This window comes from Lynx canadensis, chromosome C2 (genome assembly GCF_007474595.2).
Source record: "Lynx canadensis isolate LIC74 chromosome C2, mLynCan4.pri.v2, whole genome shotgun sequence".
Taxonomy (NCBI): Eukaryota; Metazoa; Chordata; class Mammalia; order Carnivora; family Felidae; genus Lynx; species Lynx canadensis.
Genome location: NC_044311.2, coordinates 64,680,912 through 64,797,022, shown reverse-complemented (window position 1 = coordinate 64,797,022; position 116,111 = coordinate 64,680,912). Strand labels below are relative to the sequence as shown.

At 41.1% G+C, this 116,111-nt stretch overlaps 1 protein-coding gene and 1 long non-coding RNA gene across 2 annotated transcripts; both read right to left on the bottom strand.

The window, feature by feature from the left end:
• Positions 1-17,617: 17,617 nt before the first annotated feature.
• LOC116738308 lies at positions 17,618-83,939 on the bottom strand. The gene is made up of 11 exons (XR_004344084.1): positions 83,514-83,939; positions 83,028-83,275; positions 69,988-70,189; positions 61,345-61,579; positions 57,224-57,415; positions 48,168-48,247; positions 37,982-38,162; positions 25,505-25,648; positions 20,675-20,751; positions 20,112-20,594; positions 17,618-17,641 (listed from the first exon to the last, which is right to left on the bottom strand). It is a non-coding gene; the product is annotated as an uncharacterized LOC116738308 (long non-coding RNA).
• A 568-nt stretch (positions 83,940-84,507) lies between these two features.
• TMEM212 (transmembrane protein 212) lies at positions 84,508-106,900 on the bottom strand. The gene is made up of 4 exons (XM_030328932.1): positions 105,881-106,900; positions 96,416-96,475; positions 94,911-95,234; positions 84,508-84,647 (listed from the first exon to the last, which is right to left on the bottom strand). Exons 1-4 carry the CDS (start codon positions 106,037-106,039, stop codon positions 84,627-84,629), a joined length of 564 nt encoding a protein of 187 aa, XP_030184792.1. The 5' UTR covers positions 106,040-106,900; the 3' UTR covers positions 84,508-84,626.
• Between the last annotated feature and the right edge of the window lie 9,211 nt (positions 106,901-116,111).

Genomic DNA, 116,111 nt, shown 5'->3' with positions numbered 1-116,111 from the left:
TATACCAAGAATAAGTGCTTTCGCGTCAGCAAAATGTGCCACTTAACGTCAATCTAAAGGGACTTTAGGTACAGCTGTGATGGAATATTCTTCATACAGCCAATAGTTACTGTTAGTGAGGCGCCTGGGTGGCTCCGTCGGTTAAGTGTCTGACTTTGGCTCAGGTCATCATCTCGCGGTCCGTGGGTTCAAGCCCTGCGTCATGCTCTGTGCTGACAGCTCGGAGCCGGGAGCCTGTTTCAGATTCTGTGTCTCCGTCTCTCTCTGCCCCTCCCTTGCTCATGCTCTGTCTCTCTCTCTCTCCTCAAAAATAATAAACAGTAAAAAAAATTTTTTTAAAGTTACTTCATTTCATATCACTTTCATAATTAAGTATAATCAAGAAGCTACCATTTGTCAGCACAGTGATAGGCAATAGGAACCCAGAAATTATGAAGCCATCATCTCTGCTCTCAGGAGTGGTCAGATAGGGCAGCAGTGTAAAATAAGGCAGTGTAAGATAAAGCCCCAGAGACAAATACAAATAAATTATCTCGGGGGCTCAAAGAGGGAAAGGTATTCTTGGGGGAGAAGGGAAGAAGGGAGAAGGAGAGAAGGGAAGAAGGGGGAGAAGGGAAGAAGAGCGTCAGCAGGGGCTTCAACAGGTAGATGACCTCTGGGATGAGCCAAACAGAAGTGAACTGAACTTGCAGGGAAGGGAAGGAAGGCAGGAAAGCCTCTGGAGTGTCTAGGCCCCTGAGTTGCCCAGTTGCTTGAAACACAGAATGGTCAAGGGGCATGGTGGGAGATGGGCTTGGAAGGGGGATGGGGACCACAACATGAGTGTCTTTGATGGCACGGTGAGGATTGGTGTTTCATGTGGTCACCTCTGGTTCATGTTGAGATTTTACGAGACGAGAAATCACATGACCGGCCATGCATCAGACAGCAGGTAGGGAATGGGAAGACCACGTAGGAAGTGACCATAACCGGCCAACCAAGAAGGAAAAGAGATCATAGGATGGTGGTGGCTATGGGAATGTACAGAAGGGTCGATCGGGATACTTGATGATCCTGTTTTGCTGTGTTTGTGGCACGTGTCACAAGTGAAATTACTTTTCTTGTATGTTCCCGTGACTATGGTTTTGACCCCTCCCACGATTATAAATCCCACAAGAGCAGGGACTTTGTCTCTCTTCTTGTTCACTGCTTTTGGTGGCTCCAATGGTTCCTGAGCCACAGCAGCGATTCAAAAAAACATGTGCTGAATGACCGCATGACTGGTGTGGAATAGAACCGATGTGACTTGACAAATGACCGATGCAGGACAGGTGGGAGGCAGAAGCGGTGAGATGTTGTGAGGACGGTTTTCCAGCTTGGTCCCTGGAAGAATGCTGAACACATGGCTGGACTGGTTTCCCACATATCAACTTACTTCCTTTTGCACTTATGCTGTGTATGTTAAGAGACGATTCTTTCCTTGCAGTGACTCTCGTTGTTGTCCCTGTTGTTGTTGTCATTGTCCATTTGTCGTTTCTTTCTTAATAGTCAATCCTTCATTTCCCTTCTAATTTTCCCCCAGTTTTATTGGATACATTTTGCCAGAGGTTCAACAAGGAAGTTTGCCTTGCGTTTTTTATCAAGAGTGTTTTCAAGGGAGGAGGCTTCTTCCCTCTTCAAGAGAACAGGTCTCAATATTTTATTCATGAAATATTAGGACCCTCAGAGTTGTATACAGTGAATGGGAAAGATTTATCTGAAATCATTAAGAAAGAATCTGGGGCTTGGCTGTGTACAAATTCCTGCATGTAAAAAAAAAACTTTCTAGTTTTGATAAATACTGCTTCCAAGACTTAATTTTTTTTTTTTAAACAAGGTAGCACATTTTGGGAGTTACTATTATATTAAAAGCAGAGAAGAAAGACATCTGATAAGGAGGGAGAGGGCACGTCACAGAAGACACCATCACACAACTGGGAAAAGATTGGAGGGCATGTGACTTATGGATGATTTTTGAGGAGGGAATTTATAGTCTCTAGGAAAATGGGGGTACAGAGGTTTCTAGGGCCAAGAATTATGGAGCCAGGAATTGAATAGAAACAATTGGCCCCCATATGCTATGAGAAGATGCTGTGGCCTTGTTCCACTTGGAGATCAAGCTAAAAGAGTTTCCATAGAGAAGGTGTACCTGCGTGTGAGGACTCAGGGGAAGGAAAATACTGGAGGAACATTCTCTAAGAGGCATTTCATGAAAACTGGCAGCGGTGTTGGTGCAAAATCATAGTGTTAGGAAGGAAGCTCGAGAAGAAGCAGCTCACCCAAGCCCAAGCCCAGCAGCAGTAGGTATGTGGAGAAATCGGTGCTGATAGATATAGTAAGGAGAGTTTATGATCCCTTCCATTCTCACATTGCACAATTCTGGGGAGGGGGAGCACTCACACATAGCTTATGTAAATGGGGCCACGCTCCTGGTTGTGGCAGTCCCATAGATGCTACTCCAGTCACCTAGCTAATATTCCTCATTGCACCTGTCTTCCGGAAGAGTGCAATGAGGAGTACTGTCTATAGGGAGATGAACATCTTGAATTTTGGTGTTAGAATTCTTTTGGTTGCAAGTCACAGAAACTCAACTCAGACAGCTTTAGCAGTAGAGGTGATCTATTGGCTCATTCCTGTGCATTCTAGGGATAGAGCTGGTCTCTGTTTCCATCTCTTGGCATCATTGCATTCCCCTCTGTGTTAGTATCATTATCTCCTATGCTTGTGTGTGATGGGGGCAGGAAGGGTGTGTGTGTTTTTGTTGGGGTGGGGCGTGTGCTGGGGGGTGTGTGTGAGTGATATTTTCTTTGGCAGCCCCCCACCCTAGAACCATGTGAAAAAAAAAGTAGAGAAAAGCAGTTTCTCCTACGGAAGGAATATAGTTATCTTCTGGATTACAGAGATCGTGAAACCACAAATAAAATGTCCATGAGCAGGCTTGAATAGAGTTGCTGGTGGCCATTAATTATCACATCTTTTAAACTATATGCTACAAATCACTGCTTTAAAAACATCTTTCCTTCCTTGTTGAGGTAATTCCATTACATTCTTAAAGAACTCAACATGAAGAATTCTGCTTAAAAGTCTTCTTTCATGGTCAATTTACAATTTAATTAATATGGCTTGGTAAGTGATTATGCAATTCTAGAAATGAATATTACTGGATTAAGTTGTAATGAGTACTGTATAGAGAAAGTCAATACATGGTGTGTGTTTTCAGTCTTTGTCATCTGGTTCTAGTCTCTGTTTGGCAACAGCATTTTTATACGTGGCTCTGTTAGTGCAGCCAAAAAACCTTGCATACTTCACAACTTGCCACTCTTTTCAAGATTTAGTTAGAGACTGAAGCTTATAGCACATGCTGCTGGATTCATCTTCTAAAGTGAGAGTCTCATGGGCCTAAAATATCTCTTGTACCCACACATTTCCTGGTAGGCGCAAACTTCACAAAATAAACATAGATGACCTCTCATCATCCAGTCTTCCGGAAAGTTTAGAAATGATGCAACCTTTTGGCAATATTACATGACACATTGCGTTCCTTGTGCAGAGCGTGAACTTCCTTCATTCTGCACAACCAGGACAAACAAGCCTTTACATTAGCACTGCCCCGGATTCTGAAACAAATTCTCATCAAGTTTAACAAAATAGACATTAAATAAATGGCCTTGGCTTGGGGAAGAATGAGTCAACATGAGACACCAGGGGAAGTCTCGCGGTTGCTTCATAGTGACATATTAAGACATTTGAGAAAGTAGAAGCTGGTTTTTCTGTCAATACCTTGGTTTCCTTTCCTTTCTTCGTCCCCCCTGCACGCAGGAATAACAATGTCTGGAATCAATATAGCGCTCTTCTTCTGTGAGGTTGAGTATTTTCCCACACGTGAAGCTTCCTGGCTGTGCCTTTCCCTACACGGGAGAGTGAGCTGTGAGATTTTCTACTGCTCCTCTCCCTGCCTCGTTCATCTCTGGACCACTAGCCTAGCTCTCCACTGGTTTTCTTGCTGGGATGGCGTATTCTGGCTTCTCTTATTCAATAAATAGAAACAAACCTTTGGATGTTGATCAGTGGCTATGTGCCTCTTTTAACCCCTTTGGTTGTTGCATCTAGTTTCTGCTTACTCCAAGAGGAAGAGATATGCCCTTACTTGTTTCCCAGGTATTTTTGTTTTGGTTTGGTTCGTAAAGATTTTTTTTGTCCCACCATTGCCCCGTTGCTCTGTTTTCTCCAGTCCTCACAGATCCTCCATGTTTTAAAGGGCCACAGTGTCACAATTATGGGGCATAACTAGGCACAACCCAGTTAAAGAATTCTGGACAGAGAGGTGATCCCAAACTATTGTACTAATAAGGCCTTTCAACACTTTGTTCCAATCTATTTTTCCAGCCTGTAATCCCTCTAATGCATCCCATATGACGGTGCTTCTCAACCTGGACAAAGTGAAGAACCAGCTGTTTTATGTCCCATCTATCAAGGTCGGATATGTGGTCCTACTGTGCAGGGCTAGCGTGCAGCTTGGGTGACACTCCCCTCGCCACACATGCTTGACCACACCTGGTTTATATCCTGCCCCAGGACAAGAGGCCACTGACTGTGCAGTGTCAAGTTACCAACGTTTCTATAGCCTACTCACTCGTGATTTCTTTCCTTATATGGTCAGAGAATGTACAATCACAGTCCACTGACCACACTTGGAGTAGCAACAGCCATAGGCTCTATCCTCACCAGGCTCTTACCAAGAGCCTGAACAAACCTTGGTTTGTTTATTACTTTTGAACTCTGACCCTAAGTTTTCCGACAGCCTGGGTGCCTCTGTTCCCCTCACTTGCTTGGCTGTCCCTACTTGTCTCCGAAGGCCCACATTAATTTTTTTTTAAGAACTAATTCGCCTAACATATGTTTATCATTTTAATGTGTAAAATTTAGTGTTGTTAGCACATCTACAGTTTGTGCAGCTGTATCACTACCTAATTCTGGAACATTCCTGTCACCCAACAAAGAAGCTCTCTACCCTTAGCAGTGGCTACCTACTCCCCACTCCCCTCCAGCCCCTGGCAACCACTACTTTATGTCTCCATGGATTTCCTTATTCTGGACATTTTGTATCAATGGAATCATGTCATACGTAGCCTTTTGTGACAGGCCGGTCTCACCTGGTGTCATTTTTCAAGGTTCATCCATGTTGTAGCATATATCAGTTCTTCATTCCTCTTTATGGCTGAATAATATTCTATTATATGGATATATCACATTTTGTTTATACTTTTACCAGTGAATGGGCATTTGGGTTCTTTCTACTTTGGGGCTGTTATGAATAACAATGCTAGTAACATGTACTACTTTTATTGGGGATATGTTTCCATTTCTCCTAGTATATACCTAGGGATGAAATTGCCGGGGTTGTATCATACCTCTATGTTTGACTTTTTAAGGAACTGTCTACGTAATTCTCCACATTGTTGCCAATACTTTTTTTTTTTTAATTACGGCCATCCTAGTGGACTCTATACATATTTTTCTTACGTGAATTCATCTCTGGCTCTTTCTCTTTCCAAAAAGAATCAACCCCCTTTTCCTCTCTGCTCTCACAAGAAAGAATAATACAGTAATAATAAGAGTAGCTAATTTTGGAGACTTTGTGGGTGCTACGTACTGTGCTAAGTGCTTTACATGTGTGAGCTCATAAATCCTCATATAATCTTTTGTGAAGTTGGTGTTCTTATATCTTCTATTTTATGTATGAGGGCACAGACAGAGAGAGTAAATTGTCTAACATCCTGTACCTGCAAGAGCGAAAGCTGGAATTTGAACTCCTGGACATGTTGGACCCCAAAGCCAATGCTTTGAACTATTAGGCTTTTAATAAATAGAAACTACTAATATTAAAATCTCTTTTTAGGAGTACCTGGCTGGCTCAGTCAGAGGAGCATGCTACTCTTGATCTCGGGCTCATGAGTTCAAGTCCCTGTTGGGAGTACAGATTACATAACAAATAAATAAATAGACTTTTTAAAAAGGTTTAAAAAAACCAAAATCTCTTCTTTTAGAGCAGGCCCATGCTGTCTAGTTAGAGCTAGTCATGTTTCGTTGCGAAAGAACTGGTGGAATGTTATCCCTGGTTTACTCAAAAGTATTTCTACAAAGTACAGTCAACAGTTTCATTTTTCCACTCAGGGTCTTCCAAAATACAAAGTAAACCTTCCCCATTCCCAAAGCTCTCATCAGACCCCTATCTAAAGCCCTGCAGTGTCATCTGTTTATCCCCAGTCACTATCACACAAAGGGAGGTATTTTTTTGATTTCATCTTTGAACTTGATCTTGAAGAGACGATTTGGAATTCATTGAACACATATTTATTAACGTGTCTTTTCTGACTGAGATGTGCCATGAGGATATTCTTTTCTTTCTACTGATTTTCTTTCTCTCTTTCTGGGCAATAAGAGATTTCAAGATACTACTTCACTGTGAGCAAAATCTCTGTCATTTTTTTTTCTTGTGCTTATTTTTCATCACACATAAACCCTAATTATTTTGTTAGTGGGTATCTCCTGGTGGGTGGGCATAGGCTCTACCACTTACTAGAGGTGTGTGTGTATATCTCTAGGTCTGTACATATAGATATATCTTGCAGTGATCACAGTAATGCTATGAGGTGTGTTTTACTATCACGAGTCTATGGTTAAACCAGTAGAAGTGTAGAGAGATTAAGAAACTTACCTAAAATCACACCTGTAATAGTAAAAGTAAATCTTACAGCAAAGGGTCTGTTTAAGTTATTTGATCATGACCCCTCCCGCCCCCCCATTTTAAAAAACAACACTTCTATAAATAATCGAAGAGACTGTGTAATACACTCTCCCCTCCCCCTCTCTTGTCATTCCTGCAAAGCCTTCCCAGAAGGAGTTAATCATTCCTTCTCCTCCTGCCCCGGCCATGTTGTGTCACGGCATTTAGGATGCTGTGTTGTAATTTGTTTGTTTAACCATCTGCCTCTTTCTGAGGGCAGGGTCCACATCTTATTTTCTTTGTATCTTTAAGTGATACCTAAAATCTAAAAGGTGTCCAATCAATGATTATTGATTTAACTCTCTGTCACGGCCACATTTGACATGTGCATACTACTCAGAACCCCAGGTGAGGACAGCAATGCACATTGCTCTGAAACAAGGAAGAAGAAAACAAACTCATGATTCCCAGTGCTTCTTGGGATAACAATCCAACATACCTAAATGCCTTAGTTAAATGGGTCCTATGGGTTAGTGTGGGCCTCGGGTTGGCATGTGTTCTTATCAAATAAATCTGCCAAGATGGATGAGTCAACTTATTTGAATGAGTATGCATCAATAAGGCTTAAAAAAAAAGATGCTCATATGCCATCCTATCTTTAAAATTTTTTTTCAAGGGGCACCTGGTTGGCTCAGTCCATTAAGCGTCAGACTCTTGATTTCAGCTCAGGTCATACTCTCACAGTTTGTGGGTTTGAGCCCTGCATCGAGTCCAAGTCAGGCTCTGAGCTGACACTGTGGGCCCTGCTTGGGATTCTCTCTCCTCTCTCTTCCTCTTTCTCTGCACCCCTCCTCCTCCTCCTCAAAAAAAAAAAAAAAAAAAAAAGAAAAACAAAAGCACACTCGGTTCCCATCCTAACTCCTGAATTAGAGTTTGCATTTTAAGAAAAAATAAATTCTTTTCTATCCAAAAATGCTTTCTTTCCTTCTCATATCTTGGCCCAGCAGTGGAAGATTGCTTATTCTGGTTCTGAATAAAGCTGGGACAAAATTATGTTGGGCTTTCTACTTTTGGTTCTGTGCTGACAATTCCTTTTATTGTCCATATTCTTCTGTACACTGGTCCATGACCTGATTCCCTTGTCTCCCTACCTCTGCCTTTTTGTCAGTCCATTTCTGTATCTGCTTTCGAAGAATATTTTTGGGGGCACACGGCTGGCTCAGTCAGGGAGCATATGACTCTTGGTCTTGGGGTGATGAGTTCAAGCCCCCATGTTGGGTATAGAACTTAACTAAAAAAATTTTTATGTTACCCTTCTCTTTTCATTACACACATCAGTGGTGCATGTCCCTGTGAATTAATGCAATATCTCCATGAGGAAGGACATCTCACAGAGGTCAATTGGTGGTCCTCAGATCACATAGGAAGAGAAAACTAACCCAGAATCCGGATTTCTGCTCTGTTCTGTGCGAGTTTCTCTCACTGTATGTATAATTGTTATTGCTAAAGCCTCATGTGGTACCCACCCCTGCCCTAAAGTTTTGGAGAGAGACATGAAAGGTTTTCTTCTCACAGGACATTAAGGGAAGAAATTGTGAAGAAAACTGTGAAGAACCTTCAAGATAGAGTCATTATTTGCCCAAAGGGCTAGGTTAAGTACACAGGAAAGGGTAGTCTTCCTACCTCCTGAGGGTGGACCCAGTTCATCTGAGGAGGCCATTCTCTGGCCATCCTTGAGATGCACGCAGGCGGTGACCTCATCCTTCCCTGAGCAAGTGTGGCCACTACTGAAAGGGCAGACACCCCCCAGGGAGCAGGCAGGCGGGCCAGGATGTGGGGAGGGTGATTCAGCAGGTAACAGCAGTTCCTTTCACACCACCCTGAAGGAACACCCAAAAGGCTCACCTTCTCAGAGGAGTTTCAGAGGAGAGACACCAAACTCCTAGTTGCCCCTTCTAATTTTCCTCAAAGATGAATTTTGTTTCTCCTTTTAGGAGAAAAAGCCCATATCCTGATTTACATAAATCACAAACTTCCTCATGAATCTGATCACAGCAGTATGGATTCATTTTCTTTTATTCTGGAAAGGATTGACCTAAGCACCTTTCAATTTAATGTCAGCTCCTGATAAAATATTGGGTGCTACAGTTGAGGAGCCCCTGTATCCATCCAGCAGAGTCTGGGGCCCCCAACACGCAGCTGAGACATGTGTGTCGAGGGAGGAGAAGAATGGAAATTTTGAAAGAGTCTCTCCTTGAACTTCCTTAATCTACTCTGAGTTTAATAAGCATAAAAATATGATGTGTTGGGGTGTCTGGGTGGCTCAGTTGGCTAAACCTCAGAGTTCAGCTCAGGACATGATCTCATGGTTCATGAGTTCGAGCCCCACGTTGGGAGCCTACTTTGGATTCTGTGTCTCCTTCTCTCTTTCTCTGCCCCTCCCCCACTTGTGCACACATGTGCTCTCTCTCTTTCTCTCTCTCAAAAATAAACAAACTTAAAAAATGATGTGTTACCAAAACTCTAAAATAATTAGTGAAAATAATAAGTAAAATGATTGATATCTGAAAGCTTGTAATAAGTAAAATTAATTTGAAATGAGTTGGTGTCCTTTTCCTTACTGCTAAACACTTGGATCATAAGAACTGAAATGTTGTTCCCTTGAAGCATAATTTAAAGTATTTTTTCCTTTCACAGTGAATATTTTTAGACTGGACATTAACATGCAAATTATATGGATTAAACTCTACCAGCACCACCCCCCTGCACCTTCATAATAGCCTGTGAAAAGTCAGACCACAAAGGCACAAAGACGGCCTTATTACTTTTAACCTTTGAGGAAAGCAGCTTCATCTACCACTCAGAGTTTACTCGGGTATCAAACTTACAACATACCTATGGCTCCGAAAGGCCCTGCCAGATAACACCCCCACACACATGCCAAGGTGCTCTTTGGACTCTGCTATGGAGACGGCCTGGAAATTAACGACACAGACTGAGAAGGACAAAGACAGGGGAAAGGGATTTCTGAAATGTCAGGGACTCCCTCCTGCTGACATTTCCTAACAGCTTGTCAGGGGCTTTCTCTGTGACACTGGAGCTGGATTTTCCCACAGGTAATCTGGATATTCAGTGCTTACTAGGGACCCCTGCTTTCCTTGGAAGCCACTTGGGGGATGGGGGTGTCACCTGATGTTGGCTACTTCAGCTTGAAGGCCCTGGGCTAGTTAGTGTTGGGCATCGAGGGAGGTGAGGTTTGGTGCTTCCAAGGTTTCCTTGGTCCTAGCCCCCCCTTCTCCTTGTTTCTTAAGAAAGAAATATGATTCCTGTCATTCCCCTGCTTTAAAACCAACTTTGGACTTTTACCGCCCATACACGAAGTTTAAGTTATTTAGTATAGCATGAAGAATCTTAAGAAACTGGCTCTAGCCCACCTTTCCTTTCTCCTTTTTGACACTCATGACTTGTTTGCCCCAAGGATCCTACAAACCTTGCTGGTCCCCAACTGGAGGTCACTGCACAGGCTCTCTTCCTGGATCCACCTGCTCCACTGACCTTGTCTAGGCAACATGCCCATGGGACCCAGTCAACTGTTAGCCATGGCCATGCTCCCTCTAGACTTGTTTAAAACCTTTATTGTGACACTTATTCCATTCGAATATGATTAATTTGTTACATTTCTGAATCTCTTACAAGACTGTGAACTCCCCAGGGTGCCAGGGGGGCTCAGTCGGTTGAGTGTCCAACTTGTAATTTGGCTCAGGTCATGATCCCAGGGTGTAGGATCAAGCCCTGCATTGGACCCTGCACTGAGCATGGAGCCTGCTTGAGATTCTCTCTATCTCTCTCTCCCTCTGCCCCTTTCTCCCACTCCAGCATTCATGCTCTCTCTGTAAAATAAAATAAAATAAAATAAAATAAAATAAAATAAAATAAAATAAAAAAAAGATTATGAACTCCTTGAAGGCAGTGTCTGTATCCATTTCTCTCTGAATCTCCATCTTCTACACAGACTCTGGCAAGAGCAGTATTTGGTGCAAGACATCCATATATACTCTAGTCATATGCAATTTACTAGCCATCCCATTTGCTCTGCCTGGGATTTCATTTCCTTAGAAGGGTAGGAGTTAAGTAAGGTTGAATTTGTTTCCTACCTTCAAATGATGTCAAGTCAAATTGGAAGGCAATATTGAATCAATGACTGCTGGAGAAGGAGTCAATAAAATTGGATTCTAGCCCTAGCTCTGATACTAAGTAGCCAGGCATCTTGAGAGAGATTGCTTGGTCTCTCTGACCTTCAGTGTCTTCATCTACAAAATTAAGACTTTATCCTGGGCGATGTTATTTTCTAAGGAATATCCATAGTTTCCTATGGGCAAAAAAAAAATCCTCGGGGGAGGTTTGAGGAAAAGGCAAAGTGAAAAGGGATTGGGTGATGTAGCTTTTTAGACATGAGATGATTGTGAAAGTGTCCAACACTGGCCTGCTGCACAGAGTCCTTAAGAGAGGAGAGACTTATTCCTTCCTGATGTCTTTATTTCTACACCCCAGCGTACTAGAAAAGTCAGTCGTACCCTGTTCTTCCACTACCCTGATCTAGAGGTTCATCTCCCTTGAGAAGTTCTTCCTCCCTGCCCTAGTACAGGGGGCAGGCTTTGAGGAGGTGAGCACAAAGTAGTGGGAGGTCCTTCACAAACGGAGGCCTGTGATGGGTGGAACTGTGTCATCTAAAAAAGAGACATTGAAGCCCTAATCCCTGGTACTTCAGAATGGACCTTACTTGAAAATAGGGCTGCTACAAAGCTAATCAAGTTAAAATGAAGCCATTAGGGTGGGCCCTAATCCAATATGACTGGTGTCGTCATGAAAAAGAGAAATGTGGACACAGAGACAGACACACAGAGGGAAGATGAGGTGAAGACTCACAAGGGGAAGACGGTTCTGTGGCTGGAGTGATGCATCTACAAGCTGAGGAGTGCCAAGGGTTGTTGGCAAATACCAGAAGCCAGAAGCAAGGAAAGAGTCTCCTCTCAAACCGCCAGAGAGAGCCTGGTCTTGCCAATGCCTTGATTGTGGACTTCCGGTCTCCAGAATTGTGAGACGATACATTTGTGTTGTTCTAAGCCACCCAGTTTCTGGTACTTGGTTACAGCGCTGGGAAACAAATCCAGGATTCAGGCTGAGCTATGTGGGCCGCACAGAGGAAGAATGGGGCACTCATGCCCGTATGCACGTACATGTGTGTGTTAGGAAGATGTTGCTGGTGTTGTAAGGTAATTACATCATGGGCAGGTAGTGGGCCAGCTCCTGGGAAACTCAGCTGATGCCATTTGTCTGAAATGACTTAAACCCAAGAGCAGATTCTGCTTCTCCTTTCTCCCTCCCTGTTTTGCTCTTCTGTCTTTCCTTGCCTTGCTGCAACTTACAAACCCTCCCTCACCTCCTCTCTGCGTTGGATCCTTTAAAAGGGACATTTTATTCTGATGTTTACTTAGAAATGTTAGTACTACAAACTATGGCCTGGTTGACGAGGCCTCCAGTGAGGGAGGGAGAGAGGCCTCTTGCTTACAGGAGATTTGGGGAGGTTCAGACCTTGGTGGCACCAGTAAAAGGAAGCCAACCAAGGTAACCTTCTTTTTTTTTTTTTTTTTTTCCAGTTCGTAAATCCTCCTTGTGAAACTGGTATAATAGATGCTGTATAAGAACTCTGCTGAATTCCCCCCTCTGGAATCTTCGGGGCGCCTGACATAACCCTCGCCCTCCGCACGGTGGAGGGCAGAGAGGCTCCCTCTGTGTGCTTCATCACCGCTTTCCACTGGATCTGGGTTTGGGCTGCTTGATTTGAATGGAGGATTGTTCACTGTAGCCAGTGACCGGTATAGCTGCCAGTTCCAACACTTAAAAAATACAGTACTGCTTTTACCGTAGAGCAGAAGGGCGTTGAAGCAAGGACGCAGGGGTTCCTTGTCAAATACACTGCCCATCTGTCCTGGCTCTCCTTGGAGGGGAGGGCCGATGCTTGCCCAGGCAGAGAGACAGTTCCCTGGACCTCCACCTCCAAACCAGCAAAAATGGGGAAGGAGGCCCACTTCATCTCTGAGCTCTTGAACAGACCGTTTATTGGGCGGATTCAGACTGATAGTTCCTTTCCCATGAGCTCACTCTCGGAGTTGGTATTTACAGAGTAACTATGGCTGAGATGTGTGCCACAGACATCTGGTATATGCCTCGAATTAAGTGCTGTGAGAGAGAGATCATTTCTGTGATTGAGGTGGCAAGGGCTGTTTCATGCTCTATGAATTGGTATAGACATGATACACATAGTTTTTCTACGGAGATGAAATGGGATTACATGGTTAAATATTCACGTTTTAATTATTGGAAAGAAATACGTTAATGAACTATTATTGAAATATTTTCCGTATAGAGTCAAGCAGGAAAACCCAAAGAGTTAGGCTTTTTATGTACACTTGCAATGAAATAATTTCATTGTTTGCTGCAGAAGGAACATTTTTATAAAAGAACCAAAATTTTTCAGTTGCCTAAGTGCCTTGACCATTACTGAGTACAACTGCTAGGAAGCCAGGCTGCTTCAAAACTCCACGGGAGTGTTTGGATACAAAGAGAAAGGAAATTCCCTAAAGAGGATCACATTTATTTTCTTGGGAATGGGTAGAAGGCAGAATGAGATGGTCTCTGACAATTCTCTGGGATTCAGACAATTCACTTAAGAAACAAAACAAAACAAAACAAATCTAAGGCATTTTTGTTTCCACGCTCATGAAGTGCTGGGAAGGGACTCTCACCTATGTGGAACCTACCTTTGCTAAGCCACTGGTAACATTCTTCATGAAATGGATGAAAGGGTTAGAAACGGCTCTTCTGCCCATCTTAAGGGCAAAAGAAACAGAATGGAGAAATAATAACATCTTGATTTCCTAGGTGAGCGCCAGTGGGGACAGAAGCAATATTATGAGAGAACAGGAACACATCACGAATGGGTCTCAGAAAGGCAAAATGACAGGACCACAAACACACCTCATTGAAAAAGAGGTGCATTTTCCTATTGTTCTTAAGTATAATGAAGGGCAGGAAGATGGAGAATAATATTCAAAGCATCTGCAAAGGAAATGAGCCGCCAAATGGCCTTTTTTGGTGCTGTAGTATGAAAGGACACCTGCCTTATCCACCAAATAGGCAGGGTTTTTTTTCAGGCTTTTTTTTTTTTTTTTAATAATATTAAGCCTTGCTGTTCTGAGGAATGAATCAGAGGCATTACCTTTACCACAAAAATAACTAATTGAAGGAAGTGATTTACCTCTTTCTTATTTTATCACATTAGAAGGAGCAAAGATTACAAGTAAGATCTAATTTTTCTTGCCTTATTGATCATGTCTGAATGCTGACCATATTTTTATAAAAGAAACAATGCTATGTTCTCAAATTCTCAAAACGAGGAGGCCAGAATGACTTCATCAAATCTATAGTAGGAAGTGCAGAGCTGAACAATACACTAGCTTGTGTGTTTTGACTCCACTGTCTCCATGGTAACACGCATGAACAAATTAAGAAAAACATGAGCCATTTGTCTTTAGGGTAGAACTTGCCAAATCTTATTTAGGCTAATTAGTTTTTAAATTAATGATATTTTAGATAGTTAAAATGTTTTCCCAAGAATTCTCATGCAAAAACCTGTTGTATTTATTGACTTTGGTATAATTAAATGTCCATATTTTTAGACTAAGCCAGTTGTAGAATGAGAATTACTAACTTGCATAAATTAAAGCAGTAAGCATTTCAACAAAGGTTGTGTAGGTAAGAAGCCAAAACAACTGTTAAAAAGTTAAAATTTTAGTTCGTCTGATTATTTGGCATCATGTGAGTCCCATTTCTTAAAAGATGGAAATATGTCTTCAAATCAATATTTATTTTAGGCAAATCATACTAGTCTATGAAGGCCATGTACTCAGGGAATGAACAGGAGCACAACGAGGGGCAAAGCTATGGAAATCAAAGGGGTGTTAAAAGTTGACACTCAGCAGGGGGCACCTGGGTGGCTGTGCTGACAGCTCAGAGCCTGGAACCTGCTTCAGATTCTGTGTCTCCCTCTCTGCCCCTCTCCAGCTCGTGGTCTGTTTCTCTCTCCCTCAAAATAAATAAACATAAACATTTTTTTTTAATTAAAAAAAAAGTTGACACTCGGAGTATTGATGTCCAAGAACCTTATTCAATCTCGAGTATCTATTAACTGTCTTTTATCAATGGCCAAAGCGAGGTTACATAACCTTCTCACTGCCATAGTTTAAAGACCATGAGCAAAAGGGTACAGAAGAGCTCAAGAACCTACCTGCTATCCTGGGGGAGCCAAAAACACAACTGGCACTAGGAATTGTGTGGAGTATGCTGAAGGCACAGGGGCCCTCCTTTTGCTATGTAAGACTCATGTGAGGTTAGGAAGAGTTATGGAAAAGAGGTTGGTGAAGAGCCAAAGGAAAAAAAAAAAAAAGAAAAAAAAGAAAAGTAGGGACGCCTGGGTGGCTCAGTTGCTTAAGCATCTGACTTTGGCTTAGGTCTTGATTTCATGGTTCATGGGTTCGAGCCCGGCGTTGAGCTCTGTGCTGACAGCTCAGAGTCTGGAACCTGCTTCAGATCCTGTGTCTCCCTTTCTCTCTGCCCCTCCCCCACACTGCTCTGTCTCTGTCTCTCTCTCTTTCTCTCAAAAATAAACAAATAGACATTAAAAAAAAGTGAAAAACCTGAGCTTTGAGCACCTGCACAGAGACAGCCAGAACCCTCTCTGCAATTGGTGTTAAATGTCTGAACACAAGGGAGCAGTTGTTCCCACACCACTACTGCATGATCCTGAGAAAAGGATCAACAGATAGTGCAGGACTGGCATTATGGGAAAGGAAACAAAACTGCCCAAAAGACAGAGAGAATTCCCTGAGATTCGTGAAGGTCTTTCACATTTTGTCAGTGAGGAAGGCTGGAGACCTCACTGAAGAAACATCCTGTGTGTTTTACTATGAATACACACACACACACACACACACACACACACCACACACACAGCTTATTCTGCAGTGCATTGGCATCGTCTCAATTAATAAAACTTCCTCGGGTTCCAATTTTAAGACAATATTGTTAGAACACACGGCGGATCCAGGAATGTTTGACAATTTTAGTCAAGATTCCGCACTCAAAGTAGGCAGACTAGCCACACAACACTGCCCCCGTGGCACTGTGCCTGCGGCAGTCCTGCACTGGAGAGGACTGCCCGTGCTTGGGGCGCTGCACCCTCTGCCCTCTGCCCCCCCCCCCCCGTCAGCTGGCAAACCCGGAAACATTCATGCAGCACACAGACAAGACTACAAAATGACTTTTCTCCTGCTGTTTGGGATGAGGGGAAACGAATCCTTCTGGTTGTTTACGACAACAGTTTGAGTAGCATTTAGAAATATAAACACATAGTTCAAGAGAGAATAAAGAAGATTTGAATTAAGATGATAAACTTAGTTATTGGTAATTGTATATATTTTGTATATTACCAATACATATATCAGGAGTGTTCTCTGGATTCAGAAAGGCTTTTTAAAGTCACCATGCTAATGTAAAATCTAGAACTAAAATGCTTCCAGAAGAGCACACAGAGCAAATTTTTGCAGCCTTGAAAAAGTTTTCTTAAACATAACACCATAATCCATAAAAAAGCAATAGATTGGATTTCATCAAAATGAAAACAGCTCATCAAAAGACACTTTAAAAAAATCAAAAGGCAAGCCACAGACTGAGAGAAAATATTTAAGTATGTATGTCTGATAGAATATATAAAGAACTTATACAATCCAACAATAAAAATAAACTCAATTTTTAAAATGGGCAACTGCTTCACAAAGGAGATGTATGGATGGCCAAACTGGCCATGGAAATACAGTCAATATCATCAGTCATCAAGAACATGTGAATAAAAACCACAAATGATATATCATTTTACACCCATTAGAATAACTAAATTAAAAAATTTTTTTTCAATGTTTATTTATTTTTGAGAGAGAGACACACATAGAGTGAGAGCAGGGGGAGAGGCAGAGAGAGAGGGAGACGCAAAGTCCAAAGCAGGCCTCAGGCTCTGAGCTGTCAGCACAGAGCCCCATGCAGGGGTCGAACTCACAAACCATGCGATCATGACCTGAGCTGAGTCGGACGTTTTAAAAACGACTGCGCCACCCAGGCGCCACTAGAGTGGCTAAATTTTAAAAGACTGCCTTTATCGAGTTGTTGGTAAGGATGTAGAGAAACCGGGAATCTCATACGTGCTGGTAGGTATGTAACATGGAGCAACCACTTAATACAGTCCACAATTACAAAACTAAGCTACACTACTCTATAACCTAGTAATTCTCTTCCTAGGATTTACCTAAGAGAAATTAAAACAAAAAGATCTGTAAAAGAATATTTAAAACAGATTTATCATAATAGCCTAAAACTGAAAAGAGCCCAGGTGTCCATGAACAGTAGAAGGCTTAATAAGTGTGATATATCCAATGAAAGGAATACCACTCAGCCAAAAAAAAAGTGATGACTCCTTATACATGCAACATAAAACCATTATACTGAGTCAGAGAAGCCTTACTCCAAAGAGTACATACTATACAATTCTATTTATATAAAGTTCTAGAACAGGCAAAACTATTTTATGATAAAAAAATTTCATTGCAGGGGCGCCTGGGTGGCGCAGTCGGTTAAGTGTCCACTTCAGCCAGGTCACGATCTCGCGGTCCGTGGGTTCGAGCCCCGCGTCGGGCTCTGGGCTGATGGCTCAGAGCCTGGAGCCTGTTTTCCGATTCTGGGTCTCCCTCTCTCTCTGCCCCTCCCCCGTTCATGCTCTGTCTCTCTCTGTCCCAAAAATAAATAAACGTTGAAAAAAAAATTAAAAAAAAAAAATTAAAAAAAAAAATTTCATTGCAGTCGTTGCATATGGTGAATGAAAGTGGGGATTAAGTGGGAAGAGGGGACATTCTGGCTTGGTGGGAATGTTCTACATCTTGGTAAAGAGTTTGAGTTATATTTGCCTGAATTCATCAAAAGTACACTTAAGTTTAGTGCATGTCACTGTATATAAATTTTATCCTAAAATCTGTGGACAAATACTGAGCTCTAGTCAGTGAGATGCACGTTGAAGTGTTTAGGAGTAAAGTATACTGATGTCTGTGACTGACTTTGGAATGCATTAAAAATATGATGAATTGGTGGGCAAATAAAGGAATAGATATGTCATATGTGATGAAGCAAATTAGCAAAATGCTACTTGCAGAATTTAGGTGTCGGGTACTGGGAAACGGTTGCCCATTGTATAGTTTTTTTTTCACTTTTTCTGTATATTGGAAATTTTTCATTAAAACATGTTGAGAAAAAATTAAGTTAAGGGTGCCTGGGTGGCTCAGTAGGTTGAGCATCCAACTCTTGATTTCGGCGGAGGTCATGATCCCAGGGTTATGGGATTGAGCCCTGCTCAGGCTCTGCACTGAGCATGGAGTCAGCTTGGGATTCTCTCTCTGTCTCTCTCTTTCTCTCTCACTCTCTCTTTCCTTCTCTGTCCCTCACTCCCTCTCTCTCTAAAATTAAAAAAAAAATTAACTTAAATATACACCTACCCTATGACCCAGAAGCTCCACTCCTAGGTACTTGCCCGAATTAAATGAAGGAATATGTTCACACAGAAATTTATCCGAGAATATTTATAGCAGCATTGTTCCTAATAGTTCTAAACTTGAACAACCCAGGTGTCCATCAACAGGAGTATGGGGGTGTGAATTGTGGTGTATGCATACACTAGAGTGCTACTCAGAAATAGAAAGGAATGAACCACTAATACATACAATAAGATGGCCGAATCCCAAAACTGTATGTTGAGCCAAAGAAGTAAGAGACTAAACTTGGAAACAGGCAATCAGAACAGGGATTGCCTATGAGGGATGGGAATTGATGGGAAGGCACATGGGACCACTCTCTGGAGTGAAGGAATATTTTATATCATGATTGGGATGATAGATATTCAGATGTGCACCTTGATCAAAGCCGACTGAATTGTACATTTAAGATCTGTGTGGGGCATCTGGGTGGCTCAGTCAGTTAGGCATCAAACTCTTGATTTTGGATCAGGTCATGATCTCATGGTCATGAGATCAAGCCCTGAATCTGGCTCTGCCCTAACAGGGAAAGCCTGCTTGGGATTCTCTCTCTCCCTCTCTCTGCCTTTTCCCTGCTGGTGCACGTGCTCTCTCTCTCAAAATAAATAAATAAAAACGTTAAAAAAAAAAAATCTATGCATTCCTGTATATAAGGTTTACCTAAGGTGGGTGGGGGGAAAGCTAGGGAGGAAAGTTCCCAGATGTAGGCTGAATTGTCTTCCTCTGTGTGACTACAGATGACAATTTAGAGGCAATAGAGAACTCTGAATAGGAGGGGGCAAAGGTGACAGATTCCATGTTGGTAATCCAACTCTGAATAATGGGATGAGTCTATTCCTCGAGACATCCCAAGATAGGAAAAAAAGACACTCAATATTCAAGGTGTTGTAAGATGAGACAAAATAGTAATATCTTAGTTTGTGGACAATATAGATCCAACCTCAACTTTAACTGTACAGGATTATAGCCACACTGGTACATTTTCCCTTTTGTCTTAGGAAATGTACAGAGTAAGTTCCCATAGGGAAACTAGATGTCAGAACTGATGGATTGAAATCATTGCCCTTTAACTCCCCCCAGGCCCTCTCTCGGAGTCTATTTCATACATAAGGCGAAGAAGGTGGGCTAGCTGCTTTGTTTCCTAGCCTTCAGCAGGTTGGAAGCAGCAAATTAAAAATGGGGAGGAGACAGTGAAATAGCCAGGGGCTGTCACTCAGACAGCAAGTGACAGCTCACAGCAGGCAGAAAGGATGAAGCGAAGAAGAAATATAAAAAGCCAACCTAAATGCTCAAGCACACAACAGTAAGCGAGGGACCCCTGCAGCTCAATTTATTTAAATAACTCCTCAGTGCACTGCAGTGTTTTACAGATCAGTCTAAAGTCTTTCTTAATGTCCTAAAAGAAGAATCAAGAATGTGATGGCATCATTATACAGTTTCTAAGAAGTCAAAGAATTGCTGTATTTTCTTAATTTTTTGATGCAATGTAAGTAGAATAATAAACATTTTTGGTTAGAGAGATGAACTCTACTTATTAAAAAATGCTTCTGTAAAATACTTATTCCCTGACAATAATGAATAATACGCTTCTTACTTCTTAAGATTAGTGGAGGCTAACCCATCAACATCATACGTTAGGTGGCAATATCTTGAAAAAGAAAAATAATAACACTTACCTCTGTTACCAAAGCTGAGGTCTTGAACTTTCTATCTTTCCAGACTTCTGAATCAGTGAAATGTCATCCCTATTTCATAAGGGCTTTATATTGAGACACGTCTTGGAATTCCTTTCTTCTGAATGTCAATCATTACATCAGATCAGGCCTTGAAAACTTTATAGCGGTTTTGTGAAAAGGCGATCCATTTTGTGTGTTTTTTCACTGAGCAGTGTAATGGAGCCAGCTCCTACTGAGTCGCGAGAGCCCATTGTAGCATCTCTTCCCAAGACTGAGTTCAGAGATTTCACATTGTCAGCTTGAAAACGGCCACGGTGGGAGTATTTGTACCATGAAATCAACAAACACTATCAATCAGTGTTATTTTCTTTTCTTTTCAGAGAGCCGGTTGCTAAACATTTATCAGCACGCCACTGGTTATATCAGATGCTTTAGATACATTGGATGGTCTTAGATTCAATTGCCACCACCTATGGTTCTTTCCTAAATAAGAAATGTAAATTATTACAGCTGGTCAGTCCTGAGCACAATTGGCAAGGTTAGAAAGCTTATTTGTTACTTACATTTTATTGGTATCCGGACAATCCAGTTTAATTATTAAATTACTTAAGCAATGGTGACAAAACAGATGGGAAATAAGCTAAGTAAAAAAGAAAATAAAGTTTATAGGGTCAGTACTGTTATAAAATATGATCCTAATAATACTTACGTCAAGAAATCCTATCATTTGTCAGATCCTGAGAGGTCTTGGAAGAAACAGACAAGTAACTGAAGCAAATATTAGGCCTCACGCTTCCTATTTAGAATAGAAGTGGATCACAAGCCTCTACAGAGACAGTTGTTTTTATCAGGGAGGGTATAAGCCCTTCTATTATCTGGATATTTGATGCTCTTGAGACAGGCAAGTTCATTTAAAGCACTCACTCTACCAATGAGTAACATTTGTGATTGTAGGGAATTCCTAAATGTCATTGCTTATGTAAATCCAACCTGATGACTCTTATAACCTATTTGGGATTTGAGCTTTGACATGTGCTCACCTGTAGGCACTTATGTATTTTTGGCTAGGTTTTACTGCTTTGTAAAAACCATGAACAATTGACTAGGGCCAGAGCTGTCGTTACAGGCAAAAAAAAAAAAAATGTTCAAATAGCTTTTTCCATTCCTCTTTAAAGCTAGGAAAGGACTATTTATATGCTTTCAAAGAGATAGATTGGCTATTCACCCCAGTCTCATATTTGATCCTGAAAAGCAACAGAGACTTTAGGATGACAAATATCTGTTTTTCTAATAGATTCTGGTACTTACTGCAGTCAGTTCATTAAATTCTCTGAATAATTCCATCCAAAAATTTGAATTCACAAATGTTTATTTAGTGCCTAATATAAGCAAAGCACTCTGCTGGTCGTTACAGAAATATAAAAGGATGGCCAAGATATGGTTCCTGCCTTCAAGGACTTTAATACATAGTGAAGAATACACATTTAGCGTGTTATAATTAATTGTTTTTTTTTTTTTTTTTTTTTTTTTTTAAATTTTGAGCCCGGGTGGCTCAGTCGGTTAAGTGTCTGACTCTTGATTGTGGCCCAGGTCATGATCTCAGTTTGTGAGTTTGAGCCCTGCATTGGGCTCTGTGCTGACAGTGCAGAGCCTGTTGGGAGTCTCTCTCTCCCCTCTCTCTGCCCCTCCTCTACTTCCTCTCTTTCTCAAAAATAAAAATAAACTTAAAAAAATTTTTTTAAATACCATAAAATATTCAACTCTGAAGATAAGAACAGACTCCTTCATGTTTAGAAAAATTTGAGAAAGTATGTCTACCTTCTACTTCTTAGGGCATGTCGACTTCTTAAAGGCAGGAGTTTCTCTATCACGGTTTCAGCTGTGTCCAGTGAAGATTTATCAAGAGTTTTGTTCAATGAATCTTGTCCCTTTGTGTTATTTTTATAAACATCTATGATCACTGAGTCTAAAAATTAATAACTAAAGATCCCTGGGTAGGAAGATGTCAAATAACCAATTTATCTCCTGATGGTCTATGCTATTAAGTTTCCCAAAGTATTGCTTATACTGTTTTTCATTTTTCAATTTTAGTAGGACACTTGAATTTCATCTGAAGAAAAAAAAAAGAATCAAAATGACTTGTCATCATGTACAAAATAGCAATTCTACTTATAAAGTTCTAATCCCATTACTTAAATGTTCTTTGTTAAAATAACGTTATGCTTCCCAGGTATTAATAAATATTGAAAAAAATAAATATTGAAATATATACAGGAAGGAGGAAATCTGCATTTCATATAAGTGTTTTCATAATTTGCCAACTTCCTTAAGTTGGAATTTTATCAGAAAAAATAGAGAAAAAGGAAAAAACTGAAGCCAAAAAAAAAAGGGCATATTGAAATCAAGAAAAAAATTGGGTGAATCCCAAAAATGCTACTTGTAAATTTGCCAAAACATTTTAAAATCTCATATGAGATTTCATTCCCCCTTCCATGTGATTTATTTAACTCTAGCCCAACAAATGTGGCTGTGAACACAGGCACTAAATCTTTAATGCCAAAGTTGGCCAGAAGGCAAAAGGCATACTCCATTCTTGGGACTTTGCCGCTGTACTGCCCACCCTCAACACAAACCTCTACCTTCTCACTCCCACCTCCCTCCCCACTCACCTCCCCCCCTGGCAAGCCAAAACAGATTCCTTGGAGGTAAGCCATACTAGGCCAGGGCTAGTGTTCCTTAAGAACCTGCAGTACAGGGGCGCCTGGGTGGCCCAGTCGGTTAAGTGTCCAACTCTTGGTTTCAGCTCAGGTCATGATCTAGTCTTTCGAGAGTTCAAGCCTCACAGTGTCTGCGCTGACAGTACAGAGCCTGCTTAGGATTCTCTCTCTCCCACTCTCTCTCTGCCCCCCACCCCCCACTTGCTCCGACTCTCTTGAAATGAATAAACTTAAAGAAATTAAAAAAAAAAAAAAAAGAACTTTCAGTACAGTGAGCCAGTCACTTCATCAATCTGGGCCTCAGTTTCCTCATTTGTAAAAGGTGAAAATAGCTGGCCTTCCTGACTGTTTTTCTGAGGCTCAATGATCTTGATGTATGAGGAAAAGAAACATGAAAACCCTTTGCAAATGTGGTTACTGTTTATTTCAGATTATCTAATTTCCAAGTACATTAAAGAAAGTTTAGGTTTATGAAACCACATTATTGCAGGGCCGTTTCCTTTCGCTATATAGGGAAGTTCCAAAATTTCCCATGTTTCACCCATTAATTACGTTAGTTCATTAAGGACAACGTTGAGTGGGTTAGTGGTTAGGTTATGGGTCTAGGCATAATACTTCCTGCATTCTTATCTGACTTGGCCATTGTTTTGTTATTGCCTCAGGGAAAATCTTAATGCCGTAATTTGCTGTAAAAACAAATACATATCAGGGATATTTACTTTGAAAAAGGGTTATAAGACTTTGAATGGATTCATATGAGAGGGCTTTCTACGTGAATCTTGTTCTTTGGAGCCAAATTATATTGTATAATTCAAAATCAATAAGAAAGGAACTAATTTTAATTGAGTTTTACCTTGTCTTAAGCACTGTGCTTACATTCTCATTCAATCTTTACAAGCTGTAAGGTTTTTAACATTACGGCCATTCTTACAGATAAGGAAGCGGAGTCTCCGTAATTTACCCAAACACCATCAACTACAGGACATAGGGCTGGGATTAAAAAAACTCTCTTCTCTTTAATGTGAAATCTCTACTCCTCTTACTAAACCTCTGCTCATCACAGTATGGTCTGTGGAGAAGCAGCAAGGGAATCTCTTGGGTCTAGTTAGAAATGCGGAAACTCAGGCTTCTCCCCTCTGCTTCCTAAATCACAGTCTGTGATCTAGTTAAGAGTCCCACATTAAAGTTTGAAAATATTTCGCTAGACCACCTGGCCTCTCAAACAGACTGCTGACATAATTGCTCCTCTTCACAGCTGACCTGGTTTCTGGATGAGCCCCCAACACCCACACGCACCCCCCCACGCCCCCACACCAGCTCAAGCTCCAGGCAAAATTCTCTTTATATAAGGCACTGGTTTATTCCGGCATTATAACCTCCCAGTATTGTTTCATAATGAATGTGTGTATGATCTTTTTCTGTGCCACAGTATGCACTCTATGACAGCCGGCTTCGTCTTGGCCATCTTTGTACCCTGTGAACCTGTGACTTAAACTGGGGTTGATCAAATGAATGATTTAGCAGCGCTTCTTAAGTGTCTCAATACTTTTTTCCCTTTGTTATCTCTTCCCCAAACGTAGCTGCCAGGCCTGACACTCCTCACTGTGAAAGGCGCAACTACCATCAGTTGGAAGAGCGGCTAGTAAATCGTGCAGGCTGGATCCTAATCTATCCCCAGAGAAAGGCTACCGTGTGCAGAATCTCAGTGCCAGGAAGCTTCCCCTGTCTTTGCCACCAGGAAACCTCATGACGCTTGGCAAGTCTCTTCGATTTCCTGAATTTTCATTTTCCATCAAAGGCAGATGAAGTTTGAGTTCTAAAGTACGGGAATTTTTCACCTATTACAGTCTGCTCTTTGCGTTTCCATCACCTCCAAGCCTTCCAACCCCAAACCTTCTCTTTATCCAGAGCCCGAAACCGAAAGAGGGGGAAAAACAAGGAAGAAGGTAGGTATGTCTCACAACTGATCTTAAGCCAGAAAAGAAGAGACCTGAGGTAAAGTCATTCACGCTGATGAACTTTTGGAGCTTTTCTTAAACATGGCCATTCCCTGTGCTGGCAGCTCAGGGGTACTACTTCTTGGGTATACTGCTTTGTGTTTGGTACCTAGATGTCCTCTGCAAAAGACACTAGATTGGCCAGTTGGGCGGCAAACTGTGTGCAGTTCTGGAAAAGTAGAGAAAGAGCATGAGTATACCCTCGGCACTCTACAGCAATACTTTACTACGACCTTGTCTCAGTGACACAGTTGTGAGGTGTCTCAGATCTTTGTTATTAATAACGGTTATACGACGTTGAACTTTGCAAATGATTTACTTTCTCTCTCTTTTTAAAGTGTTGGAGTGAATTCAAGTATCCCGACCACGGTCACTATTTTTCATCACTCAGTGCCTTTTTTTAAATGTTTATTTGGAGGGAGGTAGAGCACGAGTGGGGAGGGACAGAGGGAGAGAGAGAGGGAGAATCCCAAAGCAGGCTCCACACTCAGTGTGGAGCCAAGCATGGGACTCGTTCCCAGGAACCGTGAGCACATGACCCCAGGCGAAACCGAGGGTCAGATGCCCAACCGACAGAGCCACCTGGGCATCTGTCACCTTGTGCTTTTTTGAGTGAGAGAAGGAAATGAAGTTATAGAGAGTTCTAAAGGAATATCACATAACCAAGACCTTATCTTACCTCTGCCACAGCTGTGAAATCCAGATATGGCCAAAGGGTTGTGCGATTCAGATGCATGTGAACATCATTTCTCTCATGGTGCTCTTGGGAATGTTGACATCGTAGTTTTGCTGACAGAGAGTTTCCTTGTGAGGTTTTCATGGCCTGTTGAAGAAACTAACATGTTTGGAACACAATTCAAGGCTAAACAAAGAGAATGGTTGGTATTTATTTAAAATGCTTTCCATTAGTAAGAGAAGATTTGATAGTTGTGGTTTCTCTCACTACCCTTAGAACAGAGACTTTTAAATTATTTTGACTGTGACCTACAGTGAGAATACACTGCCTAAAGTAACCATGGAGTATGTGTATTATATTTAGAGAGGTTTATGTATAATTACATATATACAGATGTCATGATTTATATGAGTGTATATATAAATAAAATTTTAGTTTCACAAAACTATGCTTACTTTTAGTGTGTTAATAATATTTTTTATTCTATCTCAGTAACTAAAAAAGACTAAATGCAATCCACTAAATTGATTTCATGACCATTAATGGATTGCAGCTCAGAGTTTAAAGATATTGCTTCAGAAGCATCCTCATTTTACTGCCACGAACAGTTTCTTACTGCCAATTACTGAAATGATCAATCTAGTGTCCTCTTTCACAGATATAAGTTAGAGTTCTGGCCAACAGATCATGACAGCTGCCTTAGTATTAGATGACTGGTTTGACCATGATAAAATAAAACACTCTTTCCCATTTAATGGAACTCAGTTAATTCTATAAAACATGTGGTCAAGCTGCTGTTGTTAAGGCATTCATGGATATATTGTCCTATTTTATCCCAAATTTATAAAACACTATGCTGTTGTGTTGATCAAGTCAGTAGAAAAGAAACATCATCAAGATAGCATTATAACATCTCGGTGTACATTCTTTCTTAAAAAAAGTTTATTTATTTTTTTGAGAGAGGGAGCGTACGCAGGAGAGAAAGAGAAGAGAGAGAGAGAGAGAGAATCCCAAACTGACTCCATGCCATCATTCCAGAGCCTGACGTGGGGCTTGATTCCATGAACTATGGGATCATGACTTGAGACGAAACCAAGAGTTGGATACCTAACCAACTGAGCCACCCAGGTGCCCCAGGTATGCATTCTTATTAATAAGGCAGTAGCTGGAATATTAGTGTTGGTTTTCTCTATGATATGTAAAAGTCAATATAAAATATAGCGTATAGTTCTCTTCAAATTTTTCCCATCTATTTTTGCTTCAATGGGATTCAAAATTAGAGGCTAACAATTTTATTTTTATTTTTATTTTTTAAATTTATTTATTTTTGGGAGACAGAGGGAGACAGTGAGTGGGGGAGGGGCAGAGAGAGAGAGCGAGAGAGAGAGAGAGAAAGAGAGAGAGAGAGACAGAATCCGAAGCAGGCTCCAGGCTCTGAGCTATTAGCACAGAGCCCTATGCCGGTCTTGAACCCATGAACCATGAGATCATGACCCGAGCTGAAGTCGGACGCTCAACTGACTGAGCCACCCAGGTGCCCCTAACATTTTTATTTTTTAACTTTTAAAAGTTTCAGATTATATACCATGAAGACAGGTTTATATGTGCAAAATGTTTTTTATTCTTCTGAAACGTTTCTATACTGAAAAAAACTTTTCCGCATTTTTGTCATTGGGATTAATTAACTATTGTTCTCAGGGTGATTTTCTTAAATAAAAGCAAACATAAAAGAAATGTTTCTTTGCTTTTATTTCAAATGTGTTTTTTTCTGGCCATTCCCTTAGAAGCCAGTGTTGAAATATAGACTCTAGTGCCATATGCCAATTCTGACAAGTAGAGTTCAGGGAACAACCACCGCAGAATATTAGACAGACCCTGGGATAACTTCCTACAATTCCAACAAAGAGCTGTCTAAAAGTAGCTAGGCTGTTACTTTTAGAAACTGGATTTTGTGATTTTTAAACATCAAGCTGATTTTTGCCCTTGGAGAAAAGCGGAATGCAGGAATGTAACCCAGCACACCTGCTTAAGCAGGAACATTTTATTTTTAATTTTTTGAAAAGGTTGTTTATTGTTTAGTAATCTCTACACCCTACATGGGGCTTGAACTCACAACCCCGAGATCAAGAGTCGCACACTCTACCGAGTGAGCCAGCCAGGTGCCCCAAGCAGGAACAATTTAACGTTCTGTTTTGGAATGTAAACTGGGTGTACTGGTAAGACTCTACCCTGTATAATTTGAGATATTTTTTTTAAACCGATATCCAAATGTAGATAGACTCTTCTAAGAATGAGGATGGGGGCAGGTGGCTCAGCAGCAGTGGAGAGTGGGAGAGAGAGAGAGAGAGAGAGATTGAGAGGGTGTGAGCCACGTATGGTACAGAGCATGGGTAGTAGTAAGAGGGTCACAGTGTGTGGACGCTCTTCCTCTGGTCATAAACCATCTAGGCAGTAATGTGATGGCAGGATGGGGAGGCTAGCATGGAAGTTCTAGTTAGACTTGGTCAGGAAAATATGGGGCAGTTCTCCGGGAAATTTTCAAGTAATGCAGAGACCTTTTGATGGGGCCTCATTTCTGGACATTTTGGAAGAAAAAGGTGAAACCAGGTACATATAGATGATGTAGATTGTATATTATATAGATTAAACAAGCATGGACACATTCCTTTTATAATGTCACAAAATATTTGCATAGGTAATTATCTTAATCACATTAGAATAGTGATATCAAGTGATATGAAGACAGACCTTTGCCTTTCCCAGCATAGACCAAAGATTCACTAGCTAGATGCGAACTCATTGAGGAAGAAACAAGCTCACCTTCTATTTTCATATGGTTTAGCAAAGTAAGTCATTCTTTTTTGCTTGCCATCTTAGAGTGCCTATTTCTGGTGGTCTCCAGAGTGATTATTCCGTAGCTTCTTAAAGAAAGTATAGAGCTGGGTGACTGGATAGAACCTAAGGGTGAACTGTTGAATATTTTGTAAGGCGGAGAAAAGGTTTCCACCATCTGTTTTTCTCCTGTGTAAGCCTGATCCTAGAAAGTCTGGGAAACTCCAAGTCACCTTGGTTTCCCGCACTCTCCATTAACAAGCCACTTCGTAGTGGGGCCAGTCAATGGAGACAAAGCATAGCAACATGATAAAGAACAATGGAGACTTGCAACTTACTTTTAAGCAACTTGGCCACAAACATTAAAATAAGCAAAAAATATATTCCATATATATATATGGGTATTACATATGTATATATGGATATGTATATTTACGTATCCGTATATACAGAGACAGCGCACGCAGCATGTTCAAGATTGGTAAATCTAAATTTAAAATTGTTATATTAGTTTTTCAACTTTTCTGCAAATTTGAAAATTTTCAAAATAAAAAGTGCGTGTGTTGGAGGAGGAAAAGTAACAGAGAGGATAATCAGCACAGATGCTACATTTAATGAGGTTATTACCTTTAAATTATACAGTATTATGCTATATTATGTTATACAGAACCTAGCTTAGGGCTTTGAATTTAGGAGGGATTCACTTATTTTTTGAATAGCATAGATTAAACTGCTTGTAAGAACATGCTAAGAAAACCTCCCAAGGGTCCAGTCCCTTCTCCGGCGTCTTGGGGCTGTGTGACTCCAGTATCCACCGTCTCACCCTTGAATGGAGGCCGAGGGTGAGGAAGACATATTACCTTCCTCTACGTTGGTTGAGCGGTGAGCTGCATGAACCAGCAGCATCTCCAGCCCTGGGACCTTTGGGTAGGGTGCAGACTATCACTCTAGCCCCAGACCCACTAAGGCAGAATCTGATTCATATGCACCTTAGTTGTGTCCCTGTTAGAATAAAAATGGGCTAAAGCCATTTACCCGTGTTAAATGTCTCCATGCCTGCTTCTGAATCAATGATAGATATATAGCAAAAAAAGATTTCTGAGGACCTTAGTCTTTTTCTTTGCCAATGCTTAACAGAGAAATGTTTTTTTCTAAATAACTATAGTAGCTTATTTTTTCAAAACTTTTTTTAATTGTGGGTGATAGTGATTTTCCACATGTGAGCTAAGCATCACCCACAATTCCTCTGATCATGGTGACCAGAACATTTTTGGATTATAGGTCATATAAACTGAAGGTTTCGTTAGCCCTGGAAAATAAATTCTAAAATAGAACACGATACCAATTGGGATGCTTTAGTTTAAAAATATGAACTGTTCTGTGGGTTGTAAAAGTTTGCTAAAAGGTCTTCTTGGACATTTATAATTCTCTTCCCAGTAGCCCTTTAACTAGAGACAATTTAAAAGTAGTTTGCTGAGAGTTCAAGAGTTTAGAAATGTTTTTTTTCCCCCTTTTATATTCTGCAGTCTGCGCTACCATAGCTGAGGAAAAGGAGAGGAAAGGGGGCCTTCTATCTCTGCAGTCTCGAGTGAGGGTTGAAACTTAGGGCCTCTGGTGATGCTTTAGGAAAAAGATCAGAGATGCAGATGTATCTGTGACTTGGAGATTTTAGTGAGGTCCCTTGTTACGATGAATATGGTGGACCTTCTGGATAAATATGTCCAGTGTAATTATTAAGCTTTAAAAAATGCCAAAAGAAAAGGAAAGGAAAAAAAAAAAACCCTCACATTTGGAGCTCTGCATCTGGAAGCCTTTTTCTCCCTTAGGAAATATTTGTGGCTCTTTGTTCCTGTCATGGAGGAAAATGTGCTTGTAAATTTCACCCAAGAGAAAGCATATCTTTGCATCCACCACATCAGGAAGGAATAGATACAATCCCACAAACATATGCCAAAATCTCCAGAAATTTGACCAAAGCCTGGGGGAGGGGGCTTGGGGGATGTGGGAGGGGTTGAATCATGCAAGAAAAGCAGCCCAGCCCGGCAGAAATTTGCCAGCTGAGGATGTTGTCTGTGCCAACCTTGGCCTCAAAGAAAACACTCCACCCTCTTAAAACTGCTAAGATGGCAAGGAAGGCAGTGCCTTCTCTGGCCATCAGACCTCCCTGGACAAATGGATGCCTCCAAGAGCGGCCAAAGCAACTTCCTCCTACATGTTAGACATACATCTATATGCACAGAGGTCAGTCTTGTGTGTCAGTAGTTGCTTGCAGTGTGAAAGGAGCCAGGGAAATCACCCCAAAGTTTCTCTGACTGCCTATCTGGGTGCCTAAAATTCAACCAGTATTGTTCCTTGCCCTTTTAGTCAGGATATATGCTCACCCCTAAAATTTCCTTGTGATGTTAAGTAACCCCAGGGTAGGGGGTGCATCTCAGAGTTTCATCCAAGACTCTTTTGTATTAAAACCTGAGGTCTTGTTCCTAGCACCGGGACCCTAAGGCAACGATTCAAATGAGACAGGGTGATTCCTTTGTTCCTGCTGCCCACGCTTCCTTATTCCTACTTCTTACGGGGGTGTGAACTGATTTTACACAACACAAAGTAATTTGCTCTCCAGGTGAGGCGGAAGAGAAGAACTGATGGTTTATTTTCCCCATTGTTTGCTTCCTGACGGTGAGGATGGGCTCACCTGGAATTCCTTAGAGGCTGCCCCACCATGCCTGGAATCCAAGACTGTCAAAGTGGTTTCCCCCATTTGGGGGGCAAACCCACTCCTTGTATGGGGACCTCTGGATATCAACTGTTGCCTTATTAGTTAGGGACAGAGTAGCACCTGGAGTTTGAGAGCGAGCCAGTCACTCTGCATATTTTTAAATGCCCTCCCCTTACAACCCATACAGTTTAGAACACTTTATATTGAAATGCTTCCTGAGGGAAACCCTGTACTGTAACCAGAAGTCTCAAGGGAAGCATTTATTGCATTAGTCTTAAAAAAAAAAAAAAAACACTCTTATGATGAATTAATCTGTTACCTTGAATATTTAATTCCTACCATACATAATTTAACCATCCCTTCCAAACAATTTGTTTTCATTACAAGGCTTAATGACCATCTCCTCTTGCCAGAATCACACTAGCCCTTAAGAGGAAATGTTTAGCATCCCCCCAGTAATACTAAACAGAGCTCAGCAGTTAGAGGTGAATTGGGGAAACTTTGCTTTGTTGGTTTGGGTAGCTCAGATGTGGGGTCGGGGCCTGTGCACGTGAGACAGGTGCACACACACACACCTTCTGGAATCTTAGGCTGGGAAGTCTGAGTGGCATGATTCCTACTTCCGGCTCCTATCTCAGTTTGTAGGCCTCCTGACATCAGGTTTCTGCAGTGTGCCAAGCACGAGCTCTCTCCTACATCAAGCCGGGAATGGCAGTGGAACATTCGAAAAGCATCTAGGACTCTTGAGACAATCTCCCCTCTAGATAGTGTCTTTGGCCCCTTTTGCCTCCTTCAAGCTTCTCTTCCTGTCTCCTGGGACTTCTTCTTCCCTCCTGAGGTACCTCCCCTGGCCTGCACCGGGTGCTCCCCCAGCCCTGCTACCGCCACTGTGGGACACATCCCATAGTCTTTAGAGACCACTCTCCTTGCCTCAACCTCCTGGCCCTTCCCTTTTCTCCAGCCTTGCCTCCAGCTCAACTTCTGTCCTGGTTCTTCCTTGCAAGCAATATTATACTAACTAATATTTTGTGTACTTGCAGTTTATAAAATACAGATAATTATGTGAGCACAAACAATGCTGTCAGGATGGTATAATTATCCCCATTTGAACATAAAAACAAATGTAAGCTCTGAGGGTCAGGCTCATTCAGGCTGAAGAATAACTGATGGGTTCATGCTGTTCCACTCTACGTGTTAGGCAGCTACCTCCATCAACAGGGCAAGCTCTGTGACTGCCCGGGCCGTGGCGTCTTCTTTAGATCAGTCTACTGGACTTCCCGGGTCTGCCAAAGCCCCCAAGGGTGACATGAGAAAGCTTCTTTCTTGGGTTCCATTATCTCAAGTACATTTATCCATGTATTATATATATATATATATATCTATATATATATATATATATATATCAGATGTTATCTCACCTTTTGTTATCATCACGTGACAGCCTTATGCCTGCTAGAAATAGCCCAGTATCTCCTCAATCATTTTTAGGTGGTTGTATTCATTAGAAAGGTAGTGTCTGAGCCAAAGTGAGTGTTTGAATTGGGTGGGTGAACCGGCAGCCTGGGTTCCCACTTTGAACAAGGTCTCACTTTGGGCTCCTTGGTAGGCACGAGGGCAAAAGAGTCTCCTCGATGCAGATGCCTGGGAGGGAGATGTGGAGAAGCACGGGGAAGGACCTCTTTCCAGTCTGAGCATGGAGGGAAGGGCGGGGAGCAGATTTTGAGGACCTTGATTTCTCAAGTGATTTCCTGAGACTCATGACACAAGCAATGTCGGGGCGGGTCCCAACTGGGAAGATGTAAAGGAGAGCCGTGGAGAAAGGCATCTTGTAATTTTGATGGAAAGAGCCAGACTTCTTGCAGTGTTAGGGAAAAATCTGTTGTAAGATGGCCAACAGGACTGATAAGGGAATTCCAGTCCTGTCAGAAGACTCCCCTTCCGGGATTTCCTTCCTATTCTGCTTGCCACAGGCATCAAATTACTACCAATTAGGGATGCCAAAGTAACAGACTATAAATTGTCCCCTCTGTTGATGCTCTGGGCTCAGATCTCTGGAGAATGATCTCCTCTGGGCCTACCCGTGTAAAATAAATGTCCTACCCTCCTTCCTTCCACTTGGTTCTTCTGCCAGGGTGATCCAGACCAGTTTTCTGTAACAGCAGAGGGAAGCTTAAAGGAAGCCCAGCCCATGTGAGCCTTTGAGGGAGACAGTAGGAGGGGGCGTGAAAGCATCTCTCCTCTAGGGGAGCAATGGAGGCCTGAGAAGGAAACCTGGGAAAGTCATCCCAGACTCCCACAAAAATAACTTGGGGCCTCCTTCAGTGGGGAAAGATCTAGGTCTTGCAACTATACAGGAAGAGGCTATCAATGGTTATATGGTAATAGGGACATCTATTACCATGATTAGCCAGCTCTTGGGTTGCTGAGGTGCAAATATTGAAGAATATCAACATAGATTCAGGCTAACCTTCCCCTTTTTCTTTTTTTTCTTTTTCTTTTTCTCTTTCTCATTCCCTTTCCCTTTTCTCTCTCTCTCTTTCTTTTTTCAAGTTTATTTACTTACTTTTGAGACAAGAGAGATTGTGCAACAACGGGAGGGGCAGAGAAAGAGCGTGAGAGAGAATTCCAAGCAGGCTCTGAGCTGTCAGCGCTGAGCCTGATGTGGGGCCTGAACCCACCAACCATAAGATCATGACCTGAGCCGAAGTTAGATGCTTAACCGACCAACCACCCAGGTGCTCCCTTCCTATTTTTCATAAACAGTATAGCAAACTGCACATTCCCAATTACTGTTTTTGAAAAAAAAAAAAAAAAAGTATTTATTTGTCCACATAATGCAGCAGTTATGGGCAAATGTTCTTGAGGATGACTGCCCACTGGGAACGCCAGTTTCTTAGCACAGGCCCATGATGGAGCTGTGTGTGGGCCAGCCCAACCTCTCTGGCCCCTGGCCTTGTAACCTCTGACAAACTCCCCTGTGGAACAGAGGCACGTAGGCAGGAGGCGGTGCTTGGATCCTCCTGTGGAGAATGAGACAAAGAAAACGAGGGGAAAGTTAATTTTCTGCGAGTGTATTTCCTCATTCTCTTTCTCCATGGAGGCTGTGTGTCCATCGGGAGATAAGGCTGTGCGAACAAGCAGAAGCAGCTGAGCTCAGCCAACTGGATTGAAATCTTCACTCTTAACCAGGGGAATGGTGGGCAAGTCTCTTAAACCCTGTGGAGGACTGGCTGATGGGTAGACAGATGGCTGTAACTGTGGAAAGTCAGGACCACATCCCAGTTAAGAACCTCTGTGTTCAGACCGTCAGGTGTGAATCCCAGCTAAACTACTAGTGGGACTTGGGGCCAAGTGTTCAACCTCTGTGGAGCCTCGGCTTCCTCACCTGCAAATGGAGGAGTGGGCGACTAACTCGTAGGGTTGCCGTGAGAATGAAATGAGGAAAACAGATACAAGACCATTGTTCCTCTCACATTTCATGCACTCAGGAAATATCACTTATTACGGTGGATGTTTTCGATGCACTTGTGTTTATACCTGAGCTGACACTATTTTTTAATGGGTATTATCTTCATTTTGTTACAAGCTGTTTTTCTTTTTGAGGAGCCATTCTTACCTTTCACTGATCTAAGACCCCACCCCTAAACTCATTTTTGGCTTAGGGGGTCCCTGTTTTGTGTTCTTTGTGTGAGGGACTTCTATTACAGTATTTACCATAGGGCATTTTGCTGGTGTTTATCTCCTTCAGGAAATCTGGATTGCTTGAGGGCAGAGGCTTTGTTCCCAGAACCCAGCCTTAGTTGGCTTTCACCAAATACTTGTTAGATAAGTATAGAAGAGAATAGATATCCTTATCTAAAAGGAATTTTGATGAACCTGGAAATGGAAGCTTCAAAAAATCTATCCTACCGTATGTATCAGAATATAAGTGGCCCAGCCTGAAGCTGACCTGTGGGCCAAAACAAAGAGGATCTGGTCATGTTTTCTACCTGCAGCAGGAGTGGCTGACTCTGAGGGCTGTCCTTTCAACCGGTGGGTTGACCTGGAAGGAGCTCCCCCAGTCTCAGTATAGAAAGAACAAGGGGGTAGCCCTTGGAACTGCTTTATAGAAAATGAAGAACTTTAACTGAGAACTGTCACTACGTGAAGAATTGAACTTGCCTTCTCCCTCTGCAATCAATTTTACTTCTAGATGCTCTCCCCAGACCATCCCCTCTGCTGTTTCCATAACCCTGGAATTCAATTCCTTCTCATTTCTTGTCTGAATTACTGAGTCACCAGGCTTATTGGTGTCTGTCAGGCCTCCCATTCTCCATAGTGCTTCTGAGGTGAGCAGTCTATAGAACAGATCTGTCTCCATTCCCTGTCTCTCCCTCACCTGTCATTGTTCAGGGTCTGTTTGCTCCCCCCACTGCTCCCTGGATAAAGGCTGAATCCCTACTCGGCTCCCTAACTCTTTCAGGGTGGGTCCCTGCTTTCTGTCCATCTCCTCCTTCTCCAGCCCTTCCTCCCACTTCCCTCTTCCTTTTATCTCCAGACATATTAGCTACAGGATGTTCTAGAGCAGTCCCTTCTCTCAAGTCCATGTTTTCATGTCCTCTAGAAAGTAACCCTTGTCTCCTAGGATAGTTTACCCACCCCATCAATTGTTAGATACAAGGAGGTACCCAGATCTTTCCTCCACTGTGGCAATAACCATATTGGATTATAATGAGCTAATTGCTGAATTCATTCATCTAACTTCCATTTATTTCATCTCCTTTTCAATGCCATTATAGTGTGCTTACCAGCCATCTTTGAGATACATGTTAGAGATACATGTACCCATAAATAGCCAGGAAAAAAATCCTGCTTTCATGGAATTTGCATTCTAGTGGAAGAAATGAATGATAGATATATGAACAATTTATTTTCCAATAAAAATTTGATACAAATCTTTGAAGGAAATAAATAGGGTGAAATGATGATTAGCTAGTGTTGGGGGTATGTGAGTGGGAAATCAGGGAAGCCTTCTCTGAGGAAGGTGATATTAGAATCGAGTCCAGAAGCACAATGAGAGGAAAGCTATACACAGAACTGGAGATGGAAGATGAGTTCCCGAGAAAGGACTGAGTTTGGCGTGCTGGAGGAAGGAGAGAGAGCCACTCTCCCAGGAGCATGGCATGAGCCCCCAGTAGACAGTGAGCTCTTGAGACTCCAAGAGGAATCTCATACCTTACCATGATCATAGGCTCTAGACATACCCAGTGTGATAATAAGTATTTGAATGAGTAAATATGATTTTGAAATTGGCTTTTCTTTGGTTTCCCACACCAAAAAGCTGAAAAGGTCTTCCATTTTTCTAGAGCTTTGATGTGATGATTTGACGTATCAATACATTGTGAAATGATCACCACAAGGTTACTTAACACATCTGTCACCTACATTATCTTTTTTTTTTCTTTTTTGTCATGGGAACATATAAGATCTACCCACTTAGCAAAATTTTGAGTATACAATACAATATTGTTAACTATAGTCACATACTGTACATTAGATCCTCAGAACTTATTCATCTTAAATTGAAAGTTTGTACCTGTGACCAACCTCTCCCATTTCCCCCCAACGTTCAGTCACTAGCAACTACCATTCTACTGTGTTTCTTTGAGTTTGACTTAAAAAAAAAAAATTCCATATATAAGAGATCTATGGTGATGTCACCGTATTAGAGCAGTTCAGGAGAAATTCTCATTGAGAATCAAGGAGAAAAAGGTTCTTTTTGAGGAACAAGTTTGAAAACTCTTCCAGAAGGATGCTCAGTAGGGGAAAATTCTTTAAAATAACAATCACAGAAGTGGAGGAGAGGTTGGTTTATCTTAGAAAAGTTTTTCTTTAGAAGGAGAGGGTACTTCAGGGAATAAAAACATTGGCTGCCAAGGAAATTAAGGAGTAAGCAAGCCACAAACATTCAAGACCCTGTCAAGCTGGGGTGGGAGTAGGAAGTTCCTGTGAATCTCTATATAGTAGTGAATGATGATGCAAAATTCATATCTAACATGGAAAGTTCACAAGGATTTTGATTAATTAGAAGACAACTTTAAAAGGATGTGATTAATGCTGGAAAAAAGAGCGAAAAAAAGGATGTGGTTAAGAGATAACAGAGTCATTTTTTTTTAATTCACATATTTCACAATGCTTTATTTCTTTGTTTGTTTAAGGTGTTTCGGGGCCAAGGGCTTTCCTCACTATTTCCAAGGAAATTTTTTGCTTGTTTGTTCCTGTTATTTTAGCAGTGCATCTATTTATATTGATAAGAAGAACTACCTAACAGCCAGGTGAATAAAATGCATTTTAACCCCAGGGTGATTTTTATCCCGTGTTATGCAGTACTAGACCTGATAGATTTTAGAGAGGATAGGTAGCAATCTCTCCAAAATGAAAATCAGGGGCGCCCGGGTGGCTCAGTCAGAAGATTAAAAAAAAATTAAAAAAAAAAAAAAAATCAACACAGAATAGAGTCCAGAAAAGAAACACAAACAACTCCCAAGAATGAAACTGATATGGCTAACTCGATGGCTTAATCATGTGCTTTTTAAAAAGATCAGATTTATCTTTATTCACAACAAATTCATTAAAATAAATTTATCCAACACCGAGATTATGAAATGTTTCTTTATATGGAGTATATAGCCTCCTTGGAGCATGAGTGCAACAGGAGTCCCAGCTTGAGTCTATGAAACTTTAGACTTTGGAGGGGAGGGAGAATGAGTTCAGCGTGTCGGTGTCACTTAGATTTAACCCCAGGCCTAAGCCCCACTGGAAATGTATCTGAGATGCATAGAGAGAGTGGGGTTATCAGAGAGAAAAACCCTGAGGAGCTTATTTTAAAACATGACACTAGGGTGGGAACAAAACTGGGGGCTGCACAATGGCAAGAGAGGAATGAATATTCTTACCTACTTCCCAACACAACACTGAAGCTTTAAGGACTTTGTTGTCACCGCTGCAGCAAAAGGCAGTGGGGACCCACAGACATGGCAGCAGGCACAGGTTGCCCAGTGGGTGATGGCGCAGCAGGGAGTGCAGACAGCAAAAGCAGACCCTCTGGGAGCACATGAGGTATACGTACAGGGGCATCTAGAAGTATTTGAGAGACACAGGCAATTGAGGTCCCGCAGAAGGTAACCGTGGAAAGTGGGTTAGGGGCAAATAAAACTTTGGGTTCTTATTAATTTGACTCCATTAGAACCCTCAGGCTGTGGAAGCCTGGGAAAACATGAATTAAATAAAATCCTGAGTTCTGTGTGGGGCAGAAATAAGGAATAATTGAAGTGAAATTAAAGAACAATATGACTTGTGCAGTGTTCTTCGTATCAAAAGTGGGTAGTTGGATGGAAAAATACATTGAGACCACAGTCCTGTGGTCCATGCAAGTAATGCATGCTTTTATATGTTTTGACTGAATAAAAAGCAAATTCAAGATGTTACTTGGTGACCTACCATCTCCAAAAAAAACTTGTAAAGTAAATTAATTATGGAATTTATAGTTGCAAGTGCATTTTCCCCAGTTCTTCTGGTTTCATGTTTTTTACTCACAAATCTTGTTAACTTCTAATATACTTGTGATGTGGATTCCTTCTTAATGTAGAACCCATTTTAATATTCTTGTTTTTGGCAAGATTTTACACAAACATGTTACTTCCAGAAAGTGATTTAGAAAGAAATGTTAATAGAAACACCTTTATAGTATTCATAGGTGTTGAGTCTTTAAAAATACGTGGGATCGGATTTAAAAATTTTTATCATTTCTAAAATTAGCACATTAAAAAACTCTTATCCTGTGTAGTAAATATGCACCATGGAATTGCACAGTAGATAAAAGAGAGATGAATACTAATTTACAATTTTAGTGTTTATTGATTTTTTGAATTACAAAAATAGCATTCTCGTTGTAAAACATGTAGAAAAAGTGAAAACACATTAGTAAAAAAATAAACCCAAACCATAATCCCAACCTGTTAAAGGCAACCAGGTTAATATGGGGTGTTCCTTTTTTCTATTCTTTATGTGTATTATATATATCATATCTAAAACAGGATCATATTGTATATAGCTTTTATATAATAGCTGATATACTTCAGCAACTATGTTTTCTTGCCTCTTATTTCTCTAGTAATTTAAACTATAATTACACCTTTTCTATACTAATAATCTTTATGTATTTAAAGCCATTTGAAATATTTTCTCTCTGCTTATCAAGCTTAAGAATATAACTATTAATTATCATATGCGTAAAATGAGAAGTCTTTCAAGCTTTTACTGTCTTCTGTCCTCTCCCCACCTCACAGTTTTGATTGATGTACTCTGGAATTTAGATGTAAATATTTATTGTTATTTTACATTATTAACTATTCTTTGGAGATTGATTTTTGAAATTTGTTTTGTCTTCTAACCATACTAATCACAGTTTTCAAGATGTGATCTAGGCTTAATTGGTTTCCTTTGCTCCCTATCATCTGCTTTTATCACGTCATCCTCATTCTTGAGGTCTTTCTTTTGATCCCTCCCCAGGTTGGCTGGATTGTATCCCTAAACTGCAAGTACAATATTTTCTGAGCACTGGCTAATGGGAGAATATTGGTCTTTCTTATAAATGAAAGTACATTGTTCTTTTCCTCCCCAGCTTGGAAGCTCATCTTCATTTACTGCTGCTATTTGGTTCTCTGGAGAAGGTGGATGGTTTTCTTCCCTTGGGGCAGTAGCTCTCAACCTCCGCTGCACATTCAAATCACGGAGAGGGAGATTTTTTAATGTCAGTGCCGAGGTTCCATCCCAGAATAATTAAATCAGAATGTCTAAGGATGGTGCCCATACACTAGTATTGTTTAAAGGCTCACCCAATGAATGATGGCTGGGGTTGAGAAACACTGCTTAAGACTTAAGTTGTTTTTTTCTTGCCTGGATGCTTGTAGGTTTTTTCCTTCTCCTTAATTCTTGAAATATTCGATAGGATATGTCTAGGTACCTGTGTCTCTTCATTACTGCCTGGTAAACTTTAATTCTATAAACTCAGCAATTTCCCCCTGTTAGTTCTTTGTATATTGCTTCCCTCCTATCCATTCTGTTTCTCTTTCTTGGATTCTTAGGACATGTTGATGGTATTTCCTGGATCTCTCTCTCCCTTATATTTCTCTTATTTTCCCTCATCATTTGTCACTTATCAGTTTGTTTCAAAGTCATCAGTACTGGTTCTGGGTCTTTTGGAGTCAGAGACGCCTTTGAGAACTTTATTAAAGTTAGATTCTATTCTCCCTCAAAATGGCCACATCATAAAGTTGCATATCATTTCACAGACCAACTCTTCTGATCTCTGTGATCCCTACATGAAAGCTCATGTCCCCATGATAGACTCCTGGTCTAAATGAAGTTCCATTGCTCACTCTTCAAAGAGCAGGGGAGAGAGAGAGGCTCAGAAATCGAGTAGCTGTTCCCGCACACATATGAGTCCACTTGGAAGGGGGTACTGCCACTGCCCTCGGTTTGGTTGATGAAAACTTATTAAGTTCCAAGGTTTTCATGTGTTCTGACAAGATGTCTACCATTATTTCCAGTCACTTGTTCTTGCCCTGCAGGAGTAATCAACTGTATGATAGCTAGCAGAAATCCACACGGATTTTCTAGTAAGTACCCCTCTCCCATCTTCTAGGTTTTTACTTAGAAATTAAAATACAATGGATGGGTCAAGAAAGGGACCATCACTCTCTTTAACACAAGTGCACAATCCCGGTCTCTCCGATCCTGCTAAGTCGCTAAGAGATTAGCTCTCCTGCTCTCACCGTTTTCACTCCTAGATGTTGCTGCTCCATTATGTTTAGGTTTCTAATACAAACAGGAGAGAAATCTAAGAAAGATGATTTGCTTTCCATTCTGGATGAACGACATTTGTCTTCTGCTTGGATTCTCATAAGAATCTTTATTTTACCTTGAAATGAACACTTTCACTAGGATGCATCTAAATATCTTTTCATTATGATCTTTTTTCCTCGTATCTAGGAAGCTATGTTGATCTGCAGATTAAATTTTACCTTTAGCTCACAAACATTTTCTTTGTTTGTGGTTTTAAATATTGCTCGTCTTACATTGGTTTAGATCGTTTCACCAAAACTGCCATATTCCACACAGTGGACCCTCATTGTTAGTGTCCATGTCTGTTATCTCTGTAGATGCACATTTGTCTTGTCTGCTTTCCCTCTCTCATTGGCCCTGAAAATTCATCAAGCCTGTCAGCTGCTATTCTGATACAGTTTTCTACAGCGTCAGTTCTGCTCTTCACTGCTCGAATGAAGTACAAAATCTCACAATTGCAAAGTAATTTTCAAGATGCTTTTTTCCTTAGTCATCCAGTTCCCTTTTCATTTCTTTAAAAAAATTTTTTTTAATGTTTATTCATTTTTAAGAGAGTGGGCGCCACCGCATGAGCGCAAGTGGGGGAGGGCAGAGACAGAGGGAGACGCAGATCCAAAGCGGGCTCCGGCTCGGAGCTGTCAGCACACAGCCTGATGTGGGGCTCGGATCCATGAACCATGAGATCATGATGTGAGCTGAAAGTCTGACGCTTAACTGACCGAGCCACCCTGGTGGCCTCCTCCCAGTTTCCCTTTTCATTTCTCCCACTGATTCCCTCCTGAGCTCTGTCTGTTCAATTTATCTTGTATCACTCAGTTCTGGGTGTACAAGTATTTTTTTTTTTTTAATTAAGAGCATATATAGATACATCTAAAATTTTGTTCCTGAAGTATCTATTTTCTCTGATATGATTCTCCTCTATCTTTGCATGCTATGTTTTTCTTCCCTTTATACTACAGATTCTTCTGTGGGTTATGGCAGAGCTGGCTAGTTGTGCCCCCAATATCTGTTTGCCTTTGGTCCTTTTTTTTTTAAGTTTATTTGTTAGTGTTTGAGAGAGAGAGAGAGAGCGCACATGAATGAATGGAGAGGGGCAAAAGAGAGAGAGGGAGACAGAGAATCTCAAGCAGGCTCCTTGCTGCCAGCACAGAGCTCGACGTGGGGCTCCAACTCATGAATGATGAGATCATGACCGAGCTGAAATCAAGAGTCGGATGCTTAACCAGGTGCCCCTGCCTTTGTCCTTAGTAATAGAACTCTGCTTTCTAGCTGGGCACCTGGCCCCTGAAATAAACCTGCTTGTCTCTTGGAGCTAGGCATGCTCATAAAACTAAGTTCCAGCCAGTGGGATATACGTGGAAGCGCTAAGTACAGAGCTTCTGGGCATGTCTCTAAATGGAAGGGAGAGTGTCTCTTTGTCATCTTTTCTTGTAGCTGGAATGCAGATGTAATGATTGTAGCTAAAGTAGCCCTTTTGGACAGTGAGGTAAAACCATGTGCCAGGGATGGCAGACGATAAGATAAAAGGGGCCCATTGAGCAGCACCAAATAAGGACTGGACTGTCTACCTCTGGACTTTGTTTAGGTGATCGTAAAATAAATACTATCTTATTTAAGTCAGGATTACTTTGGGTTTTCTGTCACAGCCAAATTTAGTCCTAACTGACATGAGACTTTTCTGTTTACTTATATTTATAGAGTGAGAATTCTTTTTGCTACCTCCTCCAGAAACCAGGTAAGGGGATTGAAAAAAAATGTTTACTCTTTTTTCCCCACTTTTAAAATGTTTATTTCCGGGGGCGGGGGGAGATCAAGCGAACGGGGGAGGGGCAGAGAGAGAGGGAGACACAGACTCTGAAGCAGGCTCCAGGCCCTGAGCTGACAGCTCAGAGCCTGACATGGGGCTTGAATTCATGAACCATGAGATCTCACAAACCGTAAGATCACGACCTGAGCTGAAGTCGAATGCTTAACCGACTGAGCCACCCGGGTGCCCCTGTTTATTCTTTTTCTTAAAAATATTTTTAGACCACTTAAATCTAAAATGGAGCTGTGTGGCTACTTCCTTAGACAAACAACCTGGGGGAGTCAGGGCCATGTGAAATCCTGGAAAGGAAACTTGATCTCTATCATTTCCTCCCCTTTCTAACAGAGGGATAACCTATGTATCATAAATTGCATTAATATACATGTGTAAATATATGTATTTACCATCCAAATCTAGAAATAGCTTATTTCCTACAATCCAGCAGGCTCCCTCCTACCCTTCTTCCGGTCACAATCCTTGCTCTTCTGCCTTCTACAGCTGTGGATTAGGTTTGATGGCTTTGGACTTCATACAGGTGTAATCATTTGGTAGTAACTGTGGCAACCACAACAGGTGTATCACTCAGATCACCCTTCAGGAGATAACCCACCACAAAGAGTGCAGTTAGGTGACAGTCTCCAGATGTATGTGTGCCTCAGCTTTTGGCCTGTGGTTCTTCCCTCCCTTCCTTCCTCCTTCCCTCCCTCCCTTCCTCCCTCCCTCCCTCCCTCCCTTCTTCCTTCCTTCCTTCTTCCTTCTTTCTTTCTTTCTTTTTTTCTTTCTTTCAAGTATAGTTTACACACCATGTTACGTTAGTTTCAGGTGTACAACATAGTGATTCAACAAGTCTATATGTTATGCTGTACTCACCACACTGTAGCTGCCATCTGTCACCATACAATGCCATTCCAATACCATTGACTATATTCCCGAAACTGTGCCTTTGATCTAGTGATGCTTCAGCCTTTGAGTTAAGGTCATGTACGTCCGGGGTAGCATCAGTCAATGACTGAGCAGGCTGGTATGAAGGCTTGCCATTTGTGGCTAGTGAGAGCCCTCTCTAAGGGTAATTTTTGTGTTGAAGCTTCTCATTGAGCTCACCAAGATTTCCTGGAGCTGCACTGAAGGCTGAGGCTCTTTTTATGCAGCTGTATCCTTCTCTTCTAAATGTCAGGCTTGGAGCCTCTCCCCTGCCCATTACTATTCCCAGAAAGTCTTTTGTACTTCTTTTTTTTTTAGATTTTTTTAATAGACGTTATTTAAAAATTTTTTTAAAAATACTTATTTATTTATTATTTTTTCATGAAAGAATTTACTTAGATAATATGCAAAGCTCCCACAAATTCTCCACACAGGGTAGTGATTATGCCTTGTTACTTTACAGTTTTTAATATTTATTTATTTATTTATAATTTTATTTTTTTAATTTACATCCAAATTAGTTAGCATATAGTGTAACATGATTTCAGGAGTAGATTCCTTAATGCCCCTTACCCATTTAGCCCATCCCCCTCCCACACCCCCTCCAGTAACCCTCTGTTTGTTCTCCATATTTATGAATCTCTTATGTTTTGGTCTCCCCCTCCATTTTTATATTAGTTTTATTTCCCTTCCCTTATGTTCGTCTGTTTTATCTCTTAAAGTCCTCATATGATGGAAGCCATATGATATTCGTCTTTCTCTGACAAATATCAGTAACTTCACTTAGCATAATACCCTCCAGTTCCAGCCATCTAGTTGCAAATGGCAAGATTTCATTCTTTTTGATTGCCTAGTCATACTCCATTGCATATATACCCCACATCTTCTTCATCCATTCATCCATCGTGGACATTTGGGCTCTTTCCATACTTTGGCTATTGTTGATGGTGCTGCTATAAACATTGGGCTGCATGTGCCCCTTTGAAACAGCACACCGGTATCCCCTGGATAAATACCTAGTAGTGCAATTGCTGGGTCCTAGGGTAGTTCTATTTTTAATTTTTGAGGAACCTCCATACTGTTTTCCAGAGTGGCTGCACCAGTTTGCATTCCCAATCTTTTGTACTTCTAACTCAGTCTTGGCGTCTGCTTCTTGGAGGACACAACTGCCATCTTACTTTTTTGAGTCTCGCTTATTTTGCTCAATGTTATGTTGAGACCCATCCATGTTTTCGCATAGAGGTAGTTTATTCTTCTTTCATATGGATATGGATAGTCTAAAATCCATATACTTATTCTCCTATAGATGCTTGTCTTCATAAATAAAGTTGCTATGACCATCCTGGCACATGTATTTTGGTAGATACAAGCATTCATTTCTGTACAGTAAGTACCTAAAAGTGGAGTTCTGGGCCATAGGGTATACATATGTTTAGTTTTAGTGGACACTGTCAAACACCTTCCTAAAGCAACTTTTAATCGCTACACATCTACCAACAATTTATGAGCGTTCCAATTGCTGTACATCTTTGCCAACACTCGATATTGTTGGCAATTTGCTTTCCTGTTACTAATAACGTTCACACTTACTGGTCATTTTCTAAGCTGACCGTTAAAGCATTTTACCCATTTTTAGTTTGTTTTCCTATTTTATTCTTATTGATTGGTGGAAATTCTTTATATGGGTGTGGATATGAGTCCTTTGTCAGGTATATCTATTGCTGATATCTCCTCCCAGTCTGTGGCTTGCCTTATTACTCTCTTAATATTGTCTTTTGACAAATATACATTCTTTGTTTAAATGAAGTTCAATTTTTCCATCTTTTATTTTCTGGGTAGTGCTTTTGGTGTTCTATTTAAGGAGTTTTGTCCAGGGATCATGAAGACATTATGCTTTCCTCTAGAAACTTCATTGATGTACTTTTCACATTTACATCTATGGTCCATCTCAAATTAATTCTTACGTGTTGTGTGAGAGTGAAGTCAAAATTGAAAAAAAATATATGGTTATCGAAATTTCAACTTACAAAGTTTCTTCTTGTATTTGGCATAAGAGCTGTGCTATTTGACAGATTTTGTGGTAGGCTTCCTATCTAGGGCTTCCAGAGGTACCTCCAAGCTTACTGTGGGTGTGTGATACACCCAGGCCAAGGATTCCAGCCCAGCGCCCACTGCTTCGTCAAGGAATACTGCTGCTAGTGACAGCCTGAGGCTTGGGGGAGCTACTTAGGCCTCGCCTTCATGCCCAGCTCCGCAGACACAGGGAAGGTCTCCAAAGCTTGGGGAAACCATCCAATAATACAACTATGGCCACTGTTCACAAGCTTTCTGCTCCCAACTTCTACTGTTGTGTTAACCCTCAAACTCACACAATTTTCAAGACTGAAAAGGATCACTAATGTCGTCCTGCAGTCCGCTTCCAAGGCCTTACCCCTCCAGGGGATGTTTCTCCTTTGGTGTCTGGCAAATTTGGCCTTGGATGTCTTTTTTTAAATATGGTCCCAACTGCACAGGATTTAGAAGAAATTCTTTTGAAGTTTCTGGCATTTGTGTGGTTTCCTTCCCTAGCTTCCAGTACTGATTTAGGGTTTTGCATATTTTTAAGTTTTCTAGGTCATTTTGGATGGGATTGGGAGGCAGGTGGTTCAAATATGTGCCCTCCGTCTCCCATATTTCCCCTGAAATATAGTAAGATATTTTTACTTTTAGTCTTGTGTGGATTGTGGAAAAACTCTGTATTAGTTCTGGGAGAAAATGTATTTATTATTATAGTAAACTATTAATATTGGCAATTAGAATTTAATATTCATTCATTTACACATTTGTTTATTATATGTTTCACTTCAGGCTTTTTTTCTAGGCACTTTTTGAAAGTATTGAGATCTTGCTGTATATCAATTTATATAAGTATTTTTAATTTTTTTAATGTTATTTATTTTTGAGAGAGAGACAGAGTGTGATCAGGGGAGGGGCAGAGAGAGGGAGACACAGAATCCAAAGCAGGCTCCGGGCTCTGGAGCTGTCAGCACAGAGCCTGACGTGGGGCTTAAACCCACGAAGCATGAGATCGTGACCTGAACCGAAGCTGGACACCTAACCGACTGAGCCACCCAGATGCCCCTCAACTTTATATATTATTTGTAAAACTTTTTATTGTACTGTGATCATGTCTCCATGTTAATTATCAGTAACATGGAGAAAGGAGAAATGCTCACAGTACAATATATTCTTTATATATGGATTATAATCCAATTTTGAAACACCTTGTAATGTGAACATATATTTGTATTTGTTCATACAGATACAGGAAAAATTATGGAAATATATACACTAGACTAAACAGTTAAGAGTGAGGATGGTATAGTAGGAGAGGGAGGCGATTTCTTTTACTTCATAAATTTCTATATTTTTAAATTGTTCCCAAAAAATTTTTTTTAAATAAAAATGTTCTTTGTTTCCTTAATTCTTAATTCAGTGAATGCCATCACATTTTATTATCCATTCCATTATGTTTGCTATTAGGTAGTTTCTATTTTCTTAGTATAAATGTCTCTGTTGTTAAAGCTTCACACACACATGCACACACACACACACACACACACACACACACAATTCCTTAGGATTTATTTCTGCAAATAGAATTACTCCTTAAGAACATTGACAAGCCAACACTCATTTTCCAAAGTTATTTTTTCATTTTCTATTTACCTTTAGACTGTAACCCATTTGCTTCGGTTATAATTAGGTTTGGCAGTTTATGATAGAAAGTAAAAAACTAACAGTGGCAAAAAACAAACAAGCAAATAATAAAGTCACGGTAACAGCCACTTCGAAAAAATAAAGATATCAAAAAATTAAAACAAAACAAAACTAAGTGGCTGAAATGCTTAAGGTTGACAAAGCTTCATATGTAGATTCCCCAAAGCCCTTGTATTTTGTTAAGTCCAGAGGAAGCAGAATGATACGGTGCTTCATGAAATCATTAGGCACCCCAGCTGTGTACGTGCCACTGTGGCTGCCGTCCGTAGGGTCACAGTATGATTGCTGGAGCTCTAGCGGTTACATCCCCATCTGCAGCAGGAAAGAGGAAGAAAGCTGCCCAAAAAATACTTACTGAGTTTACTTTCCTAAAGTGTTGGTGGACTTCCTGAAGTCATTTCATATGCTTTATTTATAATGTAAATGTGAATGTAACATCACGTATAATGTAATGTCATGTAAATATAATAATATAATAAATAAATAATAAATAAATTATCTCTCTACATATCTACATCTAGCTACAAGGGAGGCTGGGAAATATATCCTCCTATTAGAGCACCACTGCTGTCTCAAAATCAAGTCAGGATTCTGTCACTGGGTGAAAAGGGGCGGTAAACATTGTATAGGAAACTGGCAAGCTCTGCCACAGCACGGCATCTACCATTCTGCTCTGACCATAATTGAATGTTTCTGGTTTAAATTGAGCTTTTTCTGTGGTTATAGTGAGGTTTGTATTATATACATACATATATGTCGCATGTGGGGTTCTCCAGAACGCACATCCCAAGATGGAGATTTGTGATCAGAAAGTTCTTGGGGTCAATACCTGTGGGGGAGACGAACAAAGCAGGACTCAACAGAGGGAGAAGCTGGGCTGAGGGGCAATTTCACAATTGTCTCAGATAAACCATGGGGGACTTTGAAGCTGGGACGTCTTTTCAGAATTGTTCCAAGTTAGGGCAAGGGAACAGGTTTTCATACCTGCACTGACCAACCATTGGATGAAGGGTGACTGAGTAAGGGGAGCATGGGTGAGGCAGATTTCTTTAGCCAAGGCAATTCCCAAAGCTGGAGGAGTAAGTAAGTCCCTCAGTCCAGAAGGATATTAGGGTGGGGCAATTTCATTTCCTCTTTTTGTAATTTACTGTTCACTTCCTTCATTTATTATCATAACATTAAACTTAAAAAAGCACCATCTAAAACATCAATGTTCCTTTATTTAAATAATCCCTGTTTGACCTGCCCATCAAGATTAGACACTCAAGAACCTTCTACCCAAATTTGACATGTTAACATGAATGTATCATTTGTTCAAATTTCTCTTCTTCTCATTTATTTTTGAAAAGAATTTTTAATGTTTATTTATTTTTTGTTTATTTATTTATTTTGAGAGGGAGAGAACGAGCGGGAAAGGGGCCCCAAGAGAGGGAGACAGCATCCTAAGCAGGCTCTGAGCTGTCAGTGCAGAGCCCAATGCAGGGCTCAAACCCATGAACCACGAGATGGTGACCTGAACTGAAATCAAGAGTCGGATGCTTAACCGACTGAGCCACCCAGGCAATCCCTCTTCCTCTCATTTTAAAAAGCAAGCAAATATTATCTATACAACTAAAGTTCTATCTCTAATTCTTTTCCACTCTCTCTCTAGAAATAACTATTACCCTGTTGTATCCCTCCGTGTATGTTTTTATATTTTTAGCGCGGATATGGAACAGATAATTTAATGCAGATAAACTTATACAACTGAATATATTATTAACATTTCAATAATAATTTAATATCTATTAATTAGGGTTCAAAATAATAGGAATAGTATTCTAAATATTATGTATACATGTTCTTGCAATTTATAACAAAAAAGGAATTTCTTCATGAAGCTACAAACTGTTGATTCAATTCTCATTGTTACCCAGGTCCCTGCCTCCTTGTTAGAAAAGATGGAAAATCCTCTCTTGGCAGAAGCACCAGAGAGAGTGTAAGAATTACTTTAGAGGTCAATGAACAAATCATATTCAATCTCTTCCACAGTGATTCTTCTCTTCGATGTCAGACCAAGAGGAGTTGTGGTAGTGGTAACCTGGGGAGCATGAATCATTCTATGTTTGTTTAAAAGCAAGAAAAGGCTTCACCATTAAAGTCATTTGTAAACAAGAAGTTTCCCTACAAAGAAAATCTCAGGCCCAGATGGCTTAATTGGTGATTTTTACCAAAGGTTTAGAGAATTGACCCAAATCCTTCACAAACTCTTTCAAAAAATGGAAGAGGAAGGAAGATTTTCCAACTCATTCTATGAGATCAATATTGCACCGAAACTGAACCTAGACAAAGATATCACAAGGAAGGAAAACAAAAGACAATATCCTTTATGAATATAGATCTAAAAATCTCCAACAAAATACTAACAAACCCAATCCAGCAGCATATTAAAGGGATTACCACCCACACCAAGTCAGCTTTATACCAGGAATGCAAGGTTAGCTCAACATGTGAAAATCAATTAAAATAATACATCACATAATAAAATAAAGGATAAAACTACACGATCATCACAATAGATGGAGGAGAAGCATTGAAGATAACCCAACACATTTCTGTTAAAAAGATTCAACAAACTAGAAATTGAACAGGAACTTCCTCAACCAGATAAAAGGCATCTACAAAATACCCACGGCTAACATACAAGATAGTGAAAGACTAAAGCTTTCTTCCTATGATCAGAAACAAGATAAGGATGTCTGCTATTACCACTTCTATTAACATTGTACTTGAGGTTATGGCCCAGGAAATTAAGCAATAAAGAGAAAAGAAAATACATCCGAGTGGAAAGAAAGAAGTAAAGCTATCTCTATTTGCAGATGACATGACCTTGTCAGAACCTATGAATTCAAAGTGACTGTCAGGGTTGTTTTTTTATGTTTGTTTGGTTTTTTTTTTTTTTTTCATTTATTTTTTGTTTAATGTAGTTAAGAATAAAGATCAGAGGTAAATAGTTCTTCTGTTTGAGCAGGACTTGTGATGGCAGTGTCTTTGTCACCTGTAAACCTTTAGGACACAGCTGGAAGTTGGAGATTGAAGAAAAGGAAACAAATACTGGCACCGGGGAATAATGTAAGGTCTATTTTCAGAGTTTATTTCAGGATAAGTCTTTGCAGTTTATCAGAACACGTAGGAAGTTTTCTCCATTTAATATGATTTAGACAATATGATCTCTAAGAATTATTATTTACCTTTCAGATGTGTGTGGGTGTGTATTTTTACCATAGGGCACACACAGTCAAGATCAGGAGATCACAAAGAGAATGAGAAATCACGTCTCCTCTTGACCCTGGCAGAGGGAATCCAGAAAATATTGGGAAATGAATTGGCAAAGGCCATCCTGGATTACTGTTGTTCTAGATGACAACTTTATAATGGTTATTCTAGATGAAATTGCTCAGATTTTGAGAATTAGACTTCTGCTGATTAGGGTGCCTTATGGGTTGTTTTGGTTGTCAAGCCAGATTGCAGGTCAGGGCACACCATTGTGGCCAGGAAGTTGGGGTTTCTATGAATGAGATTCTCATTCTAAGAATTGAAATGTGACCTTTACTAAGAGAGGGAGAAGTAGAGAGGTGATCCTGGGCCAAAAAGTCAGACCTGGAACTGAGGTACGCCAACGAGTAGAACTCTATGAGATGTTTCCTTTAGTTGGACTCTGGAAACAGTTATATATAACATTCATGGCTTTATCTTAGTTTTTACCTTTGAGTAAGTAATAAACACACCCAATACAAAATTTAAAAACTATACAAAAGGTATACAGGGGAAGGAAAGCTTCCCCTCTCCCCTCACCCACAGACAACTCAAAACCTTGATCAAACTGATCAAAACTCAAACCTTGAATAGAGCAGCCTTGTTAATGGTGCTCTGAGGACCTGAGGGTTGAGACAATGAAGAGAAGTGTAGTCTTGCAATCCATCCCCTCCCCTGAAGCCCGCTGTGCAGTGACAGCATGATTTGGGGTAGGATGGGAGGGAAGAGCTGTCCAGGAGTTTGGGATGGTGCTAAGCGCAGGGTTGCTGAAGAGCATGATGAGGCTTGGAGGAGTCATTGTAAGCATAGTGAAGGGTAGGTTGTTGGCGTGCACTGACACTAATCCCATGTGAGGCTCAAACCCTCTGTCTCCACATGTACAACTCAAAAGCGACCCTTGAAGGAAAGGGGTGGTGGGATGGGTGGTGGGTGGGTAGGAAGCCTCCTTTCTGCTCGTACAAGAATGGAGGTGAGCCAATCGGCAAACAGCCTACACGTGGATCAAGTCGGGAACCAACATGCTCCCCACAAACACAAATGCGCACACACAATGAGGCCTTTTTGAGAGGACAAGGCTACAAAATTGCTTTTTTTCCCCTACAACCTCTGCCTTTTGTTGCAATCTCTCTGCTCTTCCATCTGCCTTTCACCTCCTTCTCTCTGCTTTGCTCCCCACCCCATCCCTTTATTGGACCAATACATGTACTTTCTTTATTACAATTTCGTTTATCTTTACCCCAAGAGGAATGTAACTTTGATAGAAAAGAGAGTTCTCATTTGATTCTCTAATGATATAATTTTGTGTCTATTTAAGGCAGTCTTTAACCTTTCTGAACCGTAATTCCCACATCTGTAAACTGATGACTACTTACACATTTCCCAGGCTTGCTGAGTAAAGCAATTATAAAACACTCAGCAATGTAAAAAAATAATGTAGAAATTAAGAAATCTGCCAATTCCTGCTTTGAGCATTTGGGTGGTGCAGACTGGAAGCTCCCAGGCAATCTCTTAATGTAAGACAACTGGCCCTGGAGAAGACACATTATTGGAGATTCTGCTGGCTTCGCCAGAGGGGCGGAAGTCTACAGAAGAGGAGAAAATGGGAGACTAAGATCTGTGGTTTTGCGGATCAAGCCCCTGGGAAGACAGGACTGCCTCCGGGTGACTGCTGATGGCAGTGGTACTATCTAAAAAACTGAGATTTGAGCTAGCTTCAACGTGGGGAAGAACTGTCTGGGACTTTGTGCTGAGACAAGAGCTTCATTGGGATCAAATGACTGACAATAACCTTAGAGCCCATTTCCTCTATGAAGAATAACCATATAAGCTTAAATCCCTGTAACCGTGTAAGCCGTGTAACCATATAAGGCTAAAGCAAATGAGACAAGGTTGAAATCAGATCTGTACACTGTATGTCACAATTTTGTGTGTAGGTGGTTTTATTATTTTTCTTAGAGTCCACATTTTCAACAATTAAAATCGTTATATAATTAGAAAAAAAATGAATGAGAAATCATTTTATGATGGAAGCAGTCTAATAGCCCTAAATATAGAAATGGTAATGTAATCATGGAACTTTAGAAATTGTTAAAAAAAAAAACCAAAAAACAAAATAAAGGGTATAAAAGTCAATATGAGAACATATCTATGATATAATAATGTAACAAAAAACCAGGTATATGTATATATAGTATAGTTAAAGCTATGTAATATATTTATATATAAACACTAGAAGAAAGAATATACAAAAATACTAATATGTTTCTGAAGGTTTTTAAAATCTGTGAGCAATTCTAAAACTTTTTTTTCTAATATTAACCTTTCTTAAAAGGTTGTTTATCACTTCAAAACTTAAAATATAGTAAAAATGATACAACTACTTTTTTCAGAATTCTTGGGACCAGGGGCAGCTGTAAAGAAAACAATAAATCCAGAGTTCAAATGGTTGGTCGGGAATGCTGTGCCTCTGGTGTGGCGGGAATTAGAGATGGCCTCTACCGAGAGGAAGAAGTTTGAGGCCAAGGATGGAAGGTACAAGGGGCCCCTGCTTCTGTCCTGGGGCCCATGGAATAAGATGGGCTGTGTGATCCAGGAGAGGGGGCTGGATCTCATGAATTTGGGGGATTCATGTTGTCCTCCGAATGTATTTATTTTTTGTAATACTCAAGCCTTCAAAAAAAAATCGTGTTCAAATTTGCTGGCCTCATTGCTGCTTGTAGAGCAAAAGGGGAGATCCCTGTGACCAGGCCTTAGGGAGAGCTGTGCTCCACCAACTACAAAGGGGTTGCTGAAAGGAGGAGATGAATCTCACAGAAATGGAGGCAGGAGCTCTTGACTCAGCTTTCCTCTCCTAGTTGGGCAGTGTGAAGAGGAGATCCGGAAGCTTCGGTGCTTTATTTTTTGCTCTGGTTGCAGGCATTTCCCATTAGTGGTCAGGCAGCTTGGAACAGTGGGAGAGGAGGAGGCCTATAGCCCCAGGATAGCAGGTCGGTAGCTGTGGTCTGAAGCTGCTCTCTGTGCAGGTCGCTAAGTGGCCAGCATTCCCCAGCAGTCTTTAGTTCTGTCCAGTTTCAAAATGACACCCAAGCTGCTCAACCTCCTCATAAAAGCCCAGCCACTTCAAAGGAGGCTGAAGGTTTGACAGCTCAGTGTCATTCTCAGTGATGATTTTTTTCACCCATTGTTCACTAACTTGCTACCTCCTAAATAGCTCTTTCCTCCAGACCTGCTTTTCCATTCCTGCTACCACCCCCTGAACTGTTTCATGATTTTATGTCAACATCATTGCAATAACCTGGGAGCTGATTTCCCTATCTCTGATCTTAGGAGCCCTACCCCTAAATTACCAGAGTGCTGTTTTTAAATAGATTTGACTATGTGGCTCTTCATTGATTGCAGGGTCTCAGCCTGAGATTTAAGACCATCTACAATTTTTCCCCTTCCGCATTTCCCACTCCATATTTTACCATTGGCCATATGTTCTAGCTACATAACATTACTTAAAGAGCCTTCTCTTCTTAATCTTTTTTTTCCGTTTCTCTCTCTCTTCTTTCTCTCCCTTTGTCTTCATTTCTTAAAACAATAAGAACAACAATAAAACCCACAAGCATGGGCAATAAAAATGAGGGAAAATGAAAGCTCACCATCTAACAACTCCAACACATAATTACTTAGGTATCATTTGATAATAATTTATTATTTCTTTGTGTGCATTCTAATTCTAGATTATAGACCTTTTTATTATTCTCCCTTTGAAGACAAAAACACACATTTTCAGAGAAATCATGGTGGTTCCTCATTTTTTTTTAAATGTTAATTCACAAATCTCACTTACGGTTTTAATCACAGGTTAGAAGGTATGGAATTTAGTCCCTAAATGCAGAAAAGCAAGATACTTAACTTTCTTACTTTGCTCTGACTTGGTGTATTAATTTCTGTTTCCACCCCCATTCTTCTGGGTGTGGCAGACACGTAATTTCAGTTGATTTGCTATACCTCTCTCTTCGTTCTCCTTGGTCAGATCTATGTTCTTAGGGAGCTTGCACTGGATCGTCAATTTCGTCTAGCCTCATCAGCATCTTCTGAGATGTCCATCACCATGATTGTTCCTTGTGCATTGTTTATCGCCAGCCATTGAAGAAGCCACTGGGGAGACTCCCATAACCCCATGTGGTCTCATCGGATTTCAGGACTCCTTCCGTGCCACTTTTGGGTGTGGGGAGATCATTGTTTGACTCTCACACAATGGCCCTGCTGGGGAACTGCACAGGGAAGGCTCTTGACCATTAAACATCCTGCCACCTCTTCTCTGGGGCCTTACCTCCTCTTTGGAGAAGAGCCTCTAGGGTAAAGTCCAGGCCCCTGTCACTGTGACCTTCTGCTCTCTATGCTCCTCTTCCAATTCTCCTATCCTAATCTTTTTCTAGTCTTGGTCTTTTCTGTTCTTCTAAGGGATTCCATTCAGAAATCTGAAGAGTCCCTTTCTCTGCTTAATGCTACCTTGACCTTTTCCTGAGATGACAAAGGTCTAATCCAGTGCTTGAGCAGAGGGAGGAGTCAAAGGCAGAAAAGGAAATACTGGGGAAAAGCAATATTTCAAAAATATTCTTCTTCCACAATAGCATAGATAAAATTTTGTTTTCTGCTTTTTAAATTGACCATAAGCATGCCTAGTCTTTAAAATTGTAATTCCCACTACTTGTCTAATAATATGTTGCTTAAATTCCACGTGGGTGTGGGATTTGTTGTGTTCTTTTGGTTGTGAGAAACACTCGAAGCTAGCTCTAATGGGGCTGGCTTCATAGAAAGGGCAGTGGGAGAGAGGCTTTGTATCGAAGACAATTTTGGGATCTTTAGCATCTTCTCACTGCTGCTAGCAATCAGGCTTTAGAGATAGTACATCAGTTAGACACATTTTGTTTGGGTTTCTATCCCTGTTTATATTGAACAAAGAGGTTCTAACGTAATGGGCTTCCCTAGCTCCGGATGCTTTTTGAAAGATCAAGTATGTACCTTATGTCCTAATGTAGTTCCCAACTGCACAGATAGCATCAAATAAAAGCATTTTGGATACACAGAGAGCTGAAGAAAATAAGTAAGAAGACTCAGTTTGTTATGTAAAAATTTTAGTTTGCTGGCCATGATGCAAAATCCAGTACACTAGATTTTGAATCCAATTGTTGAAGTTCAAATTTCCATGGTACTTGATTGTGTTTGCATGAAATGTGACATAATGATATGTCATATAATGGTACATATAAAATGACCTCAGATGTGGCAAACATGTTGGGAAGGGGGTGAGGAGATCAAGGAAATTATTCTGAAGTAGGGTTTGCATAGCAAACACAGATTCTTCTGTCTTTAGATTCTGTATTTGGGCTGGTGGACATTGGTATGTGGAAAAGGACTAAAGTCTCCCCCACTCTCCCATGCTCTCACCCCACCCTTGCCACCAAGGGCACAACCACTGGTGTTAGATATAGGCTTAGAGTATCTGACAGATCTTACTTACTTACTTACTTACAGATCTTGAGCAATATACGTAACTTCTCTAAATGTTAATTTTTTCATTTGAAATGTTGATAACCATACCTAACTATTAGGGTTGTTGTAAGGAATAAAGAAAATGTGAAGTCCCTGGCTCATAGTAGGCATTCAGTAGAGGCTAGCTATTATTAGTATTATTATTGCCTGTGAAAGGGTCTGTGAGCATAAATGGGATGATGATGAAGAAAAGATGAGGTTAAAAAGAAACGAACACCAAGAACAAATCATTCAGCCTGTGATGACTGCCCTTTGGGGAGTTTTAACAGCTGATCATTGCTTGATTTCATGATATTTATTACCCTTCCCAAGGCCCCACAAAGGATTGTATGTCATGTTTATTAGTTTAAATGATTTTAGACCCTTGAGACTTTAGATTTTGTAACACCCTTTGTGGTACTGAAGGTTCTCAGGGGAGTTACCAAATCAAGACTGAAATTTCCTTTAAAATGTTAACAAAAAAAAGTAAATCAATAAAGTGTCTTCTTCTTCCTAGCATAAGATAACATCTAATAAATGGCTGGATTCATATCTTAGCTGACAACAGAATGTTATTTAAGCTCTTGCCTCTTTCTTCTATCTCACTTCTCCACACCCCCCAAATAAGCACGAGAAATGAAAAGCTGCAATTTCACCTCCAAGCAATGGTCTGGGCATATAGATAGGACATTCCAAAGGGCGGAACAGAGCATGTGCTAGAAATAAGAAAAGAAGGAAAACCAGAGGGTGAAGACCAGCAACCATAGCCTTCGAGAGTAATTCTAAGACAAGAGACAGAAAGGAAACCCGGAAGTGGGTGTGGGGGGTGGTGGGGTGTGGTCAAGGGCATCAGTTCGCACTCTGAATACCCCTAGGGCAGGTGACTTCACTCAGTCTCGTTCTCAAAGCTTCTTCTCTTGAATGATCTCTCCAAAAGGACAAATGTCACCTGAAGTCATAAATTCTGTATAAATGTTGATGCTCTTACCTGAGAGTATTCCAGCTCCCCCTGGAAACCAGGATTTCTCAGGAAATCTGAGTGGCCAGCCAACTTCTGCTGTTAACGGTATGGGAGAGCTCCAGGAAATGATCTCTTTTAACCTCAGTGCCTTCATTTGCATTATTTTGTTTAACAAACTTTTGTGTAGCACCTACCAGGTGCCAGGTATTGTGATTCACCCTGATAATAAAACAGAACAAGAAAGACATGGTCTTTGACTTTAAGATGCTTATCGGATAGTACAAGTAGACCAAAAACAAATAAACAACTAAATGAAATGATTACAAATGATGGTGGGTCCATCAGAGAGGTAAAGAAAGAGCATAGGTCAAAGCAGCATGATGGGCAGAGACCCTGAGACTGACAAGGTAGGTGAGCATGAGGACCACCAGCAGAGGGAGTGCGGGGTGGGCGTGGTGGGGGTGGGAGTGGGGTGAAGTTGGAGAGGCTGTCCTGTGGGACTAGGTTGCAGAGACGGGCAGGGATGGGGACCAGGCCATGGGTTTCACATGAAGAGAAGTGAGAAGAAACCCATGGAGGATTTTAAGCAGAGATGAGATGATCCATGTGTGGTTTATGAGTATTTCAACATTTCTGTCTGTTTGAAAATTCTACTATTCTGTCTACCCCCTCTTAGTTCTTTGGCCCAAGTAGTCCTTTTAATACAAGAGAAAATTCTCTAAAGAGTAGTCCTTGGGTTAGAAAATCCCTTTGTAGGTACCTGCTGACCTCTCCTGCCATCTCTCTCCCATTTGCCTGGAACATTTACCCCTCTACCATTGTAACAAATCCCACCTTTGAACTTTCTTGGCATTTCCCTACAAATCCAGTGTCAAGGTATATGACCCGTATCTTACTGACTTTTGAGGAACTATGTTCAACTTGTCTTCAATTCTCTGTGAACCTAGAGTGTCACCTGACTGAAGCCTCTAGCCTTAGCATTGGTAAACCACAGTGATTCTTCTCCACGAAATCATTTACTTTCCCATACCATTTGCTTGAGAACTGTGTGATAAGCTCGTCAAGAAAAAGAGAAGGGATCTAACAAACATTTGGGTTGTGTCCTGTGTCTCCCACAAAGATAAAGTTGTTCTCTCCAAATTATGGCCTCCAAAGACATCCTAAACCCTTTAGGCTTAAGTGTTTTAGGATATCCAGTGAGAGCTCAGCAAATACCACATGGCGGGGAACCATAACCACAATGTCTGCTTTTAAGCAATTTAACTCATGGGATGTGAGCAAAGAACTGGTCTTTCAAGACTCCATTTCTCACAGAAGCACATGTAATTTCTTCACCATGCCTTAATTTAGTCTGGCAGTCAGTCTATTGGCAGGTATTGTGCAGCTTTTGTGTTTTACAGCCCCACATGAGAAATGGGGAAGGGCCGGCTCGGATACCTTTGGATTTTGTATGAGCTGTTGGTGCCCAAAGTTGACCTTTTCCAGCAGCTGGTAAACAGATTTAAGATGCGGAATCTCCTCTTTTTGTTCTCTTTTGCCTGGAGAGCCATAAATGTCAGTCTCGTAACTTCCTTACAAACAAAGCCCATTGGTAAGTTAGTAAACGCAGACGGGATGTACACTCAGAAGAAGCATGTGAAGACACTTTGTTACCTTCTGTCCCGTGGTGGGGCAAGGACAGTGCGGGGAACGCGCCTGCGCAGCACGCACAGGAAAACTACGTTTTTAAAGCTTAGTTGAAAGGTAGACTTAGCATTCAACTGAAACAGGCAAGTTAGGTGCAAGACTATTTTCGTCAGATTTTTTATTTCTACAGTTTGAACAATTTTGAATTAAGGAAGATTGGATTATTAGGTCGGAAATGAGGGCCCTCACAATGCACAAACCATCTTCTTAGGATGCTTGCACTAGTTGTACAAGAGTTAAAAAAACAAACAAACAAACAACACATTTCTTTCCTTGCCTTTTACACCCATTCTCATCTTTTCTAAAAACTCCCATTCCACACTCTACCTTTTCCTAGAGGATTATGTCTAAGTTGAGGTTATTTTAAAATTCACTGTCTTCAGAATTATCTGTCAGTTTTCTCCCCCCTAGAATGTTAAGTCCTCCTGGCAAAGCCTTACAATCTGTTTTCCTTGAACCTACAAGAGCCTTGTTAACTGTGTGATACGGGGTAAACCAAACATTTGTGTAGTGTCTGTCTGCCTGGGAGATAAAGCTGTTCTTGCAATTAAAGTTCTGGAAGACATCAATAACTCCCTTTCATTTTAGGCATTTCAGGAGAGTTGCCTCAAAAAAAAATAGGAAAAAAAAAAAAGAAAAAACAGTTTTACAAACTCTTTGGATGTGTGGAGAATCTCACCGTGTTGCAGTGAGATAAGGAGTATACTTTTTGGCAAATAAATGAATTAAAGAAAAGATTGATACAGAAATGAACATGTTAGTAACATAACAATGACAATTCCTTCAATTATTTTTGACCACGTTTTTAAAATGAAAAGTGCTGCTTGATCCTGCTTGATTGAATGACACCATCTCTTGGTTTTTCTATTTTAGTTTCATGTATTGAATTTTTCTAAGACAAAAAACTGCTAATTCCAATAAATTAATAGTTAGAAAGAAACATTCATTTATAGTAAAGTTCTTAGTTTTTACCAAAGGTTATGGAAATGACCAGGCCTAATTCTGGATTTTAACAGACTACTTTTCCAAATGTTGCAATACAAATGGCTAAAATTCAATTAAAAACATTTTTTTAACGTTTATTCATTTTTGAAAGAGAGAGAGAGAGGGAGTGCGAGTGGAGGAGGGGCACAAAGAGAGGGGGACACAGAATCGGAAGTAGGCTCCAGGCTCTGAGCTGTCAGATGCTGGGCTCAAACTCACGCACCATGAGATCATGACCTGAGCTGAAGTTGGACGTTTAACCAACTGAGCCACCCAGGTGCCCCTAAAATTCAACTTGAAAGGCTTCTCCTAAACATCCCTGAGTTTTGTTCAAAACTTGTATCCAGGGTTATGCCAGTTTGTAAACTGTTCTTAAAACCACAATGATCCACAAATCCCCCATTGAGGATTGAAATGCTTTGCTTAAGGAGAAAAGACATATTTTTGTGAAAAACTCTTACATAGGAGAACACAATTATTACAACAGAATGATTTATAAAAAGTAACTTGTCTATTGTTGGTGAATGCTAGTTTTCTGTTATTCTAGGGAAGAGGCCCAGTTTCTTCATTTTCTAGATTAGAATCCCCCTAGATATAATATGTGGTGGAGGTAAGAGTCTCCCTCTGTGTGGATGTGTGTGTGTGTGTGTGGGGGGGGGGGTTGGGGGGGGTGGCTGGAGAGAATATGACACAGTCAGTCAAGTCTAAGTACAACTTGTCAGATAGTTAAACCTGGAAAAGCAAACTGCTGTTCCCCTAATTTAAATGCCCAGCAAGCTGACTTGGCTGTCATTGGTAAGTATAACAGAAGATGAATCTAAATATGCAACATGGACTCTTTGGCACCTCAACTCACGCTTTGGGTAATTTCCTAGGGGAAGCCCTTAATTAAAGGCATTCTCTTCCTTCTTTCCCCTCCTTCTTTCCTGTTCTTCCTTGATGTCCACTGACGAGAATCAAGCAGGACACTACCATGTATGCAACTAGTTTCGGCTGACCTGCATGCAGTCTGTCTTGAATTTGAAATTAGATCTTCAAACTGATGTCATCAGCATTTTACCAAAATACTCACTGATTTATAATGCGTTCGTGCAAATGATAAATGGCAAAAAAAAAAAAAAAAAAAAATTGATCACAATCTGAGAGTCTTAGATGTAATTTCTGCAGAATGTAGTTTGAAGGGTCCCCAGAGGTATTTTCTTCCAACAGCTTTGAAACCATATTCAGGATGGGCCACAGTGTCATCGTGGTTGCTGCAAGGATTCAGTGTCAGGCTTGTTTCAGAGTAGCATGAACTAAGTGGATTTTATTATTATTTTTTAAAAAAATTAAAGTTTATTTATGTATTTTGAGAGAGAGTGCACGTGCGCACGAGAGACAGCATGAGCGGGGGAAGGGTAGAGATAGAAGGAGAGAGAGAATCCCAAGCAGGCTCCCCACTGTCAGTGCCTGGAGGCCGATGGCGGGCTTGAACTCACCAACTGCAAGATCATGACCTGAGTCGAAACCAAGAGTCAGATGCTTAACCAAGTGAGTCATCCAGGAGCCCCGAACTAAGTGGCCTTTAAAGCTCCTTTGTTGATAGGATTCTGTGGTTCTGAGACCCAGAGCCTTGGAATTCTCCAGAAGCAGACATGAGAATTTCTACAGTTTTTCGTAGTGCTGCAGGACAGTTGAAAGTGATCGGTACTCCAATTCCTAAGTAGACTAAGGCTAAAGAAGGAAGGAAAAGAGGAGGAGGAGGGAGAAGGGAGGAAAAATAAGTACAATAGAAGTCTGTTTAATATTTAAAGGCCAAAAAGTATGGCATACTTACCTCTGAGCACTTTCTCCCCTTATATTTTACGTGCATGTGTGCGTGTGCCTGAGAGAGAGACAGAGAGAGAGAGAGAAAGAGAAAGAAAAAGAGAGACAGAAGAGAACTGGTACAACTGGCTTACATTTCAACCTTCATTTCATTTACCTCTCATGGTCATCTTTAAATGAAGTCTTCTCAATCCCCCGCCTCCCGCCCCACTCAATACACTAAGATCCAGGGCTTAATCCTGCTTGTCTTCAGAAGCCTGCCTTGATCATCCCAGCCCAGGACAGTTTGCCCCTTGGTCTCTCACTTACTATTTGAACTAGCCATTTGGCTCATATCAATGACAGTCTCATGGTGCCACTTATCTTGCCCCATGTGTATATCTTATCTGTCCAATTAGATTCAGAGCTCTTAAGAGCAAGAGAGACTATCTTTTGTTCTTTTGTTTTGTTTTGTTTTAAACTGTATCATACATGGGAGCTTAGCACAGTGCTTTACACATAGTAGTAGGTGGTCAACAAATACTTGTTAATTGATTAAAAATTAATTAATTGATTACAGTTTGTGAAAGTAACATGTTTTGCAAGACCACCTTGTAGGCCCAAAGAAGAGGAAGGTTTAACAATCTTCATGCATCCACATTTTTCTTTAAGGAGAACAGAACTCCTGCAAGGTTCAAATTTGTGTGATTTCAGGTTGAGGATAATTCCGCTTCTGCTCTTGTCATAACGCCTTACACTTAATAGGCAAAATATCCACCCTAGCTGTAGTATCTATTTCAAGTTACGTATTTTAACAAAAGAGAAATTTGGAGATCTGTGTTGAACCGGTTACAGGGAAAGAAGGAATCAGTTGCTGGAGTAGCATTATTTGTGCTTTCATGTCCCCCTTCAATATATCAAAATTTGCTTCTTCAAATTTCTCTCAAGAGCACCCTTCTTCATAGCAGCCAAAGATCTAGTAAGGATTAATTTTCTTTTTTGCTATATTTTTGTCCAGATCATACCGTTCAGCCTAGACTAGAAGACAGGGAAATATATATATATATATATATATATATTTTGTATCCTGGATGAGTTTAAAATAGAGTTTGTCACAACAAGCAGTAATTATGGAGCACTTAATATTTGTAAAGTGCTTACCAATCTTTTACCAGTTTGCCTTTGAAATAGCATTGTTGATGTAGGCCACTTATCTTCTGAATTTCCAGATGGAGAAAGGGCAGAGAGGTTAAGTGGCTTGCCTGAAATTTAATAGTATGTTACTAGTACTGCTCCAGTATTAATGCTCCACAATTCCTGAGGGGACAATGTTATCCATGTTTCCTTCCTAATTTTGAAGGAAAAGCAATCCTAGAGCTACCCATTATCTACTGATTTGTAGGATGGGAGAAGTATTTGGTTCATGGTTTTTATTTGTTAAGACATCAGAAGGTACTTTAATCAAATAATACTAAACAAAGAAGTTTTGAGTAACGTAGTGCGTGAAGAAAATCATTTTGTGGTGGAGAGGCCCGTATAAAGCTACAGTGAGACTTTTCAGCACAGTAGCCAAAGAATCAAACCTCAATTTAAAAAGCTAATGAACAAAGCTCTCCTTTGCTAAACGCATTTTTTAGGCGATATGGTTTCTATTTTATGTGAGATGATTTTACGGTTTGAGAGAGGCAAGGGGGTGTGGGGTCAGACTACTGGTGCTGTGTGGAGGGTATCGGTGAGGTGACCAGCTCTCCCCGAATCTGTTTCCAGAGGCCAGCTCCAGGACGCCATCCTATTGACTTATCACTCCTGAATTCAGTAAGTGACCTGGAATGACCTGGAGCCTTAGATGTTTTTTTCTTCTCTAGATCTGTCCAGGTGATTCATACATGCTTCTTTGCATGCCACCAAAGAAATCCATCTTGGGAATGCTATTTTGCTCTGATTGGCCTCTTGTGCTGTGATTGGTTTCCCTCTTGGGAGATGGACTGCACCTGGAGAGGTGCAACTGTTAGGAAAATGGATTTTTATCCAAGTTCATTACTATCCCTGCTCAGATATGCCTGCTGTTCAGGTTGTTGCTTACCTGTATGTGGATCAGTGTTGTATGACTCTCACTTAAACATCACTGATGAAGCATTATATTGAGCCTGTCAGTATTTAAATTCTTGGCCCACAAGCCAAATAGAGCAAAAAAAATCCCACCCTTTTTCAAGTTCACTAGCCCTGAATCACCTTGACCAGGTTTTAAAGGAAACTCCTCTTTAGTGGGGCTCTGGAAAAGCTGGATGGAGAGTTAGCTCCTATCCTTCCTCTGTTTCTCTATATATCAAGAAATGTTTTAAGAGGGAGAGAAGTTTGCACCCTTAATAAAGTCTCCCCAGCTCAGATAGTCTTAGCCTCATCTCTGAAACTGTTCATCAGGTAGATGTTGGGAACCCTGGATATATTTGGAGAGAAAAAGGATCAAATCGAGCAAAACACAGTATTTTAAAAGTTACTTCTAAGGAAGAGATAAAAAGTGCTCTTATTTGAAGTAGCCAGTCTCCTTCATTCTCTGAGAAAAGATTTTTTGGTTACTTTAGTCAAATAAGTTCACAATAATTCTTAGGATTTATGTGGAAGAAAGAGTGAAAGTTGTCTCTGGCTTTCTGATAGCTAAATTTATCTTATACCTGCATAAAGCCAAGTCTTTAGAGATATGGCCTTCAGTCCCTGTTATTATACTAATTAAAGAGATTTTATAATCTTAATATTGACTTATTTTTGATAACTATAGTTATTCTTTTGCCCCACATCCTCACTCCCCCCCCCCCCCCGCCACATGCCATTAAGGGCCTATTCAATTAGGGAGCATTTTCTTTTCCCTGGAAATTTAGAGTCAAGTGAAAAAGTCATTTTGGAAGTGACACCCTAAAGCAATGTCACTATGATAATCCAAGGAGACTGTAACCAAAGAATACATTTCTTTTTATTTCATTGCTGGCATGTTTATTACTTATTTATTTCAGTCTGTCTATCTCTGGGAAAAGCTTGACATTAAAGATAGTGTTTTGTTTTTTTCTTTTTTCAAAGTATCTCTGGGTTGTGAGGAAGAAACCTGAGAACCTATGGTGGGGCATTTGGCTATATGCACACTACTAAAAACCAGCATTTCACCTCCTTATAACAGTTTTCTAAACTTCATTTTGTGAAGGGCCCTGAGGATGCAGATTAGTTAGTTGGGCTTCTGCATTAATAGCAGGAAATAATAGTAGTTGACATTTATTAGGTGCAGACTATATGAGAGGCAGTGAGACAACCACTTTGCATGTAATATTCTGCACAACAACCCTATCATATACGAACACAAAGCCCATGATAATACTAGAGTATTACTACCCAAGTGAGCAGATGAATGAGACTGAGCTTTGGATGGTTAGGGGAATTGCATGTGGTCCCACTGATCCTGGGAAATAGACCTGGAGTAGGAACTTGGGCAGTTTTATCCAGAGACAGGCCGTGGCCCTTCCACAGCTACATCTAGTGGCTCCTTGTGGGTCATCGCCTGGGGAGGTAAGAGAACATCTTCCCATAGGTGATAGGCGGTGGTCCACTATTTGCTGAGTACTCACTCTGTGTAGACTACTAGGACTCATAAACTTGAGAAAAAAAAGTATGTTCCCAAAATACCATGGCAGAGAATGGAACTTAATTTATGATAAAGTATATATGTGTGCTGGTGGGCTGATAGGACCAAGAGAGAAGGACAATTTTTGTTTTGGTGGACAAAAATTATTGCTATCTCCTGAAAGCCTTGAAATTGCTGGCTAGGGAGGAAGTGCCAGCCTGCTAATCTCTAGGACTAGTGGTAAGGAGGCATAATGGTTTCTCCCCACTCACTACCAATAAAATGATTTCAGGAAACCATGAGGAGTTTTTAACAGAGGTTGCCACTTTATAGGCAGTGTTTCAGGAACCTCAAGAATGATATAATAACCTTAAAGAAATTGAGATTTGAGAAATAATTGGTGCGTTTAATGGATTAAATTATACCAAGAGTCAATGTGCAAACATATATTGGATATGTATATATATGTGAAAAATGAATCTTGACCCCTTACCTCACACCGTACTAAGAAAGCAAGTCCAGATGGATTGTAGAACTAAATGTAAAAGGAAAAACAGTAAAGCTTCTAGAAAATAACAGGAAAATGTTTTTGTGATTTTGAAGTAGAGAATTATTTATTTATTTTTTTTTCAACGTTTATTTATTTTTGGGACAGAGAGAGACAGAGCATGAACGGGGGAGGGGCAGAGAGAGGGAGACACAGAATTGGAAAGAGGCTCCAGGCTCTGAGCCATCACCCCAGAGCCTGACGCGGGGCTCGAACTCACGGACCGCGAGATCGTGACCTGGCTGAAGTCGGACGCTTAACCGACTGCGCCACCCAGGCGCCCCAGTAGAGAATTATTTCTTACATGGAGCATAGAAAATAATAACAAAAAAAGAAAAGATTGATGTATTTATTAGACATTGATAAAACTAAGAGCTTTTGTCATCAAAAGTTACCATGAAGAGAATAAGAAGGTGAGCTCAAAATAGAAGAATATATTTGCAATGCATAGAACTCACAAATGACTCAGAGCCAGAATATTTAAAGAACTTCTAAAGATCAACAAGAAATGAAGCAGACAATCCAGTAGAAAAATGTGCGAATGACTGGAACAGAGGTGTCACAAATGAAGATAATCAAATGGCCAGTAAATATTATCCATCAGGGAACATAGGTGATTTCACTACCCTTTTACTAGAATGGCTAAAATTAAGAGGACTGACAATACCAAGAGCTGACAAAGATACAGAGTAACACACACTGCTGGTAGAAATGTAAGTTGGTATAATCACACTAGACAACAGTTTAGCAGTATCTCCTAAAACAAGACATATGTATATCATATGCCAAATTATTTCCCCCCTGCATATATACATAATGGAAATGAATTCATATATGTACAAAAGACATGTCCATAGCAGCATTATTTATGACAGCCAAAAACTGACCATCAACATGAAAATGGAGAAATGAATTGTGGGTATATTCATGCAATGGTATACTACAGAGCAAGAAAAAGGGATGTATTACCAACACATACAGCAAAAGGAATGAATCTCGTAAATGTAATGCTGAGTGAGAGAAGCTAGACACAAAAGAAACTATACTGTAGAATTATATTTATATGAACTTCACAGACAGGCAAGACTCACTGATGGTAATGGAAACAGTGGTTATGCAGCATAATCTTGCCCACTCTGACTGATGCACTACCAATAATTCCACTTTCTCTCTGAAGCTTTACATGATATTCTCCTTCTGTAATTACAAAGGAATATTGCTTGTACTTCTATTTAGAATTTATGCCATTCTGCCTTTCTTAACAATTAGCTTCCTTTTCAAAAGCTTGTTTTCTTCTGTCATTAACTACGTTTTGATCATATACATACATACACGCTACCTCATTTCAATACATATACTGAGATGATAAAGAAAACAAGGTTGAGATTATTTTAGGATAATCTCAATAAATGTTTAAAAATAATCTTTTACTGTAGTATAACACACACACACACATATGCACACACATCATAAGCATACAAACCAATAATTTTTCACAAAGTGAACAATCTCATATATTGAACACACAGATCAAGAAATAGCACTTTGTAGCACCCCAGCTATGGCCTCTGCAAAGGAAACCAAACCTCAAACCCCAAATTATAATGGTCATTTCTCAAAAGTAGAATGGGGCTTCCCACCCCAAATTTAGTTCAGATGTTAAGATTAATAATGCCACACATATAGCAAGATGATATGAGAAGACTTACCACATAGTGAAGTTTCTGGGGGGAGTAGGCAAGTCTAAAAATGGCTTGAGGGAACAAGAAAAGAAGACTAGCCTTAGATTTTTATAATAATTAGAAGATAGGCCAGAGTGAGTATTCCTTCATGCAAGAAGGGGCTTACATGGTCTGAACTGCCCACCGGCATCAAAGAAAGGTGCACCCAGGGTTTTTTTAATCAGCTTGTGTAGATGTGGAACAGAAGGGAAGGGGGGGGGTGAGGTTAAAAGATATCAGCAGTCCAACATCAAAAAATGGAGTCAGACTTTACATGAAGACAACCTACATTTATTTCTTGCTCATGTTACTTGTCTATCATGGTTTGAGTGGGAGCTTGGTCCATGACATCTTTATTCTAGACCGTCAGAGCAGTCATCATCAGGGACATTGCCAATCACTTTAGTGGAAAAAGGAAAGAAAGAAAGAAAGAAAGAAAGAAAGAAAGAAAAGCAGAAAGAAAGAGAAAAAGAAATAAATAGAAGAAAGAGAAATTATCCCATCTCACTCTAAATTATATTACTTCTGTCCAGAAGTATCATATGGCACTGTACTTATATTTCAGTGGCCAAACCAAGTGACATAACTGTTGGATGCGAAGGACTGAGAAGAGTGCAATCTACTATGTGTTTAGCAGGAGGAGAACCACACTGTTGTCTACCCAAGCAGATCTTAAAAGGATGAGTAGAGTATTGATAGGTGAAGGAAGAACATTATTGAAACTGAAGAAATGACATGAGCAGAGATGTGAACGGTTGGGTGGTGTGGCTCAACGAGAGAATGTCTAAAATGAACATATGGGAGATGAGGTTAACAAGAAGGGTTGAGTTTAGTGATAGAAAGCCTTGAAAATAAAGTATTTTGAACTTAGAGAATGGGATGGAATGAACAATTTTGAGAGTAAACGATATGTATTTTCAGTAAGATGGTTTAGATAAAAAATAAGATGCTGGGAAGTTATTGTAATAGGGAAGAGTGGGTGAAGCTATGAACTAGAACAGTGGCAGTTGTCATAGAAAAGTGCAGGCTGGGGTCTTTGGAGGTCCAATTGGATATGAGTTGAAAGTGAATAGTGAAAATTATTCCATTTTCTTCCACCCCGGATGATCACCAGGTAGAATGGTTGTGACACTTCGTAGGGCATGGAGGACTACAGGGAGTCAATTAATAAATTTGCTTCTGGAAATACTGAGTTTCTGATGATGGAAGAGCATTGCTACAGACTGAATGTGCCCTCTCTCAAATTCATATGCTGATATTCTAATGCCCAAGGTGATGGTATTAGGAGGTTGGGGGGGGGGGGTCTTTGGGAGGTGATTAGGTCATGAGAATGGAGCCCTCATGAATAAGATTAACATTCTTATAAATGTTTATTTTTAAGAGAGAGAGAGAGAGAGAGAGAGAGAGAGAGAGAGCACGAGCAGAGGAGGGGCAGAGAGAGGGAGACAGAGGATCTCAATCAGGGTCTGCACTGATAGCAGCAAGCCTGATGAGGGGCTCAAACTCATGAACTGCGAGATCATGACCTGAGCCGAAGTCTTAACTGACTGAACCACCCAGGTGTTCCAGATTAACACCCTTATAAAAGAGACCTCAGAGAGTGACTTCACCCTTTCTGCTATGTGAAGACACAGTGAGAAGACAGCTATGAACCAGGAAGTGGGTCTTTACCAGATACCGAATCCCCTGGTGCCTTAATCTTGGACTTTCCAGTTTCTAGAACTATTGGTTGTAGCCACTACGTCTATGGTATTCTGTTACAGTAGCCAGAACAGACTAAGACAGACATCAAAGTGTAGAGGAACACTCAGAAATTATTGTCTCACACCTAAGAGCAGACAGAAGACTAAACTTAGATCCTAAAGTCTACATCAGGTAGGAGAAAGTTGAGGCCATGGAACTGAATGAAGTGGCCCCAGTGAGAGATGATAAGGTTAGAGGAAAAGAAGGCTGCAGACCAAACTTTGGAGATCAGGTACGTTTGGGGGCATGTGGAACATAGCAGAAGCTAGTGAAGAAAACCAAGAAGAATCTATCAGAGAAAAAGAAGGAGCGTGAGCTGTAGGAATGGAGAGGTCCAAGAAAAAGGGGAGTGGCTCAGAATGTCTAATGCTGCCAAGAGGACAAGCAGGAGGAGGTCCAAAAGGACGCCATTGGACTTGGCTGTTGATGGCATTTGAGCAGAGAAGTGAGATTAGATGGCAGGAGGATTGTGGCAAGAAAGGGGAAGAAGCAAATACAGAAGAAGCAAATTCAGCTTTTGATAAGTTTGGTATTGAAAAGGAGGTGAGATATGTATGGGAAAATCGCTTAAAAGAAAGGCAGAGTTTCTGGAAAGCTTAGCTGTATCCCTTGGCATGCCATTTTATACACTTACTTTAGGCAAAGATTTTATTTAAACATAAGTTACGCTCAAATCCAACTACAACTCATGGTAAGTCCGTAAGTCCATCCTCAGTACCTTACAGGTGCAGCCGAGGAGAATTCCACAAGGGTGGACACGTGACTCAAGAGGGGCCAGACAGGATCAATCCCAGGCCTGTGTCTGAAGTGACCCAGAATTCTTCTGCTGAGCTTGGAAGCTGGCCGAATGTGAGCTGAGAGCTGCCAGTGGTCATCTTTTCCATTACATGGGTTCAGCCTGAGAAAAGTGCCAACCAACACTGAGGAAAACAGAGTGAAAGAGACAGTCTGGAGGTGGAAGCCTAGCCCCAGTGTGCCCCCTCTTCTGGCTGTGCCCAAGGTGCCTTCTAAGTCTGTGCTTTTCTGTTATGTAAGCAAATCAATTCCACTTTTTGTTAAAACTAGTCTGAATTGGGTGTTCTGGCATCTGCAACTGAGAGAGTCCTAATACCTAACATTACCTAAAGCCACGCTCTACTCCAGTATCTTCTACATCAGGAGGAGTGGGATTTAAAAGAGATTAACATTTATTAAAATTTTTTTTTTTTTTTTTCAACGTTTTTTTATTTATTTTTGGGACAGAGAGAGACAGAGCATGAACGGGGGAGGGGCAGAGAGAGAGGGAGACACAGAATCGGAAACAGGCTCCAGGCTCTGAGCCATCAGCCCAGAGCCCGACGCGGGGCTCGAACTCACGGACCGCGAGATCGTGACCTGGCTGAAGTCGGACGCTTAACCGACTGCGCCACCCAGGCGCCCCGAGATTAACATTTATTAAAACCCATGAAGCCGTGATTATGAAAATTCTGAATAAAATTGAATTTGACTTTGTCTTTCTTTAGACCTTTCATGGGTTTCACTGTAGGAATAGGAAAAATGTAATAAGATAAACATGAACTTTTGAGTCATCCGTGTACATAGTTGTCTTTGAGATACAGTTAATGGAGAGCATACGCATCAGATTATTTAGTTGTTTTCCTCAGAGTCTCTTTAAAAATAATGAAATTATCACGAACAAAAGGATAATTAACCTCTGATCTTTTTAAGGGAAAAATTTTCCATCTTTATAATTGCAAAGTTCCAAAATCCAAAAGAATCTTTTCCCGTAAACGTTGCATGAGTTGGTCTTCCTTATTTGTGTTTTGGATTAGTTCCCAGTTGACATCAGATACAGCAGCAGACCCTTTCTCTTTTGTGTGGTATGGGGAAGCATCAATTTGTGAGTTGTAAATACCCAAACTCTGTCCTGAAGATTAGCCTTAACTAAATTGCCCTGGGCACAAGAGATGGGGAATTCTTCTACTTGCAAAATTTAAAAAAAAAAAAAAAAAAGAATCTTAACTTTCAAAAGGAACAGGAAGCAGCTTGTCCATAATAAATCACCAGCAAGCAAGTGTTCTGCAGAGGAAAAGGTTGATATTAATAGAGGCGGCATTTTTCTTTCAGCAGGAAAGATCTTTCAGTGAATTTGGAACTGACAGCCTTGAAAACCTAGTCAGCGAAGAGTTTGAATGCCACAAACTTGAGAAGAAATGTTATTGTGTTTTATATACTTGAGCATGCTTCTTCCTCTAATTGGGAGGTAGTTGCATTCAAATGTCCACATCATCGACATTTGTAAGCTTCACACAAGGGAGGCCACAGTTCGCTTTTTTGTTTATATGTCAAGGAGTTTGACTAATCCATTTAATTATCAATGGGAAGAAAGCATCAATGGGGTAAAATTGTGGCATGACAAAGAGTTGTTCTCTGCACCCTGCATATAATTAAACAGAAGTTTTTCTTGATGCATTATCATATATTAGAAAGGAAAAGGCAGTGGCCTGAGGGTCAGAAGATTAGTTCCTAGGCCTCCTTTCTTTTACCGCTGCCAATTTAGAAACATGGTTAAACAAGCTAATCTCTCTGGATCTCAGTTTCCTCAACTGCTACTGGCGGTGATTGGAGAGGATTCTATTGAGACTTTGGTTGATGTGCCAGTTACTACTGCTAGTAACAAATTATCCCAAATCGACTGGCATAAAATGAGAACCATTTTATTGTGCAAACAGATTCTATCTAATTCAGGCTGGGCTCAGCTGGACAATTCTTTTGCTTCTCAAAGAAATTACTAAGGTCACTCAAAGGTACTCAGCTGGCAGATGAGAAGGTCCCAAAGGTTGAAGACAGGTTGAGTCACATGTTTTGGCAGAGATGAGTTCAGGATATCAACTGGAACGTCCAGCAAGGTCGATTCTTCAGCCTGGTGGTCTCAAGGTGGTCAAATTTTTTTACATGGTAGCTGGCTTCTCCCAGAGCGATCATATTAAGAGAACCAAGTAGTTTCAACCTAGCCTTGGAAATCAGATACCCTCATCTTCACTGCATTCTGTTTGTCACAAGGCTGTTCAGATTCAATGGCAAATGCTATAGAGCCCACCTTTTTTTTTTTAATTTTTTTTTTAACGTTTATTTATTTTTGAGACACAGAGAGACAGAGCACGAATGGGGGAGGGTCAGAGAGAGGGAGACACAGAATCCGAAACAGGCTCCAGGCTCCGAGCTGTCAGCACAGAACCCGACGCGGGGCTCGAACTCACAGACCGCGAGATCGTGACCTGAGCCGAAGTCGGCTGCTCAACCGACTGAGCCACCCAGGCGCCCCTAGAGCCCGCCTTTCGATGAGAGCAATGTCAAAGAATTTTGCAGCCATATTTTAAAACCACCACACCTAGTTATGAGTTCCGAAATATTATTTCTCAGTATTCTTCTCCAACAGAGTGTCCGTTCCCATATTTCTCTTTCTTTCTTTCTTTCTTTCTTTCTTTCTTTCTTTCTTTCTTTCTTCTTTCTTTCTTTCTCTCTTTCTTTCTCCTTCTTTCCCTCCTTCTTTCATTCCATTCATTCATTCATTCAGTCAGTCATCAAATATTTTAGTCCCTTCTCTGGGTCAGACATATTGAGTAGCCTACAGTAAAATTGAAGGGCAAAACAAACACAAAATCCCTGCCTTTATGGAGCTTGTAGTCCAACGAAGGCCACACACATTAATCAAATGCAGGCAAGTGTATAATTACAAACCCTGCAAAGTACTATGAATGAAAAGTGCAAGAATCTCTGCGGTTCCACAGCAGAGAGCTCTGGTTCAATCAGGGTGCAAGGGAAGCTTCATGAGGAAGAAATGTTCACTTTGATATCTAAAGAATGTGTTCATGAAGAGCATCAATATATCCCACACAAGACTTCCTCCTGTTGCTCTGCAGCCCCTAAATCTCCTAATTTAGAAGACCCTTTTTTTCTACCCTCCTTAATTACTCTTTAGCAGTAGTTCATTACGGAAGTTACATGTTCAGTATCTCGTATGTATCCACCTCCTATTTGTTCTTATCCTTATCAACCTTTATTGACTGCCTATTGTTAGCTGAATAGAATCAGTAGGTTTAGTGTGGCATTGCACGTGTTCCATGTGCTGGCTCTATCCTAACTTTCTGGCCTCATCTCTCCCTATTCTCTTTGGACACCATGCTCCAGCCATACCAGGCTACTTGCTCTTCCCAGAGCATGCATTCATTTTCATGCCTCTGTGCCTCTGTTCTCACTGATCTCTCTTTCTGAAGATGAATTCCCCCCTTGTCTCCACCATTAAAATGTCTTTCATTCTTTCTTGCCCCAGAACCATCTCCACTAAGGAAGCTATCCTAACTTTTGGGACTAATTACTCTGTCCTCCAAGTGTTCTCTGGCCCTTTACTGATGCTTATTTTCTATTCTGCTTTGTTAGCTCACTGCCCCTAAATTTTAAGATCCTTGAAGACAGCAATCATTAAGAAATCATGCTTCTGTCCTCCAAAGTACCTATTACAGTGTTTTTGCCATAGTAAGCATTTAATAATTGTTTGCAGAATGAATGGATGGATGGATGGATGGATGAATAAGAATCCTGTTTTAAAAAAAAAAAATTTACTTTGGGGCACCTGGGTGGCTCAGTTGGTTGGGCGTCCGACTTCGACTCAGGTCATGATCTCACAGCTCGTGGGTTCGGGCCCCGCATTGGGCTCTATGCTGACAGCTCAGAGTCTGGAGGCTGCTGCGGGTTCTGTGTCTCCCTCTCTCTCTGCTCTTTCCCTGCTCCCACTCTGTGTCTCTCTCTCTTTCAAAAATAAATAAACATTTAAAAAATTAAAAAGCAATAAAAAGAAATAAAAAATCTTACTTTTTGTGAGAGAAAGAGTATGTGAGAGGGGGAGGGGCAGAGACAAAGGGGGATCAGAGCATTCGAAGCAGGCTCAGTGCTGACAGCAGAGAGTCCGAGGCAGGGCTTGAATTCATGAACCATGAGATGATGACCTGAGCCAAAGTCAGACGCTTAACTAACTGAGCCACCCAGGTGCCCAATAAGTATCCTTTTAACCAACTGATAGGGGTATAAAGCACAGAGACCTTAGTTACCATTTTCAATCAGCATTTAGCATAGTGGGTAGTACTCACTATTGATATTTCACTGTAAATAAATGTGTAACTTTCATACGTCCATATTTCAAATATCACAAATATCAAATATATCAAATTAAGTACTTCTGCTGAATCGTAAATTCTTTGGGGCAGAAACTGTGTCTTCCTTTTATTTGTGTCTGTTATACTCCCAGATGTTTGTTTTACATACAAGTCACTGATATGAAATGAAAATGTCTGTAAACTAATAAAAAAGTTTGTAACCTATTTCCTAAGTTCACAAGTTACTCAGATTCTTTTCACATTTATTATATATACATCACTGTACTAATATGTGAGTGTGGGTGCGTATATACCTGTATATTAAGACGTGGTGTAAACCATTTGCCTTGGATATGCTATGAAGGAAATGATCTTGAAAAGCAACCATAGCTAGCAAGTCTTTGCTATAACTCAATAATCTTTCAATACGTCTCAAGCTTGCCCTTTAGTGTTGCCATTAAACAGGTGTTATCATTGTATTTGCATATTGCATGTTATTGCTTTTGAAGAGAGTGATAATGATGACTATCTTTGCAGAGCAGTGTAGCCAAAGGGCTGGAAGGAGAAATGGGTCATAAAGTGACAGATGATTAGAGCTAGAAGGGGCTAGAAGCCTAGCAAATCCAGCTCGTTTATTCTACAGACGGGGAAACTGAGATTCAAGTTGAAGTACTCCACGATGCTCAATTTTGGGGAGTCTGACATAAAAAAAGAGACTTCCTAGATTAAGGGAAGCACGAAGTTTATTGACTCTTTTCTCCTCAGAGGGTCTCTTCCAAACAGCACTGTTCTGGGACACACCTGTTGGATCCCAGTCTGAGCGTGGTAAGCACACACTTATTTATACCACAAATGACATCATCCATCCATCTTGGAAGCCACAGTGCTCACTCCCGTTGGTTGTCAGCGGTGTCTAAGATGTCCCCTGATTTCATTGACCTCTGTGTGTCCTGGAACCTTGACCTCTAAGGCTCCCTGGTGCCAGAATGTCTGCAGCTGTAGGATCAAAGACCCTCAGGGGAAAAATCCACTCCTAACTGAGATGAAATGGAGTGAGTTATTAGGAAAACTAGCTATATGTCCCAGAACCCTTGTTCATCTGGAAAATGCTTGAACTGTATCCCCAATATAAACACCAAGCCCTAAGAGCTAAACACAGCATAAGCCAGAGACAGAGTCTCCTGCCTGGCAGGCAGAGCCGCATTCCGCCTGCCCTCCTGATGTGCCTGGCACATAGTAAATGCTTTATAAATAATCTGTGAAATTAATGAAAGAATGAGGCAGCATGTAATTAAAGATACAAAGATAGCAAAATTGGGAAGCCCAAAAGATCAGGTGAAAAGTTACAAATTTCAAAACAGTGGGTTAGATATTTAAATGTAGGTCTTGAAATTGAGTCTAAATTCTGTCTCCAGCTTCCTGGCAAACAGAGCAAAAAGGGCCATGCAGTGGGCTTCACCTAGTTCTCATTATGGTGGAGAACACAGCATTATAGGGCATCACATATTTTTCTATCTCTGAGAGAAATGAGTCTTGCGGGCAATCTATCTACGTCACTAAAGTGTCATTTATGTCTTGGGGACATGTGAAGATGCTTCCTTGGTTGGCAGCCAAAGTAATTGCTTGCAACAGTTTGGTAATATCCTCCCCAAATAGTGGTTGTCTGCAGTCTTTGCTTAGAGAGAGAGTAACTCCATTTTGGTTATCATCCACTGGCTGTCTGTAACTGCTATTTCTTCACAATCCTTAGCCAGGACCCTCCGTTTGAAGCTGAACCTCAGAGCATTCTTAAAATATTTTCTAAGCCCTCTTTACTTACAGATGTCCTTCTTCCACTAGTCTTATAGAGCTAGATGCTAAGATATTTTTACAGTCTTCTATACTTAGTATGGCTTATAATCCTTGGCCATGTTATCTCAGGCGCCCCCTTAAGAATCCCTTAACAAATAAAGTAACCTGAGCAGAATAAAATCCTTGTTGATTGATTGATCTGAGACTTGCAGTGCACTCAGTCCAGTCTTGCTGTTCAGCTCTCTGCTGTGGCTCCCTCCCTCCCAGTGTGTCTATTCCACTGAGATATTTTCTCCTACTTCTGGCCAAACTCCATATTTTTCCTCTCATTGATCACCATATCTGTAATAGCGTCCACCTCCCCATCAGTGGTCGTAAATCAGATTTGAGCTTACCTTCTTTATGATATTTGACAAACAAAGCTTGTGAGAGTTTGAACATTTTAAGTTTTTTTTTTTTAATGTTTATTTTTGAGAGAGAGAGAGACAGAGACAGGGTGAAAGTGGGGGAGGGGCAGAGAGAGAGGGAGACACAGGATTGGAAGCAGGCTCCAGGCTCTGAGCTGTCAGCACAGAACTTGATGCAGAACTTGAACCCACGAACCATGAGATAGATCATGACCTGAGCCGAAGTTGGAAGCTTAAACTGACTGAGCCACTCAGGGACCCCTTAAATTTGCTTTTAGCACTGGCATGTATTTCTTTTAGTTTTTTAAAAAATGTTTATATATTTTTGAAAGAGGGAGAGAGAGCATGAATGGGGGAGGGGCAGAGAGAGAAGGAGGGAGATTCCCTCGCTGTCAGCACAGAACAATGCTAGGCTTGATCTCACCAACTGTGAGATCATGACCTGAGCCAAAATCCAGAGTTGGACACATAACTGATTAGGCTACCCAGGTGCCCCTAGTCCCAGAATTTTAGAGCTAAAGGGACCATATGATTAATTTTGGCTCCTTTGTTTTATAGACGAGAAAACTAAGACCAAAAAAGGTGAAAAGATTTGCTTTTCAGCCCTTAGCCTGGAAAGTATTGAACCCGTGTAAACTTCATGGTGTTTATTTCTGTATCATCTCTGTTTTGTGAACTAGAAGATTTCAATCTACAAGTCATTGTCCCTTGTCCTCTGGTAGTCACTTTACATATTCTTAATCAATAATAAATTAACAAACTAAGTGAAATAATATATCATGGTTCATTTTATATTCTACTCCAACCAAAAAGAACTAATGAATTAACAAATAAATCAAGGTCATTTAAAGTAGAAATAAAATACATAAAGTATGTCAGTCATTTGGTTATTTCATGGCAGAATTGACAACAGATGAGTTTTTTCCTTGTTGTATCTCAGCCTTATCGTTATAGCATATTGATTATAAATACTTAAAAAAATCTAATTCTGACAATTTTTTTTCCTAAAATATGTGTTTTAAATACTATGATTTTAATTTTTTATAAGGAAATTTGATTTTAATTAATTAATTAATTTATTTTTTTAATTTTTTTTTTCAACGTTTTTTATTTATTTTTGGGACAGAGAGAGACAGAGCATGAACGGGGGAGGGGCAGAGAGAGAGGGAGACACAGAATTGGAAACAGGCTCCAGGCTCTGAGCCATCAGCCCAGAGCCCGACGCCGGGCTCGAACCCACGGACCGCGAGATCGTGACCTGGCTGAAGTCGGACGCTTAACCGACTGCGCCACCCAGGCGCCCCTGATTTTAATTTTTTTAATGTTTATTTTTGGGAGACAAAGAGAGAGACAGAGAGACAGAGCATGAGTGGGGAAGGGGCAGAGAGAGGGAGGCACAGAATCCGAAGCAGGCTCCAGGCCCTGAGCTGTCAGCACAGAGCCCATTGCGGGGCTTGAACTCACGAATCGTGAGATCATGACCTGAGCCGAAGTCAGAGGCTTAACCAACTGAGCCACCCAGGTACCCTTAAATACTATGATTTTAAAAAGCTATGATAAAGTATCTGTCCACATCAGTAAATTCCTTCTTCTAAGAGGCCAAATGGGCAATGGCAGTCTTGCTTATAATAAGCAGATTTATGGAATGGAGAAATAATCAGTCTTTGCAGAAGCTTCCACAAACAGGAGATGTGAAAAGTGTTCGGAACAAAGAAGGGGTCATCCCTAAAACATACAGGAAGCTTTGATCTTTCTTGTTGCCTACAGCAAGGTGAAAGGGTAAAGTCTTCAGCAAGTCTGATCTGTGTATTCAGGTTAAATGACACTTTCAACACGTATGGGCAAGCAGAAGGGTTACTCAAATGGTGAAAAATACAGGCTCCAGATCTTGTGACTCTACAAAAATACCAAATGTAAAATAAATTCTTTTTTTCCTCGTAAGTTCAACTCTAGGAAATAATGAATTTCCTTCACAGGAGTGATTAGATAGCGTAAGAATGCAAATTTGGCACAGTAATCAAAACCCAGTAATGTCGGACATTTTACATTCTTGCCCGTGATCTAAGTTTTATAGTCCTTCTAGGCATGTCATGCTTCCCGGGTTGTAGCCACTGATACTTTGAGAGACTGTGGAAACAGTTACTCATGAAGACCTACACCTTTGAGAGAACACCCAGAGGGTAGTAAAGGAAAGGAGTGACAACTCTGTGTTTTGACTCATCCTAAAGAAATGCATTAGCCCTTGAGATATTTGCTAATTTTTCCAGAGCTAGCATATTGTCACTGCAAGCTCTATCCAGTTACTGTGTCATGATTTATAGACGCACTCCCAATTTTTGAGCTCTGTGTAAGCCGTGCCTCATAGCATCCCTGACACGTATCCATCCAACTGCCACAGAGAGCTTAAACCTGTCTGGCAAACCCAGTGCATTATCTAGAAACATTGCTTCCAGCATGTAAATCCATCAGGGATCCTAAGACTTTACATTTCTGAAGTCATAACCTTTTTTTTTTTTTTTTTTTTTTGGAGTAGAAACTTCTGCTGACTCTCTTCTGACATAAAAGTGCCTTAGCCTTAGTTTTGTTTTGAAACGGACAAAAGATGCGCCAGGAAGCTGTTCTCTCATCATAGCTGCAGTCATTGCTCGGCAGATGCCATTAACTCCTGAGAGGATCCCAAAGCAGGGTGACAAGCAGAAGAAAAATGACAGAAGCTTCTAAGTCTGGAGTCCTCATTCTGTTGTTTATGGGGGCAGACCTGAGGTCTCCAGAAGAGGCATGGTAAGGTAAATCAAGGGAATCAACGCTTAGTCCCGGGCAGCACTCACCAGGCACCCAGCCACTAGAGCTCACACAGAGGCAGAAATCCAGGAACCGAGTTACGAGGCCACAGATGGACAAGCAAGGACAGTTTGATGTGGAGTCCCAGTATTGGTGCCAGCCCTTAGATTCTTCTTGCCTTGATTTGGGTCTCTAAATTGGTGTTAAGGGCCCGGGCAGTTCTGAGTATGGAGTCGAGAGCAGCGTCCACCATATTGAGGGCCATTAATGCCATTACAGTATTGCAATTTGAACATAAAAGTACCTAGCCAGGGCGAAGCCTTGCTCAGAGCCTCTACTCACCAAACCATGTGCCCCACACAGCCTGTGGGGGCTCACAGGCAGCACTTGTTTATAAGTCCCCCCAAAAGGCTCTCTACATGCCGGGGTGATTCTGGCAGGTGACTCACTGGCCTAGCATTCATAATCAGGCAGGTCCTAAAGTGTGCACTTCTGGAGATGCCCCTGAAAGATGTTACACCTACAGGTATAGAGACACCGGGGACTGAAAGCAGAAGAATGACTCGTCATTCAACTTAAACCTGTGTCTGTTACAAGACCTCCTATTGCGAGTGGGGAGACATTTGTGTAAATCAGAAAAAGATCTCGTACCGCTCCAGCAAGCATGGGTTGACGATCAGAGAGTGAGTCAATTTTAATCCCTGCTCTTCCCTTTGGCCAGCATGTACAAGCATCCCTTGTGGCTCTGCCTATATGTCACTTAAAAAAAATTTTTTTTTTAATTTTTAATTTGAGAGAGAGAGAGAGAGAGGGAGAGGGACAGAGGGACAGAGGGGAGAGAGAGAGAGAGAAAGAGAGAGAATCTCAAGCAGGTTCCACGCTCAGTGCAGAGCCTGATGTGGGCCTCAATTCCATGACCCTGAGATCATGACCTGACTGAGATCAGAAGTCAGACGCTCAACTACCTGAGCCACCCAGGTGCCCCTATGTCACCTTTAATAATAGATCTAGAAACTGTTTTGCAAATGGCAAAAGTATATATATTTTGTTTAAAAGTGTCAATTGCTTTAACAATTAATATATTCCACAAGTTGTGTAGCTAAATTCTAGCACACCTTCATTTTTTTTTTTTTTTAATTTTTTTTTTTCAACGTTTATTTATTTTTGGGACAGAGAGAGACAGAGCACGAACGGGGGAGGGGCAGAGAGAGAGGGAGACACAGAATCGGAAACAGGCTCCAGGCTCTGAGCCATCAGCCCAGAGCCCGACACGGGGCTCGAACTCACGGACCGCGAGATCGTGACCTGGCTGAAGTCGGACGCTTAACCGACTGCGCCACCCAGGCGCCCCGACACCTTCATTTTAAATATATCAGGATTTTCACAAAATGGAAGTGGCTTGGATCTCTCTCTCTCTCTCTCTCTGGCCTCTGAGAAGCCCCAGACAAGGGACAGGAGGGAGGGAGGCAGGAGCTGGAGTGAGGGAGGCCCGACACCTTCCACTGCAGGGAACTGAGGCTGCCTGTCAACTCTAATCATTTTCCTGCAGGAAATGTCATTGCATCATTGCATTGCAAGAAAGTGATGTCATAGTGTGGGGCCCTGATCTACTTCCTGACTTTTAACCTGAGTCTTGTAACCTTTTTCAGCTGTACAGCACCCAGAGAAAATGAAACACATTGAAATGTAAAGGCCAGCGTGTCTCATAAAGGCCTGTGAGGCCCCAAGAAAGGGTTCACTTCTGCACATAGATTAATGATCAAAAAACAGTTTTGTTTGGTTACCACATCCTGGACATGACATGGTCCTAGTACCTAGGAAAGTCAACGGAAAAGAAATAGTCTTCAGGATGCGTCTGAAATTTCTGGACAGGAACCCTTCCGTTTCCTCATATTGGGTTTAATTAGTGGGGACTGTGCTAAATTTAATTAGGATGCATGGCTTAGTTTTTGTTGTGGCGGTGTTTTGTTGTTAAACTCTCTGTGAAAATGAATAATGGTCCCTGAACCGATATTTTAAATCTTACATATGGCATTTGTGTCTCCATGTCTTAGGATTGGTTACAACCCCAGCCTAAATGACATTATTAAGCTATTTCCTGGAATGTCAAGGGCTGAAATTGCCCTGTCAAGAACGACTCTGTTCTTTCAGGGATTGCAGAGAGCAAGGGCTCAGATTGCATTCTTGCTCTGTTATTATAAGTTTTTGCCTGGCAGGAAACCACTGGGTCTCAGATAATTTGCATATATCCAATGAGAGTGATCCACTGTTCTATGGAAGTTTTCAAGATTGCATGACAACACTGTGGAAGAATCTCATATGGGGAAAGGGGATTTTTTCCCCCCTTTCCCTAAGCCCCATTTTAAATAGTTTCCTTCCCACAAGCTGATGTGTCCACATTCAAAGAGTTATAAGTAACCCAGCCTATTTTCTTGCCTTGGCCTCTGTCACTAGTCCAGTAATATTATCAGCCACACAAAACTGGAAACAGGCTGTTTTAAAGTAAAGGTGCCTTATTCCTTCCGGAAGGCCTGTAAAGCAGACTTTTTTTGGCATGTGATGGTAAGCATGAACCAAAAATTTAGTTCTCCCAGGCAAGGGCATAGTAAAATGTCTGCTCATTTCTTTGTGAAAGCAAGGGCAAGAAATACCCCCCACATATTTCTTGAGAACTGAATATAATTTTTAACACGTTCTACATGGGATTCCAGTCAGCCTAAAGCACTTGGTAGCAGACTCTTTCACTTATGTATCAGTTTGGGATCTTTAGAACTGTGCTGATTTTGCTGAGCACCAAAGTTCCAGGAAGCAATCACTGGAACTCACTGGCCCCACGGTTGGTGCCATAGCAGCTGAAACTTTAATTCTTGATAAAATGCCCAAAAGTCACCTTAAACCCTTTCAAAACAGAGAGGGATGCAAATAAGAAAGTAGAATGGAAGTAAATAAATAAATAGCCAGGGCACTCAGTCCTGGCTCAAAATGTTCAAATAATATTAAAATTAATTCAGGCTCTATACTGATAAGTCCCAGGCCCAGAGCTAGACGTCTTATAGCTTCTTAGGTGACAGAGGAACATGTGTTGATTGCAGAGCTGAGGTCTGAGTGGTACCTAGAGGACTTCCAGACACCAGCAATTCAGTTGTGTCTTCTGGAACATGTTGTTTAGCTTCTCTAAATATCATATTTTTCCATGATATGTCTAAAATGTTATGTCTATTCAGGTAAGGTCATGATCTTGTGGTCGGCGGGTTCGAGCCCCACATCAGACTCTGTGCTGACAGCTCAGAGCCTGGAGCCTGCTTCGGATTCTGTGTCTCCCTCTCTTTCCGCCCTTCTCCCACTCACACTCTGGCTCTCTCTCAAAAATAAATAAACATTAAAACATTTTTTAATGTTACGTCTAAAATTTTCATTCTGTACTTGTGCATTCTCAAATGAATGGACTCCGTAGACACTGATATTCAAAGGCATCTAATAAATGTGTTGAATGAATCAACAACACTAGACACTGTTTTTGTTCTTGTGTTTGATTTTCTGCTATGTGGTTTACCTAGATAGTGTCACTGAATTCTCTCAACAAGCCTACGAATCAGCTCTCCTCATCAGTTCCATTTGACCAGGGAGGAACCGAGCCCATTACCTACCTAAACTGACCAGAGGGCTAGGATCTGAATCCTGGTGTTTTTCATTCTGAAGTCCTGCCTGCTTTCCATTATGCTCCACGGGTGCTTCTCAAACTTCAGCATGCATCAGAATCACCTGGAGGAGGGTTTCCCAACGCAGACTGTTGGGACCCAGCTCCCAAATTTTCAGTTCATACAAGTTCCCAGTGATGATGCTGTTGCTGGCATAGGAATCACATTTGAGAACCACTGTGCTATATTATTAAGACCTGTGGGGGCGCCTGGGTGGCGCAGTCGGTTAAGCGTCCGACTTCAGCCAGGTCACGATCTCGCGGTCCGGGAGTTCGAGCCCCGCGTCAGGCTCTGGGCTGATGGCTCAGAGCCTGGAGCCTGTTTCCGATTCTGTGTCTCCCTCTCTCTCTGCCCCTCCCCCGTTCATGCTCTGTCTCTCTCTGTCCCAAAATAAATAAACGTTGAAAAAAAAACAAACAAACAAACAAAAAAAACCTGTGGGCATAGAGACATAGAGACATGTAAGAATATATGACATAGAGAATATAAGAAGCAAATCTTTGGCCAGATTAGAAGAGACCTCTTACATTTTTTAAAAAGTGATTTTATTGTTGACTAATCTCTATAGCCAGTGTGGGGCTCGAACTCACAACCCCAGGATCCAGAGTTGAATGCTCTACTGACTGAGTCACCCAGGTGCCCCAAGACCTCTTACAGCCACCCAAATAAGCTGTGTCTTCTCAATTGAGAGCCACTCAACTGCTGAATGGGGTTGCCTCTTGGGAATGGTTGAGCTGTCAGGGGCATTTAGACCTTGGGACATTTGTGAAAAGTTGGCCAAAAGGACAGCTATGGTCCCTTATTTTATTTTATTTTATTTTATTTTATTTTATTTTTTTAATTAATTAATTTATTTTGAGAGACAGAGAGTACAAGTGGGGGAGGGCCAGAGAGAGAGGGAGAGAGAGAAAATCCCAAACAGGCTCCACACTGTCAGCACAGAGGCTGATGAGGGGCTTGAACTCATGAGCCGTGAGATCATGACCTGACCCAAAATCAAGAGTTGATGCTTAATAGATTGAGCCACGAAGGCGCCCCAGCTATGGTCCCTTCTGACTATTAAACTGTCATGAGTGCCATAGACAACTTATAGAGAAGCGAGGAGGGAGGCTCATTCTCCCCTTGCAGGAGACCCTTCTCATTATGGCTACTATTCTATGTTTTAATTGTGTTTGAAGATCTACAGTTGCTTTGGTAATGGCAATGAAGAAATGCTGAGCAAAATGGTTGCTTAATTTAGGTAAGATAGAATTATAGTTTAATGAAACACTAAACAGGGACAAAAGGAATTTAAAGAAAACATTCATTCACTGCAAATTTGTATTTCAGATTTAAAAATTTTTATGACAATGATGATACAATTTCCATTTTAAAAATCATAATGTGTAATCAGAAAAAAACAAGGTTAATAATCTAAAAGGCATAAATGTACAATTATCTCAACTTTTATTTCATAAGAACACAGAAAAAACTGAAGATGAAAATTATTTTGTATTTCAAAATAATGGCCACAAATATAACAAATTTAAGAGGAACACTGCTTCAAATTTATTGTCCGTTCTTTTGACCCTAGAAGAAAAAAAATAAAGTAGTGTTTATTTCTACAATTTATCAAAGAAAATAGAGTGTCACTTCTGACATTTAATTTAGCCTTTTTTATGTCACAGGAACCCAATGAAGGATGACTCAAGTAACAGCACCATGGTACCACTTAAGGATTTAAAAGGAATCACCAGAGAGAACAATATTGGTGATATTGGTGAAGGGGGATGGCAGAAAGATATAAAAAAGAAATATATGTGTAATAAAATATCTGGCATAAGCATAAAACAGTTCAGAAGAACCATTACTTTTGTGGGCAGGGACTGTCTAAGGAAGTGAGGAATCTCTCTGTTGAATATCTTTTTTGGTCATTTGTTATTTGTTTTGTCTGGTTTGGATTGGCTTGGGGCATTTTGAAAATTAACAGAAGGTTAAAGGGTTCTTTCTAAAATCTTTGAATGAGAGCCAAGAATTTAAATTTGATTAGAAGTAAGAGGAAGAAAACAAACATTTCTTGAGCAACTATCAAGGGCCAAGTCCGTGTAAGGGTCTTTGTAGTAATTTATACCATTTCACTTTGCAACATGTGGGGTAGGTGTTATCTCTAGGGCTCAAAGAGGTTCAATATTGATTTGCTCAAGGCTACTCAGATGGTAGGTGACAGAGGAAACAATTATATCTCAAACTGTCTGACTTCAAAAGTACCATGACTTCTCAGGATCTCCACATACCATAAATAATGCTGAAAGCAATTCTTCAATAAGGCACTTCTCCTTGGTATGCAAGTTCATATCTACTTTTCCTCTGTATTCCTTCCTGGAGCTCTGTTTTGGAGTCCATGACCACAGTAAATTCCTGCATGTTGTGTGAATTGCTTTTAAATTTGAAATATTCCTGACATAGAGTGAGGTAAGATTTTAGCTCTGGCTAGGAATACGTAAACGTGGCATCTAGTATTGCAACCTGCTACTCTCCTGTCTTCTGAGTCTCATACTCCCAGTCCCACCATTTAGCTCACTTTAGTCAGTCTCCATTCTCAAGGAACACATATTCTTGGAAAGGAGCTACACACACATGAATGTCACATAGAGGAGCGTGGCTGTATCTTGAGTGTGAAGGGGAGTCACGGAAGGATGTAAAGCGGGAAAGTAACAAGAACACATTGGAACTTCAAAAGGTTCAGACTAGAGCCTGTGTGGAGGATACTTCTCAAGAAAGACAAGATTGGAAGCAAAGATGTCTGAGTGAGAGAAGATGGAGGGCTGGGCCAGGGCCATTTGATCAGTACAGAGAAAGGGGGACACAGTGAATAAGGGGTGTAGCTGCCAGGATATGGTGATCAGCTCAGGTGGGAGGAGTCAAGGATGATTCCAAGTCTCAGGCTTGTCCTGAGTGTCACCAGGACTGCTGGCAACTGAGCTGGATTTACAGGAAGAAGAGCAGGTGTTGGGGACAAGGAGATGATCAGCGCCATTATAAACATCTTGAGTTTGATGTGTCTGTGAGACCCCCAGGAGAGTGTCCAGAAAATAGTCAGATGTGGAACTCATTAGAGGAGGAGAAGGAACTGGGCTATAGACATGGATGTGTAAGGTATCAGCCCAAAGGTGATAATTGAAGCCACCAGCCTTTAAGGATTCAGCAGAGCAATGGAGCCATCAGATAGATTGAAAAGGAAAAACCAAGGAGAAAGGAAGAAAACCGAAGCAAATGGTCCATGGAAGTCAGAGGGGAGAGGATTTCATGGAGAAAGTGGTCAATAGTTTCAAAGGTTGTGAAGAGGTCAAGGAAAATGTGGATTGAAAAGACTCCATTGGGCTTGGCTATGTACAGGTTGCTCATTGGCAGCCTTTGCCATAAGAGTGTCAGTGGAAGAAACGAAGAGATAAGTTGTTAAATATGGCCTAGATTGAAACTGTTCTTATAGCCCGTGCTCTTCAGCACTAGGTTTATTATGAACTCAAAGCAAGGCATCATTTGGATCTGGTATGTAACCAACTAAAGCCATGGAGTGTCCAGTGGCAAGCTTCAGTACCTCATTGAGTTGAACCCCAGGAAGAAGTCCTTTTGATGCCTTCTATTAGGTTCTTAAAATGGCTTTTTATTAATGACGGGCTATGAAACCCTAAGTGATAAAAGTAGGACTCACCCATTAAATCCAAGGACTGTCTTGTCTCTCATGGTCAAGAAATCCCATGGGGTGCCTGGGTGGCTCAGATACTCAGTCTAAGTATCCGACTTTGGTTCAGGTCATGATCTCATGGTTTGTGAGTTTGAGCCCCTCATTGGGCTCTATGCTCAGCTCAGAGCCCGGAGCCTGCTTCAGATTCTGTGTCTCCCTCTCTCTCCACTTCTCCCCTGCTCACGCTTTCTCTCTCTCTCTCTTTCAAAAAGAAAAATAAACATTAAAGAAAAATTAAAAAAAAAAAAAAAAAGAAACCCCTTTGCATCTTCCTGAGCTCTTCCCTTATTCCTCATGCTAACTGATAATAAGTTCTGTTGATCCTACCTTCTAAATATCTTTCAAATGTTTCACCTCTTCTCCATATCCACTAACACTACCTAATTCAAATCTCGTTATTCCTCATGTGGGCTCCTGGTCCTTCTGGTGCAGGTGACATTTCCCCTCAGTCCCTGTAAGTCAATGGGGGACCAGAATATGTCTTGCTTATCCTTCTGTCTCTACCCTTCAGCTTTTAGCATGGTATATGGCAAATAATATATGTTCACTAAATGTTGAGGGGCAAGTATAAATAATGAGTGTTGTATTTAGGGCTTTGGAATCAGATTCCTCAACACGTGATAGGAGGGAAGTCATATACTAGTGAACACAAGATACTCCTCTTGTCAGATAGGTACTAATTACCATCCAGCGCTTAGCAATTCTATTGCTTTAACTAGCAGCTTTCTTTCTTATCCATGACACTAGGTTAGTTATATGAAATAAGAGAAGAAAAACATTTGGAACAACCTTTTTGCACATCAACTGGAGTTTAAAACTCCTTACTTATTTGGTAAAACAATGGTTAAGTTCTGCAACTACACAGATTGATCTAGAGGGTATAATGCCAAGTGAAATAGGTCAATCAGAGAAAGTCGCATACCATACAATTTCACTCCTACGTTGGGTTTAAGAAACAAAATGAACAAACAAATTAAAAAAAGGGACAAATGGAAAAACAGACTTTTAAACACAAGAACAAACTGCCTGGTGGCTTGCCAGGGGGAAGGTGGGTAGGGGAATGGGTGAAATAAATACAGGGGATCCAGTGCACAAAGAGTACACTTATCTTGATGAGCACTGAGAAAATACATAGTATTGCTGAAACATTATATCATACACCTAAAATTAATGTAACACGATATATTACTTTTACCTGAATCATAAAAAAAGACAACCAACAAGATAATTCTGGTTGGTTTGATATGACAGACCGAATACTGAGCAAAGAAAGTTGTTTTCCCAAAGTGGTTAAAGCGATCTATAAATCTGTGACAACTCTCATATCCATCTTGATTGGATAATATTGCTAGTGCATATTCCTTCTTTTTTTAAAAAAAATTTTAATGTTTATTTTATTCTTGAGAGAGAGAGAGAGCAGGGTAGGGGCAGAAAGAGAGGGAGACACAGAGTCTGAGGCAGGCTCCAGGCTCCAAGCTGTCAGCACAGAGCCCAATGCAGGGCTCGAACCCACGAACTGTGAGATCATGACCTGAGTCGAGGTTGGACACTTAACTGACTGAGCCACCCAGGTGTCCCTGGTGTATATTCCTTCTGGAGCTAGCAGGGTAAAGGCTATGTGGGGTACCCCAGCGACACATCAACATGGCTTAGGACAGGTGAAGAGCCAACCCTGGTTGCTGACAGTCCTCCCTTCTGAGTGTTAATCTTCCCCAATGGAATAAAGTTTTATTTGAAAATCACAGACCGAGACCGATCTGGAAAGGTCTTTGGATGTGGCTGGCCAAGCCCTGTGGTGTTAGAGATGAGGAAGCTCAAGTCCACAACTACTGATGTGTGCAGGGGTGAACTGCTGCCTTACCCACTGTCCCTGCTGGCTGGTAGGGCCTGTTTGGGAGGGAAGTGACATTGTGTCATTCCTCAATCCTCATAGCCTTGATTGTGTGTCACCCTATTACTTTGCTCGTGGGTCTCTCTCTTCTTTCCTGGGGGAATGAACTCAGGTCCCCAGTAACAGCCACTGCATATTCTCTTCATTAATTAATACAATGCAAAGTGTCCAGCCAACATTGTTACCTCCCTAAATGGCTTTGTGCTCACATATTGGCACCATATGATTATAGAGAATGGAGGTTTCTGACTTCTGCTCAAGTTTCTGCTCTTTTAGAAAGCAAAACTTTCTTCTGTGGTTTAAATATATATCTTATTTGTTTTAAATACAGCATTTAAAGTTTGTTGAAAAATATATTCATAATAATAACATTAAAATTTTTTTTTAATGTTTATGTATCTTTGAGAGAGTGAGAGAGAGGGAGAGAGAGAGAGAGAGGAGACAGAGCATGATCAGGGGAGGGGCAGAGAGAGTGGGAGACACAGTATCTGAAGCAGGCTCCAGGCTCTGAGCTGTCAGCACAGAGCCTGATGCGGGGCTTGAACCCACGAATTGTGAGATCTTGACTGGAGCAGAAGTCAGGTACTTAACTACTGAGCCGCCCCAGTGTCCCCATAATAATATTTTAGATTAAAAGTAAGGAGCAAGGAAAAAAAAACCCTAGTAGGATATTTTATATTAAAAGATTAAACTGACTGTCAAAAGGAAAATATGTTGATACTCACAATGATTATAAAATAAAAACTGACAAAAGGCAGTTTTCAGGTTACCACCTCATCGATTTCTTCTGCTTTGACAAAATATCAAGCTTATTTTAATACATCACAATAGACACTTCCCTCTCATTTCCTCTCTTAGCAAGGTGCTATCACCCTTGGCATCGTCTTGCTGATTAAATGAAATGAAAATATCCTGGAAAAAAATAGCTTCCATTTCTGATATGTGAGTTAATTTTTGTCTGTGAGAAACATAAGAAAGACTGTCCACAAAATGCATGCCTATGCAAAGCCACTCGGAGTCTGTAAAACTGAATACACTCTCCAAAAGGTGTGGCTCAGCAGGGTGGAGCCTGGCCTCCAGACCCTTTGAGACCAGGAGCGAATCCTGACTCCACATGGCAGGCTCAAGGTCCTCATCTGTGAAAGGGGGAGAATGAGTTTTGCAGTGTTGTGAGGAAGAAAGGAGGTAAAGCACCTGACAAGTAGTCACTGCCCAGTAAACACACCTACAATCACTCTGCTACTACTCACCAGCATTATTATTCCAGAGAACATAATGAGATCAAGGGAATGCTAATGCCCTGGATTGCAATTATTTTTCTAGATTCTGATTTTTCTATCGACCAAGTTGAGGAGACCACATAAAGGAACTCGTGAGGAAGAAATACAGTGCATTCTGACCGCTGTGTGGTCCTACTTGAGGTTTTACTTGGATCTCCCCAAGGGGATTTAGTTCCCAGAAGCACCAGAAAGACCTTGGTGTAGCCCAACATGAGGTCTCGGACCTTTAGGATGAGAGTCATGGATGAATTTATGGCAAAACACATTGCTATTGCTGATGATGCAGGGTACATCCGCTAGAAGATTTGAAGCCAATATATTTCTGCAGATTTGTCTTGTGTTTGGAGGAAGACGGTCCTCCACTGATAAATATTCTGTCCTCATATGTTTTTTCACTGTTTCAAGGATTTACCTACATCTTTTATGGGAAGCAAATATTTCTCAATTCATTGAGAAAAAAAAAATAAAACCATTGTATCACATGTTAAGGGGGAAAATATTTTCTTTCCCCTTTCATTAAAAAAAACCAAAAAAACAAAACCCCAAACATAACAATGAATAATGAAAGGAAAACAGAGGGAGCCATTCCATTCCGTGGGGGAGGGGCGGAGTAGCTGCAGGGGACAGCTGCAGCACGTCTGGCGTCCCAATTCTTTCCTTTCCCATCACTTTATTACTTACTGGACCAAGAATGTAGACAATTTCGGCTATGGTTGTTTTGCGTTTTAGTGTCTCAACTTAATCTTATGCGGTGCTCCTTTGCCCCCTGCACTGAGTCCTAAGCCCACAGGGTCACTTCATGGTGTTTCATGTAGCCACAGAAGCGGGGACTCTTACTCCTTTTCCAGCTCCAGCTCCTCCTATGAGGCCCTGGAAAATTTGGAAGGGCTTGTGGTCTTAGCTTGGGCCGCTGTAACAGACTACCATAGGCTGGGTGGCTTAAACAACAAACATTTCTCCCCGTTCTAGAGGCTGGAAGACCAAGATCAAGGTGTCAGCAGATTCAGCATCTGGTGAGAACCCTCTTCCTATTTGGCAGATGGCCACCTTCTTGCTGTATCCTTATGTGGTGGAGAGAGAGAGGACTCTGGCCTCTTCACCTTCTTATAAGGGCATCATGAAGTTAATCCCATCATGGGAGCTCTACCTTCCTGATCTTACTAAACTTAATTATCTCCCAAAGGCCCCGCCTCCTAATACCAGCACAGTGCAGGGGGGGAGGGGGGGAGGGAGGAGGGAAGGGGGTTAGGGCTTCAACATGAATTTTTCAGAGACACAAACATTCAGTCTGTAGCACTCATATAATGCTTTTATCAAAATCATCATAAAGCAAAACCCTTTATGCTTTCAAGCATTTCTTACTGTGGTTTTAGTTGGGGACCAACTGACTGCATACGCACACACACCAACACTGTGTGACCCTCAACCAGATGCTATCTACTGTTAGCGTCTTCCTCCCAAATCACTATGTTAAAGCCCTACTCCCCACTGCGATGGTATATAGACGTGAGTCATTCGGGAGAAAATTAAATTTAAATGAGGTCATGAGGATGGGACCCCCATGAAGGGATTAGTGTCCTCATAAGAAGAGGACAGAGTTCTCTGTCCAGGAGCAGGCCCCAGGAAGGACAGTGAGGTGACGTCCGCAAGCCAGGAAGAGAGGCCTCAGTGAAGATCGACCTTACTGGAAACTTGACCTTGGGCTTCCAGTCTCCTACACCATGAGAAATAAATGTGTGTTGGTTAAGCCACCAAGTCTATGGTATCTTGTTATAATAGTTTGAGTTGCCTGGGATGCAAGGTGACTTCAATTCTCCTAAAGTGAAAAGGCGCAGGGAAGAGAGAAATGATGACTATGGTGATTCCTAAGGGACTGTTTGATAAATTTCTGAAAACATGTTTTCAGACTTACGGAAAAACTCTTAGAAGTGAATATTTTCTATCGTGAGATTGACTATTACATACATGAAAAAAAATGATTTTACTCTCTAACACAATACAATTTCCCCCAAATCTTCCCTTAAACTATCACTTTCTTCTTTTTTACAAATTTTCACAGCTTTTGATTTTCCTGATATTTACATACATTTACATGCATAAATATTCCTGTATTTACATATGCATATTTATGTTGATACATATATGAAGGAAGAGTAAATCAGCAGCATATTTTACAGTATTTATATAGCTTTTAATACATTTATAATTTTTAATAAAATTTTAAAAATATGATTTGTCTCTTCCAGCACATAGGGAACCTAACATCAAAACTCTCTGGAGGCTCATTAAATGTAGAATCACCATGTAGAATTCTATATCCTGACCAGTGATCTGCCATTTCTTCTAAGAAGGTTATATGTTTTCTAGAATTTTGACAAACAATACATTATTTCACTGCTGGAAACTGTGCTAGTATCACTGAGATCTCTACATGGTAACATGGTAACAAAGGTTTGCTCAAGCTGCACATGCTCCTTGTGGGCTCGGGGAGGCGGTGGTGTATTTATTAATACAGAACCTCATATCCCATTATGTCAGCCACTCATCCTTGCTAATGAAACATGATATGCCACCACCATGGATTAAGTGGTGTCAAATCATCCAAAAACGCTCACCAAAGATTTGCTGCTTGTTAAATTTATCGAGAGCTCTCACCCAAACTCGTGCTGCATTTTACACACATGGGAAAACTGAGATTCTGTCCAGAAGTGACACTAAGAGAATCCTGTGCTAGGAAGAGCATTTTTAGCAGAATCTCTTGGGGGCATGTGCTAAAAATGCATATTCCCTGCCTCCAACCCCTGAGTTTCTGCCATAAGAGTGGGCCGGGATGAAAGCCAGAAATCTGATTTAATAAGAACCCTGGGTGATTTTGATGTTATTGATCCACATTGAGCAACATGTTGTAGTTGTGTTGGATCTTGCATCCAATTTAGAAATTACACACTTAATTTAGAAATCACTTGTTTTGAGCAAGATGGGCAAAGGCAAAATTCTAAACTTAGAGAACTTTGCTTTGTTCTCAATGAATTTTTTCTCTTTCCAGGAACTTCAGGTGGCTTCACTATTGGGTTTCCATGAGGCTGGCTTACCAAGCTCTGGACATAATTTTTCATAGTTTTCTCGCTGACCTCCATCCATTGTTAAACTTTAGGTGTCATGCCCAAAGATGGCAGCCAGATGTCTGATGCCAAGGAGTTATGGGTGGCTAACACTTTAATGTGTGGTTCTCCTGGGTTTATGTTTCTTTTAACAAAAGGGCTCTAGGAAGTTGGGATAGTCCCCACAAGGGAGAAATTTCAAATACTAAACTTCTAGATGCACTGGCAGTACAGCAGGGGAGGTCATTTTGGTCTACTAGCCTCAACTCTCAGTGGGCCTCCTTGCAAAATCAACTCTGTTCCTAAGAATGTACAGGATTTCCTTTGCAGACTTATGTAGAAGTTGAAAGGACAAGACTGACCACAAAAGGTATTGAGAGTGCCAAGTTCTTGTCTTCCAGCTTTGCTGATCTGTGCTGATATGATCAAACCGGGAAAAAAATTGGCTAACATAACTCAAGTTCACCTGACCTTAATATAAAACTAACTTGAATCATCAAGCCAGTATAAGAGTTTGCAGTGGGAAATATCTCTTTCCAGGAGGAGGCTGTTCAACCCATAATGGAGTGACCCATATCAGATGTAGGAATTTGGAATCAGAAATCACTTGTACTGTTCTCCCAGTTGATCCTGCTCTAACCCTCCTGGAGGCCAGAATTATGCATCTTGATGTCTAGCGAAGGAGAGAGGATACAATGTGGGTGACAAGAAGCCCAGGATAAATCTGAACTGTTAACAAAAATAGCTCTGGGGGGCGCCTGGGTGGCTCAGTAGGTTAAGCGTCCAACTTCAGCTCAGGTCACGATCTCACGGTCCGTGAGTTCGAGCCCCGCGTCGGGCTCTGGGCTGATGATGGCCCAGAGCCTGGAGCCTGCTTCCGATTCTGTGTCTCCCTCTCTCTCTGACCCTCCCCCGTTCATGCTCTGCCTCTCTCTGTCTCAAAAATAAATAAACATTAAAAAAAAAAAAACAATTAAAAAAAAAAAAAGAAAAATAGCTCTGGGTTCTGAATCTGGTCCTCCTGCTCAGTGGCTGTGTGATGTTGGGCAAATTACATACTTCTCTTTATTTCTTTAATATTTGTTTATTTTTGAGATACAGGAATAAATCATGAGCAGGGGAGGGGCAGAAAGAGAGGGAGACACAGAATCTGAAGCAGGCTTCTAAGCTGTCAGCATAGAGCTTGACGTGGGGCTCATACAGACAAGCCGTGAGATCATGACCTGAGCCGAAGTTGGGAGTATAACCGACTGAGCCACTCAGGAGCCCTCACATTACATCATTTTTTAGCTATAATCTACTATGTGTGAAATGGGAAGTACACTGATACATAGTAAACACTCAGTTCATACTTCTATTACTATCATATTGTTAATATTCTTCAAAAAATTTTTTAATGTTTATTTTTGAGAGAGACAGGGAGAGAGAGAGAGAGAGACAATGTGAGCTGGCGATGGGCAGAGAGAGAGGGAAACACAGAATCTGAAGCAGGCTCCAGGCTCTGAGCTGTCAGCACAAAGCCCAACACAGGGCTTGAGCCCACGAACCGTGACACCAAGACCTGAGCCGAAGCCGGACGCCCAACCGACTGAACCACCCAGATGCCCCAAATATTATTAATATTCTTATTAGCCATCTTAGAAAAAGTTAGAAAGGTAAATTTGTTGTTGGTGTATATCAGCCTCTTTGCTGGAGTAGAAGTAGAAATAGTGGGAAAAGTCTGATTATAAAAGATACAGTGATAAGTAAGAGAGACAGATCAGGTACTAACATGGCAGACTTTCCATTTTAGCATTCAGGATGGAAAAAACTGGTTCCCCCTTTCTGAAAACTTACATGTATGTGTCTATTCCAGATAAGTCCTGCAGAAAGCTTGATGCACACTGTCAGGGACACACACAACATGGCGAAGCTCAGGCACAGGTCGAAGGCTTGAAGCGTCAGGTGGTACGCTTCATAGTGTGGTGGGTCCACACAAGCTGATGGGAATTTTGCATATGGAAAAGGGAAGGCAACTGCATAACCGAGGTAACCGGTCCCTGCAATCCCTGAAAACGAGTAGAAGCAATATGGACCAAGGAGAGCAGATTCCAAGGCTATCGCAAAATGAAGTGGACATCCCATAATGCTTAGAATCACAAAGGTGAAACTAGCTTCCCACTGAAAATAAAACAAAAATAAATTGTTACTTTGGAAACTAGATTCTTCAAAAGCTTCTCAGCGATGTGGAGAAAGAAAGCGTTGTTGGATATTAATCTCTTTTACTGGGAAGTGAAGGAGAAATGGGTTACAATTTTCTCTTTAGGCCCTTTTATTCTCTTCTTGAATCTACACTCTGGGAGAATAACATATCAGCCAACTGAGCCAAAAACTAATTGAATTCCATTCAACAAACATGTGTTTATTTATCTTCTATCATGTGTTAAGAGCCAGCTTATGGTGGGAAAAAGATGAATACCAGAATCCCTGCCTTATCCTAGGACCTTGCTAGTCAGGGCATGGTCCATGGTCCAGTAGCACTGACATCCCTGGAAGTTTGTTGGAAATGTAGAATCTCATACCTCCCCCAGATCTACTGTATCAGAATTTACATTTTAACCAGATTCCCAGGTGACTCACACTTATTTGAGCCATGGGAAGATCTATGATCAGAACAAAGTAGTCTTTCTATATCCTGGGATTACTTGGCTCCCTACTATTGAAATGCAATATATCATAGACTTCCCATCCTTTTTTGGGGGGGAGAAGTAACAGAGACAGCGGAAGGACAACCCAAGCTGAGGAGTTGAGACTTAAACATACATTATTAAAAACAGAGGAGCCTATAGATCCATTTATTCAGAATGAAATTTGGGAGCATAACATTGGTTCTGTCCTCTCCAAATTGGAATACTTAAATATTTACAATAATCGCAGGAACTTGTAGAAAGTGTTTGGAGAAGAAATCAGATATAAATTATTCATTTAAGGGGCACTTGGGTGGCAGTTGGTTGAGCGTCCGACTCTTGATTTCAGTTCAGGTCATGATCCCAGGGTTGTGGGATCAAACCCTGCATGGGCTCTGTCCAAGCTGAGAGTGGAGCCTGTTTGAGACTCTCTCTCTCTCTCTCTCTCTCTCTCTCTCTCTCCCTCTCTCCCACTCATGCTCTCTCTCTCTCTAAAATAAAAATAAAAAATATTCATTTAAAGCCAGTTTATTACTGAAATCTGTCATAGTAAGGCATCAATCAGAAAGAACTCAATTATAATTGGAAATCACATTCTCTATGTTCCATCCTGAACTGGTAGAGGTTTGACCTTCAAACCTATTCAACCATCCTACTCAAGGTCTATATATTTACCAGGTATCTCTTGGTCCACTCTTTGTGAGCCACCAGCAGAAGTATACCGGTCATGATGGCCTGTGAAAGGAAAACGGAAAAACAATATCCATGATAGAATGTACCTCTGGAAAGAGTTCAATCTGTCTCACGGTTTGACAACTTTATTATGAACTAGAAAGAACAGCAAATGGCTAAATGGATTTATGGCTCTGATCTCTTCCTCATCTGGGATGACAATGAAGAAAAAAGCCATCAGTGTCATAAAGACATGATTCATACAAGCTCATTTTTTTTTTTTTTTTATTTTCTGTGTTGCCTTTGCCATTGCAATTATAACCTCCCCTACTGTAAGGTGTCACTGCAATAAAAGCTTGGCTTTATAACCCTTGCCATATGTTTTATTTTGATTAATTGTCTATCATTCATCTTTCCCACAAATTGCTAAAATTACAAATGGGAGGAACTGGAAAGGAAATGTGTCACAGAACCCTGAAAACTTGCCCAGCAACAGCATTATCTTTTACTCTTTGCTTTTCTTTTGAGATTCAGGAGCCTCAGCCTACTGGTGGGATGCAAATATGTGATCTCCGTGTCTCAAGTAACAAAGATTATAATTAGAGTGAATGCATGGCGGGACATTAATTGTTCTGGGTGCACTGGTGTTCAGCTTTTCAAAAGTTTTGTTTTGTTTTGTTTTGTTTTTTAATAGCCTCCGTTGAGGGAAAAAGACCCAAAGTGCAGAATGAAAATAGTTCAACAAAGGAGGGAATGGTGTCAGGGCAATATATAATGAAAAAGAAAAAAGAATTCTGGGCTCATCTTTGATTCAGCTCCGGGTCTGGTGAAGGAGACCTTTTGTGGTCACTGAGCCTGGAAACTGCTTATTCCTGACACATAAATCATTTGTTCCTGGTCAGGGAATGTTTTGAGGTTGAGAGAGACAACCAGGAAGAGACGTGCCTGAAACCAGATATAGAATGAGGGCAGGAGTAAAAGCAGTTACGAATTAGGTTTTTGACAGAAAAATAAACATGACTGTATATATAGTATCAACAAATTTAAGGGGGTGGAAATCAGAGCTTCTACCAATATGGTTTTGTGATATGCTGCTTTTGTAGCTTCTGTGTCCAGCCCGTTTTTTTTTTTTTTTTTTTTTTAGATCCAGCTTTTCATTTTCCTGGCATATTTTATTTTGAATGCCCGACTTGGAGAATTCGAGAGAGGTGGGGGAGAAGTGTGCACATGTACATTCACACAACACTTCTCGTGTGGCTCAGGCTGAAATTCCAGACGTGGCATTGCCACACCATAAAACTCCCGTGGATAAAAACAGAACCATCTGTAGTCGAAAGAGGTTGGCTTGATTCTCAAGAGGAAAGTTTCCAAGGGACCCTGTGGAGGTTGAGCCAGCATAAATAGCACAACAAAACAGAATTATTAAGAGCAATTGAACATTGATGCTGAGCCGGGGGCCAGTCTACGCTTTCAGAGGCAAAGGCATCCAATGGGCACGTTACTCCTCTACGGGCGAGAAACACAGGGGCAAACAAGAGAAAAGCGAAGGGGACACTCCTCTCCTGGTGTAACTCCAAGGAGAGAGCTGACATTATTAGACGCTTAGATTCCAGGTTGCCTTAACCACTTTGGCATGAACCGTTTCTTTCCTTTCAAAAGTTGAAAAATGCAGCCGAATTGCAGTCGCCTGATATTTTGGTTGTAGCTGCCAGCTTGAATTTTGCTTTGTTTACACAAAACTTTGAAAAGATCTTTCATGGAGTAGGCTGGTGTATGAATGCCATTCAGTAACTTGGGAAACCCACCCTGTGGACAGAGGTGTCTCAGGGGCGAGCACACCCATCTTCCCTGGTGCCCCTGTCCAGCATGCCTGCGAGACAGAGGGCGGGTGTCCCCTGAGTCATAGCCTCCTGTTTTCTTGCTTTCTTTTCTTTTTTAAACTCTTGTATTTAGACAGGGAAGAGGGAAGAAAGAAAAAGGAAGAGTTTTGAGGGTAGGGGAGAGAAGTTAAATGGGAAAAGGAAATGTGAGAGGCGGTGTCTGAGAGGCAAGAGCGGGGCACAACAGGGCAGTTGGGTTTCAGAAAGGACCCAGAGGAGGTGCCTGGGGAGATAGGAGCCCAGAGAGAAGGCCCAGTCTTGCACTCTGCTCTCTCTCTACTCGTCTTGGCAGGCTAGCTTTCTGCTCCACAGGCAGTTCCAGAGAGATTGCTTGGGGTTTGCAACGGTAGCAACTAACACTCTGGTCGGATGATAATTGTGGGCCCTCCCACAGGATCTTTAAATTGCCCCCTGTAAAGGACATAAAGGACTAAAGGTTCCCAGAAGCAGATGAATTGAAGGAAGCGGGGAGGCATCACAACAGTAATAGAAACTTTTAGAGGGATCACTTTATTTATTTATTTTGAGAGAGAGAGGGAGGGAGAGGGAGCCTGACAGCACAGAGCCTGACATGGGGCTCGAACTCACGAACCACAAGACCAGGACCTGAGCTGGAATCAAGAGTCAGATGCTTAACCGACGGAGCCATCCAGGTGCCCCTAGAGGAATCATTTTAATATGGGCTAATTTATTCACTTATAAACATCTGTTGTGAGTCTACTGCCAACAAGGGATGTGATAGGCACTCTGCAGATGGCATAATAGCATAAATTAACATTTACTGAGCCCTTACTGTATGTATGCCAGGCACTACACTAAACATTTTACATGTGATAACTCATTTAATCCTTATAATGATGGAGATCTTCTCCGACTTTAAAAAGTTTATTTATTTATTTATTATTTTGAAGAGAGAGGGAGTGCGCATGAGTGGGAGAGAGGGGCAGAAGGAGAGAGAGAGAATCCGAAGCAGGTTCCACACTCAGCATGGAGCCTGACATGGGGCTTGATCTCACCACCACCTGAGACCACGGCCTGAGCTCAAACCAAGAGCTGGAAGCTTAACCGACTGAGCCACCCAGGTGCCCTGATCTTCTCCTACTTTTTAGAAGATGGAACAGAGAGGATAAATAGGACAAGCAAGCTCACCAAGTAATAATCATACACACAGTGGCTCCAACTTTCATTGGAATTTGCAGTCCAGATGTGAAAGTAATGTGCGTATAAGAATGTCCACAAAATGAGGCAGGAAGAGTGAGTACACTCCGTGTGAGAAGGGCCCAGTGACAAGATAACGCTTCCAGGGGGAACAATCGTGGAAGAAAGCAGCATGGGGGAAACGGGACCCGAAGCAGGTTTGAGGGATGGGTGTGATTTCGGCAGGAGATGGCAGAGGGAAGGGCAGTCTGAGCAGTGGGAGAAATGCGTGTAAAGGTGGGAAGGTGGCAGCCAGGCTTGGGAAACAGTGAGACAGGGGCCCAGAGGGGCAGGAGCTCTGGTTCCTGGTAGAAAAGAGTAGGAAATCAGGCTTGAAAGCCACATGAGGCTAGGTTGAGAAGGGCCTAAAAATTCAGGCTAACATATCTTGGCTTCGTTTGGACAATGAAGCAACACTGAAGGTTTTTGAAGGAGGAGCTTGACTGACACAGCAGAGGTCTAGAAAGACAAGCCTGTGCTCAAGTGTGTGCTGGGTAGGAATGAGGTGAGGCCTAGGCGTCTCTGTCGGAATTGGGTCTTCAAAATTTTTTTTTTTAACATTTATTCATTTTTGAGAGTAAGAGAGATAGAGCATGAGTGGGGTAGGGGCAGAGAGAGAGGGAGACACAGAATCCGAAGCAGGCTCCGGGCTCTGAGTTGTCAGCACAGAGCCCGACACAGGGCTCGAACTCACAGACTGCGAGATCATGACCTGAGCCGAAGTTGGACGCTTAACCGACCCACCTGAGCCACCCAGGTGCCCCATTTCTGTTCTATTCTATTCTATTCTTCTATTCTACTTTTATAAAGGCTGCTAGCTATGCAATAGATGGATTTTATGATTCATTAATGAATGGGTTCCCACAGTTTGGCTATCAAAGTCATGTAGGCATGAAACCTGGATGGGGGTGGGAAGTGGTAAGGAGTTGAGGGGGAGGTGGTGCCCAGTGAGCATGAGAGGAAAGAATGGATAAGGATATGCCTCACAGGAAAAATAAAAGTTAGCTAGCAACTGACTGGATGCGGTGGGGTAGGAGTGAGGCTGAGGGTGGGTTGGTTTAGGGCACTGTTGTCAGAGTGGTCTTAGGACCAGCAGCATCGGCATCACTTGGAAACTTGTGAGACAGGCAGAGTCTCAGGCCTCACCCAGATTTTGTAAATAAAATTTTAAAAATGTTTATTTATTTATTTTGAGAGAGAGAGAGAGAGCGAGCGAGCACGAGCAGGGGAGGGGCAGAGAGGGAGAGAGAGAGAATTCCAAGCACAGCGCAGAACCCAAAATGGGGCTCGAACCCTCTAACATGACCTGAGCCGACTGAGCCACCCAGGCGCCTGGCCTCACCCCAGATTTCCTGAATCGGAGTGTACATTTTAACAAGATCCCCAGGTGATTCATATGCACATTTCAGTTTAAGAAAGCACTAGTTTGGAGGGAAGGGTTGAAATCAAAAGTCACTCTAGGGTTTGAAATCGAGTTCAAAGCCAGGAAAGTCAGGAGAAGAAATCACTGCTTTTGGTGGTGAGATGGTTTTTGGGGAACAAGCCGGGCTTACAGAAGTTTAGGATATCTAAGCGGAAATTGGCCATCAGATGTTTGGAAATCTCAGGACCACTGAAGCTATAAGAGGCTTGAGTGATGATGGTACAATCAAGTCCCTTCTCTGACAGAGGAGGCAACTGGGACCTGCACGGGACGTCTTGCCCACCTTTCCCCAAGTTCCTGTCTCCAGGTAGGCTTCTGGATACAGCACTGTTGCTTGCCATTAACTAAGTCACTGGAGGGTGCCAAGCCACGTTTTCCGGGATTCAAGGAGAGCCCAGTCCATCAGGCACTGTGATCTTGCTGCATACTTTCCGGCAGCTGATGGCCTTTAAATAACCTAGTTCAGAAATCCTAGGAAAACTGCTTATCATGTGGCTATCAGAGTAGAGTGAGGAGAGTTCTGAGGACCGATACTTTGAAGAATTCAGAAAGTCTCAAATGAAGGCACTGAACAAATGCAAAGTTCTGTTCCGCTTGTAAAAATCTATCTTTTCTAAGTCTCCGAAGGGATATGGAGTCATTTGCAAAAGGAAATGTCAATAGGACTGAAATGCACACATTGTCTTTCCACCAAAGGAAGATTCACTCTTCAGGCACATTGAGAAGTGGGAAGGAAGGAAAGTTGTGGCACGAGTCAGAGACCTTTTGTAGTTGACCCCGATCAAACAGAGCTGTGCTTCACTAGGAAACTCACTAGAAAAAGAAAAAAAATCACATTGTTCCAAACTTAGACATTACTGAAAGAGTGAGCACTCTTATTGCTTTCCTTTTCATGACGATTTTGTCCTGCTTTAGTGTGAATACTGGCTTGACTTTTAGTCCTTGCAACCTAATGAGAGTTCAATGATATGATGCATTTTGTACCACCTGAGCACGGACTCATTCCCTTATTCAACCATATTTATCAAACAGTATTTATGGAACACCTAGTATGTGACTCATTCTGTTCCAAGTGCTGGAGGCACAGCAGTAAACAAAATAGAAAAAAAAAATCCCCACCGTTGTACAATATACATTTTGTTGGGAGGGGTATTAACAAACAATAAATAAGTACATTATGTAGTATATTAGATGGTGATAAGGACCATCGGGAAAAGAATAGAGTGGGGAATGAGAGACTGGGGATGCCAGTTGTGGGAGAGACTTACAATTTTATTTTATTTATTTATTTTTAAAGTTTTATTTATTTATTTTGAGGGAGATAGAGTGAACAAGCAAGCAGGGGAGGGGCAGAGAGAGAGAGAGAGAGGGAGAAAGAATCCCAAGCAGGTTCTGCGATGTCAGGGCAGGGCCCAATGCAGGTCTAGATCTCAAGAACCATAAGATCATGACCTGAGCCAAAATCAAGGGTCTGATGCTTAACTGACTGAGCCGCCCAGGCACCCTGAGATTTACAATTTTAAATAGGGAAATGAGGGTAATGAATGAAGGCATCAATGAGAAAGTGATATTTCTTCAAAGAATTAAAAGGAAGTTAGAGAATAAGCCTTGTGTGGGAGGAAGCTCCAAGCAGAGAACAGATAGTGCAAAGGCCCTGAGGCAAAAACACACCTTGGAATATTTGAAAACAACAAGGAGCCAGTGTGATGACTAAGGGAATGGAATGAGCTAAGGGAAGAGTGGTAGGAGATGAGGTCCCAAAGCTAACAGGATGGGGAGTTCAGCCACTTCGCAGGGAATGGAATGGGGAAGTGAGCAGGCAGCAAGAGGTTAGGATCAAAGCGTTTGGACAGATATTGGGCACGGATGGGATTCAGGGCAGGCAGCCCCCAAATACGCCACTTTGGTGTATTGATTACTTTGAATTAAAGTTACTTAAGCAACTGGTGCCAGAACATTCCTCTGTCCCCCTGAAATCAGGAAATGAATTCCCCATGTGAAGGGTACCCTCCCAGCACCTGGAGGGTAGAAATTTTCCTCGCTCACAGCACAGACGAAAGGCATGGTATTAACTAGCATGTGTGTAGAGCTTCAAAACTGGGGAAGCTCTCTATTACACAATCTTTGTTCAAATTTGGTCATTCTCACTGAGCATCTTAGGGTTAGACAGCTCTGCATGGACTCTCTTTACCTACAAAATTCCTCATGTTGTAGGTAAAGCAGTGTATAACTGGCTGAGTGAGGGTCCTGCTCTTGACCATATACCAAGAATGTCAGAATCAGGACTTGAACATAGGCTCCGTCTCCCCAAATCCTACCTTTCGGATTCCAATTCCCTATGCCATTGGTCTCAAAATCAAATAGCCACCAACTAGCTGTATGCTGGAGACAGACCTTGTCATTTCTCTGGGAGTAACTGATAAAACAGATGTTGGCATAGAGCAAATCTATATTCAATAATTTGTGATCCTAATCAACTCTCAGTGTCTGCTGAATGTTCTATGATAGGCTGCAGGGATAGGCAAAGAATTACAAGAAAGGAATACAGAGTTGGACTATAATTATGGTTTTATTAAACACTGGGTCAGTTCTGTAGTCAGAATTAAAAAATTAATAGAATAGAAAATATCAATTCATTTTACACAGAAGGTAAAATATTGTTTTTTTGAAGCTGTTTGTTCTATGTTCTATATATGTATCAAAATCTAACTACTTATCTAGAGAGAACTATATACATGCAACTATGTACATTCTAGGTCCTGGATGTAAAATGTTTTTCTTACTCTGGGTCATCAACAAAAAGTGTGGAAGCTGCTTGAATAAATGTCACTGTCATTTTTGCATTCTGGTAAATGTTTAATAACTGTTTCTTTGAATGAACATATGGTTTCAGGTAGGAGATGGGGGAAAAGAGCAGACCGGCAAGACTGGGAGGTAGATGTAAAAGAATGTATTAAAAAAGAAAAGAGGGGATGCCTGGGTGTCTCGGTCGGTTAAGCGTCTGACTCTTGATTTTGGCTCAGGTCATGATCTCACTGTTTGTGGGCTTGAGCCCTGCAATCAGGCTCTGTGCTAAGGGTGCAAAGGCTGCTTGGGATTCTCTCTCACCCTCCCTCTCTGCCCCTCCCCCCACTTGCTCTCTCTTTCTCAAAATAAATAAATGAACATTTAAAAAATTAGGAAGAGAAAAGAAAAAAGGAAAACATCATCAAAGTGTTTCCTTGTTCAGTCCCACACTTGCACCATTTGGCTTTCTCCCATCTACTCACCATCATTAAGTCCCACTGGATGGAGTTTTTAAAAATTGAGACCTTGTTTTTTTTTTTTTTCCTCCCCCATTGTTAACTCAAGCATGTAGTAGGTTATCAATACATATTTACATAATAAATAGATTAAAATGATATTTTATAGGGTCTTGCTTTTAGGTGATATCTTAGTTACAGTTAGATTTTTTAAGATTTAAAGTGTTGCCTCTCCCAAGACTGGCTACATTTTAATAGAAAACTCCTTCAGATCAAAAGGCTTTAAAGTCTAATTGTCTAGTCTTCAATGGTGAATGTCATGCATCACAGGAAACAATGAGAGAAGGATTTGTTGCAAGCCTCTGTAACTCCTCTTAAATCATACCGCCATGGAAGACACCTACTCACAAGGCTAGGTGTGTTCATTTCTCTGACGCAGAGGGCTGGGGTACCAGTCTAATCCTTCCTTTGTACAGTCATTCAGTAAATAGACACGGAGCAGCTACTTGGTGCCTACTTATATTTGGCACATGAACACTTGCTAATGAACTGTGAAGTTAGTGAAGTACATCACCCAAATTCTTGAATTATTTGCAGTTCAAACAGTTGCGTGCAAAGAAAAATGTGGGAGAACTAAGGTTTGGGGCTTGCAAATCCTTGGATCATGTCAACACACCTGAGTGTTTCTAGTGAAAGCATTCATCTGAAGATTATTTTACTCGGTTCTCCATTTTTTTTTACATTATTTTTTATGGTTTACATATTTCTTTTTCTAAAATTTAAATTTTAGTGGCACCTGGTTGGCTCAGTCATGAGAGCATGTGACTCTTGATCTCAGGGATGTGAGTTTGAGACCCACGTTGAGGGTAGAGATTATTAAAAAAAAAAACAAAACAAAACTTAAAACAATAAAATTCAAATTTCAAAAGATAGATTCCAATTTCTCAGAAAACCAAGGTGAGAAGAATAAAACAACTTTTTAAGAATTTCTTGAACAGCATTTCATTATAGTACACGTGATAGTGTATATGATAAAATGATATTAAGAAAGATTGTACATTTAAGAGACAACTAATAGAAATATATGTTCTACAGTCATGTAATTTTCTGTAGAATTTTGACTTCTTTGTATTGTTGCAAAACTTAACCAGGACATGACATTCTTTTTTTTTTTTTTGAAATGAATTAATTAATTAATTATTTTAATGTCTATTTTTTTTAATTTTTTTTTTAACGTTTATTTATTTTTGAGACAGAGAGAGACAGAGCATGAACAGGGGAGGGGCAGAGAGAAAGGGAGACACAGAATCCGAAACAGGCTCCAGGCCCTGAGCGGTCAGCACAGAGCCCGACGTGGGGCTCGAACTCATGGACCGTGAGATCATGACCTGAGCCGAAGTCGGACGCTTAACCGACCAAGCCACCCAGGCACCCCTTTAATGTCTATTTTTTGAGAGAGAAAGACAGAGCATGAGTGGGGGAGGGGCAGAGGGAGAGGGAGACACAGAATCTGAAGCAGGTTCCAGGCTCCAAGCTGTCAGCACAGAACCCCGTGTGGGACTCTTGAACTAGTGAACCATGACATCATGACCTGAGCCGGAGTCGGACACTCAACTAACTGACTGAGCCACCCAGGAGCACCCCCAAAAAGACACGTCATTCTTTTTCTTCTTTCCCTCCCTTCTTTCTATACTCTCTCAATATATGTAATAAAATATTTTCCTACCAAAGCTCCATTCCAGATGGGGCAAGCAATCCAGACATTCCATCCTGTGAACCAAAGCTTGTAAGAAAAGACAGGGAAGAAAGCGATAACTCCAGAGAATACACTGAGAGTCCCCAGAGAAATGAGAATTCGGCCAGCAGCCTGGGATAGGCTCTGCATCTTCCTCTGTGACTTGAGTCCTGGATCTCAAAGATATTTTGTTACCAAAACATGAGGGTATGTCAGGCCTCAGTAAACAGAAGTTTCTTGGAGACAGTAGCCATGACGCATCTGGACTGTTGATCTACTTGGAAACAAGCTTGCATTTGTTTCACCAAAGATAGTGAATTGTAATGAAGTAATCCTTGACATAAATTTGATACAATTAATTCTAATACTAGTTTCCTGAGAGAAAGAGAAAGAGAGAGAGAGAGAGAGGGAGGGAGAGGGAGAAGTCATTCCTTGTTTTGGATTTCGGCCTCCATTCCCTTCATTCTGCCCTGTCGTGGGGAGTGCCCACTTCCTGGCTTAATCAGATTCAAAGGCTTGCTGACTGAGCTAATTGTTTCTCAACTCAACCTGCCTGGTGGTTCCAGCATAAAGCCAACATCCTTTGTGCACAATAGATCCACATTCCCAGCACAATTTCCCACAAAACAAAGTAAAAATAAGCACTCTGATCACTTTTCATTACATTTAATTTCAATGATTTCAAGCAAACGCAAGACCTCTCCCCATTGTTCAAAGTTGAGTTCTATTACCATACTTTTGAAGTTTTGATAAAGATTTTTGACACGGTTTCATTCCCAAAGGGGCATACGCTTCATCATGGAGTTCTGTCTTGTTTTCTCGAAACCAGTTTCATCTTAGTTGTTTTATTATTAATTCAATTATCAAGTAGAGAACGAAGGTGGAAGTGTATGCGGTTGTAAAATGCACTTTGAGCAGTAACTTATTAGTCGGATGAAATACCAATCTCCGATCATTCTTTTTTCTTAATTTTTTTTTATCGCGAGTTCACCCGCCGCTGCCACCAGCCCCCGCCCTCCCCTCCTCGGGCTCCCCCTCCTCAGGCTGCCCCCCCTCGGCCTGCCTCACCTCACAACCACCACCATGACCTCAGCCGCCACGGCCCCTACTCTCCAATCATTCTTGAATCATAATTCAATTCAATAATTAGATGTTGGGCTTATGTACATTGAAGCGATTGTAAAAGGCTTATCTCTTGATTTCTCATGTATTTGAGAAAGTGGTACGTATTTGCTTTTGACTAATAGGACACGTTTGTTTCTTCTAAGATAATAATCTGAAAACACAGACGGTTTTCTGAAGATAGCTGAATAATTCTCCTGTTCTATATTAATACTCTTTCCTTTAAATGAGATGATGAAAAATAATTTTATGAATGGAAATGCAGTGGTTTAGAACACGGATTTTGGTATGAGACAGAGTTAGGATCCATTATCTGCCAGGTATGTGTCCTTGGGCAAGGGCAATTTACTTAACTTTCTGGATCTTTCTTCATATGGGAATAAAATTAGTGTATATCTCGCCGAGTGGTGATTAAAAAAAGTAAATGAGCCAATACATGTAAAATTCTCAGCACCGAGCTCTGTATAGCAAAGCAGCTTAGTTATCTCCCTATTATTACATTGGGTGGTCCATCTTTGGGGTTCTTTCAGCATGGGACAGAGGTACAGTCATTACTGTTGCTTTTATGCATCAACTTACAGACATTGGGTTTGACTCTTCCTGATCAATATGGTAAAACTCCTAAAGGATCCTTCCATGAATGGTGAGGAAGGAAGCTTCTCTCTGATTCTCTGCCTTTTTCTTTCCGTGTTTTGGCCTTCTATAGCTATTCCACAGTGCGACCCAGATTTTGAAGCAGTGGCTTTCTTGGATATACAGGATCCAGGAAATCAGCTCAGGCTTTCTGCAATAGCCGTTATTTCCCATCTTCTGTCAACATTGTGGGAGGATATTCTCTCTCTCTTTTGTTCCTAATGCCACCAGGTAAGTTCCACAAGGGCAGAGGCCTTCCAAGTCTTTTAGAAGCCCTAGATGTGTAAGATGTTCCCAACACCTAGAATTGTGTCTGGCCCAGAATAGATACTTAATACACATTTGTTGAACAAATGAACTAATACTTTGGACCTTGTAGCTGCGCACTTGGGCCCTGAGCGTCTGCCCCAGCATAGAGGTAAGTGTGTCCACTATGCCACACATAGTGCTAACCACAGAGTGCTAGCCGCTCTGTGCTAATCCTAGTGTTGCCCTTGCTACAGAGGGAAGGGGTCTGGACTGAGGAAAGACTTGTTTGTGTTAGTATCTGGTTTGGGCTGTTTTGACTTTTTCCTTTACTTTTTATCTCAAGGTTATAGCTACATGGTATGTCAATATACTGTGGGTCAGATCACTCTCCCCTGTTTGCGTGTTTGGAAAATAAAGACTGTTGAAATACTCATGTTAAACAGTACAAAGATGGCAAACAAAGAGAATATTTTTTGTTTTAATCTGGGGGGGGGGCTTTTTTAGGGTTTGTAACACTGTCAGGCTACCCTGATACTGCCAGTGTGACTTATAAACCTGAATTTATTCGTGATTAGAAGAATTGTTGCCCCTTAATGTGAAGAAGAAAAGGGACAGAGGTAGAACCAGGGATTTCTCGCTGTGTATTTTCCCAGCCACACGTTTCCGCAGGAATCTACCCACACCAGCTTCCTTAAAGCAAAGAGACTTGCAGAGAAGGCAGCTAATTGGAAAGGAGAGAGTGTAATTCTGCTTGTGACCAGGGCTTCCTCTCAGATGGGCCATGTCTTCTGTGTTCCCGGTGTCTGTAGCCAGCGAGGCTCACAGGGCCCCTGCCACCTCCTGTCCCCCTCCAGCGCCCCCTGCCTCCCATTTGGCACCACAGGAAGGGGGTGTGCAATCAATCCTCCTTGGAGGCTGCTTTGCACACCCTACCTTCCCCCTTACCTAGGGTGATCCAGCGGTCTTTGCTCAGGAAAGAATGGCAGAGGTTGTGCCAAACTCCTCTTCAATCCAGCTTTGCCACGGAAGAAAAAAAAAAAAAAGAAAGAAAGAAATGTAACCTAAATCCCCCCCAAAGGGTGGGATAATGTCAGCAATGCTGAAGGAGAGAAGCTGATTTGGACACTCTCTACCTCTTTACATGTGAACCCTAGAAATAGCTCTGCATGCATCTTGTTCTTTTTTTTTTTTTTTTTTTTTTTAAGTGGGTCTCAAAGTTACAGAAAGGGGACTGTTTTTGTCAAGGTAAAAGAAAACAGACCTCTAAACAAGAGATGAAATTAAAATGCTTTATTGTCCCAGCAGCTTCAGATGATTAGCTTCATTTGTTTACATATTGGAGAGGTAGCTCCTGTAGCAGAAAGAGCATGAACTTTGACATCAGAAAGACCCGGGTTTCATACTAAGGATTCCATCTAATATATACAAAAGGAATGACAAAATTAGAAAATTAACACTCTGCTATCCCCCTTGTGCTTGGGATTCAAGCACAATGGAAAAGGATACTTTTAGAGTGGAAAATATGGCGGTCACCACCTTAACCAAGTGATCAAACTTTGTATCACCAATACCAGGAGAAATTGACATCAGTGCCTCCTGATATGATGCAACGGAAGTCTACACTGTCACCTGAATAGTGTTTTGGGCAAAAATGTTTGGCCTGGATCTAATCACAAAGAAACAATCAGACAAATTCAGGTTACGGGCACATTTATGAAGCAGTAGCCTGGACTCTTCAAAATTGTCCATGTCGTGAAAGGTAATAAAATATTTCTGAGACAATTGGAAAAATTTAAATATGCATTTAATATTGGATAACAGTGTATCAATGCTGAGTATCTTGGGAGTATGAATGGCATGATACTTATATAAAAGAATGTCCCATTGGTGAAACTAGTTTAGTGTTTCTTATGCTTTTTTCAGCTTTTCTATAGGTACAAAAATTTTAAATTGAATGGTGAGGAAAAAAAAAAGCAAGTTTATTAACTGCGTAAAATGAAAGGTCTAACTTTTATTCAGACATATGGCTACAACTGGCTCAATAATCCTTGACAGTATTGATGAATGCAGGTCACAGTATAAGGACTGTAAGGAAAAATCCACTGCCTGCCTTCAACACCAACATGGAGCCCATCTTCTTAGAACAGGGACAATGGAACAGGTATGTTAGCTTACACTGTGAAGATATATCGCTCATGCGGACCCAGTGATGAGTATCTTCTATATACTCTTTTGTCTTTCCAGCTATTCAAGTGTCTTAACAGCATAAAAACCTTCCTAATGATCATTCATTTGCTTCTGCTTTTTACTAACCATTTGACTTCAACTTTGAGTGAACCCTCTCTTCTCATAATGGCTTGGGGTTTAAGGAGAGCAAAGTTCAATTTTTATCATCCCTAACTGGGAATTGTCAAATTTAAAGCCTTCCAATCTGCAAGATGTTTGGACCCAAATGGAGATTTGTGCATCAACTTGTACTTACCTAATTTAGATTTTATCTGCCTTTTGTATATCTGACCCCCGAATGTGTTTTGAAATCATCTGGAATTTATCAGAATTTTCCCATGTTTTTGCAGAGCAAAACAACTTAAGTGTGTCGCGGCAAACTTGTGCAGCTCGCTGTCAGTTTGCTCTCCCGAGCCTTGCAGCTGCAAGGAAATGCTCTTATTGGCAGGCTTGACCTCACCAGGCAGCCTCCCACAGGCTACTGTGGAGATGGTCTGTCCTTGGAAAGGCTGCTCCTATCTTGTTTAATCATGGAGACAGAGGAGCCACAGATAGAACTGAGATTGTGGCAGCGGCTGTGATTGATTGGTGCTTTGGCCACCAAGGAGCGGGGAAGAAACTAAGAAAACAGGAAGAGAGAAACAGTGGGGGTGTCTGGGGAAGAGAGGTGGAGAGAAGATGGAGAGGAAAGAAGGACAACAAGAGGGGAGTCAGAACATAGAAGAAAACATTCCCGAAGCCAAAAACAGCTTCTTGCGTCACTCACAGATCCAAAGCCTGGGTCTGGACAGAGTTGATTCCAGGACAGAGGACTGATGGAAACCACGGGCCATTCATGTACATTTTACAAAAGATATTTGTAGGGTGGACAAAAGGGAAATAAATAGAGAGAAAGGGCAAAGGAGCAGAATGAGAGAGAAGGAACTCTATGCAACCTGAAATGTTCTCAGATTATGCTTGTTTTTAAGTTGATTTCAGGGACAGACCTTGAAATCCTCTTAGACAGGAAATGTATACTCATTTAGTTCCTTCTCTTGGCATTTTTGAAAAAGGAAAGAACCAAATTGCTCTGTGAGAAACTAAACCCACGTTTGGATCCAATTATATCCATGCAACAAGCAAAAGAGAGGGAGGAACGGTGAGGATGGCTTCACTACCGTTGTCGTTGTTTTTCCCATTTTACAGATGACAAAGCTGAGGTTCTGAGGTGTTAAATAACAAAGGTGACACAACCAATCAGCATTGAATCCTGGCTTTGAATCTGGGGATGCTTGACTCCGAAGCTGGTAATTTTTGTTCTTCACTACCAGGTCAGTTTACAGATGTACTACATCTTGTAAAACATACATGCATATGTGAAAATTGAACCATGAAGTATACCAAAGCTGTATACCAGGGCTGTACTCAAACCAAGAACATAATAGGAAGGGAGATGCTGCTGCGTATACACAGGGGAGACAGTTTTAGAACTGCTGATTCTACTCCCAGTTAGAGAGAGAGAGAGGGAGGGAGCGAGAGATTCTTCGTTATTTCATTTTATAAAATTAGAACAAAGGGGAAAACTGAAACCAAAGTTTCATTTCTATGTACTGAAGTAGAAATCCGAATTTCTATCTAGAGCATTGCTGTGCCTTGTTTTCCATCTTTCAGTGCTTCACGTGGGGGCTCTTGCCCTTAGTGTGGAGATGATGGCTGTTGCACGCATTGTTCCCGAATGGCTGGCCAAGGGTGGAGGCTAAAACCAATGAATAAGATGGGGGAGCAGCATAATGCAGTAGGGAAAGACCACGGCTGTGTGACCTTGAGTAAATCAAAACCTCTCACCATCTTGATGTCCTTCTCGGCAACATGTGGAGGTTAGACTAGATAATTTTTAAGATTCCTTCCATATCTCAGATGCCGTGACTTGAAAGAAATCCCAAGGGAGCTAAACTGCCTGCGTGGCCCAAATGCCTGTCTCTAAGAAGCCTTTATCAGTAAAAATGCTATCTCCTTGAGGGCTGGGAACCACCAGCTAGATCCACTTCTGTCTGGTATAAGCGAAGGGAACAAACCAAGCACTGCACACTGTCTATTGGCCAATTGGATTTTTGCTGGAGAGATTTCACCTAGAGTTCCTCTACGGAGGCCTCATTTTGCCCTCCTGGCACACCAATAGACAGCCCTGAGACAGCATCCGCCAGCTGGATAATTAACAGCCTTTGAGTAACAAATTGGTGATCTCAGCCCAGCCCTGGTGACTGTGTCATAAAATAATTAAAACTTGTCAACCAACACAGCAGAGGCCAAGAAGGGAAAGGATTGAAGGAACGTAAAGCCAAATCGCTCTTCTTTTCCAGCTCCTTGAAAAGGGATGAAAAGCCGGGAGGCAACTGGTACCCTTAGGAGCCATGGAGTACCTCGTGTAGATAAATAGATTGATGAGAATTAAGTGAGGCTCTGGACATGCAGAGAACTCAAAGATAAATCCCCACCCACTAGCTGAGAGCGGCTAGGTAGGGTTAACCTCTCTAAACTAGCTTCTGATTGGCCAGGAAACAGAGTTTTTACTCTACTCTCCAAGCAATGGTTAAAATATCAGGAACCTCACTTTTCTGTATGCTCATAATACAAGAAAGCAAGGTGAGCTAAGGATGGTACAAACACTTGATTCATTCCCACAATTCATCCAGGTCTCTGCTCAAAAAGCCCCTCATCACAGACCTTTCTCATCAATCTCTTCCCCCATCCCTCTATTGAGCTTAATTTTTACCACCTGACTTTATTCTTCATAGCTCTTGCCTTATTTGTTAGCTGTGTGTCTTCTCGACTAAAATGAAAGCTCCATGAAGGCAAAGACTTTGTTTTGTTCCCTGTTACATTCCAGAGCCAAGAATAATACCTGGCCCATAGTAGATGCTTAGGAAGTACTGATGAATGAATGAATGAATGAATGAATGAATGAAACTGCTTTTATCTAGACCATTTTGCTGAGAAAGCTGGCTCCTCAGGGCTTCACTTGGAAACATTTAATATCTTGGTACCTTAAATCTCTCCATTCCCTCTCCATGAACATCCACATAGAAACACGAAGAAAATCTTCCAGGTCGACTCTCTGAGCTGTGAGACCGCACTGCAGATACATGTGCATTGTATGGGAATATATAGGAGAGGTGTGCCCATCCTGGGATTATTTTAACCTTGCTCTACCAGCATGTGACAAACATCCACATGACTCTGTGTTAAATAGAGGAAGAAACAAGGCCACAGACGAACCGCGTGAGTCTAGCAAGAACTTCCGCCTCTGGGAGAAAGCTCGAATGTGCCTTTTAATCCACGGTGATGCCAACTTTGGAAGCGGCTCATATTCACAGGGATCTATCTAATTGAATGATCTTTATGCATCTCTGTCTATTCAAGGGTTTCATCGACTTCTTTACCTGGCTACTTTTCATAGATAACAAGTGTCTTCTACTCTACAGAAAAATGAAATAGTGAAGATATGAAAATTTGTACTCATGAGAAGTGGATTATACAAACTTATGCTTGTAGCATATTTCCATTCAGATGATATTGTGATCTTTTCTGAGATAGGACAACTGGTAAACTAAGTGCATCCTTTTGACATAAGGAGTTGGGTAGCATAGTATAAACACCTACTTTTACCAGATGATGCTATCATTTGTGTACACAAAGGCCCACACTTTCCTTTCTCTTTTCAACAATGCAGACACCCTGCCCTGGTTTTTATTTATTTATATATTTATTTTAAAGAGGAGAAAAAGGCATTTCTAGATACTTCCCCATCTCATTGTCCCAGTACATAAGCCTTTCTATTTCTTCCTCATGATCCACACAAAGCTAATTGACATTAAAGATAAAAGCTCGGCCTAAGCAAGCCTCCTTTACCCAACTGACAAGTTCACTAAAAAACATGTGGGGCAATAAGAATGAAAGGTACATAGTAATGACCCAACTAGAGAATTGCAGAATGGAATGGGACCTGAGAGATCAGCCAGTCCATGCCTGTCATTTCACAGACTAATTCCATGGTCAAAATACCAATACAGAAAGCTGTCTAACTGCAACCTTAACGTAATTTAATAAGCCAGTTGTGACCACTGATCTTTCTGCTATATCTACATTTAGCACTAGGTGTTGCTCTACCGCTATTTAAAGTCAGATTTCTTTGATACGCAGCGGGAGCTGAGCCTCCTAATTTGAGTTCTGTTCTGCAAATGCTGAGTTTTTAAGATGATACCCTGCTAGTATTTGCTATGTTTCATTGAACCAGCTTCATTTAAATGGTGCAGCTCTTGCATACAGAATCTACCGAAACAGCCACTCTGCAAAGGAGTGATCGATACATGCCAGGGAAAGGCTACTCCAAAGTCAAATTTTTCAAATTGTCCTAATTCAAATATTTACTTAAACTCTGTTTTTATATTATGTGCAATGCAAGGGGAATGACATTGTTGCTGTGTGTTTCCTGGAACTGACTGTCTGCTACAAGGCCACAGATAAAGTTTGTTTATAGAAAAACAAAATATGAAAAAAAAAAGTTTAGCACTCTTCTATTTGGGGTTTAATACTCCCACACATACCAAGGGGGAGGAAGGACAACTCTCTAGAACCTTTCTTTCCCCAGGGCAACAGAGGACAGAAATGCTTTAACCCCCTCTAGTGACAGATGCATCATTACTTATATTAGTTCTTCAATTTGAATGGCAATACCGTAGGGAGAAACAGGTCCTGCTTTAAGAATCTCATAGTTTTTGGGGAGCCTGGGTAGCTCAGTCAGTTGAGTGTCCGACTTCAGCTCAGGTCATGATCTCATGGTCCATGAGTTTGAGCCCCGTGTTGGGCTCTGTACTGACAGCTCAGAGCCTGGAGCCTGCTTCTGATTCTGTGTCTTCCTCTGTCTCTGGCCCTCCCCCACTCACACTCTATCTTTGTCTCAAAATAAACATTAAAAAAAAAAAAAGAATTTCATAGTTTTTCCTAAATTTTCAATTCACCTTTAAGTTTTAAAGGGAATACAATTCAACTATTAAGTATGAATCTTTGACATCATTACTCAGTTGTTTCAACTTGGATAAATTTGATATAAGCTCAGCATAAACGTTCAAGTTCTACAGGTCACACGTTATAATTATCTGAACCTGAGTTTAAAATCGTCTGGATATATGGAACAGAACAATGTCTTGTATATTGTTGCTAAACTTTTTTTTTTTCAGTTTTGGTTATTTGCCAATAATTATTTGTGTTACCAATCATCAGGCAATGATGCTAATAATAGTCCTAGATTTTTATTTTTATTTTTTTAATTTTTATTTATTTTTTTAAAATATAATTTACTGTCACATTGGTTTCCATACAACACCCAGTGCTCATCCCAACAAGTGCCGTCCTCCATGCCCAACAGTCCTAGATTTTTCTAGCAGAGAGGAAAGTGGAAGAAGGAAGCCAGAGTAGAAGCATCCTAATCCCATTACCAGGCTTAGCATAGCGGGAGAGAAGTAGTTAACACAAAGTTAGCTGCTAGGATCCATAATATAAACTCTTTGGTCTAGTCCTAAAGAGAGAGTTCCTTCCAATTTTTATAGTTCAGGCCTCAGGCTGAAAAAACTAAGGGCTTGGCTGAAGTTTGACTTTCTTATAAAATGTTCTTTTCAGCTTTCTCCCCAGCACAAATCAGCCTTTCTTTTCTGAAGATTCTATTTCCTTTACATCCTTTGAGGATAAAACTATGCTTTGTGGTTTTTAGACCATATTCACTTAGGATATTTAAAAACAGAGCGAATTCTACTGTTTCTTCCAATTCTCTCTTCACAGAGGTTCTCCTTTCCTCGCTCCTTATAGCATCAATGATCGCCTAGAGTGGTATCCATTACTATTTTTGCACTTCATCTGTTACGCTCCATATGAAAGATGGGCAGCTTTTCAAAAGAGATAGGTCAGACTCCTGATCCACGTTCTTGTAAACTTGGGGTAAGAGGTGTTTATGTGTTAG

Bases quoted from the DNA above. Each gene is read 5' to 3' on its own strand.
- TMEM212 (XM_030328932.1), bottom strand. From the start codon at position 106,039: ATGCAGAGCCTATCCCAGGCTGCTGGCCGAATTCTCATTTCTCTGGGG. The intron at 95,235-96,415 runs GTAAATATATAG...TTTTATTTTCAG, and splicing joins AGTGGACCAAGAGATACCTG to TGGGAAGCTAGTTTCACCTT. The intron at 84,648-94,910 runs GTAAGTTTTCAG...TTTTTCTTCTAG, and splicing joins TCTGGAATAGACACATACAT to GGTCAAAAGAACGGACAATA.